Here is a 144179-nt window from a genome sequence, read left to right on the forward strand (position 1 = left end):
CCGGGACCCCGGCGCGCTGCGCGGCGGGAGGACGGGCCCCTGGTGGCTTTCCGTGGCACACGGTTCGGGGCCACCTGCTGCGCACCCGATCCTGCACCTTCATGAAATCGCACCCTAAACCTCACAACCACCTTGGGAGACGTTATCGCCCGCGTCTTATGGAGGAGGAAAGTGAGCGTTACTAAGTCTAAGGATTTACCCCATCCGTGGGTGTAATCAAGCAAATCACAAGTGAGTTGTAAGTATTTTTAAATGCATGCATGAACGCAAAGAACTCGACGTCGCTACTCATCAGGGAAATACAAATGAAAGCCACAACGGGAATCTCGTTTTTCCTGCATTCGATGGCAAAAAGATTTACCTGGGATGCATTTCAATGAATTCTCTAGTCAGTATCTGTCTGTATTGGAAAGCTAATTCCTCTTCCCGCAGCAGGTCTATTTCTGGATCTGTTCTACAGAAATAATCACACAGGTATATTAACCTTAGTGGGAAAAGCAGGTAAAGAGATTATTTCTTTAAATGTGATTTACTCCCTGTTGCCCTACTGCTGTAGGAGCCTGGGGTTCAATGGGGCACTTGCCAATTCTGATAATGGGGCCCTCCAACCTTTTCTCTGTAATCACAGCCCTCAGACATCGGCATTGGGGGAAGCTTCCAAGTGTAAGTACCATTTACCTGCAGCAGAATCTCCAGGGGTGCTTACTAAAATACACTTTCTTTAGGGATGGTTGCCCTAGAACCTACATTTTTTCCCCCTACATTTATTTATTTTGAGAGAGAGAGAGAGAGAGCACGCGGGCCCTGACAGGCAGAGAGAAGGAGAGAATCCCAAGCGGACTGTGGGCTGTCAGCATAGATGTTCGGGCTTTATCCCACCAACTGTGAGATAATGACCAGAGCTGAAATCGAGAGTGGCTTAACTGACTGAGCCACCCAGGCATCCCAAACCTACATATTTAAAAGCTCCCCAGGTGATTCTAAAGCACCTCTTATCTATATTGAGAGCATTTTAAAATACTGGCACCTGGGTGGCTCAGTCAGCTAAGCATCCGACTTTGGCTCAGGTCATGATCTCACTGTTCATGAGTTTGAGCCCTGCATTGGGCTCTGGAGCCTGCTTGGCATTCTCTCTCTCCTCTCTCTCTGCCCCTCCCCTACTCATGCTTTTTCTCTCTCTCTGCTCCTAATAAATAAACTTAAAACATTTTTTTCTTTTAGGGGCACCTGGGTGGCTCAGTCGGTTAAACATCCGACTTCACTCAGGTCATGCTCTCACAGCTCGAGAGTTTGAGCTGCAGGTCGGGCTCTCGGGCTCTGTGCTGACAGCTCAGAGCCTGGAGCCTTTCTTTCTCTGCCCCTCCCCTGCTGTGCTCTGTCTCTCTCTGTCTCTCTGTCAACAATAAATAAACATAAAGCATAAATAATTTTTTTTTTTTTTTTTTTTTTTTTTTTAAATTCTGGGCCCTTTAGAAAATGCCAAAGGGTGCCGGGGTGGCTCAGTAGGTTAAGTTCTGACTCTTGATTTCCGCTCAGGTATGACCTCACATACCTCTCACAGTTTGTGGGTTTGAGCCCGGAGTTGGGCTCTGTGCTGGCAGTGTGGAGCCTGCTTGGGATTCTCTCTCTCTCCTCTCTCTGCCTCTCCCCTGCCCATGCTTTCTCTTTTTCAAAATAAATAAATAAAGCTTAAAAATTTAAAAGGAAAGAAAGAAAGAAAATGCCAATAGCCAGGCTACATTCCAGCCCTATAACTCATAACCTCTGGGTGTGGGGCCCAGGTACTGGGAGTTTTTAAAGCTCCCGGATGTTGGGGCGCCTGGGTGGCGCAGTCGGTTAAGCGTCCGACTTCAGCCAGGTCACGATCTCGCGGTCCGTGAGTTCGAGCCCCGCGTCGGGCTCTGGGCTGATGGCTCGGAGCCTGGAGCCTGTTTCCGATTCTGTGTCTCCTTCTCTCTCTGCCCCTCCCCTGTTCATGCTCTGTCTCTCTCTGTCCCAAAAATAAAAAAAAATAAAAAATAAAGCTCCCGGATGTTTTCCAGGGGCAGTCAAGGCAGAGAAGCACAGGCCTTGCCACTCATAGTGTGGCTGCTGGACTGGGAACATGGGCAGACATGCAGAGTGTCAGGTTCTCCCCCAGACCTGCCGGGTCAGAATCCACATCTCAACAGGAGCCCCAAGTGATCCACACGCACATTAATATTTGCAATAGAGCATGTGTGAGGTTTCAGATATATTTCAACCTTCCTCCTGTAGCCTAGCCAAGCCGGACTGCGGAGAGAGCAGGCTGGAGCTCCAGGCTGCACCAACGAGATAAAAAAGCAGTCGGGCCAGGGCCCCCCGGGTGGCTCCGTTGGTTGGGCAACCGACTTCAGCTCAGGTCATGATCTCACAGTTCTCGAGTTCTAGCCCCACATCGGGCTCTTTGCTGTCAGCACAGAGCCCGCTTCTGATACTCTGTCCCTTCTCTCTCTCTGCCTCTCCCCCACTTGCGCATACTCTCTCTCTCAAAAATAAACAAACACTAAAAAAAAAAAAAAAAAAAAAAAAAAATGTCATCACACCAGGAAAGAAGTACGGCTTTAAGGTGGTCAGATATTCAGTCGGTCTGTCCTTCTCAATCGGCACAGCCAGTCTCATCGACCTTCTTCCTGTCCCATGAGTGCCCCCAGCTGTCTTCTCCATCAAATGGCCTTGCAGTTGCCTCGAGTCTCTCACTCCCAGGGTTTCTCCAGACTTTCAGGTTGCAGGGAGTGCTGCTCTGACCCGACCAGAGGTGCGCTTCTGCACTGTCGGTCCGAATCCTTGTGTTTTTTCTTTTTCTCCTGTTTCTAATCTTAAGAGCTAGACTGTCGGGGTTCACATCATAGCTCAACCACTCACTCTCGCTTGTGACTTTACTGTGCCTCTGTTTCCTCATCTATAAAATGGGGATAGTAATAGGGCCTGTCCTCATAGGGCTATTAAGGGCATTAGTTAGTGCAAGTTATTATATTGCTTTATCACCGGTCTCTTCTTACTGACAGGGAAGCTCGCTGGGATCTTCTTGCCTGACTCTTCACTGTGGGGAAAACAGCCGCCAGAATGATGTTTGACGCTTGTAAGGCCATCAGTTTTTCCAGAGAATTGTACACTGCGGTGAGCACGGTGCCCACTGCATTCTTCTGCCCGTGTTTCGGAATGGCCTGAGGAGCTGTTATCCCCACATATCCCCACGAGATGTGATCTGCCCATCAGCTCTGTGTCGTTGCAGCCCCCACGTGATTCTGATGCAGCCCGACCATGGGCGGGGTGTGAGAACCTCTGGGTTAGATCACCTGAAATTCCCCCCAACTCCGCATGATATGACTCCACGGCAGAAATTTTATTTAAAAAGGTTTTTTTTTTATTTAAAAAAAAACTTCTTTTAACATTTATTTATTTTTTGAGAGACAGAGAGACAGAGCACGAGTGGGGGAGGAGAGAGAGGGAGACACAGAATCCGAAGCAGGCTCCAGGCTGTGAGCTGTCAGTACAAAGCCTGACCCGGGGCTTGAACCCACGAACTGTGAGATCATGACCTGAGCCCAAGTTGAATGCTTAACCGACTGAGCCACCCAGGCACCCCTAAAAAAAATTTTTTTAATGTTGATTTATGTAAGAGAGAGAGAGGGGGAGACACAGAATCCAAAGCAGGCTCTGCACTGTCAGTGCAAAGCCCGATGTGGGACTCACATCCACAAACTGCTAGATCACCAGTTGCTCAAGTCTGATGTTCAACTGACTAGGCCCCCAGGCACCCCAGAAGTTTTATTTTAAAGTGAATTATTGGGGTGCCTGAGTGGCTTAGTCGGTTGAGTGTCCGACTCTTGATTTCAGCTCAGGTCATGATCCCAGGGTCGTGGGATCGAGCCCCACATGGGCCTCTGCAACTGAGTATGAAGGCTGCTTAAGATTCTTTTCTCTCTCTCTCTTCTGTCTGCGCCTCTCCCCTGCTCTCTCTCTCTCTCTCTCTCAAATATAATAATAATAATAATAAAGTGAATTCTTAACACAGTACGTGTTCATGGGTAAAACTTCAAACAATGCAAAAGGATGTGGAGTAAAATATGTCTCTACCTTGAACCCTAGACCACCCTTCCAGGGTCACCCTTGATTTCAGTGTCTTGTGTGTGCTCCCGGAAATCTCTGAGACCTGCACAGGCATGAATGTAGGTATCCTCTTTTCATCACAAATGAGAGACAATATACATTTGCTTTCCTTGTTTCCTAGTCCAGAATGATCATCCAGAATGTTTCCTAGTCCATCTGCTACACACAGCTGCTTGTGTTCCCTTTATGGCTATACCATGAGGCCAGTTCAGAGACATCTAGATTTCTTCCAGGGTTTTATTATAAATATCATACATAATAATGCTGTGTGTATACCTGTACATTGTCATTGAATATCTGTGTGACTTTATGCATTGGGACATTCCTACGAGTAGAATTACTGAGCTGAAGTGTAAGTACTTTTTTTTTTTTTTTTTTTTTTTTTTTTTTGAGAGAGAGAGAGAAATAAAGAGTTCGTGCTCACGAGCTGGGGAGGGGAGAGAGAGAATCTTAAGCAGGCTCCATGCCTGGCTCGCGGCCCAATGCAGGGCTCCCTCTCACAACTACGAGATCATGACCGGAGCCGAAATCCACCCAGGCGCCCCTGTAAGTGCATTTTTACCAACCAGAAAGGCTGTACTAATTTAAAGTCCTAAAACAAGGGATGACAGTTGGCTTCTCTGCTCTTCCAATAACACAGTATTGACTTGTTAATTTCTCCTAGTCTAAGAGGTATAAAATGACATCTCTGGCGTTTATTTGATTATGAAGTTCCGCGTCTCTCCATATGTTTAAAAGCCACACGTATTTCTGTTTCTGTGAACTTTCCGCATCCTTGCCCATTGTTCGGCTCCCCTCCCCCCACCGCCTTTTACTGCGAAGCTTCTCAACAGTTCTCTATACTCAGTGCTTCCCTTTCTTCTGTCTCATTCTCTCTTGCCTACCCTCTTCCTCCACCCTCACCCTAACCCGGGCTCCTTGCCAGGTCATCAACAGCCTTGCTGCATCCAGCGGTAATTCTCAGAGCTCTTGCTTCCTGGCCCAGAAGCAGCCTCTGACCCCGCTGATCCCATGAGGGCTCCCTCCTCCCTGACACCTCTCTTCTCCTGGTTTCCAGAACACCACACGCCCCTGGTTTTTCTCCCACCTCACGGCTCCGCCTCATCTCCCTGACTTCTCAACCCTGACCTGCCCCAGACCTCAGTCCTTGGACCACTTCCACACTGTGCCAATGGCATCGGGTGTCCCGGTTTTCAGTACCCTCCACAGGCTGTTAACTGCCAAGTTTCTATCCCCAGCTGGCCCTGACCTCTCCCCTGTGTGGCCAACCGAAATCTGCACTTGGATGTCCTAGAGGCATTTCTAATTTAATGTCGCCAGTTCCAAACCGATCTTCCCCCCCAAACCCACTTCAGATGTCATCCTCTCCCAGTTCAAAAAAAAAGCAGCTCACCTTTCCAGTTTGCACAAGCCCAAAACATGGCGTCATCTTGACACGTCTCTTTCTCTCACGTGCCTCCCCAGCCGATCTGTTAAGAAATTCCATTGGCTGCCGCTTCAAATACATCCCGAAGCCGACCAGTTACCATCTCCACAGCTGAAGCTCTGGCCCCATTGGCCAGCGCCGCCTGCCTGGATTATCCTAATCCACTTCTCTGCCTCTGCTTTTGTCCCTCTCAGTCTTTTGGTAACCCAGTGGCCAAAGTCTCTCTTTAAAGCTAGAAATCGGCTTATGTCATCTCTTTGCTCATTACTTGCCAGGGGGCTCCCATGTTGTGTGAAAGAAGACCAGGAATCTTTGCAACCACTCACCCATGTGTAGACAATAATGTGGGACCCTGTGACTTCCCTGACCTCATTCTGCTGCCCTCTGGCCTCCCAGGCCTGACCCTTCAGGGTCTTTCCTGGTCACTTGGCCCCACTCGTCACCGTGAGAAGATCTCTCTTCCCTTCGGGGCTTTGCTCAAATATCACCTTCACAGCGAGACCTGCTCTGATGAATCACTTAACCTACGCCCCTCGGCACAACTGTCTCCTCCTTCACACCTGCTGCACTCTTCTCCATATCACTCATTGCTTTCCAACGTATTATATACTTTCCCCATTTACTTTGTCATTTTCCCCAACGGGTATTGAATCTCCTTGTCTTACTATTGTTTTTATATATTTATTTGTTTGTTTGTTTTTGTGTGTGTGTGATATTCCCAGCACTTAGAATTGTGTCAGGTGCTTATGTGTTAAACAGATATTTGCTAACAGAGCAAATGATGGAATTAAAAAGTAGTTTTTCTCCTGCATTGTTGGTCTTTTTCTTCTTGGCGTATAAGGGACTCAGATGCTTTCATCCTTTGTATTGTCCATGTTGTCCCAGTTTGTTCTTTGCCTTTTGATTTTGTTTATGGTAATTTTTCCACACAGAAATTTTGATTATCGTGTAGGCAATGTGTTGATTTTTTAATTTTTATTATTTAAAAACAATTTTTTTAATGTTTACTATTTCTGAGAGAGAGAGAGTGCAAGCAGGGGAGGGGCAGAGAGAGAGGGAGACACAGAATCCGGAACAGGCTCCAGGCTCCGTGCTGTCAGCACAGAGCCCGATGCGGGGCTTGAACCCAGGAACTGTGAGATCATGACCTGAGCCGAAGTCAGTTGCTTAACCGACGGAGCCACCCAGGCGCCCCAGATTTTTTTAATTTATGGTTTCCAGGCTTTATGTCATACTCAGAGAAGCTCCCTTTCATATGTGTGTGTATACATCTATTGTGATAAAATATACACATAACATAAAATTGACTTGCCCATTTTGAAGTGTGCAGTTCACTAGCGTGAAGTACATTCACATTGCTGTGGCTCCCCATCCCCTCTTCTCCCCGCCGTGGGCAACCACCACTCTACTCTCCATTTCTATAGGTTTGACTACTTTAGGCACTTCACGTAAGTGGAGGACATACCTATATGTATTTTAATGTTTGGAAATTAATGAACACATTCTGGCATAGTGCTTGGCCCAAACACTCTTGTTTTTGTTTTTTAAGTTGATTTGGTTATTTAGAGAGAGTGAGTGTGTGAGCTAGTGGGGGAGGGGCAGAGAGAGAGAGATGGGAGAGAGAGAATCCCAAGCAGGCTCCGCACTGTCATCACAGATCCCGATGCGGGGCTTAAACTCACGAAGCATGAGATCATGACCCGAGCCGAAGTCGGGTGCTTAACCGGCCGAGCGGCCCAGGCACCCATGGCCCAAACATTCTTGAGATGTTTCAGTACGTGCCTCCTCTGATCTACCTCCTGCTCCCCCAACCCCTCCCACACCCACTCCCAGTGGTGTTTATCTCCAGCAGGGATTTACTGGCGTCTGCCCCGAGATTTCCAGAACTCTGCATCCTTTGCTACAGCTCAAACTGTGTTCCACGGAGTACCAGCGACCCAGCTTCCAGGCAAACTGGATACAAATACTGATTTCTGGAGTTTGCTCCAGACCTACTGACCATCCAGACCCGGTGAGCTGAGGAATCAGCATTTCACCAAGGTGCTCCGATGCGAGGCACTCTTTCAGAGCTACTGCTCCACAGTGAACGGCTGCTTGATCCAGAAAAGGCACACTGCCGTACAAGCCCGGGGTGTGCATCCCCACTCAGCCTTCGCTACTTGTCCCCTCTGTGAAATGGGAGCAAGAGCTCCTGTGTCACAGAGATGAAATGAGATTGAAGGGAGATACCACCTGCGGCTGTGTTTTGTAAACTCTGAAGAATATACACATGTAAGGGCCCTTCGCATTATCTTGGAGCCTCCCAATCCTGTTTCTGCAGCGTCATAATCAGGGCCCCTCCCCAGGCCCAGGAATGACAAAAACATCCCTTCAAGTTGACTTCCAGCTGGGGGGTGGGGCGCAGCGCAGGGCAGGGGCGAATCTACAAGCCAGTGCAGCAAAACAGGTGTCAGCTTGTCGTCTTTTAGGTCAATAATTGGAAAGGAGCCCTTTGTTGAATTTAAAAAACTTTTTAAGGCCCTCTCCTGCACATTCTTATCTGCATCTTGCGGAACGAACATAATTACCCTCTTTTTACAGATGCTAAAACTGAAGGTTTTCATGGAAGTCAGATTTCATGGAAGGAAGATATTCCTATCCTGTGACATTTGGCCAGATCACCTGAGCCCCCCGGTTTCCTCCGCTGTAAAATGCGGTTGACGGCTGTTGGTGGGATTTTAGAGAAGGTCTGCGCTGTGCCTGACATGGGCTGGCCCACCCGGTGGCACTATGGGTCCACCCACAGCACCTGCTCCAGATTCCCTGCTTTCTCCCTTATGTTCAGGTACTCTGGGGGGCTCTAAAAATGCAAAACGGATGAAGACATTTGGGGTGGCTGCTGGCAGGGAGCCATGTTCTGCCCCATAATAAACTGGACGAGGAGCTAAGAGTCTTCTTCTGAGAATATTAAAATGTCTATTGACCAAAGCAGGCTTCTCCTGAATCTGTTGATTAAACACAGTTATTGCACTAGGCCAGAATTGGGACTAGGAACGTGCAAGGGGGTGGCCCAAACCCAGTTTGGAGTTCCCACCGTCCTGCTGTCTCCCCAAAGAAGACTCCACTTGGTAAAGAGTAGAGTTCACTGGGCAAAGCCGTGGGCCGTCCTCAGGAATGTCACTCAGGTAACTTCACCTGACATGACCAGGTACCGAGAGCTTCCCTGGTTGAAGGTGGACACACAGCCCCGCCTGGAGCCTGAAACTGCCAGAGGCCAGAGCCAAGAGAGCTGCTACAGAAAATGCCTGGAGGTCAGGCCCGGGGCCACCTCGTTGCTGTGCTTCCCCTCAGAAAGCTCTTCCTCCCTCTCGCCCCCTTCGTTCCTTCACTATTTACTGAGCACTTGCTATAGGCCGGCTTCGGGGAGCAACAAAGATAAATAAAACCATCCTAATTCTAAAGACAATAAAAACGAAAATTAAAAAGATCTAACAGTTACTGAGCGGTCTCGGCCAGGCCCTAGGGGTTCAGTCAGGTAATCCGCACAGCACCCCTCGGAGAGATGCAGGGATGGCAGGCCTTGGGAACACTCAGGAATTGCAGTGTTATGGGTGGGGGATTGGCCAGACAGGCTTTTCAGAGGAGGCAATAATTCGGGGGGGGGGGGGGGGAGGGGAAGACAGAAAGAAACAGCAAGTGCGCAGGCACCGACGTCGGCCTGTTGCCTGTGAACTTGGGGAAGGCAGGGAGCCTGGTAGGAAGGGTGGCGCAGGTGAGGGGCCCTAGAGGCCAGGTCCTGCCCATGAGAAAGAATGGGGGAGCATGATATGGGGAGGGCCTGCAGGGGGCGCTCCGGCTGCGGTCTGAGGCAAGACCAAGTCAGAGAGATTTCCAGGGTGGGGCTGTCGTGCCTGCAGTGGCTCTTGCCCAGACACAGCTCAAGGTCACCTTGGGGCCTGCGTGTGGGACTGTGTGGCCAGTGCCTCAGGCGCCGTGTGTTGGGGTCTCTATTCATCATCGTCGCTGGAGCCAGCGACTCCCTGTGCTGTCCTGCTCTGGGGGGCCCAGGTCCCAGCCAGCCTTCCTGCTCTGGCTCCCGTGGACCTGTCCGGGCATGACTCTGTGATCCATTTCAGATCTTCAGTGTGGCCAGTCCCAGCCCTTGGAAGTCCATGACGAGGGCTGTGACCTCTTGAACACCTCGGATTCAGAATCCAGAGGGAGCCCTGCATCTGCCCATCTTCTTGGTGGGGCAATTGTTCACACCAAATGGCAGGTTTGGAAACTTGGACATTAGGGAGCAAGACAGCTATCATATTAAAGGGCTTTTTATCATTTATTTAGAACAAAATGGCATGCAACATTCTAAAACTGACTGAACCACTGGGGTTAGAATCAGATGCTTCTGGGATTCAGATTCTAGCTTTGCCATGAGTGGCTTTGGGCTGATACTTAACTTCCCTGAACCTCTGTTTCTTCATCGGTATGTGAGGACAGAAGAACGTTTGTGATGTATGCACAGAGCCTGGCTTACAACAGGTGATGGGTAAAGGGTGGCTATTGTTACATTTTTACAACCAAATCACTTTGTGGAAGTAACTATGTGTTAAAACTGTCAGCGGATCCCTATGGCCCAACACTGGAAAAAACGTTCACAAGCATTGAAAAGTGGTGAGATTGCACTCATAAACCTTCTTTTACAGACATCCTAGAAGCCATTTTGGATAAAACAGATTCACCAAAGAGTGTAATAGGTCAAGGAGAAGGGACACGCTAGTAAGAAAGCATTTTGCAACCCATGAAGAGATAAGGGTCATTTGTGAAATTATTCAACCTCACCGGGGATCAGATTATACTATCCAACTAACACTTTCTCTTTCACGCTCTCCTCCTTCCCTCCCTTCCTTTCTTCCTTCCTCCCTCCCCCTCCTTTCCCTCCCTCCCTTCCCCCTTCCACCCCCCTTTCCTTCCAGCCTTCCTTCCTCTCTTTTTTTTTTTTACTCAGAATAGCGAGGATGACAAGGATATTATGAACGAATACACTTAAAGATGGCTAGCCATAGCCTAAAGGTACGTCTGTCTTCCTTTTTTCCTCCTTTCCTTTCTTCCTTTTCCTCCCTCCCTTCCTCCTTTCCTTCCTGTTTAATTTTGTTATTTATTTTTGAGAGAGAGAAAGGGAGAGAGTGTGGGGAGGGACAGAAGGAGACAGAGAATCTGAAGCAGGCTCCATGCTGTCAACGCAAAACCTGACATGGGGCTAAAACCCACAACGTGAGCTCATGACCTGAGCTGAAGCGGGGTGCTCAACCAACTGAGCCATCCAGGTGCCTCATCCTGTTTTACTGTTTATGACGGAAAATTTAAACATGCACTAAAGTGGAAAAGAAGGCAGGATGATGGACTTCCATGCCCCCATCTCCAGCTACAGTTATTTTGTCACTGATCTTGTTTTATTTATTCCCTTGTTCCAGTAACACTGCTTTGCTACAGCATTTTAAAGTAAATTTCAGAGGCACCTGGGTGGCTCAGTCAGTTAAATATCTGACTTCAGCTCAGGTCATGATCCCCTGGTTCATGAATTTGAGCCCCACATCTGTGAGTTCGAGCCCCACATCAGGCTCTGTGCTGACAGCTTAGAGCCTAGAGCCTGATTTGCATTCTGTGACTTCCTCTCTTTCTGCCCCTTCCCCACTCAAGCTCTGTGTCTCTGCTTCTGTCTCTCTGTCTCTCTAAATAAGCATCAAAAAAAAAAAAAAAATCAATAAAGTAAATTTCAGACATCATCTCTCCTGTATTTTAAAATTAAATCTCACTGGGGCACCTGGGTGGCTCAGTCGGTTAAGTGACCGACTTCGGCTCAGGTCATGATCTCACGGTTCGTGGGTTCGTGCCCCACGTCAGGCTCTGTGATGACAGCTCGGAGCCTGGAGCCTGCTTCGGATTCTGTGTCTCCCTCTCTCTCTGCCCCTCCCCTGCTTGCGCTCTGTTCTCACTCTGTCTCTCAAAAATAAATAAATGTAAAAAAAAAAAAAAAAAAAAAGAAGTCTAACATAACCAAAAGGCAATCATCACACCTAAAAAAAGATTCCTTGATATTAAAGATATGCCTGTTTAGAACGTGGTTTGTAATACTCATTGAGAATATATACATACACTTTGACACAGTAACTTTGCTTCTTTATCTAATTACGGAAAAAAGTTTATTCTGTAGCCTAATTTGCAAGAGAAAAAGACATAATTGGAAACAACTTGAACCTCTAACTGGTAATTACGGTATGAACATGCAAGCGTATTTGTAAATACGCTTTTTTTTTTAAGATTGTATTTTTAAGTAATCTCTACATCCAACATGGGGCTTGAACTCATGAAGGATATTTATAAAGTTTTAAGGCTGAATGGCGATGCTTATTGCTAATGCAACGAAGACCAAGCAGCGTTTAAAATTACATATTCAGGGGCACCCGGATGGCTCCGTTGGTTAAGCATCCGACTCTTGATCTGGACTCAGGTCATGATCTCATAGTCATGAAATTGAGCCCCGAGTTAGGGCTCCCCGCTGACAGCACAGAGCCTGCTTGGGATTCTCTCTCTCTCCCTCTCTCTCTGCCTGCCTCCCTCCACCTGTTGCATAGTCTCTCCCTCTCTCTTCTCTCTCTCAACAATAAACTTAAAAAAATAAAATAAATAAATAAATAAATAAATAAAATAAAATAAAACATATATCCAGTATGAGATTTGTAAAAATACCTATAAAAGGTCTCCCCAGGCACTGACTATATCTCAGATGCTGTGCAAACAGTGTTTCCTCAAAAGGTGGGAGCATTATTAATGCCTCTTACAGATGAGGAAACTGCTGTTCAGAGACATGAAATAACTTTCTAGAATACCCCTCAGGTGCTAGGTAGTAAACTCAGGCATGGGTGGAGCCCTAGATTTGTCTGGCTCTACAGCCCAAGGATCTGACCGAGCATCTGCTACGCTGGGAATCAAAATGTTACCAGTTGTTACTGGCTGAGCAGTGGGATTAGAGGTGATTTCTTTTTCTTCTTCATGCTTTTCTTCACTTTGTAGCATTCTCCACTGAAGGTATTAATTTTATGTTAGAAAAAAATATGTTCCGATTACATATTTTAAATTGTGTATTTAAAAGTTCAGGGAGAACATATTAGGAACATGTGCTATACAAAGAACTAACATGGCCAATGTGCAAAAAAAAAAAAAAATCCTATAAACTGATAAGAAAAAACATAATTCGGGGCGCCTGGGTGGCTGTCGGTTGAGTGGCTGACTTCGGCTCAGGTCATGATCTCGTGGTCCGTGAGTTCGAGCCCCGCTTCAGGCTCTGTGCTGAGCCTGGAGCCTGTTTCAGATTCTGTGTCTCCCTCTCTCTGACCCTCCCCCGTTCATGCTCTGTCTCTCTCTGTCTCAAAAATAAATGAACATTAAAAAAAAAAAAAAGATAATTCAGGGTAAAAGATGTGACTCAGAAACCCAATGGCAAATGATATAATAAAGACCATGGGAGTACCTGGGAGGCTCAGCTGGCAGTGTAACCAATTTGTTTCCAGCTTAGGTCATCATCTCATGGTTCTGGGGATCAAGCCCCAAGTCAGGCTCCTTGCTGACACAGTGCAGCCTGCTTGGGATTCTCTCTCTCTCACACTCTCTCTGCCCCTCCCCCACTTGTGTTCTGTCTCCTTCTCTCTCTCTTTCTTCCTCTCTGTCTCTCTCAAAATAAATAAGCTTAAAAAAAGAAGAGATCCTGTATCTCACCAGTACCCAAGTAATGACAAATTAAAACCACAATGAAATACCATTTTCTATTTATCAAATTAGCAAAAATCAGAAGGATTGATAATGTCCATCATAAGGAGATGGGGATAAGAGGCACTAGTAGCCACTGCTGGGAGGATGGGGGCACTTCTAATGGTATCTATTAACAGCAAACACCCGCCCCATCAGACCCAGAACAAACCCAGCCCTTGTAAGACTCTTACAGAAATAAAAGCAGCAAGGGTATATGTTCACGAATTGTTACTGCTGTATTATTTGTAGGAAAGAAAATGGAAAAGCCTCACTGCCCACAAATAAGAGAATCCTTCAATACGTCACAATCCATCAATTCAATGGAATATCAGGCAGCTGTTAAAAAAATATATAATTAGGGGCGCCTGGGTGGCGCAGTCAGTTAAGCGTCCGACTTCAGCCAGGTCACGATCTCACGGTCCGTGAGTTCGAGCCCCGCGTCAGGCTCTGGGCTGATGGCTCGGAGCCTGGAGCCTGTTTCCGATTCTGTGTCTCCCTCTCTCTCTGCCCCTCCCCCGTTCATGCTCTGTCTCTCTCTGCCCCAAAAATAAATAAAAAACGTTGAAAAAAAATTAATATATATATATATATATATATATATATATATATATATAATTAGATCTGTCATGGTTTGTGAGATCGAGCCCCACATCAGGCTCTGTGCTGACAGCTTGGCTCCTACTTGGGATTCTCTCTCTCTTCCTCTCTCTGTCCTTCCCTCATTCCTACTCCCTCTCTCTCTCAAAATAAATAAATAAACTTTAAAATAATAACAATAATTGCATCTGGGGTGGCTGACGGGCTCACTAGGTAGAGCATGCAACTCTTGGTCTCAGGGTCGTGAGTTCAAGCCCTACACTGGGCATGGAGGCTATTAAAATCAAACAAACAAAAACAAAGAAAGAAAAAATAGATCTGTAAGTGATGGCTTGTGAAGAGAAACGGAAGGTGCAGAGTATTGTGTATGAACTCATTACTCAAGCATGGTCCCCTGTCCAGAAGTGCTGGCCTCACCTGGGAGCTTGCTGGAAATGCAGAATCTTGCCCCTGTCCTAGACTGGCTCAGAATCTGCATTTTAACGAGATTCCCTGGGGAAGCACTAGGTGTCTGGTGTGATTCCAATGGGAAAGCCTCCTCAGGTTTTGTGGCAAAAATGGACAGTCGTCCACCCCAATACACCCTCTCCTTCTATTCTGCTGGCTTCCTGTTTTTCACCGGCACACGGCCACCCAGGATGAAGGTATATTTCCCAGCCTTCCTTGCAGTTTGGTGGGACCATGTGGCTAGGCTGTGGCCAAGAGGACAGAACTGGAAGGGAAGAATGTCATTTCTGCATTGTGCCCCTAAGAGGGCATATGTATGTTTACAAAAGCACCGCTGAGCAAGAAGGAACGTGTAAAATGACGCCCTTGAAGTGGTCACTGTGGGTGGCTCCAGCGTGGGACCAGTTTGCAATCGCACTCAACATCCAGAGAACTCTGGGGAACGTGATTTTTCCCATTTCGTAAGTAAATGCCTGCAGCAGCAAGAATCTTTACAGCAGGACGCTCAACTGACACGGATTCCAGCCTCCAAAGACGCCAGTTTTCCTTCTCTCCCTCCGTCCTGCCCTCCTTCCCTCATCCCCTCCTCCTCCTACAGGTGGGCAGAGATGTGGTGCCAGGGCAGGCAGGGCGCAAAGCAGAACAGGCGGGGCTCCTGGATCATCTTCCACGGCTTTATTTTCACTTCTCCTGTCCATTCTCCAAGGGCAGTGGGGGATTGCCTGGTGAGAGGGAGGGTTTCCACAGTGCCCCTGGGGGTGCCCCACACTTCCTACTGGTAAAATGACATCAAGGGCCCCCATCGGTTCAAGACGGGGTACTTGACTTTGTGGTGATGAGGACAGAGGCAGCCAGGCAGTAGGAAGTAGCCTTTGCCCTCCTTGGCAGCAGGCTGGCGCTCGGGCTCCAGGAGGCACGGAAAGTGGGCGCTCTGGTGGACGCGGTTGGGATCACCCTGGGCCAGGTACAGAGCGTGGGAAACTGGGTACACGGAATGGCAGAGACCGGTGAACCTGCCTTCGCCCTCTGCCGTGGTCGCCCGGTCTTGGTCTTGTGGTGGGAAGAAGCCTGGGAGCCCCAGGTCTCTGGCAGTCATGGGAGGAGTTTTGAAGGCGGGGTACCCATCCTCTAGCTTGGGCCTGGAGCTGGGGATCGGCCTGTACAACTCTTTGTCCCGGAGCTGGGCATCCAGCTTCACTTGCTGTGGAAATAAATCACACATGAACCGAGAGCTGAGCTCGGTGAGAGGCGAAGCTTCCTTGGCCTCATCCTCCAGACAGCACACTTCTCTTTATTTAAAAAACATTGGGGGCGCCTGGGCGGTTCAGTCCTTTGAGTGTCCTACTCTTGATTTGAGCTTGGGTTGTGATCCCAGGGTGGTGGGATCCAGCCCCATGCTCAGTGTGATGCCCGCTTAGGATTCTCTCTCCCTCTGCCCCTCTCCCCGACTCATGCTCTCTCTCTCTTAAAAAAAAATTAAATTAGTTTTTGAGTGGTAATGTATATGACTGAGGGCAATACTGAAATAATACAAAGGATTTTTTAAAATTTTTTATTAAAAATTTTTTTGTAATGTTTTATTTATTTTTGAGAGAGAGTGCAAGCAGGGGAGGGGCAGAGGGAGAGAGAAGGGGACAGAGGATCCAAAGCAGGCTCTGTGCTGACAACGACAAGCCCGATGTGGGGCTTGAACTCATGAACCTCCAGATCAGAACCCAAGCAGAAGTCAGATGCTCAACCGACTGAGTCACTCAGGTGCCCTTCTTCTTCTTCTTCTTCTTCTTCTTCTTTTTAATGTTTATTTTATTTATTTTTGAGAGAGAGAGAGTGAACAGGGGAGGAGCAGAGAGAGAGGGAGACAGAATCCCAGGCAGGCTCCCCTCTGTCAGCACAGAGACTAACTCAGGGCTTGAACTCACAAACTGAGAGATCATGACTTGAGCCGAAATCAAGAGTCAGACACCTAACCGACTGAGCCACTCAGGTGCCCCATGTATCTTTTTAGATATAGTTTATGTACATATAAACATATAATGAAGTTCCACACACCCTTGGTTTGTACACAAATGCACATTATAATCCCACTCTGCACTTTGCTTCCACCAAATACTATATCCCAGAAATTGTCCCATTTTGTTTGTCTAGATCTTCTTATTTTTAGGGGCGAAACCTCTAAATAGGAAAGGATTTCTTAAGACTTCAAAAGAGCAGATGATACAGGGAAAGATGCCTACATCTGGCTATATTTTGCCAGTAAGAATTGGGTACGAATTGCGATTCACTGAGAGGAAGTGAAAAGATGAACCACAGCCTGTGAACTTTTGCTATTTTATATAACTAACAAATGAAACATGTCTACAGTATGTAAAGAACTCCTACAAATTAATAAGAAAAAGACAAACAGGGGCGCCTGGGTGGCGCAGTCGGTTAAGCATCCGACTTCAGCCAGGTCACGATCTCGCGGTCCGTGAGTTCGAGCCCCGCGTCGGGCTCTGGGCTGATGGCTCGGAGCCTGGAGCCTGCTTCCGATTCTGTGTCTCCCTCTCTCTCTGCCCCTCCCCTGTTCATGCTCTGTCTCTCTCTGTCCCAAAAATAAATAAAAAACGTTGAAAAAAAAAATTTAAAAAAAAAAAAAAAAAAAAAAAAAAAAAAAAAAAAAAAGAAAAAGACAAACATCCCACTCAAAAAAACAAAATGGGCAAAAGGCAGGACAGACATCTCACAGAATAATAAATATCCGGAAACATGGGATCACAAGAAAATATTATTTCAAACCAAACAAATCAGCAAAAATCTGAAAGTCTATCAATACCAAGTTTATGGCAAGGTTGGAGAGTTACAGAACTGACTGTCTCTGCTGCATCGATGTAACAACTTTGGCAAATAGCGATGTTACCTGTGACCAGCAATTCCACTCCCGGGGCGGTGGATACATTAGGCTGTGCAATCTGCATTGCAGCACTGGGCAGTGGGGAAGGGTAACAAAAAAGTAAAAACCCAGATGGCCAACGGGACAGGCATGGTGGCACATTCAAGCAGTGTAGTACCACACAGCAGAAATGAATAATATATTATATAAAATACAATGTTCAGCAAAAAATAAAAGTCACAGAAGAGGATGAATAGTATGATCCAATATATAATAAAGCTCAAAAGGCAAACCTAAACAATTTGTTTGAAGGGACACATACATATAGAGTAAAGCTATTTTTTAAAGAAAGACACAAGGGAGGGGAGCCTGGGTGGCTCAGTTGGTGGAGCATCCGACTCTTGATTTGGCTCAGGTCATGATCTCACGGCTCGTGAGTTCGAGCCCCACGTCAGGTTCTGCACTGACAGTGAGGAGCCTGCTTGGGATTCCCTTTCTGCCTCTGCCTCTCTTTCAGAAATAAATAAACTTAAAATAAACACACACACACACACACACACACACACACACACGGGAATGATTAGCCCAAAATTCAGAATAGTGGCTACCTCTGGAGGTGGGAGGAGGTGGGAGCAGGGAGGGGCCCACCAGGGCTCTCTGGTACTTCTAACGTGCTATGTTTTAAGCTGGCTGATAATGGGTACATTGGTGTTTGTTTTGTCAATGTTATTTAAACTGTAAATGTATATTATTTACACTCTTCTGTATGCATGACTTAGAGTTGATGTACATTTTATTTTTTTTAATTTTTTTTTAACGTTTATTTATTTTTGAGACAGAGAGAGACAGAGCATGAACGGGGGAGGGTCAGAGAGAGGGAAGCACAGAATCTGAAACAGGCTCCAGGCTCTGAGCTGTCAGCACAGAGCCCGACGCGGGGCTCGAACTCACGGACCGTGAGATCACGACCTAAGCTGAAGTCGGCCGCTTAACCGACTGAGCCACCCAGGCGCCCCTAGAGTTGATGTACATTTTAAAGCATACATACTCACAAAACATACACATAAAAGACTTCTTTAGATCTCCTGGCATCAGCTATTGTTCGAAGTAAGTGCCCCCAATATCCACGCTCATAATACAAATGCAGGAAAGATGATTTCAGTCGGCCGTTGAAGAAAAGACAAGACCGAGCGACTTCTTACCTCTTGTAGTGTGACCCTGGAGTATTTGTGCTTCCCGTAGGGTTGATAGTCAATCATGTAAGAGCTCTGGTATATATCTAAGTCCACAGGGGCCTACAGGGCAAGGGAGATTACAAAACAAGAGATCCCGTCTTGCCATTCTTCCACCTAAAGGCAGTTGTGGCTTCTCATGGTCTACAGGACCAAGACCAACTTTTGGGCTTGGCATTCAGAGCCCTTCACGATCTGGCTTCCACTGACCTCTACCACCTCATCCCACTTGGCTCCCCCCCCCCCCCCCGCCCTCTGCACACCAGCCTCGCTACAGTCTACTCCTCACGGGTGCACATGCTCTTATCTCCCGCCGGAAACACCAGTGGTACTCCTCATGGACTGGCAAACTCCTACACATTCTCCAAAACCCAGATTAAATTTCGCCCCAAAACATCTATCCCACCCCTTCATTCCTCACCTCCCCCAAATTAAACTTTTTCTCCTCCGCTTTCATACAACATTTTACGTCCCTCATTGCAGCACTTATCGTGGCGAATTGTAATGGATTTAATGAAGCACCCAAGGTTAGGACCTAATCTTGGACATCTCTGCAGCCTCAAAACCCAGCACAGGGACCGACACACCCACGATACCAAATACATGCATGCTGAATACGTAAATGAACCTTCAGAACACTGCAAATCCTTAGCTTTCCCCTACTGGTTAAAAAACAAGAAAAAAACCCCTATCATTTCAGAATGATCATCATAGGGATCCCCAAAGCGCCTGGGCCTGTTTGTTAAAGCTGCCCAACCTTGAAGTGGCCACGAGGGACAGACAGAAAGCCACAACACTCACCTGTCTGGAGTACACCACACCTGCCATGGCAGATGACCTAGACACAGACAAGTTGGTTAGCCCTGCTTCTGTCACATGCCGGGGAAACAGCCATTTTCCCCAAAGCTGTGCCAACCGAGCACAACTGCCCCAATCCTCTCAGCCCCACCCTGCACATGACTCAGTCACCCAGGGGTTGATGGCAGCAGGGATCAATGGGCAAGTGGACAGGGGTCCTGGGACAAAGGGGCATGAGCAGGCCCCAGACCGAACCTGAGCCGATGAGAACATCGGATTCACCTGTCAAGCAGGGCAAGTCGTGTGCTGGTAAATATTTAACAACCACCTTTGGAGGCAAATAAATAAGCGTTTACCGGGGGCGCCTGGGTGGCTCAGTCGGTTAAGCGTCCGACTTCGGCTCACGTCATGATCTCGCGGTCCATGAGTTCGAGCCCCGCGTCGGGCTCTGGGCTGACAGCTCAGAGCCTGTAACCTGTTTCAGATTCTGTGTCTCCCTGTCTCTCTGACCCTCCCCCGTTCATGCTTTGTCTCTCCCTGTCTCAAAAATAAATAAACATTAAAAAATTAAAAAAAAAAAAATAAGCGTTTCCCGATTTCTGCATTTCTGTCGTGCAAATGCTCCCACCATGGCCCATTTCAAGTTACCCACATAACGCTGCACTGAGGAAGCAAGCCACGGGCCTAGGACTTACAGGTGCCCTGATTCAGAAGCACAAATCATGTTTTCCAGCAGGGATCAGGAGCATCCAGGGTGAAGAAGCAAGGTTCTGCATTCCCAGTTGAATGATAGCCGCAGGAAGGTCCAATCCTGCCCCTCGCCCCCCCAGCCCTGAAGTTTTAGCAGGGAGCCTCACAGCTGGGCACTGGGGAGCAATCTGAGCTCACCCTGTCTTGTGTGCATGGACCCCTAGGCTCTTGACTGGTACTCCATTTCATTCCCATGGAACACTGCCCCGAGCCTATTCCATTCAGGGGGCTGTGGCCCAGTGGGGTGGTTGCCAGACCTCAAAAAGTCCCTACGCCCCCTCCTTTTTGTGCATAAAGAGCTCCCCTCCTGGGGCTGGGGGCCAGCGTCAGTGCAAACAGCACCTACCCCTCCTTCTACCAAGCAGATGACGATGTTCCTGCCCTTCCAACTCCAGGTGCCCCTGCCTCGTGAAGAGTCCTGTCTCTGTGCCCCACCACCACACCTGTCTTTGAGATGAACCCTGACCTGTGTGATGCAGGCTGCTTTGATCACAGCCCCTGGTCATTGTGATGGGTGACCAGCTAACCTCCCGGGTGTCTGCCCCTGACTCAGCCTCTCAGAGCAAGTCACTGATGTTCCAGCACACCTGAGCCAGCATGAGCTCTAGCAGCAGCATTGGAAGGTACATGGGAGGCAGGGCCTTTACGGTACTCTACAGTCGGTCGTTTCCAGGAAAGGAAGGTAAACAGAACCCCACATGGATTTTGACATCAGACATTGCGTGACTCAATCCACTGCATACCATAGCCCCTCCAGGCAGGCCTCTGTTGGCTGAAAGTCTGGCTTGTCCACCCTCTGTCAAAATTTCACCCTCTTTCACGCCCTTTAGGATGGCTATAATCCAAAAACGAAACGTAATAAATGTCGACAAAGGTACGGAGAAACTGGAGCCCTTGTGTGCCCCTGGTGGGAATCGGAAGGTGGCACAGCCACTGTGGAAGACAAGATGGCGGTTCCTCCAAAAATCACACCTAAACAGAATTACCATATGATCCTGCAATTCTTCCTTTGAGTGTGTGCCCCAAAGAATTGAAAGCAGGAGCTGGAACACATACTTGCCCGACCATGTTCATGGCAGCAGTATTCACAATAGCCAAAAGATGCAAACAACCCCAATATCCATCAACAGGTGAATAAATAAACGAAACGTGATACATACACATAATGGAATACTATTCTGTTTTGTAAAAAGTTAAAAATTGCTGGGGCGCCTGGGTGGCGCAGTCGGTTAAGCGTCCGACTTCAGCCAGGTCACGATCTCGCGGTCCGTGAGTTCGAGCCCCGCGTCGGGCTCTGGGCCGATGGCTCGGAGCCTGGAGCCTGTTTCCGATTCTGTGTCTCCCTCTCTCTCTGCCCCTCCCCCGTTCATGCTCTGTCTCTCTCTGTCCCAAAAATAAATAAAAAACGTTGAAAAAAAAAAATTAAAAAAAAAAAAAAAAGTTAAAAATTGCTAATTCCAGTGTAGTTAACATGCAGTGTTATACTTGTTGCAGATGTACAACACAGTGAGTCAACAGTTGTATACATCACTCGGTGCTCCTCACAAGTGCCCTCCTTAAACCCCATCAGCTGTTTCACACATCTCCCGTCCACCTCCCCTCTGGTAACCATCAGTTTGTTCTCTATAGTTAGGAGTCTGGTTTTTTTGGTTTGTCTCTTTTTCCCTTTGTTCAAATATTATTCAGGGTTTTTTGTTTGTTTGTTTGTTTTTTAACGTTTATTTATTTTTGAGACAGAGAGAGACAGAGCATGAATGGGGGAGGGTCGGAGAGAGAGGGAGACACAGAATCGGAAGCAGGCTCCAGGCTCCGAGCTGTCAGCACAGAACCCGACACGGGGCTCGAACTCGTGAACCATGAGATCATGACCTGAGCCCAAGTCAGACACTTAACCGACTGAGCCACCCAGGTGCCCCTATTATTCAGTTTTAAAAAGAAGATCGGGGCACGTGCTGCAACATGGATGAACCTTGAGAACATTACGCTAAGTGAAATAAGCGAGACCACAAAGGACAAATGTCGTAGGATTCCACTTACAAGAGGTGCCTAGAGATGTCAAAATCAGACAGAGGGGCACCTGGGTGGCTCAGTCAGTTGAGCGTCCGACTTCAGCTCAGGTCATTATCTCGCAGTCTATGAATTTGAGCCCCAAGTCAGGCTCTGTGCGGATGGCTCAGAGCCTGGAGCCTGCTTCCGATTCTGTGTCTCCCTCTCTCTCTGTTCCTCCCCCACTCGTGCTCTGTCTCTCTCTGTCTCGAAAATAAGTGAACGTTAAAAAAAGATTTTTAAAAATCAGAGAGACAGGCAGTAGAGTGGTGGTTGTCAGGGGTTGGGAGGAACGAGTACAGAGTTTTAAGAAGATAAAAACTGGAAATGGCTAGTGGCAATGATGGCATAGTATTGCAAACATACTTAAACCACCAAATTGTACATTTAAAATGGTAAATTTTAGGTTATACATATTTACCACAATAAAAATTAGTCACTCTTTTTAAGGGCCACCTCTCCCATGAAGCTCTCCTTGTTCTCTTTACTAGACGCTTTTCATTTATCCAACCAATATGTATTGAGCACTATTTTGTGTTGGGCACTGTTCTGAACTGTGCAGATTCAACAGTAAGCAATATTCCGTCCCTTAGGCCACCATGATTGATTCAAGGAGAGGCTCGTGACCCAAGGTGGGCTGATGAGCATCATGCCAGCTCCTGGCAAAGCATCTCTCTCTTTCCGGGATAGCAGGCACTAAGAACTGTTGGAGCCTGGAGCTGTCCGAGGGCATCTTTGCCACCAGTCGAAGGGAGCCTGGCCAAAGAATAAAATGAGCAGGGAAAAGAAGACCCAAGAGATGGAGACAGAAAGTGACTGTATCATGAGGACACCAAGCCCCTGGATACAACCATGCCTGAAGCTTAAACTACATTCAGACTTTGCGGTTTGTATGAGCCGATATATTCCTTTTCCTGCTGAAGCCACTTCTGGTGGAGTTTGCACAACTTACAGCTAAAACAGTTCCAACAAATCCAAGGTTGGAGAGAGAAAGTAGTTATTTCTCCTAGCAAACTGTGGTGTCCTTCAGGTAAAGAACTTGGTGTTAGTCACCTTCCCATCCCTCAGTGCACTGTCACTTAGATGTAAGAATTTAAGAAGTGCTTGTGAATGTAAGGACACTGAAGGAAATGGTAAAGAACTCGGTAAAGAATGCAATCGCGGCAGAGATACACGCGGAAGGGACAGCCGGGCCACCACAAGAGGCTTTTGTGCCGCCAAGGATATATTTCCAGGAAAATAAAACCAAGTGGAGTCCTGACTTCAAATCCTGATACTTGGTTATCTTCACGTCTTTGGGTAAACCAGGTAAGTTCAGCAGAAACCAGTTTGATCATCTGTAAAACAGGTATGTGATTTCTACCTGAAATGAATGTAGAAAGCCAAATGGATAATAAGTCTGTGACGGTACTTGGTGGCTCTTCATGCCAGTGTTTACCCATGTTTTCTGAGTCTCTGCTCTGTACCCGACGTTGTACAGGGCCTGTGATCAGAGTGGTGACGTAAAACAGAAGTGGTCTCTGCCCTCGTGAAGTTACAGCTTAGCGATAGAGAAATATATTACATAAGTGAGTCTTTAAATACAACGGTGACGGGGGCGCCTGGATGGCGCAGTCGGTTAAGCGTCCGACTTCAGCCAGGTCACGATCTCACGGTCCGTGAGTTCGAGCCCCGCGTCAGGCTCTGGGGCTCTGATGGCTCGGAGCCTGGAGCCTGTTTCCGATTCTGTGTCTCCCTCTCTCTCTGCCCCTCCCCCGTTCATGCTCTGTCTCTCTCTGTCCCAAAAAAATAAATAAAAAACGTTGAAAAAAAAAAAAAATACAACGGTGACAATGCCATCGAAGAGAAATTGGGTGCGGGGACCTGATCCAGTCTTAGAGGGGAGACCTGTGCCAAGTAGTGACATTATAACTCAGTCCTAGGGAGGAAGGCGAATGCTCTGGCCTGTGTGACTGCTGTAGGACTCGAGGGAGCCCTGTCTTGTGTGGAAGACAGAGGCTGCTCTACTAGGGCAGAGTGAGGAGAGACAGGTGTGACTGACTCCAGATGAGGGTGGGGTGGGGGTAGTTTGTCCAGTGGGGTACACGGGGATTGGTGGGTTTTATCCTGAAAATAATGGGAAGTACTGGGGAATTAAAGCAGAAGGATGAAACAACATATCAAAAAGATCACTGATGGACAATGGCCTGGGGTGGGGTGGGGGTGGGGGGTGAGGGTGAGATAGGATCCAGGCAAGGAGTTTGCAGGCCACTAGCTGATGGTGGCGGCTGGGACAGGTCAGAGGAGATGACAGTGATAGGGAGAAGAATGGGCAGATTCAAGAGGCATTTTGGAAGTAAACTCTATAGAATTTTTTCAATGTTTATTTATTTACTTTGAGAGAGAGAACGCAAGCGGGGAAGGGGCAGGGAGAGAGGGAGAGGGAGAATCCCAAGCAGGCTTCAAACTCAGTGCAGAGCCCAGTGTGGGGCTCGATCTCATTAACCTTGAGATCACGATCTGATTTTAAGAGTTGGACACGTAACCAACTGAATCGCCCAGTCACCCCACACTCTATAGAATTCATTATCCGGAATCAGCAGGAGCAAGACAGAAGTATCAAAGATGGTTCCCAGAGTTTGGGGATGAGCCGCTGGGGGTTGGTCCCCCTTTGGTAAGGTAGGAAATTCCAGCAGAGGAGCCAGCTTGGGGAGTAAGACAAATACTGCATTGGCGCGGCCTGTGTGGCTTCCAAGTGGGTAAGAGAATCTATAGCCCCCAGAAGAAAGCTCTGGACCTGTGATACACACTCTGGAACTGCTGGTGACACAGGCGGTATTTGAAGCTAACAGAGAGGATTTGCCACGTTTGGGGAGCAGAGCTCCCTCCCACACAGCCCTGCGGTGCGAGCCTGCCCTAAATTCTTCTGCCTCCCTAAAAGGGCAGCAGGAAGGGAAATAAGGCCACGGGAGTGAAAAGGTGAAGGGGTCCATGTACTCAGTCTTTTTTTTTTTTTTTTTTTTTTTTTTAGTTTCTGGCATTTGCCACTTCCACTGCGGTCAGGTTTCTGCAGAATCTCTGGGCTTCAGAGTTCATGCAGCAACGTCAATGCATTAACCTACAGGAGCAGGGCCGAGGCCTCAGATGGGCCACCCCATGGCTAGCCACCGTGGGCAGGTTCACGCCGAGAGCCTCAGTGCCCCCATTTCTTCCTCCATCTAGGCTACAACATAGCTACGACGTGTCGTAAGCTCACAAGGAGGCACTGCTGGATCGCCATGTACCGATGTTCAAGTTACCACGGTGCAATCCCTGTTGTTTTTCTGAAGCAGCACAGGTAAGTTTCTCATGGTTCTTGCTGTCTCCTCCAGCAGCATGAAGGGGGATCTTTTCAACATTGGTAAGGGATGAAAAATAAACCAGAAAACAAATCCTGTTTGTTTTTTTAAAGCCTACATACGGGCGTTGGGTTCAAATTGTATAGAGTAAGACAAACTACGCGGCACGCTAGAAACCAACATGAGTGTGTTTCCAAAAACGTGGTTAGGGTGAAGTAAACGTTTAAAAGCACACACAAATATATTGTGTGGACAGCAATCAATAAGCAGAATCCACAAAGCACAGGGCACACGGACAGCTCTCAACGAGATCCTCCCCTCCTTCCTTCGGTGAGAACATTCACCTCTCTATCTTCATTTCCTTTTTGAGAAAATATATATGGACACGGTTGGACGACAAAACTAAAGGAGAAAAATCGGTACAATGCCTTGGCATCTGAGCTGGTATGCTGTAGGAGCCTAATTATCGTAGCAGTCATTCATTTGAGAGAGAATCAGTTTGGCTCCTTCTGGAGGGAAAGCTGGGCCCCAAGTTTCTGTCTATGCAAATTCAGCATGTTAATATTGTTAAATCACAGGAGGAAATTCTTTTCCCAAACCAGAAGCCTTCGAGTTCCTCCAGGCTTATATTAAAGGGATTACAATCCATTTCCTTCCTAATACGGCTAATGCGCTATGGGAAGCCCTCAGGCCAGGGATTAAAGCATTTATGCCTTTAATTAGGAGCAAACCTTCCCTTAGAGCCTGAAACACAAACAGCAAGTCGACACTACAAAGGCCTCCTCCCAGAGCAATGGGGATACCGATCCCTCTCCAGGAGCCAGGAGCCTCCAAAGGGCTTAGCAAACTCCCGCCTTTCCCAAACAGGGTGCCTCAGCTGGGAGGGCCCTCAGCAGAAACGGACACCCCTTCAGGTGAAGAACAAACAAACAAACAAAAACAGATCCTGTGGAGTTAATCAGAATCAGCCCCTGCCGCACAGCTCACGGGGCAAGAGGCCCCACATCTTCGGGAGGGGGCCGGAGGGGGCCGGACACTAGAGCGCGTCAGTTTCCCTCCTCTAGCTTTCCCCTGGGGACGCACACAACTGGGTGGTCATTAGCTTTCAAGTGGACAACTCTGAAAATTAAGACGGGTTAGTGCTTCAGAGAGGTCTGTCCCCGCACAGATGCCTTCACCGGCCCCCAACACAGGGTTTGTCAACCTTTTCCATTCTAGATTCATAGAAACTAGCCGGGTCACCTAGAGCAGGCTTTTTCCAAGGGCAGCCCAGTGACCGGCTGCTTCAGAGTCCTGGATATATGTTAACACCTAGATTTTTGCTGCCACCTTCCGTGTCGGAATCTTTGGGAGTAGGAGCCAAGCCCAGAATCTACCTTTTCACAAGCCTCACGAGAGTCTTATGATTCTTTTTAATATTTTCTAAGTTTATTTATTCATTTTGAGAGAGAGATAGCATGCATGGGAAGGACAGAGAGACAGAGAGAGGAAGAGAGAGAGAATCCCGGGCAGTTTCCACACTGCACGATGCGGGGTCTGAGCTCACAAAACGTGAGATCATGACCTGAGCCAAAACCAAGAGTAGGACGCCCAGCTGACTGAGCCACCCAGGCGCCCCAGAGATTCTTATGGTTCTTATACTCAACTACAAGGAGACTATGGCCAGGCCACTCCTAGCTTTATGCCTTTATTTATTTATTTTTTTTTTTTGAGGTTTTATTTATTTTTGAGAGAGAGAGAGAGAGAGAGAGAACAAGTCAGGGAGGGGGAGAGAGAGAGGGAGACACAGAATCTGAAGCAGGCTCCAGGCTCTGGGCTATCAGCACAGAGCCCGAGGCGGGGCTCGAACCCACGAACTGTGAGATTAACTGATTGAGTCAGCCAGGCGCCCCACCCTTAGCTTTTTCTAGAGGCGGGAGGCCAGGACCAGGGTCTTTCAGAGACTTGTGCAAGTGCAGAGAGCCAATCAGGGCCCAGCCTGGGGTGCATGCAGGATGGTAGATGTGAGTCACAGTTCACGTGAATCGATACCAAAAATGCCGGTGAAATTGTTAAACTGGTATAAGAACTTGGAGTCTCCTGCTTCATTTGTTCAACAGCAACTGCCGGCTGCCTTGGGTGAGCAAGACACCGGGTCAGATGCTGTGCGTGTCCAGTCCCCGGGGCCGGGGGGGGGGGGGGGGGGGGCGGGGGGGGGCGGGGGGAGAAGGAGGAAGGGGCATTGTCATGGTGATAATAGGAGATAGAAAGCACAAGGTTTCTGCCATCTGAATTTTACAAACTGGTGAGAGGGAGGAGGGGGAAGGGCCCAAAGGGAGGGTGAGCAAGCACAGGTAAGGGGTGCAGAAGGGAGGGCCATCTGGTATTGACAGGGGACTACACAAATGGCAGAAGAGATGTGGTGAAATCAAGTCTTAAATGAAGAGCCTCGTTTTGTCCAAATCTGGCCCATCTCTGAAGGTTCAGGTAACCTTTGACCTCTGGTGGCAACCACTTCCTGCCCGCTCACGCTCACCCACACCCCTCTCTCTGAGCATTTATAACACTCCAGCAGGTATTTGTCACATAACTGATGCTATTTCCATGTCTTTATTTAGGTGCGCCCTTCTTTTTGCTTCCCCAAAAGACTGGAACTGCCCTTTGCCTCTCCCGAGCCTGCCGGACTAGACTTCCAAGTGCTAGACCCTGCAATAGTGTTCTTTTTGAGAGTCACAAGATTTTGCATTTGAACCCAGCTCTGCCACTGAAAAACCACGTGCCCTCGGAGAAGTTCCTTATACTATCTTCTCGGTATCCTTCTCAAGTGGTAAAATGGGGATTCAAAATACCTACCCTGCAGGACAATGGACTAAAATGCTGTAAATTCCCAGCTCAGCCCAATGCCTGGCCCGTCGCATGTGCTCACTAAACAAGAATGAGTGCGGAGCATGTCCCTCAACAGAACATGATGAAAGGGACTTCTTAAAGACCATCGTGTGGGGCGTCTGGGTGGCTCCGTCAGTTAAGTGTCCAGCTTTGGCTCAGGTCACGATCTCACAGTTAGTGAGTTCAAGCCCCACGCTGGGCTCTGTGCTGACAGCTCAGAGCCTGGAGCCTGCTTCCGATTCTGTGTCTCCCTCTCCCTCTGCCCCTCCCCCACACGTTCTCTCTCTCTCTCTCTCTCTCTCTCTCTCTCTCTCTCTCTCTGTCAAAAATAAACATTAAAATTTTTTTTTTTTTTTTTTTTTTTTTTTAAAGAAGACCAGTGTGGGAGAAGTGTGCAGCACAGACAGGGAAGAGGAGGGCACAAGAGAAATGACAGCAGCTGGAGGCACCTACAAGCAGCCAGGCACTTGAGAATTGACTGGACATTTGGTGACAATGGTAACAACAGAGCACAACTGCTGGGTTATGTCCCGACTGCTTCACCCCAATCCTTCAGTACAAACCCTTACTCTCCCCATTTTGTAAATGAGGAAAATGAGGCACAGAAGGGATAAGTGACTTGCTTAGGGTCTCACACAGCTATTAAGTGACAGAGACAGGATTGCGGCCCCAGCTTCCTGTGGCCAGAGTTCATGTTTTCAATCCCTGAGCCCTATGGCCTCTGCACACCTGGAGAGAAATGGGATGGGGCTCTAAAGAGGCAAGTTATATACCGGAATTTGGGGGGTAGTCTCTATTTCAAACAATGTCTTGAATTCCTTGAAGAACGTGAAACGGGGCCCCTGATCTGGAGGCTGGTACCCGCCCTGAGGACGTGGCGTTCTCCAGTCGAACATCAACGATTTCAGAGAATACTCACGTCGGACAAGACTGCTGTGATCACGATGGATCGCAACAAAAGTAAGGCAAGCAGCTATTTATGTTTGAAGACACACAAACCACAAACATCGTCCAAAACACAGGAATGACCAAACACGGCCCTAAACGTATTATTCCTCCTGCCTGATTGACAAGAATTCTCGAGCCCCTTTATCGAGTCCTCTGTTTCCTGAAAGTGTCCAATCCAGAGCAAAGCCTCGCTTCCTTGAACCCACCCTCAAATCACCTAATACAAACCCAAAACCTATAATAAATAATTTTTGAAAGCATATGGGAAAGATGGCACTATAGGAGGAGGACCCTAGGCTCGTCCCATCCCTCAGACACAACTATATAACGATCAAATCATTCTAAATACTTCAGAAATAAATACTTTTTGATTCCCCATTCTTCTAAACGCTTCTCATCACATGTCTTCTCCCTCTTCCAACCGGACATAAACCCAACTTGTTCAAGTCCGGGCAGATTCCTGATGGTCTTTGGATGGAAGTCATTGACATCTCTCTAGAAATCCCAACGTTTCGGCATCAAAGCTGTTTCCCAGACTGCCTCTTCCAATCAGAAGCCGAATCTTTGTCAGGCCACGCCATGGCTGGGGCCTTGGAAAGGGCCACTGCCCTTATCTTTGGCTGCTTTTGTGTTATTTTGTGTTATGCTTTGGCTATTTTTGTGTTTCTCTCATCTCTCCCATAGAAAGGGGAAGAGTTCTCTATTGAAGTGAGGAGGAGGATCTTATCGATGCCAAAGAACTGCTAAGAAGATTGAACATGAGGCCACTTCTAGTATGGTGACTGGCAGAGAGATCTCAAACTACAATTCTTAATTTGTTTTATTTTATTGTTATTTTAGTAATGCTTAAAAACATTTTTAAGAAATTCATATTATTAGCTTCTCTCTCTATTCTATTACAATAAATCTCAAAATATGTGATATAGGTGAGGAATGAGATGCTCAGTGAGTGTCCTCATAGCATAAATTTTCTCAATAAATGAAGCTTACTATTTTTAAAGTGACATATCAAAAAAGTAACCTGTTTAATAATTTTTAAAATTTTCACATGTTTAGTAAAAGATTAGGCATGTCTCAGAATTAAAATACACAAATGACTGGGGCATCTGGGTGTTCAGTCGGTTGAGCATTTGACTCTTGATTTTGACTCAGGTCACGATCTCACGGTTTATGGGATCGAACCCCATGTCGGGCCCTGAGCCTACTTGGAATTTTCTCTCTCCCTCTCTCTCTGCCTCTCCTCTGCTTGCTCTCTCTCTCTCTCTCTCTCTCTCTCAAAATAGACATTTTAAAAACCCACAAATGACCAATAAACACATCATTACAAATTAAAAGGAATGCAAACAAACATATGCCATTTTCCATTTATCAGAACATCAAAAAAAGTCTTAAATATAATTCCCAGTCCTGGTGTGAGGAAAACAGGTACTTCCTCCTACACTATTGTTAGGAGTATAAAGCTGCCATAATTTTTTTGAAGGCAATCGGAGGTGCCTACCAAAAATGTAAATGGCTGTACCTTCTGACCTTTTTGGCAGATCAGTGGCAGATCAGCGATCACTCACGTGTGCAGAGATAGGCAGGACACATTCATTATGGCATTGCCTGAAATAACAAATACCTGCAACAAGCTAAATCTGTATCAGCAGGAGGTGATTCAAGAAACGTGGGTCCATCCTCACTATGAGATGCTAGTATGCCTTTAAAGAAAATAAGATAGATCTTCAGATGAACTGATATGGAAGGATGTCCATGTTCATGAGAAGGAGAAACCATTTCCGTGAAGAATGATTTGCGACCCTCAGAGATGGCTGACTAAAATTCTTTTGCCCAGGGGCCTGGGAATGGAATGGACATTTATAACCTCCAGGGTCTCTGGCCCATAATAAATCTAAGACGCGTTCTAGGGGGGCTCAGTAACTATTGACTATTGTGATTGTCGATGACGATGATCATGAAAATGAAGATGGTAATGGTGAAGATTCTACACCCAAAAGAGTTAGAAGAAGAATACTGTCCCTTATAGATCTTGCTCTGCCTAGAAGTTGACAGCAACATATTAGAAGTGCTTATTTTTTCTCCGTGGACCTTTGTCAACTTTGCTAAGTTCTTTCACGTGCCTTTTGGGCCTCGAGTCTGGGGTCAGTGGTGGGTCGGGCCATTTAGATGTTGAAAGGGCAAGGTGACCAGTAAGTCACACCCCTGTCCCTCCCGGCCTGACCTGGCACTGGCAGCGTAATCTGTGAGGGGATCTCCCTTCATGCCATCACATTGGAATGAAGTGCGGAGAGGAGCATCTCTCCTAGGAGTCGCGCTGACAGATTGGTCAGTCAGTTTGAGGTCAGCCCCTTCACACCTCATACAACGCAATCTGGCAGTGGGAGGTTGGGAAAGACTTTTTTGGTCACAGACACTTCCTAGATAAGTTGGTGGATCTTAAAGTGTGGTCCTTGGACCTCCCGAAGTGATTGCTGAGAACACGGTCTTAAGACCTCACTACATCCCTCCCAGATCAGCATTTGATGGGGGCCTGGGGTCAGGCCGGGGGATCAGCCTGGTAAACTTGTTGTCAGGGAATTCTTTTGTGCCCTGAAGTTTAGGGACCGTGACAATATTTTGCCCATAAGCAAGTATTTTGGGAATCCCATTATGACTGATTATATCTTTACGTGAAGAATTTTTGCAAGCAATCAAGCGACCACGACCCCATTACCTGGTGTAGCAAATAATGACAAATAAATGAAACCTGATTTAAGTGGCTCCTCTGTTATATTCCAGCAATCCCGGACATAACACCAAGAATAACAACATTAGGACATGAAATAAGACTTCAAGGAAGATCGTGTAGACACATGCCATTTACTGATTCACTTAATCAGCAAACATTAAACAGCTCACAGCCATATACGAGAATTTGTCAAAAAAAAAAAAAGTGTTAAAATTTGGTGAAAAAAAAGAACCTGTCTTCAATTCTCAGAGATGTTCTATTCGTATTCATTTGTAACATGTGGTATACACAGAATTTTGTTTTTCCCCCCGCTCTTTCTACCAAAACCTTGAACGTAACTGTTTCATTGGTCAAAACCAATTAACCACCTAAGTGTAACAATGCCTGGAGCCTCCCCCATGGCCTCCCTTCCTCTCTCCCTCCCTGCCTTCATTCTTTCCTTTCTACAAATATTTGTTGGGCACCTGATATATGCCTGGCATTTGGGAATGGGTTAGTGAACGAAGGGCACGCCCTACCTTTTCCACTTGCTGGGATGGGTTTTGTAGTCATAACTAATCACAGGAGCATAACCATAGAGATGATTAGAAGTAATTCACGGACACACTCGATCCATAGCAGGCCCTCATGATGGTTGCGGTTGGGGAAGCAGCAGGACTCCCTACAGGGAACACAGATTTAGGTTCAACCCAGCTGCCCTACTATTTGTGAGTGTGATTCCTGGGGAAGGCTATTTAGTTCTGCATCCTCTTACAGAAAATGCAGAGAAGAATGCCTGTCTAGTGGATTAGTTGACTGGGTTAGAAATAATAAGTATATAAAGTACCTGGCGCCCAGTAAAAGCTCAACAAACGATAGCCACCCTCCCCGACCCCAAAACTCCCAGCTCTACATTTTTTAAAGAACTATATATTTTGCTCTCATTTCCCTTACCAGAGGAGACATATCTAGAAAAATGTTTCTATGGCCGGTGTCAAAGAAATTCCTGCCTGTTTTCTTCTAGGAATTTTATACTTTCATGCCTCACATCTAGGTCTTTAATCCATTTTGAGTTTATTTTCATGTGTGGTGTAAGAAAGTGGCCCGTTTTCATTCTTTTGCATGTAGCTGCCCACTTTTCCCAACATCATTTGTTGAAGAGGCTTTTTCCCCACTGTATATTCTTGCCTCCTTTGTCATGGATTAATGGACCATAGGAGCTGTGTTTATTTCTGGGTTATTCATTCTATTCCATCGATCTATGTGTTTATTTTTGTGCCTGTACCATTCCATTTTGATCCCTACAGCTTTGCAGTTTATCTTGAAATCTGGGATTGTGATACTTCCAGCTTTGTTCTTTTTCCAGATTGCTTTGGCTATTCAGGGCCTTCCATGGTTCCATACAAATGTTAAGATTATTTCCTCTAGTTCTGTGAAAAATGCCCTGGATATTTTGGTAGAGATTTCAGTAAACCTGTAGCTTACTTTGTTACATTTTAACAATATTGGTTTTTCCACTCCATAGCATAGAACGTCTTTCCATTTGGGTCATTTCCAATTTCTTTCAAGGATGATATGATATATACGATAAAGGATGAATATCCAAATGTATAAAGATACATAATCTGATTAAAAATGGGCAAGGACCTGAAGAGACATTTTTCCAAAGGAGATGTGCAGATGGCCAACAGACACATGAAAAAAGGCTCCCCATCACTAACCATCAGGGGACTGCAGATTAAAACCACAATGAGCTACTACTTTGCACCTGTCAGAATGGCTAAAATCAAAAACACAGTGAAAAACAAATGCTGGCGAGGATGTGGAGAAAAAGGAACCCTCGTGCTCTGCTGGTGGAAATGCAAACTGGTGCAGCCAGTGTGGAAAAGAGTGTGGAGTTCCCTCCAAAAATCAAAAAGAGAACTGCCATGTAATTCCACTACCGGGTATTAACCCAAAGGAAATGAAAACACTAATTCTAAAAGCTATACGCACCCCTATGTTTACTGCAGCATGATGTACGATAGCAGGGACAGCCAGGGTAAGACCAAGTGTCCTTCCGTAGATGAATGGAATATGTACATTCATTGTACGTATGTACAATGGAATAGTATGCAGTCATAAAAAGAAGGAAATCTTGCCATCATGGATGCATCTAGAGGGTATAACGTGAAGGGAAGTAAGTCAGTCAGAGAAAGACAAATACCACATGATTTCACTCATATGTGGAATTTAAGAAACAAAACAGATGAAGAAAGGAAAAAGACACACAAAAAATCAGACTCTTAAATACAGAGAACAGAGGGGAGGTGGGTGGGGAGATGGGTGAAATAGATAAAGGGGATGAAGTGTATACCTACTTTGATGAGCACTGAGAAATGTATAAAATTGTTGAATTATTGTTATTGTGCACCTGAAACTAATATAACAAAGCATGTTAATTATACTGAATAGTAATAATAATAATAATAATAATAGTAAAACTACATATACAATTCATTGCAATTCTTGTTAAATCTATCAGATCAAAAACTGAGCTTCACTCCCCCAAAACTTTCTCTCTCATCTTTGTGAAGAAGGACACACATCAGCCCAAGCCAGAAAATCAACAGCCACAAGTCCTCAAACGCATCTGTTTTTTCTCCGTACCCTTCTTCCAGCCACCATCATTTTTATTGAGATGGACCCCTGCCTGCAACGGGTTTCTAATGAGCTTTTCTGCCTTCACTCAATTCTCTACCCTGCAAACAGGAGCATCTTTATAAAGGCCAAGTCTGAAGCGTTCATCCCCTAGGGTTAGAACTCCCTGTGTTCCGGACTGCCTGTAGGATAAGGCCGAACCTCTTCAACTTGGTCCACAAGGCCCTCCTGGGTATAGCCTCTTCCCTACTTTCTGTCACCCCTCCCTGCCTCCTACCTCCAACATCATACTGTGAAGCCAGTCCCTCAGGCAGGACAAGCCGTCTCTGGGTTCCAGGCTTCGCACACTTCCTCCTCCTCTTTACCCAGCTAGCAAACTCCTCCCTAGCTTATCACTTCCTTCAGGAAGCCCTCCATGATTCCCACTAGAGCACGTTAGGTGCCTCCACAGTGCTCCTAACACACCTGAACTTCCTCTGTCATGATGTTTATCACACATCGTGGCAGCTGGCTATTTATTAGCATAGAGCTTCAAACTCCAGCCTGATACTTAGCTATGAAGCCCTAAATAACTTTAGTCAACTACACTGGGTCTCAGTTTCCTCAACTGTCACGGGTAATAACTGTACCTACCTCACAGGGTGTGGTGAAGGTTCGATGAGATTGTGCACACGTGTTCAGCACAGTGGCCTGGTGTATAATAAAAATTCAGTAAAAGCTGGCTACCATGACAGTCGTCATAACCACTAAAGGTAGTGGCCACGATGGTTGCCTCCCCAGTACCCATCCCATCCTTCTGGCATTGCATAACAGTTATGCAGTTTGGGTAGAATAACCCCCCCACCCCGCACCAGCTCCACAGGTTGGATCTGATACTCCCAAGCATAGTTCTTGAACTTCAGCACGCATCAGGAAAACTTAGAGGGCTTGTTGAGTGCACACTGCCGGACCACACCCCCACCATTCTTAATTCAGGTTCTGATCCCAAGAATTTGCATTTTTGGCAGATTCTCATGCTGTTGGCCCACAGACCACACTTTGAGAAGCACTGGTCTAAGCCAATTAGGGTATCTTATTTCCTTTGCCTTACAACTGAGTCAGGGATGGGCACTCGGGTTTAAGATGGTCCAGTGTCCACAGGACAGCCGCACTCTCCCTCCCTGAATGTAAAGCAGGTGGCTGCAGAATAGTGCTGGTAGCCATCTTGCAATCGTGCAAGACTGCGCTCTTCTGAACGAAAGAGAAATCAACCTGAGGCTGGAAGTGATACACAGAAGAGAGAAGACCCAGGAGAATCATGGAGAAATAGAGTCCTGGCTGAGGGGTGGCTGGACGCCTCAGATCCCTGGACTTTTTAGTTCCTGGAATGAGTAAGTTTCTTTCGTTGCTCAAGTCAACGTATGTTGAGTTTTCTGTTATTTGCAGCTGAAACCTTCAGCCCTGTGCTGGTGAGAACTGCATTGGTCTCCCCAGTATTCCATGCTGGGCCTGAGCCTGGCACTAAGTAGGTGCTCAGTAAATAATGTGTCAATCCAGGCAAAGACATCCATTCTCTTCTCACAGCAGACCCGGCGATAACCTTAACCAGGTGGCCAGGGAGCAGTCCGGGAGCTGGTCTGGGTCCGCCTCTGCCTGGTCTCTGTCCTGCTATCCCTCTTCTGAGTGTCCCATTCCACCTCCCTTGGGCTGAACCGTGCCTGGCTTCTTTCAAGCCCTGATCACCACCACCTTAGGCTACTGCCTTGCAAACACAGAGTCCATTATCAGTAATGAGTCACCTGATTTCCATAGCAAATTTTACTTTCCTCCAATGAGCTTTGTAGAATGAGGCTGCCTGCTTCGCTGGTTAACGGGGTGAATGCATGACGTGTACTGTCACACTCTGTCCCTCCCCTAAGCTGGGCACTCACTCTCTCAGAGCTCTCTGTCAAATGTATATTTCTTCAGCCATAACTGGCTTTCTGTGTATAGTGGTGGTTGCCTGAGCGGTTAAAACTCCCTTCAGTGGGTCCCTTGTATTAGTTTCCTAAGGCCGTCAGAACAAATGCCATGAACTTGTTGGCTTAAAATGACCGACATGTCCACTCACAGTTTTAGAGGCCAGAAGTCCAAAGGGAGTGTGGTCTGGAGGGTGCTGGGGGAGAATCCTTCCTTTCCTCTCCACCTTCTCGTGTTCCCTGGTGTTCCTTGTCCGGTGGGAGCATAACTGTCATCTCTGCCTGCCTAGTGTCCACGTGGCCGTCTTCTCTGCGTGCCTTGTTGTATCTTCTGTGAGGACTCTCATTGGATTCAGGCCAAGTGTATTACTAATCATCAGCGTTCTTTTTTCAGAGACCAATTACCTCCTTTATTCAATCCATTCCCTGGTATTTATTACACGCTGGCCATTCTGGTAGGGGGAGGGTGACAAATATTAAACAAGTAAACAAACAAACAAAATGTCGCCAGCTGTAATTAGTGCCGAGGAAGAGAAATAAGCAAGAAAATGGGTGGGTGGCAGCATTTACATAGGATAAGTGCCAGGATGGCCTCTGTGAGAAGATGACACTTAGCAGGGACCAGGAGGACAAGGGAGGTTGGGGAGGTCACCCCGGGGAAAGAGCACAAAGAAACAGGCTGGATGGGTTTTAGGAGGGACAGAAGGCCAGCGTGTGTGAGGGGGAGGGGCAGGGTAGCAAGAGACAAGGCAGCAGGCAGGCCAGGCAGGGAGCATAGTTGGGCCTCAGTACAATGGGAAAGCCCCATATGAACAAGGAAGTGAAGGCTTTGTTTTTGAAAATTACTCTACCTTAGGGGCTCCTGGGTGGCTCAGTCAGTTGAGCCTCTGACTCCAGATTTTGGCTCAGGTCGTGCTCCCAGGGTAGTGGCGTCAAGGCCCGTGTTGGGCTCTGCCCTGAGCATGAAGCCCGCTTGGGATTCTCTCTCTCGCTCTCACTCTCTCAAAACAAAAACACTCTACACCTGTGCCATAGAATACTACTCAGCAGTGAAAAGGAACAAACTACTGATACACAGAGCAACATGAATGCATCTTAAGGGCATTATGCCGAGTGACAAAAGCCAATCTCAAAGGTGACATACCGCATGGTTCTATTTATATGACATTCTCAAAATGACAAAATTCTAGAGATGAAGAAGAGATTAGTGGTTGCCATGGCTTAGGGACAAGGTGAAGGGGAGAAGCCTGGGCAGGACTGAAGGGGGTATCATGGGGAAGATGTCCTTGGTGATGGGTCGGTTCTGTATCTTGATTGTGGTGTGGTTACATGAGTCTAAACTCGTGAGAAAGTTACATAGACTGACACCCACCCACCCACATGTGCATACTCCACACACAGATAAGTGCAAATAAAACCAGTGAAATCCAAATAAGCTCTGTGGATTATATCCATATCAACTTCCTGGTACTGATTATACAATGGAGTCACAGAAGATGTTAACACTGGGGACAAACAGAGGCACATGAGACCTCTCTCTACTATTTTTACAACTTTCTATGAATCTATAATCACTTCAAATGGAAGGTTCTTTTATAGGTTCACTGTCTTTGTATGGGGAGGACGTGTGGACAAGAAGATCCCAGCTATGCATGGTGGAGACATCCGCCACCCATATGGCGGAGGTTGGACAGTGTGGGAGCAGTGGAGATGCTGAGGCCTGGAGCGAGGAGAGAACTTTCTGGGCTGCTAATGGGATGGACGGAGGCAAAAGCAAGCAAAGAGAGTCAAGAATGATGCTCAGGTCTTGGAACCTCAATGGTGGTGCGACCAATTACTAAAATGGTAGAGAATGGAGGAGGCCAAGGTTTGTGTGGGTGAAATCTTTCTTTTTTGGCCATTATAAAAAGGTCATTTAAAGAAAAATGCTTAAGATATACACACACAGTTTAATGAATTATTCCAACATATTGGATGCATGTGAACATCTACTCAGATCAAGAAATAGAACCAGGTGAATCAGCCAGTCCTCCAAGGCTCTTCCTGATCACAAATATCCCTCCCCACAGAGGTAACTGATAACCTGATTTAGCATACTGCCTCCCTGACTTTCTTTCTAGTTTATCCCCCAAGTACGCATCGGCCATGGTCAGTTTGACATGGCGTGAGACATCCAAGTGAACGTCCGAATTCAGACTTCTTAAGTTCCCTCTGACACCTTCCGCAGCTTTTGAATATAGTCAGTTCTTCACATTCTTTAAAGCCAATCCCTCCTTGAGGCCGGAAGGAGAGACAGCTGTAACACCATTATGTACGCTTACGTGCAAATATTATAAATATTTGAAAAATATTTTAGCCGTCTTCTTGTTGCAAAGATGTCCTTGGCTTCATCTGACCACTTGTGAAGTCTGGAATATCAAGTTTATTTCCCTACCTATTTCTGGAAAAGTAACTTGAACATAAGTCAATCCATCAGCGGGTGCCCAGAACATCTATTTCTGCAGAAGTGTATGTCCTTCTAGTTCTTAGGACCAGGAGATGTGAACAGCTAAAATGGAATGCTGTTTCTACGCTGACTGCCCTGGGACAGCCACCTCCAGTTCGGAGGGCCATGATCTTATTAAAATGACAAGGCCCACCCCTGTGGCCAAATGAAGGGCTCCATCTAGGGAGGGCATTTACACAGATACTGCCACTAACAGCCTTAGAGATACGATTGTTGGGCTGGGAAGAGTCACAAAGGCCAGGCCCCCTACTGTTAACTCAGAGGACACTGATTGGCCAAAAAGGCAGAGCAGAGCCTGTCTGGCTGCAGAACAGGGTGGGGAGTCATCTTGCAATTAGGAGGCAACTCCTTTAAAACTTCCTTCAAACCCTGCCTTAGGCAAACCCGACCTCGAAGTGAGGCCCTCCCCTAAATGCTGCTGGTGATCCTTTTTCTCACAGTGCTCTGACCCACTCACCACCACTGCTGTTTACTTTCCTGCAGGTTCCTCTAACACACAAAGACCTCATGCACAGATTTCTACGTGCCCGCGTATCGAAGATGCCAGGCGGACCTAAGACATCACTGTTTGATGTCCGTTTGGTACATTTTGTGGGATCTGAGCGATTTAGGGACAGTTTTCTGGACCAAGGGATTTGCTCCTCATCCTCCTTTCCTGTCACCTTGAGTGTGCAGGAACTTGGAGGCTCATGGCCAGTGGCAGGCACATAGGCCTCTTGATCTAACAAAGACGTGGATAAGGCGCGCCTGGGTGGCTCCGTTAGTTTAGCCTCTGACTTCGGCTCAGGGTTGATCTCAGGGCTCATGATCTCCGGTTCATGAGTTCGAGCCCCACATTGGGCTCTGGGCTTCAGATCCTCTGTCTCCCTGTCTCTCTGCCCTTCCTCCGCTTGTGCTCGATCTCTCTCTCAAAAATAAATAAACATTTTTAAAACGATGTTCAAAGAACTGGCTGAGAGTGCAGTGGGTACTGATGACAGTACTAAAGGGGGAGCTCCCGTTAGCAAGCCCATCCTACAGATGAAGACACTGAGGCTCAGAGAGTTAAGGAACTTGCCCTAAATCACAAAGGTAATGAAGTGCCACACTCAGTGTCAAACGCAGTTGATCTCACTCCGTTTTGCGTCCTCCAACACCACTATTGAATTGAATGCAGTTACGGGGTTCTGCTAGCCCGTGTCAATGACCAGCTCTGTGCTGGTTCAGGGCAACGCTCCCCGCTGGTTGGTCAGAAGCCAGCGTAGCCCAGCGGTGAGGCACATCAGCAACACCGCCGATGGTGGTACCCATTCCAGTAGGGACATACTTAGTGAATTTTATGTGTCCAGTCGAAAACAATGGGTAATGCCCAGTGGACGCTGATCCTCACAGGAGATATCAATAGGAAAATGCCCTGTTGCTTCTCTGGGAAATAGCCTGCGCGACATTTTTCCTGTCTGATGCTTTACAGGATCACAGCAGACACCTGTGAGCATTTATTCCGAGCCAGAAACTGTTCTAAGAATCCGCCTGCTTGTCCATTTAATCCTCACGGTACTCTCACAGGACAACCAGCAACCATTATCCTCGCAAGGTCAAGTCACTGTCCAAGATCACACAACGGTAACAGAGGCAGGATGTAACCTCAGCCGGTTAGGTCTCGACCACTGTGCTGTACTACTTACTGCCTGAGAAAAGTGTCCTTTTATTTTTTTACATTTATTCATTTTCGAGAGACGGAGAGGGACAGAGCACACGCGGGGAAGGGGTAGAGAGAGAGGGAGACACAGAATCCGAAGCAGGCTCCACGTTCTGAGTTGTCTGCACGGGGCCCTGATGCGGGGCTCGAACTCACAAACCGCGAGATCATGACCTGAGCCGAAGTTGGACGCCCAACTGACTGAGCCACCCAGGCGCCCCACAAGAAAAGTGTCTTTGTTCTACATGTGCCATCTTACAGATCATCAGCTGCAATAGAAACCATTATTACCTTATTTTTCTTATTTTTCTCATTTTTACTGACAGCATTATGTCCAGTGGGTGAGTCAGAGTTGATATGAAATCACAACTCTTATGGTCCCCAAATTCCCTGGACTTGCATTTAAAATTAAGGTATTCATTGATGAACCACAATACAAGGGCTGTTTATAGTCAGTTTTAACACTTCCCATAAATAGGTAACAAAACTCACTTGAAATGTTTTTAAAATTTTAATATTTAGAGGCACCTGACTGTTTCAGTTGGTGGAGCGTGTGACCCTTGACCTCGGGGTTGTGAGTTTGGAAGGCAGCTATGCTCACGGCTATGCCACCAAAGCCAGCTCGGGGTTGTGAGTTTGAGCCCCGTGTTGGGTATAGAGATTACTTAAAAAATTTTTAAAATAAATACAATTTTCAATATTTAAAGCAACTGTTACTGCCTACCCTCCACATTTCATTATTATTATTATTATTATTATTATTATTATTTTAAATCAGATGAAAGCTGTGGACACTTTCTCCAGAAACATGGATATTTACATGTAAAAAAATCATACATTCACCTGTAAGGAATTCCCAGAGCCCAGAGGCCCATCCATTGGCTCTAGTGAGAAGTTGTTGTTTTTTGAATTTACAAATGGAGAATCCTTTGTGAAGCAAATGTTTTTCCTCCGATTTGCATTTTATAACTCTCTCCGTTCCCCCCTCTATACACACACATAACGTAATATATTATTTCATGAACTGGCACCATTGCCATTTTTTTTTTTTTTACCATCACCATTTTTTACCATCAGAGTAGTTTTCCCTTTCTAATATTCTACATTTCAAACAAAAGTTACTGTAACAAACCCTTCAATCTCACAAAACATAAACTAAACTAAGTTTTAGCTATCTCATTTGGCTAAAATGATGCTGCGGCTAGTGTGTGGGCCTTTAATTTTCAATCTGGACTTGCCTTTGAACTGATTTGTAGATTTCCTGAAGTATATGTTCAATATTGCTATGGTTTCCCCGTAAAAACCAGATCCATTGGAGGGGGCTGTTGGGATAGGTTACACCCTTGCTACAAAAGTAGTTCACTTGTTCTTCTAAGAGAAATACAAATAGTTGACAACACAGTCATTTCTTCTGGTTACTATTTGCAGGGGACTCTGGATTTAAAAGTACTTCATGCATACTTCACTTCCAGCATAATATTTAATTGATGGGTCAACATTGGATGTGAAAGCACAACTCTAGCCGTGATCGTGTAGTGATTAGTACTCTGCGTTGTGAAAGCACAACTCTTATGATCCACAAATTTACCGGACTGCATTTTAAAATTAGGGTACTAACTGGGGAGCCATAGAGGCACCTGAGTGGCTCAGTAGATTAAGGGTCCAACTTCAGCTCAGGCCATGATCTCATGGCTCGTGAGTTTGAGCCCCACTTTGGATCCCCTGCCCTTCCCTCCCTCTCTCTCTCTCAAAAATATAAACACATTAAAAAAAAAAAAAAAGTAATGGGGCACCTGGGTGGCTCAGTCTATTAAGTCTCCAACTTCAGCTCAGGTCATGATCTCACGGTTCATGAGTTCAAGCCCCACATCAGGCTCTGTGCTGATAGCGCAGAGCCTGCTTAGGATTCTCTCTCTCCCTCTCTCTGCCTCTCCCCTGCTCACTCTTTCAAAATAAATAAATAAACTTAAAAAAAATTTTTGAAAAAGTACAATGAGCTACTTGGTGAGCCATAATACGGTATGATATGATATAGCTCTGAGAATAGGATGTTATTATAATCTTTACCCAGGATCACTTAGAGAGTGACCGTGTGCTTCCTCCTCCATGTACATCATCACTAATCCTCACAACGATCCCGTAATATATCAGAACGTCAATTTTACAGAGGAGGACACCGAAGCCCAACATCACAGAGCCAGAAAGTAGTCCATGATGGTTTGGCTTAAAAGTCTGCTCTTTCTTTGCCTCTCTGGCTATGGCCTCCATTTGGACTTGGACTCATGCTTATAAAGTATCCCCCTCTCTTGCAATAAGAAATGTTCACTGTATCCTTGAGCAGAAATGCCTTCACTGAAACTCTTCATGCTCCTAAAACTTGAAGCTGACAAAGGGAAGGGGATACTCAAGCAGAACTTAGCAGAGAATATTTTAGTTTGATGTTAGAGTAAGTAAGGAATTTGACTATTTATTTAAAGAAAAAATTTTAAGTTTATTTATTTATTTAGAGAGAGAGAGAAAGAAAGAGAGCGAGTAGGGGAGAGGCAGCAAGAGAGGGAGGGAGAATCCCAGGGAGGCTTTGCACCCAACTCGAGGCTCAAACTCATGAAACAGCAAGACCATGACCTGAGCTGAAACCAAGTGTTAGATGCTTAGCCAACTGAGCCACTCAGGTGCCCCAGGAATTTGACAATTTAATTGTAGGCCTTTTTTTTTTTTTTAAGCCTAAACATGCAGTTAGCATCAGATTCTTTTTTTTTTTTGCCTCAGTAAATATTTTTTATTCCAGTATCATTAACGTACAGTATTATGTTAGTTTCAGATGTACAATACGATTCAACAATTCTATGCATTTCTCAGTGCTCATCAAGGTAAGTGTATTCTCCAACCACTTTATTTCACCCATTCCCCACCCACCTCCCCTCTGGAAACCCTTAGTTTGTTCTCTGTATTTAAGAGTCGGGTTTTTTGCTTCTCTTTTTTCTTTGCTTGTTCATTTGTTTTGTTTCTTAAAATCGACATACGAGTGAAATCATGGTACTTGTCTTTCTCTGCCCGATGTATTTCACTTAGCATTATACCCTTTAGATTCATCCATTTTGTTGCAAATGGCAACAGGTCATTCTTTTTATGACCGCATACTATTCCATCGTACATATGTACCACGTCTTTTTTATCCATTCACCTGTGGATGGACACTTGGTCTTACTTGGCTATCTAAATAATGCTCCAATAAACATAGGGGTGCGTACAGCTTTCAGAAGTAGTGTTCTCATTTTCTTTGGGTAAATACTCAGTAGTGGAATGACTGGGTCACATGGCAGTTCTCTTTTTAATTTTTGGAGGGACCTCCATACCGTTTTCCACACTGGCTGCACCCGTTCGCATTTCCACCAACAGTGCACAAGGGTTCCTTCTTCTCCACATCCTCGCCAACACTTGTTACTTATCTTATCGTGTTTTTGATTTTAGCCACTTTCACAGGTGTGAGGTGGTATCTCAGTGTGCTTTTAATCTGCGTTTCCCTGACGATGAGTGGCGTTGAGCATTTTTTTCATGTGTCTGTTGGCCATCTACATGTCTTCTTTGGAAAAATGTCTACCACGTCCTCCAGCATCAGATTCTAAATTGAAAATGTAATGCCTACATTTCATATGCTTAAGAAGTATTTTGTGGGCTCCAAAATGAGTCATGAATTCAATCATTCCAAAACGTATAACTGAGTCCAAGATTTTCTATTATCGGCCCACTCTTGCTCTGTTAGGTAATATAAACCTCTCCCGGAAAAGAAATGCTGCGGTACTAAACCACCTGCCTCCACTGATGGAGAAGCAAAGCAAGGCCTGGCGTTTTGCATCAAGAGATAATTAAACAACTGGGTGGTTTCAGTTTGTGTCAAGAGTCACCCCTCTCCCTTTGATCTGTACTTCAGCTAAGGTGCATCAAGGATCTTAAGGGTCATGGGAGAAGAGGGGCAGGGCAAGGGAGAAATTTCAGTCCACCTTGAAGTGTGAAGTGTTTGCTTTTCCCCAGACATCCCGTCTCACTTCCTCTCTCCTGAAAATCTACCCTCTGTGTTCCTGAATGAACCTGCCCCGGAATTGTCAGCTGCTCTTCCCCAAAAACTTTTAGAAGCTCAAAATGAAGTCCATGCTTTCTGAAATGTGAAATCTGTGTGCTCTGGGGCATGCTCTGGGTTTTTTTGGGAGGCTTCTCTGATTTTTTTGAAATGTGAGTTTCAGTTTCGTCACCAGAAACTAAATGCTAGGTCTCTGTACTATTGAAAAGAATCATCATAATAATTTTAATTGAAAGTCATGGCATCTTAACCCTTCAATTACAGCCCACTCCTTTGTCCCTTACTCCTTGAATATTATCACAAATTGAAGATCCTACAGATAAGAACAGTTATGCAAAAGAGGGCTTTTATCTGATTTGGGAGGCTGAGTGGAAAGGGTAATGATGAAGATCTCCAGTGATTTTTCTCCTCTTAAATCTCTCTTCTTATCTTTTCTTTTGTTTCCTTCTTATGGCTTCATACCATTCATTAGCAATGCAGTAAAATTTGGAATTCTCTTCGTGCATCTTTGTGCTAGCCCCTAAATGCAAGGCCCTGAGGCCCGTTAATTTCAAAGTGATTAGCCAGAGCAGAGATAAGCCACTGTGAAACCAGAGCCACTATTCCAGGAATCTTTTCCCTACCTTTCTTAATTTGGCTAAACCCAAGGTTTTTATAAATCAGACATCCTGGAAATGAGCAGAGGTATCGCCAGTATCCTTCAGAGTCACGGGCTTTCTAGAACTCGAATATTTGCCATTGTGATTTGAAGGTGACACTGATTAACTACTCACTGTAGATGAAGCTAAGACATGGAGATATTGCTCTTTGATTTGTAGATGTGAGTTTTTTGGGAACCTGATAGTGTGATTGACACGTTCTCCTGCCCTGCCAACAGTGCAAGTCCGCTGCTCAAAGAGGGGAGGCATTTCTTTCTTCTTCTTTTTTTTTTCTCCAAGAATAGAAAGGACTGCTTGAATCCTGGTTTCAACCTTTTCTGGGCTGTGGGCTCGCAAGGGTTCCCAGACTTCTCTGGAAATTCAGCGGCTATTACTAGATGCCAGAGGTACTACTCGTGTCCAGGTTGGCTGTAGGGAGAAGTACAGTTGATGACTTATCATAGGGCTGTCTCCACACTGTTCCCTCTTCAGGAGAACAGCAGGGTTCCTCTCTGAAGGCAATTTGCTCTCCCAAGGCATCCTTCTGCCACTTACTTTATCCAGAAGCTAAAGGAAGTTTACCTGAAGGGGCAATTTGATCATGTCCTTACAGCATGTAATCCTGTTACGTCTTTGCACATTAACCACATACTGGTTTTTTGTTTTTTTGTTTTTTACTTAGAAAGAAATTCGGGGCACCTGGGTGGCTCAGTCAGTCGAGCATCTGACTTCGGCTCAGATTGTGATCTTGCAGTTTGTGAGTTCCAGCCCCACATCAGGCTCTGTGGTGTCAGTACAGAGCCCACTTTGGCTCTTGTGTCTCCCTCTCTCTGCCCCTCCCTCGCTCATGCTCTCTCAAAAATAAATAAACATTGGGGCGCCTGGGTGGCTCAGTCGGTTAAGCGGCCGACTTCGGCTCGGGTCATGATCTCACGGTCCGTGAGTTCAAGCCCCGCGTCGGGCTCTGTGCTGACAGCTCGGAGCCTGTTTCATTTTTATTATTATTATTATTATTATTATTATTATTATTATTATTTTTAACGTTTATTTATTTTTGAGACATAGAGAGACAGAGCATGAACGGGGGAGGGTCAGAGAGAGAGGGAGACACAGAATCTGAAACAGGCTCCAGGCTCTGAGCTGTCAGCACAGAGCCCGACGCGGGGCTCGAACTCACGGACTGCGAGATCGTGACCTGAGCCGAAGTCGGCCGCTTAACCGACTGAGCCACCCAGGCGCCCCTGGAGCCTGTTTCAGATTCTGTGTCTCCCTTTCTCTGACCCTCCCCCGTTCATGCTCTGTCTCTCTCTGTCTCAAAAATAAATAAACGTTAAAAAAAAAATTTTTTTTTTAAATAAATAAACATTAAAAAAAAAGTCATTTTCTCCCATGGCTTCCATTTATCTTCCAGACTTGGTCACTGTCCTTGTCCTCACGCAAATCCTCTGTCAGCTAGCGTCTGTCACTAATGGACACTTCGGAATTTCAGGGCTTTTACAAGTTCTGACTCAGCGCATCGTCCTGTTTTGCTCACCCAGCCACCTGGAGGACTCGGTGGTTTTTAAGTGACCTTGTGCCTAGCACCGTGCAGACCACAGAAGAGGGGCTCAATGCTGGCTAAGGAAATACAGGACCAAATTCATTTTCACCTTAAAGCTTCCGGATAGCAAAGGGTTTCTATTGACAGATCCAGAAGTTGGGTGACATCAGGCTTAAGAATGTTTCAAACTTTCTCCCACTTAAAAAGTAATTCTCAGAGATTCCATGTGCTCCCCTGACACTTTGACAGAAGCTTATTTTCTTATTTAAGAAATATATCAGAACTGTGTGTAAAGAAAAAGCCCGAAAGGAAATCAGCAAAATGTGAACGACAGATGTATTAGATTGGTGGAACTATGTATTATTTCTTTTCTTTCAACATTTGAGTATTTCCTAAGTTTTCTATACTGTGTATGTGTTAGTTTATAACATTTCATTTAAAATTTTCTTTTTTTAATGTTTATTTATTTTTGAGAGAAAGAGACAGAGCAAGATCGGGGGAGGGACAGAGAGGGAGGGAGACATAGAATCCGAAGCAGGCTCCAGGCTCCGAGCTGTCAGCACAGAACCTGACAAAGGGCTGGAAGTCACGAACTGCAAGATCATGACCTGAGCTGAAGTTGGACACTTAACCAACTGAACCACCCAGGTGCCCCTGTAATATTTCATTTTATAAACTTTATTTATTTATTTATTTATTTATCTATCTATTTATTTATTTATTTATATTTTAGAGTGCGCGAGAGAGCACAAGAGGGGGAGAGGGGGAGAGGGGGAGAGAGAATCTCAAGCAGGCTCCACACTCAGCATGGAGTCCAACGCAGGGCTTGCTCCCACAACACCATGATCATGACCTGAGCTGAAATCAAGAGTTGGACGCTCAACCGACTGAGTCACCCAGGCACCCCTATAAACTTTATCTTAAACAGTTCAGGGGCACCCGGCTGACTGAGTTAGTAGAATGCATGACTCTTGATCTTGGGGTCGTGAATTCAAACCTCACATTGGGTGTAGAGCTTACTTAAGAAAAAAGAAAACAATAATAATGGAAGAAACAATTCACTGATCATCTGAACCAATATTTAAAACAGGCAAGCCTCCATTCTGCCTATATTCTCTTCCATAGTCTTTGTTATTTTATATTTTTATGAGAAGTATCCTAATATCAGGTATACATCCAAACCACCACAAGAAGTCCTTTACTATTGATTATTGAGCAGCTATATTATTTGTGAGACATAAGAAGTATAGGAGGATGAAAAAGGGGCCGGGCATGGTTTTAGATGGCAGCTGGGGAGATGCCACAGAGAGGCACATATTTTAGGGATCCAGTTTGGAAATTCCAATATCCCTACTTCTCTCCCTGTGTTCGTTCCTGCATAGAGTTGAAACTGCCTAGATTATATTTGATGGCACATAAACACGTGCTGAAAGTAATACTTTGAGAAGATCTCTGCATTGGTGTCATTCGCATGAAATACGAGCGATCCCAGGCTGCAGAAATAACGCCAGGGAAAGAACAAAGTTGAGACAGGTAAGGGAAGCATTGCCAATCTGACTGTTGCCCTATTCCACATGACATTTTGTCTGTGTCTCCTTTTCCATCACTGCAAGTTGTCAAGGTATTTGTGGATAAACAGAGCCCCTCTCTCAGTGATCTGTCTTCTTGCACCACTCAGTTTGTGCACGGATCACTGCCCATCGTTGGTCAAACGGTCTAGAAACCTCAACACGTATTAAAACAATGACAACAAAAATCAAATGCAAATCTAATTGCTACACGATGCAAGATATTGTGTCTGTGTCTCTGCATGGTTCCCTGTGGGCCCTGGATGAGCTGAGGTCAACCTGAAAGATCCTGGCTTCTTATGAATTTTAAACTTCTGACATCTAAGGCCCTTCTTGGTTGAGCCCCAATCCAACCTTTGCAACCTCATCTGCCACTTCCATCCGCCCCCACAAAAATCCCCGTCAGAAATGCCCATTCTTCCTTTGGTGGCCGCCCAGCTCCTATGCCACCTTCCTCAGAAGCGTCTTCTGGTTTCCCCAGATTTTTGCTGCATGGTCTGCTCATGTGCCTGACTCCTGTGCTGAAGAGTCTGAGACTATAGTAGAGATTTCCTGGTATGGGAGATGCCAAATGATTTTTTTTTTTTCTGCTAGAATATTAAATAAACACTTACTGAATTTATTTACATACATGTGTACTAGCACAAGGAAAAACATTTCTTTTAATCTTTAGTGCTCTGCATTCGGTGGTACTCTCTCCTCATATCTGTTACTCCTTCTCAGCACCTGATCTGGCAGGTGGGATTTCCCACCCATCCCAGCACCCAGGGAACCAATACTTTTTTTTTCCTTTATGGGCCCAGGTTATAATTTCTTCTCCTCATTTGACATCTGGCTTCCAAAGTTGGTTTGTTGTGATGTCATGGGCCCAGAAGGCGGCTGAAAATCAATTGACCAAGTGACAAATCTGCATAATCAACTCTAGCTTTATAGTGAGTCTGAGAGGCAGAATTGTAGAAAAGGACTTGCTTGGGCTGGTCCCGAAAAATGGGCAAGAGCCATGATAGGGGAGAGGTGAGAAGGAACACTCCAGAGTGTGGTTTTTCTCTAACACCACCACCACCACCACCAACAACAACAATCACGACGACGACAACAACAACAGAAAGTTTCAAAATAGATGACTGGCAAATGCAGGACACTTTTCCACGATATATATGCTCTTATTGTTGCAATTAAATAAATCACCAAAACCTTTCGTCTTCATTAAACCCAGATTTCATTTGAGTAGCTGCTTTCTTCTCTTTCATTTCTTGGTAACACAGGTTCTACTAAAGGATGGAGAGCTAGCCCTGAAGAAGAAACTTGCCTCCCTAAAGGACTCAACTTATGTCACTGGAAATTGGCTTGACTTAAATGGTAATCGGCTCATGCTGTCTCACAGCTGGGAATGGGAAGGCAAACCCCAAAATATTTGTTTACTACTTTTGATAACCTAAAAAAAAAAAAAAAAAAAAAAAAGAAAAGAAAAGAAAAGAAAAGAAAAAGAAAAACAGATGATGGTACATCCAGTGGACCTGGCTGCTTTTGTACACAGTGTTCCTCCAGCTGTGATCTGAGAACTTCCTGCGCTGGCGGTGTTACCATGGTGATGGCAGAGCGGCGCGGTTTGTGTCCTATGGTACAAGCTCCAGGACCAGACCCAGACCCAGATCATACTCTTTGGGAGTGGGACCCAGGAACCTAAATTTAAAAACCTGATGATTTTTGTATTGGTTTACATTTAAACACAAATGCAAGTGAATAAATCCATCAAGAATGAAATGTAGCTCTTGAAAACATTTTATTTTTTTATAGCACATAAGGTCAGTGCTTCTGCTCAATCTGTGTATACTGGTATTCCTTCTTTCAAGCAAAAGAGCTACTTTATTTATGTATTTATTAATGTTTATTTATTTTTGAGAGAGACAGAGACAGACAGAGTGCAAGTGGGGGAGGAGCAGAGTGAGAGGGAGACACAGAATCGTAAGCAGGCTCCAGGCTCAAAGCTGTCAGCACAGAGCCCGATGCGAGGCTCGGACTCAAGAACCATGAGATCATGACCTGAGCTGAAGTCCGATGCTTAGGTGACTGAGCCACCCAGGCGCCCTGCAAAAGAGCTACTTTAAATGTCTGACATGTAAATACAAGAAAACCCCCTAAACATCACAATTAAAAGCCAGAAACTATCAGATTGAATAAAAAGCAACTAGATGTTGCCTATAAGAAACGCATTTTAAATATAAATATACAATAAAATAAAAGTATGGAAAAACATATACCATGCTAACACTAAAAAAGAAAAAGTTGGTATGGTTGTATTAACATCAGACAATGAAGATTTCAGAATCCAGGGAAGAGACTCATTTTATAATGATGAAATGGTCAATTCATCAAGAAGGCAGGACAATCCTAAATGTTTACGCATCGAATATCAGAGCTTCAAAACAAAAACCAAAACCAAGAGAACTATAAGGAGAAATAGATGAATCTACAGCTGAAGTTGGAGATTTCAATGTGCCTCTATCAATATTTTAGAACAAGTAGAGTGAAAAATCAGTAAGAAGACCTGGTCAATGATCCATCGCTTGACTGAATTGGCATTTTAGAACTCTCTATCCATCAATGGCAAAATATACATTCTTTTCAAATTCAAGTGTTCGTGGAACATTTACCATGGTGGACTACGTTCTGGGCCATAAACAAGTTTCAATAAATTTAAAAGGATTAAAATCATAAAAAGCATGTTCTCTGACCACAATAGAATTAAATTAGAAATAAAATCAAGTATCTCTGGAAAGTCTCCAAGTATTTGAAAACTAAGTAACATACTTTTAAATAACCCAAAAAGAAATAAAAAGGGAAATTAAAAAGGATCTTATAACTGAATGAAAATGGAAAGGTAACATCAAAATTTGTGTAATGCAGATAAAGTTTAGAGAGAAATTTATAACATTAAATAATTCTAGTAGAGGGGCGCATGGGTGGCTCAGTTGGTTAAGCATCTGACTTCAGCTCAGGCTATAATATCATGGTTTGTGGGTTCGAGTGCTGCATCAGGCTCTGTACCCTAAGCTCAGAGCTTGGAGATTCTGTGTCTTCAGATTCCGTGTCTCCCTCCCTCTCTGCCCCTCCCCTGCTCAAGCTCTGTCTCTCTCTCAAAAATAAACATTTAAAAATTTTTAAAAAATAATTCTATTAGAAATGGAGACAGGTCTCAAAAAAAAATAACAGAATAAAGACTATACTTTCAGGGATCATGTCTATAGTTTGTTACTAAAAAAGAGGATACCCAGCTGAATTTGAATTTCAGATAAAGAATGAAATGTTATTTACTATAGACATGGCCCACGAAATATTTGAGATATGCTTACACTAAAAATTTATTTGACATTAAAATTTAATTGAGCATCCCGTATTCCATCAAATAACCTGTCTGAGTCAATTATCTCAGCTTATATTGAAGAAACTGGAAGATGGTGAAAAACAAGAAATCAGTAAGTGTTTAAAACAGTAAAGGGCTGGGGCGCCTGGGTGGCTCAGTCGGTTGAGCGGCCGACTTCGGCTCAGGTCATGATCTCACGGTCCATGAGTTCAAGCCCCGAGTCGGGCTCTGTGCTGACAGCTCGGAGCCTGGAGCCTGTTTCAGATTCTGTGTCTCCCTCTCTCTGACCCTCGCCCATTCATGCTCTGTCTCTCTCTGTCTCAAAAATAAATAAACGTTAAAAAAAAAAAAAAAACAGTAAAGGGCACCTGGGTGGCTCAGTCAGTTGAGGATTTGACTCTTGATTTCTGTTCAGGTCATGATCCCATGGTTCATGGGACGGAGCCCCACATTGGGCTCTGTGTTGAGTACAGAGCCTGTTTGGGACTCTCTCTCTTTCTGTCTCCCTCCCTCCCTCCCCTGCTCCTGGTCTCTCTGCCTCTTTCAAATGTAAGTAAATAAACAAACAAACAAACAAACAAAAACAGCAACAGTCGAAGTAGATGCTGGAAAAGAGAGGACTGAACAAACATCAGGTGTGAGACATAGAGAAGAGAGGTATAGACTCGAGAATTTGTGGTGACAGTGGATGGGAGTCTCTGGACAAACCTGAGTAGAAAAGCCCAGTGAATGGCCCACCGTGTACTGAGTGGAACACGTTGCCGTTCCATTGGGCTGACAATGGAAAGAACATGGAACCAATCGTGGCCTACCCAGTAACGAGCTTCGTGACAGGCATGTGAAGCCATACGAGCCCCAGATGTCACATCTGTCACAAGGGTTTGGGACACTGGATCTCAAGTCTCTTCTTCCTCTAACGATCTCTTGGCTACATAATTTATACCTTAAAATGAGTCCTGCTGGAGGATATGCCTACAAAGTCTTTACAGTTTATGAAGTGCTTCCAGCACTGACCTCACTCACCCCTCGAGGGCCATGAGAAGTGTGTGTTATTTCCCTTTTCCCTTTTACACCCAATGAAACTGCCCTCAGAGATGTTAAGCAGTCTTGTTCTTGTTTAAAGTCTCACCAAGTTCAATGCCATTTCAGCCACCTCGCAGCAAGAGGCAGAGAAGCCATGACCCCTTGCGGAGAAGGCTTTGGGCCCAGGGATAGACACAAAAGCTCTCTCGAGGAGTGAGCTGCGGTGAGGGGCACACTCTGGGTGTGCGAATGGCTCTTCATCTGCATCTCAGCAAGGACTTCCAGCTCCCACGTTTGGAAACACTTGTGAAAGTGGGTATGGTAGGCTGGAGAATGCCTTTTCAAGATGCCTGGTGTTCTAATCCCTGGAATTTGGGACTATGCTACTTTATATGGCAAAAGGGGCTTTGCGAGTGTGATTAAATTAAGGATCTCGTGATGGGAGATTATCCTGGATTATCGGGGCGGGTGCAATGGAATCACAAAGGTGCTTTTAAGAGGGAGGCTGGAGGGTCAGAGTCAGAAAAAGCAGCGAGGACAGAAGCAGAGGTTGGAGTGACGTGGTTTGAACACAGAGGGAAGGGACTACAAGCCTAGGAAAGCAGGTGACCGCTAGAAGCTGGGGAAGGCAAGGAAACAGATCCTCCTCTGAAAACTTCAGATTTCTGATCCCTGCCACTATACGTTTATATTACTTTAAGTCACTAGGTTTGTAGTAACTTACTACAGCAGCAATAGGAAAATCATACAGTAGGGAAAGAGAACATTGATATATTCACAACATTTAAGGTTTTTAACTTTTATTTGTTTTAGAGAGAGAGCATGCAAGCACGGGAGAGGGGCAGAAGGGGAGGGAGAGAGAGAATCTCCAGCAGTCTCCAAACTCGGTGTGGAACCCAATGCAGGGCTTGATCCTACATCCCTGGGATCATGACCTGAGCCAAAATTGAGTGAGACCCTGAACCAGTGAGCCACCCAGGCATCCGACGTATTCATAAAATTTACTTTTTTTTTTTTTAAGTTTATTTATTTGAGGCAGAACAAGCAGAGAAGGGGCAGAGAGGGAGGAAGAGAGAGAGAGGATCCCAAGCAGACTCTGCACTGTCTGCACAGAGCCCGATGTGGTGTTCGAACTCACAAACCATGAGATCATGACCTGAGCCAAAATCGAGTCAGATGCTTAGCTGATTGAGCCACCCGAGCACCCCTGGGAACTGGGATTTTAGAAGAATGGTTCTGAGTTCAATTGGAGGTTGGTAAGAAGAGGTACAGTAAGTTAGTAAAATATATCTGATGCTTATACAAAAATTTTGTGTAAAATGGAGTCTAGTAAACTGTCACGTGGAGCCCAACTCAGGGCCTGAACTCACAAACTAGGAGATCATCGCCTGAGCCAAGGGAGTTGGATACTTAACCAACTGAGTCACCCAGACACCCCTATTCATAAAATTTAAAGCCAAAGACGCTTTATTTTAATCATTTCCATACATTTAAAACAAAGCGAAATGTGAACACACACAAACACAGCTCTCTGTCCACCGCTTAATCCACGTAGTCCATCTGTCCCGTAACAAAACGGTCCTAATTTTGCTGTGGTTAGCAGATGCTGTTTAACGCAAAGACACTGTTACCTTGTTCACTCCATGACCCCAAAGGAGTCGGGAACAAAGAAACTTAAGACCCCTTTGTACCCAGAACTGTGCTCAAGCAAACAAATGCTGGGGCTAACTTTTATTGATGCAAACTCATTTCAGGGTTCAAACGGAGCAAAATATATGGTTTAGAATTCATCTGGAGGTTCTGATCCTTACGTCTATGCTCTTCTGCTCCAGTCTCAGATTTGCCACCTTTTTCCCCGTAAACACACGTCAACTTCTCAGGTGCAGATTTTTGATTCAGAAAAACCATTCTTGGCTCTCTGAAAATAAGGACTGTGATATCAGAGGAGTTTACAAAAAGGCATATGGGAATAAAGCTTCTTTTTCTATTTTGAAAACCTGTTGAACATTTGTTTTAGCCCAGCTCTGGCTTCGAGAGTAATCTGTCCCATTGCCCTGAGCATGAGTATGGTGATCATTCCAGTAGGTGTTAACAGACAGTGACATCATCTGGAAGCAAGAAATGGCTCTCAGGTTACCATATAAATTGACTTAAGCTTTGGGAAGGATTACAGGGCAGACCTCAGCTAAGTGTGGAGATGCCATTACGGCTAAATCAAAGGTAACTGTGAGGTCTGGCAGGCACCTGTCAACAGGTAAGGGAAGGAGGAGCCCACGAAGGAGACTTGAGTCAGGATTACCTTCTCCAAGCTTTATTTTTATTTCAGGTTAAAGGGTCAGACAGAAAAGCCATTCGCAGTGATCTTTATTTATGGTTCTCAGAGGCCTGGTTGGTGAAGTGTCCTGAAGAAGAAGGATGGCTCAGGTGGGACCCCAGTTTCCCAGCCTGGCTGATGACAGACTGAGGGCCTCATGCTTTGTGAAAGCCCAGTTTTTTATGAATGTGCGTTAATGTTTGCAGGCACAACATGGGAACCCATCCTATCTGTTACCTCCTGTGCAGAGAGAGGTGGGTGTCCCCCCGCCCCCCTGCCCTCTCCTCGGCCACCTGAACAGACCAGTTTCCACCACCTGTCGTTGGCCTTTGAAGGACGGGTAAGGAGATACAAGCATTCTTGGCCGGCAAGCTTGGGCAGGGGAGATTCCCACACACTTCTCTGATGTTCAAGACTCAGTCCAGTGTTTTGCTCAAGCTTTCTCTTGGGGCAAGAATAAGACTCCATTCTTTGGAGACGTGCAGTGTTTAAGGAAAATGACCAGAGAACAGCAGAGAAGCAAGAGGAACCCTGCTTATGACCCCATCCTGTTCCACTGGGCCACGCCTACTTCCCTCTTGTTCTTTAACATTCAACTTGGCTCTCTCTCCCTCCCCAATCTGACTTCATGGTCCTCTGCTGTTTCACTTCCAGCTGACACGGGGGTGGTGGAGAGAGAATGGCTAGCGTGGAGGGGGAGAAAGAGAAGGTGAATGTCTGTTTTGCCAGCTGAAGGCTGCAGGACCCGAGATGAGCTCCTCATCTCCTGGGGGCGGGACTCCTCCCTTGTGAGGCTGGACTGATAATGCCTGCCTCCAGTGCGGTGTGGTGGAAAATACTTGTTCTCCAGCTCATAGCCTGGCTGGCTCATGCTCATCCTTGAGAGAGGTCTGCCCTTGCTCGTTCTATCCAAAGTAGCCCTCACTTCACCTCCCTCCTCCCCCAGCCGGAGTGAAGGGACCTTGTCAGTCTTATTCCATAGCAGCAGCTTGATGGATATTTTTTGACTGATGCAGACTTAGCCAGCCTACAGGGATGGGTCACCCCAGACAGTCGGAGGGGCACAGCGTCACAGCCAGGTAATCCTTCCATGCCACATATTTTACTATGAAACAAGAAGCTGACTTAATTTTCAAATAATGACACCAAAGGGGTAGAGGTGAGGAAGGGCGATCTATTCTTACAGGAATAGGCCCAGTTTGGCAAAAATATGAGGAACAAAAATACCAGGAACTATGTCTCAAGCATCCCCATGCTTTGCTCAAGAGATCAAGAGCTCCCGGGAGCAGGCGATAGCTTATTCTAGTCTCTCTATTCCTGCATCTGGCACAGTACCTGCATCCAGGAGGTGGCAAGCAGAATGATGGGTAGATATATGAATCAAATGATTCTTTAAATGTCTTTGCAGGTGCAGATAAATAAAAGAAATATTCTCCTCTTTGTTGTCTCCACTGCAGGGAGAGCTGAGTGCTTTCCCCATCACCTCATGTCTCAGCCACCTGAGAAGACTCGTTCCCACCACTCATCATTGGTCTTTGAAGGACAGGTGGGTAGGTACAAGCATCCCTGACTGGCAAGCTTGGGTCTGAGAGATTCTCACATGCCCCCAGGCAGCTAAACTCTAGTAAAGGATTAACTAACCGATGTGTTAGTTAATAATAAAGCATACCCATTCCAAAGGACATTTCCTTTTAGTCTGATGGTTCTTGAAGAGACGTTAGCATGCAAAGCCACCAAGTTATAATGGTCAAATGAGTATATCAAATGAGTATGATGATAAAACCATCAAATTGGAACAGTGATTAGCCCTGAGAATCCAGTGGAAAGCATTTTCGTTGCCCCCAAAGAAACTCTATATCCATTAGCAGTCACTCCCCAGTCCCCCCATATAAATGGAGTTCTACAACATGTAGTCTCTGAGCATCATGCCTGCAACGTCATCCATGTTGTAGCAAGTAACAGTATTTCATTCCTTTTTACTGGCAGACAAGGTCCCTTGCATTGCTATACCACTTCTATTTATCCATTCATCAGCTAATGGGTTCTTGTGTTGTTTCTCCTTTTTTTGCTATCCCTTTGAATTTTTTTTTTTTCAAAAACATGGCTCTTTTATGTGTTTACTTACTCATTTATTTTTGCTTCTGCTAAATTATTCTCTAGGAACATAAGTGGGATTCCAGGACGGGAGCTATGAAGATATTGCTAGGTATAGTCATAACATTTTCCAGTAGAAATGTACCAATTTATTTTTTTTCCTTTTTTAGTTTAAATTTTGGTTCACACACAGTGCAATATTGGTTTCAGGAGCAGGATTCAGTGATTCATCACTTACATACAACCCCCAGTGCTCATCACAAGTGCCCTCCTCAGTATCCATCACCCATCTAGCCCATCTCCCACCCACCTCCCTCCATCAACCCTCAGTTTGTTCTCTATGGTTAAGAGTCTCTTGTGGCTTGCTTCCCTCTCTTCTCTCCCCCATCCCCCCAACTGCCCATATGTTCATCTGTTTTGTTTCTTCAATTCTGCATATGAGTGAAATCATATGGTATTTGTCTCTCTCTAATTGACTTATTTCTCTCAGCATAATACATTCTCGCTCCATCCACATCATATCCCTCTGAATTTTGAAGACATTTCCATGTATCTTCCCCTATTGACCAGTTATTACTGCAGTCTTATGGAATCCTGTGTGTGTGACTTCTAACTTTTACTCTATCATCTTTCAGAATATTCTCTCCATTCCTAACGCTAAAATTCTGTGATAGTGTGCCCTGGCGGGTCATTTATTGTTATATATATATATTTTATTATTTTATATATATATAATAACATATATTATTATATGTTATATATATATATATATATATATATATATATGGCACATCTTCTTTAGTCATTCATCTGTTGATGGACATTTGGGCTCTTTCCATACTTCAGCTATTGTCGATAGTGCTGCTATGAACATCAGGGTGCATGTGCCCCTTCGAATCAGCACTCCTATATCCCTTGGATAAATACCTAGTAGTGCAATTGCTGGGTCATAGGGTAGTTCTATTTTTAACTTTTTGAGGAACCTCCATACTGTCCTCCAGAGTGGCTGCACCAGTTTGCATTCCCATCCATGAGTAACTTTGGACTCCCCCAAAGCTTAATAACTAATAGCCTATTGTGAAGTCCTAATAGCCTACTGTTAACCATTAACAATAACACGAACAGTCAATTAACACATATTTTGTATGCTATCTGTATTACATGCTCTATTCTTATAATAAAGTAAGCTACAGAGAAGAAAATGTTATTAAGGAAATCATAAGAAAGAGAAAATACATTTTACAGCACTGTACTGTATTTACTGGGAAAAATCCGCATGTAAGTGGATGTGTGTAGTTCAAACCCATGTGGTTCAAGGGGCAGCTGTACTCTTAATATATCTGCTTGGTAAGAGAGAACGGCTGGATAGAATGTTATTTTTTTTTCCAGCAATGACATTTTCTCTTTCCAAGTAGTTATTTTTCCAACTCAATTAATAATCAGTAACCCTACTGCAACCCGTTGCTAGAATCTCGGGGCTCGAAACACAAACCGTGGCAAAGTCCTGCATTATTAACACTTCAGTTGTTTCTTCCTAAGCATTTTAAGACTTACTGTCTAGGATTAATCTTATTTATGCACTGGAATATAATACAAAGTAGTGACTTAACTGAGTAGAGCTTTTATATTTATTGAAAGTATGTATTTAGAAATCTGTTTTAAAATGCCAACCGAGAGGGGCGTCTGGCTGGCTCAGTCAGAAGAGCATGTGACTCTTGATTTTGGTGTCGTAAGTTCAAGCCCCACGTTGGGTGTAAAGATTACTAAAAGATAATAATAAAAAAAAAATAGATAAATAAAATGCAAACCTGGACTGATATGAACAGAAAAATGGTTTCGATACTCCCCATTTTATATAAAATCTTTATGGCAAAGAGACGCTGGATTTATAGATGCAAGAGTGTAGGAATGGTCGAGAATATGCAATTTTTCCGCACCATCTGAACACGCCCATTTCCTACAGAAAGCCCACAACCCGCCACAGAAGAGGCCATCATCAGATCAGCCATCCTGCCTATTTCGTAGGTGGAAACAGCAGAACAAAAGCAAGTTACAGCCTTCAGTGCCATCATCAGTTACAGACTCCTTCAGGGGTAAGCTTGAGATTCGAAATAAACACAGCTTACCTTTCACAGCAGCAGATTTTTAAGAAGCTAAATGAACACACTTGCGGAGGTACGGCGTCGTCAGACCCTCTCACCGATTAATAACAAGACGCACCAGCAAGCATTTAGTCAGCAAGCGGTCAGTGTGTTAGACTCCACGTTGGAGCAGGGGACACAGCAGCCACAGCCCTTGCCCTCCGTGAACATGCTGATCATGGAGAGAAGGAGTCCCCGCAGGTGATCACCGGTGCCACACGGGCTGGGACTCCAGAGCTGGACGAGGAGCATTAAACAATTTTTAATTGTTTTTTTGCACACTGTGGACAGAGTGCAGCTGACCAGTCTGGTGTCCTGCTTGATTTACTTCTCTCGGAAGCGGGACTGATTCTAATCCTTTACATGCTACTCACAGAACCAGTTTTGTTTCTGAGAAGTTTAAAAAAACCTTTTCGGGCAGCTTTAAATCTCTGAGCAGCGATGTTGGCAGCTATTATTTCTTAGGGCTTACAGACAAGTCAGCTGTACAGGAGATTTATTTGAGTACCTAGCCCACCAAACCCAAATTGAGAGGGGAAAATTCCCTAAATTTAAAAATTTAGGGGCGCCTGGGTGGCTCAGTCGGTTAAGCATCCGACTTCGGCTCAGGTCACGATCTCATGCATGGTTCGTGAGTTCAAGCCCTGCATCAGGCTGTCTGCTGTCAGCACAGAGCCCACTTTGGATCCTCTGTCCCCCACTCTCTGCCCCTCCCCCACTTGTTCTCCCTCTCCCTCTCTCTCTCAGGATAAACATATAAACTTTAAAAGTATATATTAAAAATAAAAGAAAATAATACATTTAAAATGATGCTTGTGTAGGAGCACCCAGCTGGCTCAGTCAGTGGGACATGCAACTCTTGGTCTGGGGGTCATGGGTTCGAGCCCCACAGTGGGTGTAGAGATTACTTAAAATTAAAATCTTAAAAAAAAAAAAAGAATCTTGTGCAATATGGTAATTTCTATTCTGCCTCTCAGGACTTCTGAGGGAGTAAGTTGACCAATAAAGTGGGGCCAGGTGCAGTTAGAGGAGCCACCTTCTTTTCCCTGTATTTCTATCGGGCCTTTCTCTGAGGGCTCAAAGGTGCTGATGAATAATCAACCATACCAACACCAGAGGTGTCCTAACCTCCCAAAAGCCTGCGGCGCACATTTGCATGAGAGGGCTAAGAGCCAGGCACAGATCATTTTGAAAATCCAACTCTCTCCCTTACTTGCAACCTCAGTGGTTGGGATGGAGGGCGGCAAAGCTAGCCGGTTCGCCTAAATAAAGGAGGTCGCACCCCACTTGAAGCTGTGAGCGGTGGGGCTCCTTCTAGTCCTAAGATTCAAAGAGCGGGGCTTTGGAGGCTGGAGGAAGAGCAGTGGTGAAGGGAAGGGAGGGGCGGGAGGTGGCTTGGAGGAAGCAGAAGTCAGCTGTTTTCAAGTGCGGATTACACACACACCCCAGGTGTTTGGAAACAAGCTCCCCAAAGCACTCAGCAGTCTGCATTCCTTCCCACAGCTCTCTAAGAAAAGTGTCTCTTCTGGCTTAGGAAGAGTCAGAAAAAAATTGCCACTCCAACCCCCTCATCTTAATCCCTCGCCATTTGAGGAACAATAGAGAAAGCGCACCTGACAAAGGCCTTGGGCTCAGGCCAGGTTCCTCTGCGCAGTGTGAAGAGCATAGCGTCAGCTCCTGTTCCTTCAAGTCTGGAGGCGCGATCCAGCCAAGCCTCTGATCTGAGTTTCTTCTGGAAATGCGGAACGCTGCCACTGGAAAGACAGCTTTGGTGTGTAAATAAACCATCTGAGGCCGGTGCTTCTAGCCGTCGTCCTTCTGCTTTGCCCCACCACTTTCTCTAAACTTGGAATTACTTCTCTTTTTCAGATCTACCTCTCTTGCCACACAAGACTAGAAAACACAGTGACACCGAGACGCGTTTTCACAGGCTCGGAAGCGGGCACACTGCCTATTTTCAAGCAGCTGCAATTCGAATGCTCTGTCAGACGCGACTCAACGGAGAGAACAAAAGCGTCATCAGATGCATCAGGCTGAGGTTACCAGCCTTATTTTCAAATGGTGTTCCTCCAAGGACTCTCCGGAAATAATGTCAACAGTAAAAATGGACTGATTATCCAGGCAGTAAAATCTAGCACAGGTGTTCATGAGGGAAAGTTAGAATCACATTTTACTCTTGTAATAATTTTTGCAAGAGCCAACGGTGCCTGGATTACGCGATGGAACGGACTGAGGGTTGGAGGAGCTCCTGACCCACCTGCTCTGGCTCTTCTGTTCTTTCACCTCCCTGAAGCTGAAATCATCGGACGGGAGAAAACCTAAGCAGCAAGAAGGAAGATGGTCTATTGTGGAGTGCTTTCCTATTCCAAATGGAACAAATGCAAAGATTCTTCACTGGTCAAGAATGGGTAGATACAGGGGAGCCTGGGTGGCTCAGTCGGTTGAGCGACCGACTTCGGCTCAGGTCATGATCTCACAGCTCGTGAGTTCGAGCCCCGCGTGGGGCTCTGTGCTGACAGCTCGGAGCCTGGAGCCTGCTTCAGATTCTGTGTCTCCCTCTCTCTCCGCACCTAACCCACTCGCATTCTGTCTCTGTCTCTCTCAAAAATAAATAAACATTAAAATAAAATTAAAAAAAAAATAGAATAGGTACATACAGTCCCAGAGGTGAAGATGCTAGGTGGCATTTTCACCAGCGGTTACTATGGCTACTCACCCTCCTGGGTGATAATGACAGATGACAGCAAGACCACGAAAGAGAAGCCCAAGAGACTCCCAGAGTACAACCCCAGGCCCTTTGATTCTCCCCGAATCTTTTCCAACATTGTATCTCTCTTGGCAGCTGTCATTTCCATGTGCACTGGGACATGAAATCAAACGAGGAATTTAAAAAAGAAAAGTTGATGGGGCAGCTGGGTGGCTCACAGCTCAGGTCATGATCTCACAGTTCATGAGTTCAAGCCCCGCATCAGGCTCTGGGCTGACAACTCAGAGCCTGGAGCCTGCTTTGGATTCTGTGTCTCCCCCTCTCTCCTCCCTTCCTCTACTCGCATGCTCTCTCTCTCTCAAAAATAAACATTAAAAATTTAAAGAAAAGAAAGAAAAGTTGACCCAAGGTGCATTTCTGCAACCGCCCTGAGGTTCCATCCTATAAGTGACTTCATGTCAACTGCCTTTTCTGTATGCTTTCCAAAGTGTTTTGTTTCTCTTATCTTTGCTTCTAGTGGACTTACCATTCCCACAAAAGAGGCAGAAACTTTGAGGAACCGAGGTTACAAAAAAAGAGAGATAGGTAGATGAATGCAATATAGATGATGTAGCCCACGCCTGCCCAAAATGAAACAGTATCTCTGCGGTTTAATTTGATGGTCAATACGCTATCTACCTTATTGATTAGGACACGGTCAAACGTCAATAGTAAGGTCCAAAAGTGCACCAACGATAGGAGAGGATGAAATCCTAACTACTTTGGTTTCACCACCACTCCTGACACAGATTTGCCTTAAATGTCAATGTCACTTGTAGACTGAAACGCAAGTTGTCCAAATAAGTGTCTGGCAGAGGATTTAGCTTCGTTCCAGAAAAATGAATGAAGTTCTGGAGCAAGTAATTTTATTTCTCAGAAGAGGCAGGAAAATCCCAACACATAACATTTCATCAATTCACCAGTTAGTAGGTGTGGGTGCCTCTTCCAAAGGATCAGAGGCCTCAATGGTGGCACCAGAGTTGAGCAGGCATTTCCCACCCGTACCCCTCTGCCCTGCAAGGGCTTTCCCCTTGTCAGCCCTGCCGATAGACAGCTTCTGGACCTGGGTCCATCAGGCCTGTCAGGTGCTGCCCGCCCCTTCCCCGGGTTCAGCCCCTCCCCTCTGACCGGCCACCCAGGAGGTGCTAAGGTATCAGCTGCTATTGTCTCAGCCTCCTTCCTTTCTTTCAGAGCTCAGCTGCCTGACTCTCAACACCCATTCATTCGTCCGGCAAACATTTACTGAACACCTACTCTGTGCCCAGTGCTAGGCTCTGTCCCTGGAGGTGAGCCCCCGCCCCCTGGAAATCCACAGTCCAGTGCCACCAGCATGATGTCAGGCAAACAGTCACGCTAACACACCCCAGTTACCAGCTGCAAAAGCGCTGTGAACGAAAAATACTAGGAGATGATTATGAAGAAGCCCTTGTCTGTTTGGTGAGGGAAGGAGCTAGGGCCCTTTCTCTGAGGATGAAGCTGGCATCTGAAGAACAGGTAGCAATTAACTGGCTGAAAGACTGGAAAGTGGTCCAGACCCAGGAAGGAGAATCTGCCAAGACCCTCAGGAGGCAAGGAGTATTATTTCTTCTCTTAACTCTGAGTTACTTCTTGTAATTATCCCCAACAAAAAGAGCTTGGAGGTGGGGGGGGGGGGGGGGGGGGGAGGGGAGAAAAGAAAAGAACTGCATCTACAAGACCTGAAGTTCTTTGCTGAGCAAAAGTTACACAGAAGTCAGTTCAGGAAGGGAGGACTTTCACATATGAGGCCGCAGGGTTTGGGGAGGGGTGCTCCTCATACCCTGGTACGCTCTCCTCTCTTTTAGTACACAAGCTCTGCCCCTGCCCACCATACCCCTTGTTTCCGCAGGGCACAGCCCCCCCAGCTCGAGACTACATTTTCCAGCTTTTTTCGAAGTCAAGTGCGTCCACCTGATTAAGTTCCAATGGGATTCACATGGAAATGAATGTCCCTTCCTTTATGGGAAATTGCTTGTTTTCCAGTTCCTCTCCCGTTCTCTTCCCATGTTCTGTTCCAACAGAGAAAAAGCAGCCGGGTCCCCGGGAGGCCTGTGCTACGAAGGGCACATCCCACATCAAGGCTGTTCCGTGGCCGAGCAGGCAAATGTGGTCTTCAATTTAGGGCTCTCTTGAAGTTAGCCTGTTCCCTCATGAACACGGGAGTGGTTATCTTATGCAATTATTTTGTCTTTATAATGCCAACCAAAACAGAAGTCATGACCACAGTCACAATCGAAAAGATAAATCTGATTATAGAAAAATTTTGTTGGGTAGCAAACACAAGCCAAACTAAACGCCAAATGACAAAATTGGAAAGCAATATTTGCAACACATGACAGACCACAGGCTAATACTACATATATTTTAGTAACTATTTACCACTTGTGTTGAGTACTTTATGAGACTGTCTTGAGTAATACTGACTGTAACCATGTGAAGCAGGCACTATACAGCACAATGACCAATCATGCGCTCCAAATTCACCGCTGATTTGCCGAGCGGTTTGGGGGAAATGACCTAAAATAAGGATAATAATACCTTCTTCATAGGATTATTTATGAAAATTAGATGAGACAGCATTGCTCTGAACAGTCGGGCAGGCTATGCCCGCACAAAGGTAGGGATGCCTTTGTCTAATTGGTGCAAAGGTGATTTATGGACGAGGGGCTCTCAAATGAGTTAATGCTGAGTGAAGTACCCGAAGCAGGTCCTCAGTAGAAGTTGACAGTTATCCTTTTTTAAAAATTTTTTTATTATTTTTTTTAATGTTTATTTATTTTTGACAGAGAGAGACAGAGCACGAACGGGGTAGGGGCAGAGAGAGAGGGAGACACAGAATCCAAAGCAGGCTCCATGCTCTGAGCTGTCAGCACAGAGCCCGACGCGGGGCTCGAACTCACGGACCGCGATATCATGACCTGAGCCAAAGTTGGACGCTCAACCGACTGGGCCACTCAGGCGTCCCGACGGTTATCCCTAACATTAACATTACTGCTTTCAATCTCCTGGCCAGAAAACAGGCTTGGAGAGGCTGTGATTTCTCCCTGACAGGGTTAATGCAAAGATTCTATTAGATGGATAAGAAAAAGTCAAACAATCCAACAAAATTTGCCAAGAACATTGTTCACAGAAGAAGAACGCACATACGAAAAGATGGCCAAAATCACTCATAATTAAAGAAGTGAATGTGGAAACGAGAAAGGAGATATTTTTTGTCTATGAGATTAGTAAACTTTGGTTATATTGAATCTTGAATAAGGATGTGAGGAAACAGTCTCTCATGCTGCTGATGGGCTTGTTAATTAGCATGAGGCTTCTTCTGACCCAGAGTTTCAGAACTAATCATTGAATTCCAAATAAAACAATGCTTTACATTCTCAGGGTTTCTGATCTAGGATAAATGCAGGGGTGTGAATAACTAGCCAGCTGATCCTGGACGTGCTCAACATTTGACCAGCCACTGACCTGTCACTACAAACAGGCTTTCTCTGACATTTTCATATTTATTTTAGTTTTAGTTACCAAGAAATTTATCTTGGTTAGGGGGAGATAAGATGCTAACTTTTGAAATTATGGCCTCTAAGCAACAAAACAAAAAGTGTTAACACGAGTGCTTAAAATTATTCCATATGAATCATTCACTCCCCTTTGCCTCTTAGAGACTATACAACATGATTTAATCTTTTGTTGATGACTCAGGGTCAATATTAATGAATACCAAGGACCCTTTCATCTCAGAACTCAACATCAAATTGGTTTATATTATCTACAAAACCAATACATTAGGGGGACTATTCAATAAATGATGTTGGGACCCCAGGTGGCCTTCTAGAAAAAAGAAAGTTGAATCCTCATCTCTCATCCAAATAAATTACAGCGTATTTTTGAATATAAAAAGCTTTGAGTGGGGTGCCTGGGTGGCTCAGTCGGTTGAGAGCCTGACTTTGGCTCAGGTCATGATCTAACCGTTCATGAGTTCAAGACCCGCATTGGGCTCTGCGCTGGCAGCCTGCTTCAGATCCTCTGCCTCCCTTTCTCTGCCTCTCCCACTCTCTCTCTTTCCCTCAAAAATAAATAACATTTTTTAAAAAGTTAAAAGAAGTTTTGAATATAAAAAAACAGAATTGTAAATGAAGAAAACATGCGAGAATTATTTTATAACCTCAGAATGAGGAAGGCCTGGCAGCTTTGACACAAAAATCTAGAAGCTCTTAAGGAAGATACTAATATTTGATGATATAAAAATGATACCCATGAGATAAAAAACAAAACACTGATACAAAGACAAAAGGGAATATCGGGATAAAATACAGTAACTCCTATTAGAGACAAAGGGCTCAATCTCCCCAAAATAGATGCAACTCTTAGCAATGGATAAGAAAATTACTAATATCTTAAAGGACACTATTATCACAAATCCCACAGAAGCTACTTGCAGCCTAGTTACTTCCCTTTTTGGTTTTTCCTTAGCTGGGGTATCTTGAGGGCAGAAACTCTCTCTTTTTTCCTTTTCTCTTGTGCCTGGTCCAGCGCCTGGCATGTCATTGGCATTTCATGAATTTTTCACCAAATTAAGAAGCTTCATATGTTATATATTGAAATGTCTAGTGTTTCATTTGCCAAATGCTTTCTCACCTAAGAAGATCGGTCCAAACAATGCTCTCAGGCAAATCATGTATTTTATTTTGTTTTTTCTAAGCAGGAAAGTGTCCATTAATGTTTACCTTGTGTTCTCATCTTGACACTTGACTCATCCATGATCAAAGGCAGTCTACTCCATTCCCAGGTTTATCTGTTCAGAAAATAAAAAACAGGCATTCAGAAAATAAACACTATTATTTACTGAATGCTTAGTGCTTTACACACGTTATCACATGTAACCCTTCGAACAATTTAGGTTATAGCCATCTAGGCCTCACACATGAGAAAATCAAGTAGATTCAAGTGGCTTTTAGCTGGTGGTACTATTCCGTGAGTTAAATATGCACCAAAGCTGAGTCCGGAGCCCAGGTCTCTCTGTCTTCAGAAACCAGAGAACTGGAACATTCTGCTTGATTGCCAGAAATACTTCTGAGACCTTCCATCACAGGTTCCTAGGAGGCTCTGCTTTAGAAGGACCAATCTAACGAGTGTCCCACAATGACATGAGCTCCCTCAATTCAAGTTCACTCCGTTTTCACCTCCCAAATCTCCATCTAAGATTTCCTTTCCCCCCAAACCATCTTTCCCCCCCCAAATACATATTAATACATTCATATGAAGTGCTCCTTGACTTTCCCACCACTTGTATACTCTTTGCTCCTTAGCATGGCTCTCAACTGTCTCCCACTGCCTCTCTGCTTCTGACGGACGCTACAGGCACATCCATGGTAGCCATGGCTTCTCCATGTCACCTCCAAATGAGACAAGAGCAGGAGTCCTACTATTTGAGGAAGACTTTGATTGATTCGGATACCGCTCACTGATCTCTCCAACTTGGGAATCACTTCTTTATCACTTATGTGTATCTACAAAGCAGCACTTTTCCTCATTTTTAAAGTTTTGAATAGGTAATTATGCTCCCAAACTCAAATGTCAGGATCATTGTGGGGGTGAGGGGGAGATTAAAAAGTATACAGCCTGCAGGCATCCCACTCTAAGGGTTCAGACTCCATGTGGGCAGAGTCAAGGCATGTGCATTTTAACAAGCTCTCTGGGTGACTCTGACACAGGACTCAGAAGCACTGGTTGGAAAACTAGGTCAGTCCATCTTCTCCAATCTCAGCCTTGACTGGGTGGGGTCAACTCAAGAAGATCTAGACTAAGGGAGCAGCCACAGGTTCAAGGTTCAAGCCATAGGTGGTTCTTCTCCTTCTCCTTCTTCATCATCATCACCATCAAAAAACCATCTATAGAGTGCCTATTATTTGAAAGTAACTGCTATTCTCAAAAGGTAGAGACAAAGCAAAGGTCCTAGGATAGAAAATCTGGGAACTGTTTATTTGTTTTTGAGAGAGAGAGCACAAGCGGGGCAGGGGCAGAGAGGGAGGGAGATGCAGAATCCCAAGCAGATTCTGCACTGTAAGCACAGAGCCCGATGTGGGGCTTGAACTCACAAACCATGAGGTCATGACCTGAGCCAAAATCAAAATTCGGATTCTTAACTGACTGAGTCACCCAGGTGCCCCTGGGAACTGGGATTTTAGAGGAATGAATCTTAGTTCAATTGGAGGTTGGTAAGAAGAGGTACAGTGAGGTAGTAAAATATATGATGCTTATACAAAAATTTTATGTAAAATGGAGTCTAGCAAAATGATAAAGCCACTGATACTATAAAATCCACTAATCTTTCTCTGTTTACCAGACACAGGTTGACTTAAGATCCTGGTTACATCTTGACCTGTCAATTCATACAACTAAAGAAGAGAACTGGTTTTTAAACTTCTTGATTCATTCATGGCAAACCATGACAGGTTTAGGACCAATGCATTGGGCAAACCATGGAGGGTGCTAGGGCCATGCTGTTTCAGTAGGAGAATGGACTCCTTTCATTCAGGCTGGATGGCCAAGACTATCCATTGTTCTGTCAGTGGAGAAGTCTAGGTCACAGAAGATAGACAGGAAGACAGGAAGATAGACAGAAGATAAGAAGATAGCAGTTAAATTTATTAATTACATTAAACATAGGTCACAGAATTCTTAACCATTTCAACTTTGGAAAGTGTTGGGTAATGACCACTGCTTCATACTGAAGCTCCACACCTGTCTTTTCAAGATAGCAGAAGAATTGAGTTCTCCTAGGAGGAAACTTCTATCTTCATAGACATCATATGCATGGTTGGGTGAGGGTTTATAAATTAGCATATCTTATAGATAAGTTTTGCTCATCTGAAAGCCTAATTTATCCTTAAAAGACAAGCTTATTTCAGTATTCCCAGGCAAGATAAAGTGACCTTGGGGATTGTAAACCTGTAGCCTGAGTCTCCTGGGTCCCTTGGTCCTCTGGGTCATAGAGAGTCAGAACTTTCTCCTGTCTGAAAGCTATGTGAGTGCAGAGATTCATGGCTTATCATGTCTGCCTGGAGCCAGGGCCAGGATCTGTCATGCTCAATATATATTTCTGGAGTTCATAAATGGTCCTTCTTGAATTTATAAATGAACCTAATTTTAAACTCAACCTGAAATACTTGCTGAAAATGTTCTGCAGGGGATGGAAAACACTTGGACAAGGTTGATAAAAATATTTCATAAACATTGTCCAGTGGTAGCTGTCAGGGCACAAGAAATCCTCTCTCTGTTCCTTTTTGGATATCATCATGGATTATGTCTTCACAAATTTACAATAGATCCCAAGGAGTACCTCAGATGGTTTCCTGAATCAAACATTTAAAAAAAAAATTTTTTTTAACGTTTATTTATTTTTGAGACAGAGAGAGACAGAGCATGAACAGGGGAGGGGCAGAGACAGAGGGAGAAACAGAATCTGAAACAGGTTCCAGGCTCTGAGCTGTCAGCACAGAGCCTGATGCGGGGCTCAGACTCACGGACCGTGAGATCATGACCCGAGCCGAAGTCGGACGCTTAACTGACCAAGCCACCCGGGCACCCTATGAATCCAACATTTTAAAATAAAAGTTAGCCAAACCTATCAAATGGGGCAAATTAATATCCTTTTCCATTCCCATGTAAACACAGGTAAGCGGCAATGCTTTAATTTTTTTTTTAATTTTTAAAAAATGTTTATTTATTTTTGAAAGAGAGAGACAGAGTGCAAGCAGGGGAGGGGCAGAGAGAAGGAGACACAGAATCCAAAGCAGGCTCCAGGCTCCAAGCTGTCAGTATGGAGCCCGATGTGGGGCTCGAATCACGAACCACGAGATCATGACCTGAGCTGAAGTTGGACACTTAACCGACTGAGCCACCCAGGTGCCCCTGTAAACTGCAAGTCTTTATGTTGGTTAAAAAAGGTTCAAAAAACAAAAAAAATTTTTTACTACTAATGTGGAAGTTTGTCTTAACCTTAATTTTAAAATAAGTACCATTGGGGCACCTGGCAGCTTAATTGGTTAAGATTCTGACTTTAGCTCAGGTCATGATCTCACGGATCGTTGGTCTGAGCCCCACATCATGTTCTGCACTGACAACTCAGAGGCTGGAGCCTGCTTGGGATTCTCTGCCTCCCTCTCTCTCTCTGCCCCTCACCCACTTACATGTTCTCTCTCTCTAAATTAAATAAACATTTAAAAATAAAATAAGCATTATTAAACTGAACATCCCTTTGTTACTAAACATTATAAGCAGTGTTGTTCTTATTGAGGAATTTATTTTCAGATTTGGGTCTTTGTTAATAATTAAGTTTACCCTTACTTGTATTACATTATATATATATATATATATAATTATATATATATATATATATTTTTTTTTTTAATTTGCTTTTTAGTAATCTTTACACCAAACATGAGGCTCAAACTCACAACCTCAAGATCGAGTTGCATATTCTTCCTACTGAGGCAGCCAGGTGCCCCTACATTATTTACGTTTTTATTTTAAAACTTTCTTGAAATTTATCAACATTTTTTAAGGAACCAGTTTTATCAGCAATATCAATGATCCATTTAAACCATTTACCTTCTACATATGGCAGAGATTCTATCCGTGTGTGTGTATAATATTAAATTTACAGTATAATATTTACAGTAGTGCCATATGTTTGCCTTTCCAAATAACGGAATTTAATTTAATTACTTTATTTATTTACTTATTTATTTTTATTTTAACTCCAGCACAGTTAACGTCCAGTGTTGTTAGTTTCAGGTGGGCAATATAGTGATTCCACACTTCCATACATGACCCAGTGCTCTTCACGACAAGTGCGCTCCTTAGTCCCCATTGCCTATTTTACCCATCTCCCCACCGACCTCCCCTAATGGAATTTAATTTTAAAAACTGCATCAATTTAAGAGAAAAATGTTAAGGAAGAAAGCATATATGATACAGAGAATCACGAAGAGGATACCAGAATGACTGGATTTGGGGAAACACTGAGCTTTAGAAGAGAATCAGAGCGAGCATGGAGGGGAGACAAGGGAGACAGACTGGCTAACGACATGAGCTCCTTCTCCTGGGATCACGTATGCCACGCTATGCAGTTTGGACTTTATCCTAAGAGCAGCAGGAGCCACTAAAGACTTGAGAGCAGGGGAGTGTTGTGATCGGATTTGCCATTTAAAAAACATCATTAAGAAGGTGGTGTGGAGGGAGGATTGGGAGGTGACAAGAGGGGCCGATGGCAATAATCCAGGGGAGGGGGTAATGGTGGTTTAATGCTCGGTGTTGCCAGTAGGACAGAGAGAGTGAAGAGTGACCATGGCATGACTTGGTCAACGAAATAGAAGAGCTTCTGGTTTCTGGCTTAGATAACTGGCTCAGTTGGGGAGAGGGTTTCACAGGGGTGTGAAATACAGAAGGAGATGTAGGTTTTACGAGGATCAAGATTACTTGCTTAGACTCGCTGGATTTGAGGCAACTTACAAAACAATGAAGAGGAAGGTCCAGTAGGAGTTGATCAGTGGGCCAGGAGCTCGCGTGAGAAATTAGGACTGGAAGTCACCAGCACTTTTCTTCCTTTCTTTCCTTCTCTCCTTCGCTCGCCCTTCCTTCCTTCCTTCCTTCCTTCCTTCCTTCCTTCCTTCCTTCCTTCCTTCCTTCCTTTTTCTTTCTTTCTTTCTTTCTTTCTTTCTTTCTTTCTTTCTTTCTTTCTTTCTTTCTTTCTTTCTTTCTTTCTTTCTTGTTTACTTATTTTGAGAGAGAGAGAGAGCACATGTGGGAGGGGCAGAGAGAGAGGGAGAGAGAGAATCCCAAGCAGGTTCTGCACTGCCAGTGTGGAGCCCGATGCGGGGCTCGAACTCACGAACTGTGAGCTCATGACCTGAGCTGAAATCAAGAGTCAGATGCTTGACCGACTGAACGACCCAGGCGCCCCAGCACTTACATTTCAAAGGGATAAACACTCACCTGTATTATCTTGCTAGGGCCGCCAAAACAAAGTATTACAGACTGAGCGGCTTAAATTCCAGAAACTTATTTCCTCATAGTTCTGGAGGTTAGAAGTCTAAAATGAAGGTATTGGCAGGGTTGGTTTCCTCTGAGGGCCCCTCCTCATGGCTTGCAGATGGCCGTTTTCTTCTGGTGTCTTCACATGGTCTTCCCTCTATGTGTACATGTCTGTGCCCTAAATTCCCCTCTTCTATACAGACACCAATCATATCAAATTAAGACCTGCCTTAATTACCTATTTTTACCTTAATTACCTCTTTAAAGACCCTGTCTCCAAACAGTCACATTCTGGGGCACCTGGGTAACTTAGTCGGTTAAATGTCCAACTCTTGATTTCAGTTCAGGTCATGGTCTCACACGGTTCATGAGTTTCAGCCCCATGTCAGACTCCACGCTGACAGTGCTGAGTCTCCTTGGGATTCTCTGTCTCCCTCTCTCTCAAAAATAAGTAAATATGGGGTGCCTGGGTGACTCAGGCAATTAAGCATCCGACTCTTGATTTCAGCCCAAGTCACCATCTCACAGTTTGTGAGTTCAAGCCCCATGTCAGGCTCCACACTGACAATGCAGAGCCTGCTTGGGATTCTCTCTCTTTCTCTCTGTCTCTGCTTCTCCTCCCCACCCCTCTCCCTCAAAATAAATAAATAAACTTAACAAATAAATCAACATTAAAAAATAGTCACATTTTGAGGTACCAGGGGTTAGAACATTGACATGTTAATGTTGGGGGAACACAATTCAGCCTATAACAGCATCCTAACTTATTGAATCAAAAAGGAAATTTGTTGGCTAATGAAACCAAGGGGACGAAGAAGGATGTTGGATCAAGGGATTCAAATCTTGCATCCGGAATGTGTCTTCATTTCTGTCACTCAGTTTTACTTGGTGTCACCTGCATTCTCAGGCAGGCTCTCTCCCTTATGGTACCAAAGATGGCCATTTTAGCATTACAACCTCTGTACAGGAACCAATCCGTGTGAAGAAAGGAACTTCTTCCTGACAATCCCAGCAGAAGTCCTGAGAAAGATCTTTTTTTTTTTTTTTTAACGTTTATTTATTTTTGAGACAGAGAGAGACAGAGCATGAACGGGGGAGGGTCAGAGAGAGAGGGAGACACAGAATCTGAAACAGGCTCCAGGCTCTGAGTTGTCAGCACAGAGCCCGATGCGGGGCTCGAACTCAGACCGCGAGATCATGACCCGAGCTGAAGTCGGATGCCTAACTGACTGAGCCACCCAGGAGCCCCAGTCCTGAGAAAGATCTTAAATGACCTACCTCAAATCACTCACTCACTCACCTGAAACAAATCACTTGTGTAGGGACAAGTAACATGGGCAAGGACCAAGTTTGAGTCCCCAGCCCATCCCATGCAAACCTCAAAAACTGGGAGTAATGAGAGAGTGTTTCTTTATAGCGTTGCTAAACAGCCAATAATAACTACAACAAACCAGGCCCACTCCAATGATTAAAGCCACGGGAGTAGATGTGGCAACCCATGAAGAATATGTAGAGGAAAAGAAGAAGACCAAGGTTAGGAACCTGAGGGAACAAGAAACAATATGCAAAGAATGAAAGATGAGAAACAGACATCCTTTCGGTAGATGCAGGAGAGAAAGAAAGAAAACCAGGACAGTGTGTTATCACAGATTCCAAGAAAAGAGACAGTTTTAACAGAGAAACCAAGATTTGCAACACCCAGGAGTAAAAAAGTTAATGTTTTTTAATTGCAAGAAGCTCAGACACACCTTTTGTTGTTGTTGTTGTTGTTGTTGTTGTTGTTAGAGACACACAAATAGAAACATGGGCAAAAAATCAGAACAGGCAGTTCATAAAAAAAGAAATTAAAATGACCTATGACCAGGTAAATTCATTCATAAGGAAAAACAGACCAAAACATTTTCAAGATATGCCTCTCTGTGCTTTTAAGATCGGCAAAAATAAAAAGACCTGAACGAATCCAGGGTCAGTAAAGGTGAGAGGAAATAGGCATCCATGGGGAACCTGCCGGTGGTATGAACTGCAGGACCTTCTGGCAGAGCAATCTGTTGGAATCAAACATTTAAAGGTACGTGTTCTAAAAAAAAAATTAAAAAATTAAAAATTATAAAGGTACAGGTTCTTTGACCCACCGAATCCCAGCTAGGAATTTACTATCACAAATAAATTCAGCCATATTTTTTTTTTTTTTCAACGTTTTTAATTTATTTTTGGGACAGAGAGAGACAGAGCATGAACGGGGAAGGGGCAGAGAGAGAGGGAGACACACAGAATTGGAAACAGGCTCCAGGCTCCGAGCCATCAGCCCAGAGCCTGACGCGGGGCTCGAACTCACAGACCGCGAGATCGTGACCTGGCTGAAGTCGGACGCTTAACCGACTGCGCCACCCAGGCGCCCCTAGCCATATTTTTTTTAAAAAAGGGAATAATCCTGGGGCGCCCGGGTGGCTCAGTCATTAAGTGTCTGACTCTTAATCTTGGCTCAGGTCATGATTTCAAAGTTCACAGGATCAAGCCCCGAGTTGGGCTCCACGCTGGGCATGGAACCTGCTTGGGATTCTTTCTCTTTCCCTCTCTCTGCCCCTCCCCCACTCATGCTTTTTCTCTCTCTCAAGACAAATAAACATTTAAAAAAAAGTAAAAATAAATAAAAAGGAAATAATTCTGGGATGCCTGGCTGGCTCAGTCAGTACAGCATATAACTCTTGCTCTCGGGGTTGAGTTCAAGCCCCACATTGGTGTAGAGCTTCCTTAAAAAAAATAAAATGAAAATCGTAAAAAAAAAAAAAAAAAAAAAAATTAAAAAGGAAATAATCCAGAGATTCATCAAAAAAAAAAAAAAAAAGTTAAACTCAAAATATTGCCCACCAGGTATGGAGGGGCACCAACGAATCAGAACAGACACTGGCTAGAAACCACCCATACAGCCATACTGGAGTGGTCCCCACTGAATATCCTATGAAAAAGGGAACACCAGGTGAACAAAATGAGGTAGATTTTTGGACATACGGGCTGTTTTCGAAAGTTCTCCAGAACGTGTTAATGCAAGTATAAGGTGCAGAGCCATGTGAACAACACGGATTCCATTTTTGTACATACTTAAATACATATAGAGCTGTGCTGGTGAGTATTTCAAAACATTTTCTGGAGGAGAGCATAAGAAACTGAGGGCAAGTGGTTGCCTTTGGTGAGAGAGACTACGTAAAGAGAGGGAAAGAGGTCGCACCGTTTAATGGCATAGAGGCTATACCATTTAATGCTTCTTAACTTTTTTTTTAAGTTTATTTATTTACTTTGAGAGAGAGAGAGAGAGCCCCCAGGGAAGGGGTGGAGAGAGAGGATCCCAAGCAGGCTCAGCGTTGTCGGCACAAAGCCCGACTCAGGGCCCCATCTGAAGAACTGTGAGATCATGACCTGAGCCGAAATCAAGAGCCGGATGCTTAACTGGCTGAGCCACCGGGGCTCCCCTCTTTTTAACTTTTTAATTTATTCAAGCGACAAACAATAATTGAGCACCTACTAATGTCAGGCACTGGCCTAGGCGCTAAGGAAATAATGCAGGAGGCAGTTAAAGCTGAGTGCTATTAGCACGGGCTCCTCAGCCGCACTGTTTGAATCCTGGCTCCCCGCTTAGAAGTTGGGACACCACAGTTAAATCACTTAACCTTTCTCTCCGTTGCTTCATTCGTGAAGTATGGACTAACAGTTCTTATCTCACAGGACTACTGGAAGAATTAAATGCGTTAGGTATTTGACACACATTCCTTAATTGTTAGTGCTAAAAAAAAAAAGGGAGCGAGAAGAGACCCAGTCCCCATCCTCCATCCAGAACATCCAGTATAGTGGGTGACTGAAATGGAGAGGAGGAGTTGGTTACTGGGAATGAGGGGCCAGGGGGCTGGATGAGCCACCCAGGCAGATGCTGGCACCACCCAGTGGGAGGGCAGGGCTTGAGGGTCTTCTTGCCCCGAGGACGAGGACGGAAGAGTGGAGGGAAGTGCAGCCTTCAGCTGAGATGGCCTCAGGACACTTTGGGAGGATCCTGGGAGATGCATTCAGTGCAGGCAGGCTCTGCCAGGCAAGCTGTCCTAGGACCGCTGGAGGCACCCTGGGCGCCTGGTCTGGAGCAGAAGCAGGAGTCTGAGAAGTGAGCGGAGGAAGCCCAAGAATGGGGCTAATCAGGGAGAGCCAGAGGCCAGGAAGCATTCCAGAGAACTGCGGAGGGGAGAGTGAGGCGGTGGGGAAGAGGTGTAGGGCTCAAGCAGAGGATTATGAACAACTTTGTTCAAAGGAATTGTGGGAGCACCACTGTTTCGGCCCGTAGTCTTTCTCTTCTTTTTCTTCATTAAGTACACGGAACTTCTGTGGTATCTTCAGATGTTTCAGGTTTCTAGAGTCCTTAGGAGTCATCCTTTTTGTTACACTCGTCATGCCTAATGTTTGAGGAAGAGGGGCTCGAACTTTGGGGGTCAGCCGGCAGGTGGCTGGGTGGTCCCTGGGTCACGCCCTTGCTTCTGAACCTCCCCGGGTTGGATTTTTGCCCCACTCCATATTTGCAGTTCACTCCAGTCTTCCGTGACTCCCAGGTGGCTGAGTGGGGTGACTGGCAGGGGCAATCTGGCCAAGGTCAACTTAAAGGGCTTATAAGAGAAAAATATTCTTGGAACAGAAGACATACCTCAAGTTGGTGGAAGGCTTGTCCTCCTGGAGGGGAAAGAGCTGCCTCAGTTTTCCACTAATGCTTACAGTCAGTAAGTAGAGCCCTAAATATTCGCTAAAGGAGCAAATGCGTGGTCCCTCTGAGTTCTGTTTCCATCTGTAGGTCCCAGCCTTTGAGGTATGGACTGGAGAGGACAGGACAGGCTCCTTGGTGTGCCCCCCAACTAACGATACTACCAGCTCTAAAACTGGAACCGATTAAGGGGTCGAAGTTGGAAAAACATGACAGTAAATAAAAAATGAGGCGGCGGGTCCAGGTCTAGTTGGTGCAACATCTTAATCTATCCTCTCCTCATGGAAACAACAAATGCACTAATTAGCCTTCTATATTTTGGTGGTTATCTTCCGTCCATGATTCCCCAAACTGTACTCTCCAATTACAATCTAAGTTTTCTGGAGTTCTTTTCTCACCTCCTCTGGTTCATTTTTCATCTCCACTGGCACCAGAGTTTATTTACTTTTTATCGTATTTTCCCCAAATGTTTTATTTTCCAGTGATGAAAACATGTAACAGCCTCACCGTTTTACATTGGCATGGAAGCATTAATCAATTGCCTTGATGACATCTTTTTTGTGAAAAAGCGATCTGACAAAATGTTATTATTGGGTGCTTGCATTTTAAGTACATTTTTTATCCTGTTTTTGAGTGCACCCACATGCTTTTACATTTTAATTTTTAAAAATAGGAATTAAAAATTATTTTAACTTTGACATTAAAAAACCCCAGGCCATGACCAATAATAGTTTTAACCTTATCTAACTAAGATGTGATTGAAAACGGATAGAAAAGTAAAACTTCCAAATCCCTAGAGGGGGTATACATCCCTGCCTAGATGTATGCTGTAACACAGGCAAAGAACCACTAGGTGGCTCTGTCATTTTTAGGTAAAACTAAAGTCCGCAAAAGATAATGCATAATTAAGGAACAAAATCTCTGGTAGGCAGAACCTTTCATCAAAGCAAGAGATGATAATTTGCAATCATGGCCTCTTACTCAGAAATAATTTGGAGCTATTGGGTTAAGAATTAGACTAAAACAACAAGAACAACAACAACAACAGCTCTGCAAAACTGCAAAGTCTGTACACATAAGCAATTTGTTAAAAAATAAGGGAGGGTATGATAGCCTTAAGGACATCAATTACTAAAGGGGAGATGGTTACAAATGTTTTCTAATTTACTGTCATCTCAGTTTCTAGATTTTCTTTTGGACTTCCTGTCTCTCTCTCTCTCTCTCTCTCTCTCTCCCTTTTTTTAGATCTTTAAACTTAAGAACAAATATTAAATGGGGGCATTATAACTTATTAAAAATTGCCTTAAAATTTCCTGGGTTATAGTTGTCATCTTTATTAACATCCCAAAAGAAATAAAACAACTTTGTTTTGTACTATTGGGAAAGGAGAAAACACACACACACACGTTGTTCTTCTCTAAGAAAAATTTAGATCAAATTTAGATCCTTAAATCAAAATACAATTAAACAAACACTATTCCATTCTATAGCATTTGCCAAGAGAGTAAAAGAAACAGTGTGCTGAATTTAGAGGTCAGAATAATTCTTTTCTGAGTCCAGAAAAGATGAATAAAATAGTTACTTGGAACTGTGTTTTGCATTTTAGGTATTAAATTTACTAGTTAAGTATCTCTGGATATCAGTTTTTAAGAAATGAGATAACAGATGATGATAACGTTCTGTAAAGTACATAACTAACTTTATATCATGAAAATAAGAGTGGAGTAGAGGGGGGTGGATTTCCAAACTATTAAATATTCTGAACTGTCAGTCTGCAATTGGCAAACAAAAAACTTCCCCCCACCCCTCTCCCTTAAATGCGAATCTCAGACTTGTCACTGCCTACCTAGTAAGAACATATTTAGGAATGATTTTAATTGTAAAAAAAACAGTTTTCTTATTGTTGTTCGGAGCCAATAACTAATGATTGTGTGACATGTGGGGTTGCCACAGTATCTTACTTGTTTTGCTTGTTTGTTTGTTTTTTGTTTTTGTTTTTTTACCCGGGCAGGAACCACATTTCAAAACTTACAGAAGTAGAAAGCAAGTCCTATACCATAATTCGTTAAGACCGTTTTTGTAAATGAGCGCTTCTTGCACAGTTTAAATTACAGTTGGCTTTAAAATGCTAATTCCGAACCCACTTATTTAAATGTCTCTGAAAACATACACCCTTCTGTTTTTGAAGAAAACAAATCGCACCAAAGGACTGCACAAACCGGACTTAAAATGAACAAATACTTCCCGAATGTGAACGACATATAGTTATGTGTTTAGAGACATGGTTAGAAGAATTAAAAACCAATTTCAGTCCCTCCCATCACAGAATCCCCTAGGAGATGGGGACACTCCAAGGATGCCCGTTACTAAAATCTACCGTAAGCCCCCAAAGAGTTGTAAATCGCGTCTATTCTTTTCGACTGGAAGCCGATCGGTTGAGACCGGCCGTGAATCCTGTAACTCAATCACAAAGGGTGCAGAAGCTCGAGGTAGAAAACCAAAGGGGGCTAAGCAGGTGGTCTGAGTGGCCACCCAAACTCATCTTGGGCACTTTTTAGAAAACTGCTGTACTGTTTGGGTTACCTTCTCCTGGTTTCCACATTCGTCCTTTTATTCCACCCCTGTGCTAAGAACACGTCGGCTGGCAGTGGGGCGCTTTTCGCCCTCAACCTGGAGGCGCGGGCCTGCGCCAGCCTCCCCCGGGCTCCCGGGCTCCCGGGCCCGCCGAGGAGGGGCTCCAGGGGCGGGGTGGGCGGGGCGCGCGGCGCGAGGGCTCGGGCGCGCTCCGCCGGGATGCGCGGGCAGGTGGGGCGTGGCGGGGGCGTGGAGAGTCCGGGCCCGCGGGCCGCCGCCCAGCCCCGGGCCGGCCCGGGAGGAGCCGCGCCGCAGACGGTTATAAGAAGCCGGCTCGCGGGCGCTCCGCGCGCCTCCGCCGACCCCCGCCCCGGCACCAGTCGCCCAGCGAGGGCCGAGGCGGGGCCGCAGGGAGGTTCCCGCAAAGGGATGCTCTCGCCCGAGCGGCGACACCAGCCCCGCTCGCCCCTCGCCGCCGCCGCCGCGCCGCACCCGCCGACGGCCGCCGACATGGCCCTCTACTGCGGCGACAACTTCGGCGTGTACTCGCAGCCCGGCCTGCCCCCGCCCGCCGCCGCCGCCGCCGCCCCGGGCGCCCCGCCGGCCTCCAGGGCGCCCTACGGGCTGGCCGACTACGCCGCGCCGCCCGCCGCCGCCGCCAACCCCTACCTGTGGCTCAACGGGCCGGGCGTGGGCGGCCCGCCCGCAGCCGCCGCCGCCGCCGCCGCCGCGTACCTGGGCGCCCCGCCGCCGCCGCCGCCGCCGCCGCCCCCCGGGGGCGCGGCCGGGCCCTTCCTGCAGCCGCCCCCCGCCGCCGGCACCTTCGGCTGCGCGCAGCGGGCCTTCGCGCAGCCCGCGCCCGCCGCGCCCGCCTCGCCCGCGGGGCCCGCCGCGCCCGGCGAGCTGGGCTGGCTGTCCATGGCCAGCCGCGAGGACCTGATGAAGATGGTGCGGCCGCCCTACTCGTACTCGGCGCTCATCGCCATGGCCATCCAGAGCGCGCCCGAGCGCAAGCTCACGCTCAGCCACATCTACCAGTTCGTGGCCGACAGCTTCCCCTTCTACCAGCGCAGCAAGGCCGGCTGGCAGAACTCCATCCGCCACAACCTGTCGCTCAACGACTGCTTCAAGAAGGTGCCCCGCGACGAGGACGACCCAGGTGAGGGCGCCGGACAGGTGCTTCCCCGGCCGGGAGGGCGGGGAGGCGGCGAGGCGGCGCCCGGGCAGGGGCCGACTTGGATGGAGCTCCATGCGGAGTCTTCTCTTCCTAACTGGGACTGGGAGCCAGAGCGGACGGAACAACCGCCCGAACCCCGAACCTCGTCTGGCTGGGGTGGGGGTAAACCGGAGGACAAAGAGAACTATCAGAGGACCCACGAGCGCGGGGGCCCGGTGGTGGGGGGCTCGCCCCTTGCACCCACTCACACCCACCACACACACGCGCAGAGGCTGGCGGGTTAGAGAAAAACGAAAAAAGCCAGTATCCTCAAACGGGAAGCCACCCCTGGGTGCCAGTGGAAGGGAGGGACCAAGGTACAGGTAGATTAGGAATAGGAACACGCGTGGGCTCTCGGATAAGGGACGACTATAAAGGGATTCAGGAGAGCTGAGAGCCCCGGCACATTTCACGGAATAGGTAGTGAGAGACCGAGCAACAGCCGGCCGTCCCAGCTGCCCCTGGAGACACGTCCTTCTGCACCAGGGTCCTCTCTGTGTCCTTCGTGAAGTAGGCGCCCGCCTTGAGAGAGACGACTGAAGTCGTGGCACAGGCATCAGGGGACAGGGAATAGAGGAATCCGAGAACTAAAGCTGGGTCCTACAGAGTGTGGTTTGGTGCCTTCACTATTTAGAAATGTAAAAATGAAAACCCCAAGTGTGCTGCATTCCTGATCCGAGCCCCCCGCCCCCCGGGTGAGGAGGGCTGGGTTACAGTGGAGCGCTGTGAGTGGTTTTCCTCTACCGGAGCAGTGGAGGCCGAAGAAAAGCTCAAAAAAAAAACCGAGAAAACAGGATTCTACTTGAGGTTTTCAGAAGGAGCTGGGGACAGAGGAGGTGGGGACAGAGGCGTGATAGGAAAAAGAGATGCAGGATTTTGTGTAAATGCTCTGGAGCGTTCGCACCTTGAAAGCACTCGAGAGCGGTGCTTTCCAAGAGAAATACGGTACAAACCATGTGTGAATGCAAATTTTCTAGCAGCCACGTTAAAAAGGTAAAAAGAAGCCGGTGGAATTATTTTTAAGTAACCCAAAATATTGTTTCAACAGCGAATATAAAAGCTATTAGTGAGATACTTTATGCTTTTTGTTTGATATTACGTCTTCAGAATCCTGTGTGTGCTTGATTCTGCAGGGCACTCTGGCCTAGCCAGCCACTTTTCAGGTGCCCGACAGCCATGTGTGGCAAGTGGTTACTGTATTGGACAGGGCATACAGTTCTAGAAGGTATCTTCTAGATACCTTCCCTATTTGGCCCCTAAGGCACCTGAGATTATCATGTTAATGGTCATGTATATTCTTCTGGACTGTCTAAAAAGTTAGCGTCTTTAGCTAGTATCTTGTCAAAGCACTTGGTACTAAGGGACACGATATAAATATCCTGATAGGTACAGGTGCTGGTATTCAGATGGCAGTTGTATGAATAAAGAAAAATTTTTTTGCAACTATTTGCAAAAAATGTGTTACTGAAGATCCTGGGTTTGGAGGAATAAGTGCTAGTTCACGCAGGCAACCTAACACAGTGTTTAGGTAAGAATGTGGAGTCTAGAAGCAGCCTGCTTAAAGCCCAGCTCTACCATTGCTAACTGGGAACACAGCAGGTTACTAACCAACATGGCCTGTTTCCACAGAGCTGAGAGGAGCAACTGAAGTTGCCCGTGTAAAGCACTCTACAAGACAAGTGCTTACCAGTACTTTTCAAATGCCAAAGATTCTGTTTACCAGAAGTGATAAAAGCTGTTGAGAGAGAAAATCCTCCAAGAGGGTGGATCTTTTTTCCCTCGATTATGCTAGATAGTGAGGGGGATTTTCTAAGCAGAAGGCTAGCACCACATGCACTAAATGGGGCTCTGGTCTGAGATTTGCCGGTGGAGGAAAAGCTGGGAAGAGACCTGGGGCACCTCCTGTTGAAGGGGAGGGAGGGAGGGATGTAGATTCCAGGAGCTCCCTTGTCCCCTGAACACAAGTTGTCCAAGGTGGTGTGAAAACAACTGACTACCCAGTAAATAACTTTTGTGATTTTTGTTTGGCAAGACAAATGACTGTGGTATTTGAGGTTGCCTTTTTCCGGTGGAGTGATTTTGTTTTAAGGGACAAATATTGTACCCTTTGAGCAAATAATAATAACAGGTACCAGAACCCTCACGGCCAATCTGTAAAATGGGTATTAATCTCATGCCTGCTTTTATAAATCTAGAAATGTAGGCTCACGTTTAAGTAGCACCAGGATTTTGCAAGGGCGCACGCCATGAGTCTGGAGGGGGAGGTGTTGGGGCATTAAAAATGTCTTGGTCTTGAATTAGGTCTCGCGATTTTAAGTAGCAGGTACTGCCAGGAGAGAGTGGAAGTGGCCAGAACATCTGGGTTCAAGATTTCTCCTTGGAGGTGAAGAATAAAACCTCCCCCGGAAGGATAAATGTAACCAGTAGAGGGGACTGAGCATGTTTGTCAGGGTTTCATGAGAGCCCGTCCTCCCTCCGGGACTGAGGCTGAATAATTCGAGGGCACGGACTGGGTCCTTCTCTGACCTGGGTTTCTTTCTCCACCCCGTAGGGAAGGGGAATTACTGGACCCTCGATCCAAACTGTGAGAAAATGTTTGACAACGGGAACTTCCGTCGGAAGCGGAAGCGCCGCGCCGAAGCCAGCAGCTCCTCCGCGGCGGCCCCAGGGACCACAAAGTCGGAAGACGGGCTCTCCTCAGGATTGGGGTCGGGAGTGGCCGCGAAGCCGGAAGGAGACAGCCCGACGGCTTTGCTAAGGCCGTCCCAGTCCCCAGAGCCTCCCGAGGGCACCAAGAGTACCGCCTCGTCCCCGGGAGGCTCCCTGCTCACCTCCACCCCCTGCCTCAACACCTTCTTCAGCAGCCTCAGCACCTTGAGTGTCAGCGGCAGTGGGGGCACCCAGCGGGCGCTCCCTGGCGGCCGCCACCTGGGGATCCAGGGGGCCCAGCTGCCCTCCAGCAGCGCCTTCCCCCCCAGCTCGGTCTCGGAAGCCGCGCCGGACACCTTGCCGCTGAGCTCCGGCGCCAGCAGCGGCAGCCAGAGGCCTTCCTACTGCAGCCCTTTCCCTGCCGGCTCCAGCGGGGGGCAAAGCAGCCCCTTCAGCAGCCCTTTCTACAACTTCAGCATGGTCAACAGCCTCATCTACCCCCGCGAGGGCTCCGAGGTATAGGACTCGCCAGCCTCAGCTTCTCAGACTTGAATATGCGCACCTGAGATCTTGTGAAATGCAGATTTCCCAGGCAATAGGTCTTGGGGCAGGAAGGGAGGCTCTGCATCTCCCTGGAGCCCCGGGTGATCCCGTGGGCCCACTGGCCACATCTGGAGGCGCACGGGAGTCGTAGATGACTCTTTCTACAGCCCAGCAAGCTTTCACAGGTTTCTTCTGGAGAAGGGCCTCCCTGGAGAGAAAGCCACCTCTGTTCTGGGCCAGTACCTGCGAGCCCTGCGAGGGCCTGGACCGCGTCTGTTTTGCTCATCGCTGTATATCAGGGTTACAAGCTCAGATGTGCCCACGGGGCAGCTAAGAAACAAAAGAATGAAGTGTCTTGTGTAGGAAAAAAGGTCGGGGTTGGTAACTGCAGCAGTGGGGAGCGGTCGCGACTGACCAGCTGAAGGCCGCTGTGGGCAGCTAGTTCTTTCCTGTCTGGCAGCATCTTGATTTTTCTGGAAAAGTCAGGTGTCTGGATTTTTTTTTTTTTTTTTTTTTTTTAGAAAACCTCCATTTGCCTTCTTTGCCACCAGTTAAAGTTCTTAAAATACTGTACCAGGAAACACCACAAATCCTCCGAGCTACATCCAGCTCACAAATCACCTCTGCTGAGGCTCCGCTTCTGGGACCCGGTGGATACTAACAGCAGTAGAACTGCCCAGGCAAGCTCTGTGCGGAGTGCCGTTTCAGACACACTCGACGTGTGATCCCACAGCAGCCTTGGGAGATCAGTATTATTACTGTCCCTGTGCTCTCTATATGAGGCCGGTGCATCTCCCAAGAGGTCACACAGAAGCCGAGGAGCCAGGATCAGGTCTGGGCAGTCTGGCTCCAGAGCTGGTGCTGGTAGATTTGTTCTGGTCCTGAGAAACAAAAGGTGCCGTTATCCGTAGGCAGACACAGTGTGCAGGGGGTGGGAATGAGCCACATCTCATTTGACCAAAGATTGAAATAAGTGACCATTTCAGATGTTCTCCTGAGCAACAAGGACAGACACCTCCCTCTGCCTTCTGCTGCCATATGCCCAGGGTGACCATTGTCCTAGTTAACTTGGTGTCCTGTCCCTTTTAGCGTGTGTCCTAGATCTTTCATTTTTTTAAGACAATATTAGAATGTTATTAAAAAATAGTTTTGAAATGGAATTTTTTTATAGTTTCTTAATAAACCGTCTGTTAAAATTTTTTAATATAATTTATTTTTTAGCACTCCCTTTTACTTCTCAAGAGGTACCTGTATTTGAATAGTTTTTATGGTCACCCTCCCAGTGCCCAGCTGAGTGTCTGGTCCTTGGCAGATCCTTAGCCACCTTTTGAACTCACCCAAAAAGTGCTAATTAAAATGTAGATAATTGTTGATTTCATTGGAACAGCTGATAATGTCCTGAGTTGCCTTTGTTCCCTGTTGTTGGATCTTTGATAGGAGAGTTGCTGGTTTGGGGATTTACTTTTTTTTAGAAAACGGAACGCAAGTAAGTACATTGTAAAAAATTTTTAACTTTTCCCTGTGTATTCTTTTTTAAGACTCACAGCGTTACTTTTAAATTTTTATTTTGAAATACACAATACAGAAAACTATTTTTTAAAGTTTTATCGAGGTATAAATAACATCACCGTTACTTTTTAAATATTATGGACAAAGACAACCAAAGAGACTACCTACCCCCCAGATTGTGTGTACAAAAAAACCGTTTCTGTGGATATTTTTCTATGTGAAAAATCATAGGGACTTTTATAAATATTATTTCTAACACAGTTCTATATTTGTAAATTAATTTATAATGTGAACTGGGACAAAAAAAAATTTTTTTTTCCCAAGAAAGTACACTGCATGCTGAGAATCACATGAAATAAACTCTTAAGTGGGATGATTTCTGGCCACCTTTACGCATTCCTGTTTTTCTGTCTTCAGCGTCTTTGTCCTAAAGGAATAGAGATGTAAGGGGCATGACACTGAAGCCACTACAGGGACTTTGTTGAGAGCAAAAGCAAATGATGTTCCCGTTGGATTGGTCCCACCTGCCCATGTCTGAAAGGCTGGAAGAAAACAGTTACTCTTGGGGATGGTCTATAGGCATGTGAGCATTTTATTGATTTTAACAGAGTAACAGTTCTGTCTTAGATCAACCAACCTAAGTGTACCAGACACCTTCTGTTCCAGAATGAAATGGTGCTGTGAGGTCTCACCAGCTGGCAGTAGTCCTCAGGTGGCCTCCGCACACCTGGGTGTGGTGGCCCTCAATGGGGCCACAGGCAGCCCATCACTGCACACTGCCAAGGAAATAGGAAACTATTGAGACTGGGCCCCCATCTAGAAGAAACCAGGAAAACGAGGTTTCTAGACTAGGGTTTCTCGGCCTCAGCACTACCGCTATTTAAGGTTGGGTAATTCATTGTAGAGGTTGCCTTGTGCATCACAGGGTATTTAGCAGCCTCCCTGGTCTCTACCCGTTAGACTCTAGAAGTGCCTCCTTTCCACCTGGCCCTGGCCACATGGTGACGACCTGTCTCCAGACATTGCCAAATGTTCCTGGCCAGTTGGGGGGAGACAAAATTAACCCTGCTTGAGAACCACTGATCTAGACTAACACCCAGAATTGGAAAATTGTGGGCTAGTTGTTGAGCCCTGGATGAAGGAGGCCTCTGGGTTTTTGGTGTAGGACGGTTTCTGTCCTGTGAGATGCCTTTTCTTCTAAAGAAAATCAGCTGCTCTCACAACTGAGATCCACTGGTTTGCCCTGTCACATTGAAGGTAGATTCCTTCAATATTTTAGTTGCTGACTATAGATTGTTTATGGCAGCTTCCTTCTTGACATCTAATTATTTCTATTAATAGAGACCTAGGCCGGAATAATTTCGACCAACAATAAGCTACCCGAGTTTTGGGTTTTGGTTTTTGTTTTTGTTTGTTTTTTTGGCATGGTCGGAGGTTGGGGGGGGTGTGGTAATGGAGACAGACATAAGGATTTCTTGGAAAGAAAGGCATGCAAAAAGCACATGAGTAACCCGTATTTGGAAGTATCTAGATCTGAGTGGTTGGCATGAAATGCCAGGATGATGGCATTTATGAGGACAAAGGCGAAGAGCAGAATCCGCGTCATTCTCCTGATGAACAGCCGCGGAGGGTGGCAGGGCCGCTCAGTCTCCACTCCCGGGACTGAAGAAGCTGTAAGGTGGGCAAGTCTCTATCAGGGAACTGCCTCCTGCTGGGCATGGGACCCAAGGCTACCTGACGAAGCTGCCCGTGCCTGTGAGATTTCCAGGTCAAAGTCTGTACCAGCCCTACAGCTGGCACCAGTTTCCTGCATCTGTGACGTTGTCTGCCTGAGAACCAGGTCAGACATTCTGGATCTGAGCTAGATTTCACGTTCTGTTGTTTGGGACAGTGCAGAGGGAAAGATGTGCTCCCTTGGCCTATAGATGAGTGACCTTCGTTCTCTGGGGGTGGCCAGGGACCAGGGGACTGACGTCGAGTTGCAGCCCAGGTTGAGGCCATTTGGGCACATGTGTAAGTAAGTGAAGGCAGCCGCCTTCCAGCCTTTTGGGATGTAGTGTACCTTCCAGAATAAGACAGGGCCAAAGGAGAATTTTAAAAACTACTAAACCGGATTCACATTTCCTTCTGGACAGTTTGAGAACCTTAATCTTGTTCTTAAACTTATTAGGAAAGGGGGGCCAAGAGGCTTCAGAAACTGCACCCCAACTTCTCCAGCTCCCCAGGGCCCTGACAAGTCCCTCCCAGAGCAAAGTGAGCCAAGCTCTGGCCATGAGGAACATCACTAAAGCTGTTCTCTTCCTCCCTGCGACTGCCCAGAATTTGGAAAGAGGCTAAGTCCACAGGGTCTAACTGGTTTTCTTTAGCTGCTCTAGTAGCTAAAAACCTAGAGGATTTTAAAGAAGAAACTCCCAGTGGTTTACCTGAAGCAGGGATTTGCGGGTTCTGGGGTCGAGAACCGGCTGCCCACGTGACCTGGCCTTTTGTCATGGAAAGTGGTCAGCTGGGGTGCGTGGCTGGGTGGCGGGCAGGGCTGGAGAAGGAAGGAATTTCCTGTCAGATTTGAAAACAAAAAAAAGGTCAAAAAGACCAGCTACCTACTGAATTCCTCTCTGCTTTTTTATTCATGATGTCTGGGGATCCTCACCAAAAACCCAGGAGGCCTGGAGAGCAGTCCTTTATTATTTTAAAAAAGGCAAAAATTACAATAATAATAACTCACTTACTAGGTGCTGGGCATTGTCCTAAAATATAGAAAGATAAATATATATAATGTAATCAACAGCTATCTTAAACTCGCAACAACTCTATCAAGTAGACATAGGGTTTTGTTTTATTTTTAAATAAACTCTACCCCCAACACGGAGCTTGAATTCACAACCCTGAGATCAAAAGTCGCATGCTCTACCGACTGAGCCAGCCAGGCACCCCGAGGAAACACTGTTAATATTCATTTGACCAATGAGAATGCTGAGGACCACAGAGTTTGTTTAATAACAGGGCCATGGTCAAAACTCTTTAAGTAGCTGCTGCAGGTAAGTGGTGAAGCCAGAGATTCAAAGTCAGGTTATGTGATGTCAGGACTTACCTGCCCTTAAACTATTCTGTCTCTCTCTTTTTATTTTTATTTTTTAACGTTTATTTATTTTTGAGACAGAGAGAGACAGAGCATGAACGGGGGAGGGTCAGAGAGAGGGAGACACAGAATCCGAAACAGGCTCCAGGCTCTGAGCTGTCAGTACAGAGCCCGACGCGGGGCTCAAACTCACAGAGCGCGAGATCCTGACCTGAGCCGAAGTCGGATGCTTAACCGACTGAACCACCCAGGTGCCCCTGTCTCTCCCTTTTGAAGACGAGAAAGGAGAGGCACAGGGAGGTTAAATGACTTGCCCAAGGCCACACAGCTTATTGGTTGCAGGTTTGGGGGCTCAGAACCCAGGCTCCTGCCCTGCCACCCACCCCCACCCACTCAGTGACATTCCCTGCAGGCATTTCCTTGAGGTTGGTTTTTGTATCTGGGGCTCCCTTTTCGTGGCTACAGGAAGGTAAGCAGTGGGAAGGGAAGTTGTTTTTCCTTGACATGTCCTCCCTTGCAGGATCAGCCAGCAGCTAAGTCAATGGCCCACATCTTGGGCTCTGAAGTTGCCAAGGGAAGCCAGACATTGGAGACGCTGGTTTGGAACCTTGGACTCAGGAAATGTACGCACTGACTCAGCAAATCCCTTTGGGCAAGAGTCCCGGTGCTGGGCATTGGGGACAGTAAGATGACTGAGACCCACCTGGACACTCAGCGAGCACGTCTGAGGGCCAGAGCAGATGTGTGCAGGGTACAGAGGATCCACAGGGTCGGCCTGTGCTCTCCCAACTGGCTGCCAGCGTCCAGTGAGGGAGATGAGCGGTTTCACCTTCTGGAAGAGCGGCAGGAGGTTCCCCAGAGTCCTGCCTACACTCCTTCCCCGACCTGCAGCCTGTGCCGGGAGACCAGGACCAGGGGTTACCCAAAGCAGGGATGCTTCTGGGCTGACAGAAGCGACAGAAGCAACCGTAGTCAGGTGGACTGTCTTCAAGGCCCTGGGGCCTGGCCTGTGTGAGCTCCGTCCTGGTGTCTGTGCATCAGCTCTCCTGGTCGCCAGCTTTCAGCCCCAACCTGAGGTGGGAGCGGAGCCTGGCTTCTTTGCTCCGCACTTCACAGAAGGTTACCTGCCGTGTTGGGGTTTTCTCCTTCCCAGTTTACCTTCCTGATGTGCATTAAGCAAAGCACAGCCCCAGGATCTTCCTGCTCCTCGCTGGGATCTGGGATCGGAACGGGGTGGGGGTTGGGGCATTCACAAGCAAGAGGATCTCTTTCCCTCCTCTTCTCCAAGGACGATGCCAACTGACCCTGTTCCTTAGCTGCCCACTTCCAACTCCATGTCTGGGCCGGCCCACAGGCACCGCGACTGAGGCCAGACATGCAAACTCTCAGGGCCTCAGTCTTCCCCTCAGCAAAATGGACAAAAGCAATCAATCTCCGCCTCACAGCGCTGTCGAGAGGGTTAACATATCTATTTTGTATTGAATCTGTGTGCTTGCCCCACAGTACCCTTGAGAAGGGCCTTAGCATCCACTCCCAGAGTTTCCTCCTGTCTCTCCTCAGAAAGGAGGAGCCTTTGCCCGGCAGCCTTGAAGGGTGAGTATTATTAGCCTCATATTACAGAAAGGCAAAAACAGACTAAGGTTGGCAAACAGCCGGCCGCCGGAAGCTGAGGAAATCTCACAGGAAAGGGACAGTCACATATTCGTGGACTCCAGCTCACTCACCGGTCTGTCCCTAAGTGTACCGAACACTGACCAGCTCTTATGTTGCTTCCTCTGTTTGCCTCGAAGCCCACATCCAAGCCCGGGAAAAGAACTGTTGGCTCTCATGTTCAAAATTGGTCTCCAGCCCATGACTTCAGCCCTGTTCACCTGTGTCCCCAGGTCTGTGCCCAGAGGTCGCAGCAGCCTCCTACCTGGCTCCCGGCCTCAACCCCTAGTTCCCTGCTATTCACGTTGCCCTCACCCCTGCTGTTCTGAGCTCATCCTTTACTCAGAAGCCAGAGTAATCTTTCAAACAACAGATAACGATTATATTGCTTTCCCGCCTAGAACCTTTCTGTAACCTCTATCACTAGCAAACTCCAAAGCTCGTCTGTGGCCCTGCATGAACTAGGTCCTGCCCCTCTCCCACATCCCCCTTGTACTGGGCTCCAGCCATTCACTGCTTGGAGCCCCTCAAACATTCCAGACTCTTCTGTTTTAGGGTCTTCGCAGTTATGCCTTCTGCTGCACAAGCTTAATGCCCCGGATCTTGTCAAGCTTCTGCTCAAAGGCGGGCCTTTGGAGGAGCAGTTGTCCCTGAGCTTCTAACCCTCCCCTCTTCCACCAAGTCCCTTCAAGCTGCCTTTTGTACCGTTTTCTTCCCACTGTAACTAAATCTGTGCCTTAAAAATAAAACAAAAGCATTATTTCGATGAGATCATTTCTGGGGGGTGAGAGGTGAGCAGAGGAACAGGAGCCAGCATGGGCACCCTCACGTCTGTCTCCTCCATATTTAAAAAGAAAGCCTAAGGGCACCTGGGTGGCTCAGTCGATCGAGTGTCCAGCTGTTGATTTCGGCCCAGGTCACGATCTCATGGTTGGTGAGTTTGAGCCCCGCATCAGGCTCTGCGCTGACAGTGCAGAAACTGCTTGGGATTCTCTCTCTCTCTCTCTCTCTCTCTCTGCACTGCCCCCCTCAAAATAAATAAAAAACATTTTTAAAAATCTTTAAAAATAAATAAATTTTAATTTTTTTTAATGTTTTTTTTTTTTTTTTTTTGAGAGAGAGAGAGACAGAGTGCCAGCAGGTGAGGGGCAGTGAGAGGGAGACAGAATCTGAAGCAGGCTCCAGGCTCCGAACCGTCCGCACGGAGCCCAACACGGGGCTCGAGTTTGTGAACCAGAAGATCATGGCCTGAACCAAAGTCAGCTCCTTAACCGACCGAGCCACCCAGCCACCCCTAAAAATAAATAAATACAAAGAAAGCCTATGTCCAAGAGAAATGATTGTCTAATTGATCTTATAAAAAAAGCACATTGTTCCTCCTTCCTGTTTGGGGAAACCAAGGCATGAGGCATCCATTTTCCCAAGACTCGTTTATGATGTACCTCACTTGCTGACTGTGGCATCCCTCAGTACATAAAATGGAAAAAGTTGTCTTTGTCCTTTGGTTTTAGATGGGCAAAACCCCAAGAATTTTTGCTATGTTCAGCCTGGATTTAGAGCCCAACCGTCCCCCCACACATCACTTCCCCCCTTTCCGCGTTCCTACCTCCCCTGCATTCTCCTGGCAACGAGTCTCAGCCAAACACCTGCAGTCTTTGATCAGTAGGCAACAGCTGCCCCCTGCTCTCATTTCATCCAGAAGACTTTCAAGTTCTCCCCTTCAGCAGGTTCGGGGAAGGGAAAAACACCCATAGCCGCTGTTACCCTGCACACCTCCTTGCCTACTGGTGGTAAAAGCCAAAGAATTACTACTTCAGCAAAGGCTTTAGAAAACCTTCCTTCCCTGGGATTAACAACAATGACTGCCACTTACAAAAGCAATGTCGGCCACGGAACCCTAGCAACGTCCACCGCCTGCTCGGGATGTGTTCTGACGTCCTGTTACATCTACGTTTCCTAGCTCAGGAACTACTGAGAACATACACGTCCTACCTTTACAGGATTATTAGCATTGATGAAGTCATAGCGCTGCTGACACTCGTGTGGTAAATAATCCTCCTTTCCAGCATCTTATGTGCTCAGTTCCTCGAAAGGGCAGCATCACGGCTCATTCTGATGCTTCCAAATTTAGCGTCCCTTCCTCCGTTCAGCGATTTTTACTGACCACTTCCTATACCTCCTAGGAGGCACGGCTAAAATCAAGGTCCCTGTAAGCATGGCGCTTACATTCTAGCGGAGGAGAAGCAAAGAGGGGAGAACAGCAGGGCGGCGAGTGCCTTGATCAGAGAAGTGTGGGGTGCCATGGGAATCTCATGGGAGACGTCAAAACCCTGACCGGAGTAGGAGTTGCTGAGGTGAACAGGGAAGAGAGGGAGGCAGCAGGTGTTGGGTGGGGGCGGAAGCAGAGTCGGGGGCTGGAAATGAGAGGCCACGGTTCCCATGGGGAAATGAGAGAAGCTGTATTTGGAGGCAGGTGGCACTCTGCAGTTTCAGGTGAGGAAGGGCAGTGGGGGACACGCGAGGTGAATCTGTTAGTCTAATAAGCCGTCCAGAGAATAGAACTGAGCAGAACAGAACAGATAGGCATGGATCAAATTTCACTTTAAGTACGAAATTTGGGGGCATCTGGGTGGCTCAGTCAGTCAGGCATCCAACTCTTGGTTTCAGCTCAGGTGGTGATCTCACCGTTCGTGAGTTCGAGGCCCAAGTCGGGCTCTGCGCTGACAGTGTGGAGCCTGCTTGAGATTCTTTCTCTCCCTCTCTCTCTGGCCCTCCCCTGCTTGTGCTCTCTCTCTCTCTCTCAAAAATATATAAACTTAAAAAAAAATGAAATTTGTACTTCAAATAGAGTTCTTTGTGGAGAATCCTCTGGAAGGGCAAGATCTCCTAAGACAGACCCCTCTGGATGCTACTGTAGAAAAACAAGCAAGAGGTGATGGGAGTGTGCAGTAAGGCAGGGACTACAGGGAAGGAAACAGTGGGAGGTCTCAGACACATTTAGAAAGTAGGAAGGGGAGGCTTTGTGATTTCCTGAGAGTGGTGGTTGAGGGAGAAGGAAGACTCCAAGATGACTGTTGGGGTTCTGCCTGAAGCAATAGGGTGAGGTGTTTACCAGATCAGGACATTTCAGAAGCGACTGTCTGTGGGTCACCCGGGAGGACCTTTCCAGCAGGAGCTGAAGCCCTTAGGCTGAGATCAGGAGGTGGGGCCAGGCTGGCCACATAAATCTGGGAGGTGTCAGAATGTGGGTGAAAGATTTAATTTAGCCACTTAGTAAATATTTCTTAGCAGCTACTTTTTGTTAGGCCCTGTGCCCTGGGCTGGACACACAATGGCGAGAATAGTCTCCTATCTGAGAGTGGAAATGTTAATGGATGTGATTGGAGATGCTGTCCCTGGAACCACGGTGGTCTATAAAATCTGGTACAGGCACCCTGTTCCTTTCCAAAATTTGAAAAATTCAGTATTACGAAACACAATTGGCCTCCAAAATTTTGAGAAGGGTTGCAGATCTGTGGGTAAGTGTGCCCTGTAGGTATAGAGAATGGTAGGTACCATGGATAGGTCTCCATAGGGCACAGCCTAGAGCCCTGTAGTTGTGCTCCGGGAGGAGCAGTGGTTGGTTTCTGTGCGAATAGGGGCCCTGGACGTGTCTGCACTCTTGGTGCCGGCTGTGCAGACAAGAAAAGCCGAAGAAGGGGCTAGTGCATGAGGAGAAATTTCCACTTCGTATAGGATGGTCAGGGAAGGCCTCCCTGGGAAGATGATTTAAACAGAGATCCTCCCCAGGCCAAATGATATGGAATAACATCCTTAAAGAGTTGAGAGACACAAATGTCAACCTCGATATCTGTGTCCTGAAAACATACTATCTTTCAAGTACAAGGGCAAAATGAAGCATTTCTGTATAAATAAAGACTGAGGAAGCGTATGACCAGAACTTCACTGAGAGAACATCCCTATGATTTACTTCAGCAAAAAAGAAAACACCTGGGACACCTGGGTGGCATCCAATTCTTGATTTCAGCTCAGGTCATGATCTCACGGTTCATGACGTCTGGCCCCGAGTGGGGCTTTCTGCTGATAGCCTAGAGCCTGCTCGGGATTCTCTCCCTCCCTCTCTGTGTGCCCCTTCCCCGCTTGTGTGCACGTGTGCTCGCTCTCTTTCTCTCTCTCTCTCAAAATAAATAAATAAACATTAAAAAAAAATAAAAGAAAACATCTGTGAAGAAATGTAAGAAAAGATGGTGAGCAAAGAAAGTGATGAACATTTGGGTAAAATCTAAACAAATGTGGTCCTTATAAAATAATAAAAGTGCTATTTAAGGACAAGGATTCAGGGCACCTGGGTGACTCAGTGGGTTAAGGGTCAGACTCAGTTTCGGCTCAGGTCATGATCTCATAGCTTTGTGAGTTCAAGCCCCACTTTGGGCTCTGCGCTGGTGGCACAGAGCTTGCCTGGAATTTTCTGTCTCCCTCTCTCTCTCTGCCGCTCCTCTACTCACACTGCCTCTGTCTCTCTCATAATAAATCAAGAAACTTTAAACAATTTTTAATAGCTTCAATCATCCTCCAGTAACAACTTGCCATAGGCTTCATTCTCCGTTCCAATCTGCGTTGGACACATCAAGCAACATGTATATATCGAGACAGGGAAGGAGCTACTCCACTTGGGAGGGAACTAGAGAGCTTTCTCTTTCTCTGGGCTTCACTCAAAGATGTCAGATTGTAGGTTCACCCTCGGAGCAGGTATGTTGAGCCATCAAGTAAGGGCTTCTTTTTTTTTTTTTATTATAGAGGGTACAGATTGCTCAAATTTGTTTTTCACTTTGGGTGGATATTTGTCATGCTGCAGATTATGTCCTACAGAAACTTCATTAGTCGTGGCCCTATATGTTTTTAAAGATTTTTGTTTGTTTGTTTCCTCCCAAATATGTATCTTGTAAAAACAGGTATGATTAGTCACTTCTTGCTTTTCATTATTGTTATGTCACTTATGGGGAGTACTAGCACGATGTCCTGGGAGACGATAAAATGGTAAATTACCAGCCCATAAAACCTGTCGTGTGCGCTTAGAGAATTAGCATATACCCTAGGCAGAATTGTTGAGGTCTGGAGTTACTCCTGCCAGCTAAAAGTAAACCACCTGTCATTTTCTGTTTATTGAATGAAGAAAAATAAAGTATTGTCCACTAAAGACTTCCATATCAGATAACGAAGCTATATTGATTTTCTCTAGTAGAGAGATATCTTGAATGGTAACTGTTATTAGAGTTATTATCACATTAAGTGCATAATAATATATTGCTATAAGCTAAGCCCTTTACTTTTTATACTTGCCTAACTGGAAAACTAAATGTGAGTTTGAAAAGTATAATCAATCTTGCATCTTTCTTGTGCCAAAGTTTTCTGATATTTCAATATTATTTAGTGTGGGGTAGAATTGATCCAGGTTTATGTGAGTGTATCAAGTAAACTATTATAGCCTCCATCAGCTACCCAAGCTAACACGCTGAATGAAAATTCTCTGATAACTATATCCCTATCAGTAAATTAAGCCAGATTTAAAGTTGTGTTCTGCCCAGAAAATAAAGTTCTACAATGTTCTCCATTAAAAAAATAACATAAAAAAGTAAGTTCCTGCATATAGAATGCTGTATTAGAGTGAATACTTAAATCTAGATGAAATGCGAAAATTTCTAGGAATAGATCAATTAATAAAATTGACACAAAAGGGGTAGAAGCCCTGAATAGATCAATAACCAGATCTAGAGAAATGTGAATAGTAGTCAAAAATCTGCACCTATAAAAGGCACTAGGCCAAGACAGATTTATGAGTAAGCTCTACCAATGTTTCAAAGACCGTATTATCCCCATGTCACTTTTAAACATGTACAAATGCAAAAACTTATTCATTTGTTCTAGGAAGCCAGCAAAATCCTGATACCTACTAAACTGGATAGCTCCAAAAGAAAACTGTGCCCAATTTCACTTCCAAATCTATGCCAATACAAAAGCCTGCTGAGAGACAGACTCTGTGGGGCTGTTGTGTTTCTACATGGCTTGCAAACAGAGGTACTCACTACGCTTTGTTCCAAACTATATTTTCAAAGATGTTTGTATGGTGAACAGCTTTGGAAGATAGTGATAGAACCTCCATCTGGAAGAGAAAGCAGTATTGCTTACTGGTAAGTATGATGAAAACAATGTCGCCCTCCAGTTACTTTGCTTACTTCCCTTTATAAAAGATTCCAGTTCCTAAAGCCCAGAGTTTCTTGACTGTGAAGCAGGCTGGCTGTGTGTATGGCATCAGTCTGTGTCCCGGAGTCTCGAGTATTCTGTCAACTTGTATGATGCTATGGCAAGCTATCTTGTTAGCTTGCAAGCAAGGAAAAAAATCTCAGACCTTTTACAATTCTCAATAAGGTCTTAAGTAAGTTATCAGCAGGCTGAATTCAGCAATGTGTTAAAAGATCAAGTATCGTGGCACAATAGGATTTATTCTAGTTAATCAAGCTAATCATCGCCGAAATATCTATTAACATAGGTGACTATTAAAAGAACAACAGGGGCACCTAGGTGGCTCAGCCAGTTAAGCATCCAACATCGGCCCAGGTCATGATCTCGTAGTTCACGAGTTCGAGCCCTGTGTCCAGCTCTGTGCTAACAACTCAGAGCCTGGAGCCTGCTTCAGATTCTGTGTCTCGCTCTTTCTCTGCCCCTCCCCCACTTGCACTCTGTCTCTCTCTTTCAAAAATGAACATTAAAAAATATCTTTAAAAAAGAGCAATAAAATAAAGCATGTGCTAAAAAATCATGGGTTAACGTTTATCACTTATCTCTTATTAAAGCTAAATAAAACAGTGAACATCAACAAAAGTATTTTTAAAATTTTTAGTTTTGAGAGAGAAAGAGACAGCGTGAGTGCGGGAGGGTCAGAGAGAGAGAGAGAGAGAGAGAGAGAGAGAGAGAGAGGATGTGAAGCAGGCTGTGTTGTTAGCAAAGAGCCTGATGTGGGGCTTGAACTCACGAATTGTGAGATCACGACCTGAGCCAAAGTTGGATGCTTAACCAACTGAGCCACCCAGGTGCCCCAATAAACTATTTCTTACTGAGCTAAGAATAAAAGAAACATTCCTTAGTTTAAGAAAATGTTTTTACCAGGAACTAACAACAGTACTGTTAAGCATTCCTGTTAAAGACAGGAACACGGAAAATTTTTACACTGTTACCTATACTATTCAACATTGAACTGGAGTTAACTAGCCAATAAGAATAATAAACAAGAGGAATAAATGTTGAAAAAGGAGAAAAAGATTTGCCATTTTACTAGTGGGCGGGCAACACTACTCTGTAAACAATTCAAGAGAGTCACCTAAAAAACTATTAAAACTAATGGGATAGTTAAGTAATATGATCATGATCAGATACAAAGTTTATATATGACAAAGTCATGGCTTTTAAATAGAGTCAATAATCAATTAGAAAATGGATATGAAGAGTCCCATTCTCAATACCAATAAAATCTATAAAATTCCTGGGAATAATCTGACAAGGAAAAGGCAGGCTCCACAGTATACGTAAATAGTTTTAGTAAAATCCACAAAATATTACTGAATGCCATTTAAAAAAATGCCACATTCCTGAATAGGAAAACTCACTATGTAAAGATGTCACTGTCCCCCCCACCCCAAACAATTAGTAGATTTAATCTAATGGCAATGGAAGTACCAAAAGAATTTTTTAATGGAAGCAATGAATTCCAATGCTTATCTGGACTAGGAAATATGTGAGACAATTTTGGAAAAAGAAGATACATGTATTTTCCTCGACCCCTCACCAGCTATTAAGACATAACACTTACAAACTCCAAAATAGCATGTATGGGTGTAGGAAAATAAAAATGGATCAAGGAAACAGTTTGGAGATTCCACAAAGGGACACATCTACACATTGGAATTTAAAATATTATCAGAGGGCCATTTCAAACCAGTGAGAAAAGGAAAAACACTCAGAGTTAGAGCAATTGGATTCCATAAAGAAAACATAAATTTGTACCACACACAAAAATAACATCCAGATGAATTAAAGAGAAATATCATAAAAACAAATAGAAAAGTATAAAATTATCACAAGAAGATATAAGGGGATATTTTTATAATCTTGGAAATATCTGCATATGAAAGGGAAATACTTTCCATATATTTCAGCAACAGACCTGTAAACAACAAATATAGAGCAGGCAATTCACAGAAGAAATACAAGATGCCACTATATACATAAAGATACTCAGACTCATTAGCAGTCAGGGACATGCAAATGAAAACAAATAACGGTGGGTTTTTTTACTCATCTGAACCAATCGAAAAAGATGGATAATTTTCAACATGGGTGATGTGTATTCTCCTATCTTATTGGTGCCAACATAAATTGGTCCTACTGCTTAGCAATTCCGAGGGCAGTATCCATATCAAAATTTAAAGCACACTTATTTGGGGTGCCTGGGTGGCTCAGTCAGTTAAGCACCTGACTTCGGCTCAGGTCATGATCTCGCAGCTTGTGAGTTTGAGCCTCGCGTCGGGCTCGGTGCTGACAGCTCAGAGCCTGGACCCTGCTTCAGATTGTGTCTCCCTCTCTCTCTGCCCCTGCCCTACTCTGTCTCTCAGAAATAAATAAAAAAAAAAAAAAAAAAAAGATACGCACAAATATCATCTGTTATCCATGTATAACCTTGCTCTTGTCTCAGCATTTCTTGGCGTCAGTTCACCTGCCTTCCATAGTACAACCTTTGGACATCCGTTTTTATTGAAGTGATGATTCTTTCACACAGCATATTGTGGAATTTTGTATCCGGGGCCTTCTGAAAACCTTGCTCTCTCATGGGTGAGCTTTTCACACCCACATTTGTTTTCACAAGGGTTCGATCTAACTTCTGTCATCTTATCTAATTATTTTTCTGCTCTGCTGTTTTGTTCTGTCTCATTTTTACATCGTACCGCAAGGACCGTGATGTCTTCTTTTCTTTCTCTTCCTCTGTTTATTGATCCGACGTCAAGCCTGCTGCTTCAATTCGGGGTCCCCCGGTTCATCTTCCACAGAACAAAAATCATAATATTTACTTACTGTCTCCCGGGGCCTCATCTTTGCTGACAATTCTTTAGAAACCCTTACTGGGCTACAATCTTCCTCGAATTCAGTTTCTGAGTTCAATTTCTTCAGTCTTCAAGGGACAGGGGACCCTTTTCCCTCTGGGCTTCTGTCTGCCCTCTGCTAACCGTTGGTAATTGGTTCCTGTCAGAACAATGAACTCCTACTGCTGATTGCATGCCAGAGCTTTGCATGGAAAGAGGGCTGTGCAGTTTGGCTTGCTTTTGAGGCTTTAAATGTTTTCTACTAAGTGGGAAAACTAGACAGCGCCCAGTCAACCAACTAAACAAAATCCTCTAACTTCTGGCAAAATCCTACAGAGAAAGGCTCAGGGCTGATCAGGCCAATACCAGAGCCTGGATAGAACTGCTTTGTTGGAAGTCTCCTCTACTCCCGCACCCTCCCCCCCGCCAACCCCTATCTTCTGTTCACCCTACTTTGACCTTCCTTTTTCCCTGCTCCACCCTCTTTCTGTCTAGACCAGAGGCACAAGTGTCCTAGCCAGCAGATGGAGAGGGAATGTGGCCCTGAGCTCCACCCTAACACACAGGAATTTGGACTTGTTACTCTGGAAGCAACTCCTGGTACATTTGTGGCTTCACTGGTCACAGGAGGCCCTATCATCAGTGCTTTCTGGGTCCTGCCTTTGTTATTTGCCCTTCTCTGGACTGGCAGTCTCTTGGAAGTTTTTTATTGTTTTTCATTTGGCTCCTTATCCAGGGTCTCCCTCTCAATGGTGGTCCCATTCCCAGACAAGGCAAAACTCTCTCTTCCTTTCCTAGGTTTGAACTTGGGGGTACAGGGAAGGCTGCTGCTAGCCCAGACTCCCCAAGTTTGGGACTATTTCTGGTCTAAGGCACAGGGCTGAACCTCCAGGGCTTGGTTGGAATTTTGAAAGACTTGCAAAACTCTCCCTGCAGGAAACTCCATTCTCTGACATTCAAGGTATGTTTTCTGGCTTCTCATTTGGGAACTGACTCAAGCAGATAAAAATCTAATTCCCAAAGTACCCTAAGGCAGTCTTTCATCCCACCCAACAGAAATCCTTGATAAAAGGGCAGGGGGCTTTCTGTCCTCAGTTCTCTTGGTCAGAGAAAGCACCTCTCTCAGCCTGACCTAGCCTCTCTGAGCCTGCTTTCTGGACAAACATCCTCACCCTGTGTGAAACGCCGTTGGACGTGCCCAGTGTGGAGTGACTATAACTTCTTGAGAGACTCCAGAATGTTGGGAAGACATTTCAATATCCAGAGGTTAAAGCTGCTTTCTAAGATACCCATCAATGTGTGATGGTTATGTTTTACCCATGCTTGGGAACAGTAATCATTGAGTGGAAGGGGAATCCTATCAAGAGAGGTCAAGTCTGATAGGCGTCACAGGAGGTCAGAATATATGGAAGAAATGATTTGGACCCCAGCAAACTGGGAAACAGACCCATACACAGGCCTGAGTCGCCTCTATCTACCTCAACCCCACATGGATCGCTTCATTAGAGATTTAAGAGGTGGATCAGGTCAGACAAAGTGTTAGCAAACGATGGCCCTTCGACCAAATTCCCCATGAGGCCTGTTTTTGTACAGCCTGAGAACTAAGAACGGGTTTACACTTTTAAATGTGGGGAAAAATCAGAATACGCTTTCGTGACACATGAAAATTACATGAAATCTAAATGTCAGCATAAGTAAAGTTTTATTGGAATGCTGCTTCTCCCATGCATTCACATATTATCCCAAACCCCTGAGGGGCTCCCGCTGCAAGGCTGAGCAGTGGACACAGACCATGTGGCCCATGTGATCCTTCAAACTTGAAATATTTACTCTCTGGCACTTTACAGGAAAAGTGTGCTGACTATTGGTTGAGATCATAGATAAAATAGAGCCCTTGATTCGGCATTGTTGAAGCAAAATAGCTTTCACACGTAAGTAGACCTTCGTTTAATTCCTGGTCAATTAAAATTATGTGTTGTTATTATTATTATTTTATTTTGGTGAATATGCCAATAAGGTGGCCAGAGGAGTTATATCCAGGGTAGTCCTTGCTTTTGAACATTTTTCTTTCCTCTTAGCTGTTTTTTAATTCTGTGGGACTACTCTTAGTTCTTTTTTTTTTTTTTAATTTTTTAACATTTATTTATTTTTGAGAAAGAGAGAGAGAGAGAGTGCGGAGGAGGGGCAGAGAGAGAGGGAAGACACAGAGCAGGCTCCGGGCTCCGAACTGTCAGTGCAGAGCCTTGACACAGGGCTCAAACCCACGAACTGCGAGATCACGACCTGAGCTGAAACCGGGCGCTCAGACGACTGAGCCACTCAGGCGCCCCTCCTCTTAGTTATTTCTACAAGGAAAATGTGAAACTTGTAAAACAGAGACACAAGGCAGCGTTCAGGGACTCCCTCAGGTCCCCTCGTAGGCACCAGTGCCACCTAATTGCTTGCCCCACACAAAAGGTGGATCAGAGAAAAATCGCTTCTTTATTCTTCCCCTTTACATCATCTTCCCCGCACCTGGGGAGTCTGGATGCACGGAGACCGAGTACAACATGCATCTGATGATGGGTTACACCAGGGCACACCCAGACCTAAATCCTTCCCAGATTTATGGAGATTTTCCATAGCTTAACTCGATTTCTAATTGTCCTGCCACCTGTACTGAAATGTACAGTATGTGTTAATCTCGAATTCTTTTCTGTTTCCATAATCTTGGTAAAGTTTCCTGCACTCAAAGAGTAAATCCAATTTGGTCCACGGGTTTTTAAGAGGGAGCCAAATTCACTTTTATGCTTTCCAGCATAAAGGCTTCTTCGGAGGTGTTTTGGGCAGCTAAAAGGCTGGCGTGATTTCTCTTTCCTGTGGTCCCTGTGCTGTGCCTTCCAGGCTGAAAGCATGAGCTCACGTGTCTGTGTCTCATTACAAGTGTGCTTGCCATCATTTGAGAGGAGTTTAGGAGGAAATGGGGAAGGGTCTCCACTTACTCAGCACACTGATGCTTCTGCTCTTCTCACAAGCATTTATAGACGACAAGAATGAAACCACAGACCCAGTACCTGTTTAGGTAACTATTTTTCTGCACGTTTTTTAAGGCAACTGCTCGAACTCACGAACCTCGAGATCGTGATCTGAGCTGAAGTCGGATGCTCAACTGACTGAGCCACCCAGGTGCCCCCGGGACAAACTGCTTAAACATCACTTTCCTCATATGTGAAGTTAGAATAGTACATTATCTGCCCTGCCACCTCATAGGGCTGTTTTCAGGAATTAAATGAGATAAAATATGTGGCCATGTCCAAAAAGGTGAAAGCTTTTGTCAGTGAGAGTGCTCAGGCCTCTTCCAAAGGAGAATTCCCTATTTTCTGATCATCTCTGTTCTCTGTTGCCTACTCCCCTCACGCCCACCCCCAAATTAAGGGCAGTATTTTTCTTTAGTTGGAGACCTTGAATTTGTCTGGTCTTAGGCAAGTTGCTTCACCTCACTTCAGTTTCTTCATCTGGAAACTTTCATCTTAAAAAAAAAAAATTGTATGTGGGCCCCTGGGTGGCTTAGTTGATTAAGCGTCTGACGTCTGATTTCTGCTCAGGTCATGATCTCTGCTGACAGTGCAGAGCCTGCTTGGGATGCTCTCCCTCCCTCTCTCTCTCTCTCTCTCTCTCTCTCTCTCTGCCCCTCCCCCATTCACCCATACACTCTCTCTCTCTCTGTCTCTTAAAATAAATATAAATAGACATTTTAAAAAATTTATGTCTGTATATATAAGATGTTACTGGGGGAAGCTGCAGAGAGCATACGCAGCCAGTCTGTACTATTTTTGCAACTTTTTGTGAATCTAAATTACTTCAAAATAAAAAAATTTAAATTATGTGTAAAGCACTTGACACAATGCCAGACATACTTTAGAAGTTTATATGTGGGAGGTTAAAAAAAAAATGAAGAGGTGAAAGTTCTTTTGTGCTATGAGCATTATATGAACCTGAGCTTTAGTAGTATTATTTTTTACCATTTGATATTATTATCTAACACCGTAGTAACAAACAATATTTGTTGAATACTTACTACGTACTGAACACTATTTTAAGTATCCTGTTATTTCATTCTGACATCTTTAGGTGCTGGTTCTGAATATTACCGCCATTTTATAGATGAGAAAGCTGGGGCACAGAGATGTCAGGTAACCCATCCAAGGTCACAAAGTTTAGAAGTTGAGGAGCCAGGATGTAAACTCCAGGAGCATGACCCTACAATTCTTAGTCAAAAAAAAGATCATTATTTGGTCATCTGTGGGACGTTAGCCAAGATCAAGCTTCAGGGTAGGGAACCTGCACCTTTGCTCTCGTTTCCCCCTCCCCCACCTTTACTTCCAGAGTGTTCCCTGGAGGATTGTATCTGGTGGGGTTTTCGAGCTCCTTAAGCACCCTTCTCCCCACCAGTGATTTACTTCATCCGGCTCTCAGGCTGTAAAAATCCCTCTGATCATGACGATCGTTCACAAATGGGGATGCCCCATTAAAAATGCAGCTTCCCTGGCCTCTGTGCTAAAGATTCAAATTTAGTGGTCTGGGCTAGATTTCAGATGCCATATTTTTAGTAGGGTCTACAGATAAATTCTTATCATTAGCTGAATTTGGGAAACAACGACTTAAGATTGTATTTTCCTTAAAACGACATTAGGTAAAAACTAAAACAAAAATCTGAATGAAGTAGGGACTTTAGTGAACAAAACAAAACAGAAAAGATTGCATTTCCTAGAGATACCTAATATAAAGCATATGGCGGTGGTGGTGATGGGGGGAATTTGCAGCAAGAGATAAGCATCTTACCAGGGACACTCAGACTAGGGAGAAGGCAGTCCTTGATTTTAACTGTCTCTTTTTGGCTTTTGAATGTTGTGGGCTCTCAGTTTCACTTTTCGCATCTTTAAAATGGAGACAGTTTGGGGGCGCCTGGGTAGTTCAGTCGGTTAAGCGGCTGACTCTTGATTTCAGCCCAGGTCTGGATCTCATGGTTTGTGAGTTCAAGCCCGGAATCGGGCTCTGTGCTGACAGTGTGGAGCCTACTTGAGATTCTCTCTCTCTTTCTCTCTCTTGCCCCTCCCCCTCTCAAAAAAATAAACATAAAAATATAAAAATAAAATGAGGGGCGCCTGGGTGGCGCAGTCGGTTAAGCGTCCGACTTCAGCCAGGTCACGATCTCGCGGTCCCTGAGTTCGAGCCCCTCGTCGGGCTCTGGGCTGATGGCTCGGAGCCTGGAGCCTGTTTCCGATTCTGTGTCTCCCTCTCTCTCTGCCCCTCCCCTGTTCATGCTCTGTCTCTCTCTGTCCCAAAAATAAATAAAAAACGTTGAAAAAAAATTTAAAAAAATAAAAAAATTAAAAAAAAATTAAAAAAAAAATAAAAAATAAAATGAAACTGAGACGATTCAACCCATGTCATGGGGGTGCCGTGAGGATTAGTGCTAACGTCATAGGAAGCATTGTGCTTTGTACATTATTATTGTTGCTATTGATTTATCACCTACAACCACATACATGGGGTTGAATTATCAGCCAAGCAGCCAGTCACCTTGGATGGTGAAGTCAGGCCCCAGGGAATTTCAATCCTATGGGTGCTTTATCATAAGCAAGATAAAAGAATACCTTTACTAGTGTATACTGTTTTCTTCTCTTCTCTTCTCTTCTCTTCTCTTCTCTTCTCTTCTCTTTTTTTATTTTCTATTTTACTCATTGAAGCAATATACATGAGGACTGACTTGGGGAGATTTTGAGTTCCAAAAATTTGGAGCATTGTACATCTTCTCATGTTATGGAGCTATGCTCTAGGGGGCACCACTCATTTGGAATATCAAATGAACAATTATATTGGGCAGCCAGGGAACAAAGCGGCCAGGCATGAATGTTCCCCAAGTACCCACCTCCCAGTACAATGGTCTTGGCTACAGTTGTATGTTAGAATCATCTTGAAAACTAAATATGAGCTGTCCTGACCGCACCTGGAAAGTTCTGAGCAGGAAGCCTAGCAGAGGCTTCTAGACTCAACATTTAAAAAAAAATTTTTTTTAAGTTTATTTATTTTGAGAGAAAGAGAGAAAGAGCACAAGCAAGGGAGGGGCAGAGAGAGAGAGAGAGAGAGAGAGAGAGGGAGAGAGAGAGAGAGAGAATCCCAAGCAGGGTCTGCATATCAGCACAGAGCCTGATGCAGGGCTTGAACTCACGAACTGTGAGATCATACATGACCTGAGCCAAAACCGAGTCGGATGCTTAACCAACTGAGCCACCCAGGTGCCCCTAGACCCAACATTTTTTTTTTTTTTCAACGTTTTTTATTTATTTTTGGGACAGAGAGAGACAAAGCATGAACGGGGGAGGGGCAGAGAGAGAGGGAGACACAGAATCCGAAACAGGCTCCAGGCTCCGAGCTGTCAGCACAGAGCCCGACGCGGGGCTCGAACTCACGGACCGCGAGATCGTGACCTGGCTGAAGTCGGCCGCTTAACCGACTGCGCCACCCAGGCGCCCCTAGACCCAACATTTTTAAAAACCTTCCCCCAGTGATTCAGATGCACACCAGAATTTGAGAACCACCATCCTAGTGGATTTTATTGTTTTGTTTGTGCAGACAAACTTGGCGACATGGGAGCCAGCAGCTAGTTCAGCTTTTCTTAGTCCTTTGCCAGTTTATCCACCGCTCATTCCATATTCCTTCTGCCCTCGAAGAACATCTTGGCCTGTCCATGGCTGGCCCAGCTTCCTTGCCTGGCTGGGTGACCCAATCCTTTCTTCCTGAAGGGTCTGGGCCAATAGCAGTCCTGTCTGAATCGGGCTGCTGAAGTTTTCCATTGAATTGAATCACAGCCCCAAGGAAGCCCCCGCATTCCAGACATATTCCTCCTGACCTCCATTGTGTCGAAGCAGCCCGATTTTCTCTTGAGAGTCAGGATCAATCACCCCAAACAGTACAGCGACCCCTTTGCTTGTTGATCGCTGGAGTAGGGAGCCATCATGGCCAGATGGCAGTCCCAATTTCCACTTTTGTGGACCCCCTCCTGTGTCCCCTGTGGAACTCCTGTTTGGGAACTAAGCGCTCTCCACCAGCAGGGCCCAGAGTCGTGAAAGTGGGAAGCAGCACGCTGTCTGTGGGTCACGAGGGATGACAGTGAGAGGAGCCACTGCCATTTCCACTCCTTGATCCCGGGGCTTGTGGATCCTGACCGTGGGAGCAACAACAGCACAGGGGTCACCGACTTGGAGCACACATTGCCCTCACTCCGCCAGGAATGTCACCCAGTCGATGACACAACTGAGTCTTCAAAGGCCATCAATTGTTCTGTGAAGCCTCTGCTTTTGAATGACAGGGAGCATGATAAGGCAAGTGAATTCTGTGTTCACAAGCCCATCGCTATCCTCATTTGCTAGAAGACGAAGAATCCCTCGGTCAGAAGCAGTGCTGTGTGAATACAGGTGAACCAAGCACTCTGTAACTCCACGGGCAATGGTTTTCTTTTGTTCTTTTTAATTTTTTTTTTTTAATGTTTATCTTTGAGAGAGAAAGAGAGACAGAGACAGACAGCACAAATGGGGGAGGGGCAGATAGAGGGAGACGCAGAATCCGAAGCAGGCTCCAGGCTCCGAGCTGTCAGCACAGAGGCTGATGCAGGGCTCGAACCCACAGACTGCAAGATCATGACCTGAGCCACCCAGGCGCCCCAACAGGCGAGGGTGTTAGCAGAAGCACGTGGACAGGACGGCACATCCATGTGAAGAATAAGGGTCTATTCCAGAAAAAAACATGACGGCAGTGGTGCCGTGAAACCTAATTCTCTTGGGAAAAAACATTGTAGGGGCGCCTGGGTGCTTAAGCATCCAACTCTTGATTTCAGCTCAGGTCACGATCTCACGGCTCAAGGGTTCAAGCCCCAAACTGGGCTCTGTGCTGACAGTGCAGAGCCTGCTTGGGATTTTCTGCCTCTCTCTCTGTTCCTCCCCCACTTATGCTCTCTCTCTCTCTCTCAAAGTAAATAAATTAAAAAATATTTTTTAAAAAATTATAAACACAAAATATAGAGAATAAAAGGGGGAAAAATCTCAATTTACTCTCCTTCCTTATTTTTCCCTTACCCTGTTTATGCACCACTCCGTTTCTGTCACCAGAGTCTTTGACTGTTAGTCTTTGGATCTATATTCTCTGCTTTTTCCTGCGCATTTAAACACGTATATGTGAATATAGAAACAGAGGTTTTTCTTCTTTAAATCTGAATGAAAAGTTTATTACATAAACTTTTAGAACTCTCTATTTACATTCTTTTTCTTCATTAACTCTTAGAATATCGTCTTGATGGGCAGGGAAGTTTAGGTATGAGATCTCTGTCTCTCCCTATTTCCACATCTCCATCTATATCTCTATCAACATCTGTACCCACCTCTATATCTATAGAAAGCATTGCAAGACAACGAATTGCCACAAATACACCAGTGAACCCAGAACCACAGCATAACTAGTAACTTGCATCGATTTTTTTTAAGGTTTATTTATTTATTTTGAGAGAGAGAGAGAGTGCATATGAGAGGGAGAGAGAATCCCAAGCAGGTTCCACACTGTCGACACAGGGCTGGGCATGGGGCTCTATCCCACAGAACCGTGAGGTCATGACCTGAGCTGAAATCAAGAGCCGGTTGCCTAACTGACTGAACCATCCAGGCACCCACCCCCACCACCCCCCTGCCACCCATCTAATTTTAGATTTTTATTTATTCTCTCCTCTTGCATCTCTCCTTGGGTAACCACTTTCTGAAGTTTTGCAATGATCATTCCATTGTTTTTCTTTTTTTTTTTTTTATGTTTATTTCTGAGAGAGAGAGACAGAGTGCGAGTAAGAAAGGGGCAGAGAGAAAGGGAGACACAGAATCCGAAGCAGGTCCCAGGCTCTGAGCTGTCAGCACAGAGTCTGACGTGGGGCTTGAACCCACGAACCGTGAGATCATGACCTGAGCTGAAGTCAGACACTTAACCGGCTGAGCCGCTCAGGCGCCTCTCCATTGTTTTTCTTTTAATAACATTATATTAAATTTTAAAATAGCTTCAGCCTCTGAAGAAGGGGTGAAAAAAATAGAGAGAGCCCCAGTGTACTATTTACTGGGCTTCCCCCAATGATAATATTTTACATAAGCAGTATACATCATCAAAGCCAGAGAGTCAAGGTTAGTGTAATCAAATAAACTCAGGTACAGACCTTTTTTGGACCTCACCAGTTTTACATGCACTCTTCTGTATGTGTGTAAACAGTTATATGAAATTCTATTCTGTGTAGATTACAGTAACCATCAACACAGCCAGGATATTACTACAACTCTTGATCTGATTTCCTTCACTGCCGTTCTGTCACTTGAAGAATATCATGTATTGTCATGTCTAAAAACTCTTCCCCTGACCCCAGGGAAGGAAGATGTTCTCCTGTTTCCTTCTAAAAGTTGTCAAGTTTTAAGTTTGGCATTTAGATCTATGATCTATTTGGAACTAATTTTTGTAGAAGTTATGAGATTCAGGCCAAGGTTCTACGAATTTCCAATATTTTCAACACCATTTGTTGTAAAGATTATATTTGCTTCATTGAATTGCTTTTGCACCTTGGTCAAAAATCAGCTGGCAAAACTTTGTGCGTATCTATTTCTGGACTTCCTTCTGTTCTATGACCTGAGTGTCTATTCCTCTGTTAACACTGCACTGTCTTAATCATCCTAGCTGTAGAAAGAAGTCTCAAAAAGCAGGTAGTGTGATTCACCTACTTTATTCTTTTTCTTTTTTTTTAATTAATTAATTAATTAATTATTTTAAATTTATTTTTTTAACGTTTATTTTATTTTTGAGACAGAGAGAGAGCATGAATGGGGGAGGGTCAGAGAGAGGGAGACACAGAATCTGAAACAGGCTCCGGGCTCTGAGCTGTCAGCACAGGGGCCCGATGCGGGGCTCGAACCCACGGACCACGATATCGTGACCTGAGCCGAAGTCGGCGCTCAACCGACTAAGCCACCCAGGCGCCCCTACTTTATTCTTTTTCAAAATTGTTTTGGCTATTCTAGTTTCTTTGTCTTTCCATACAAATTTCAGGATCGGTTTGTCTATATCTACAAAGACTCCTGCTGGGATTTTGATAGATTAATTTAGGGATAACTGCCATTTTTACTATGTTGGGTCTTTCAACTAGTGAACGTAGTATGTCTCTCCATTTATTCAAGGGGTTTTTTTTGTTTGTTTGTTTGTTTGTTTTGAGGGGGTGTTTTTTTTTTTTCAGTTTTTCCATCAGCATTTTGTAGTTTTTAGTATATAGATCAGGTATATTATTGTGCTTTAATTTCTGTTTCCGACTGCTCATTGATAGCATTCATTGTTAGTATGATTGCTTTTGTGTGTTGACTTTGAATCCTGAAAATCTGCTAAGCTTGCTAGTTCCTTTTTTTTTTTTTTTTAAGTTTTTATTTATTTATTTTGAGAGAGTGAGAGTGAGCACGAGCAGGGGTGGGGCAGAGAGAGCATCCCAAGCTGGTTCCACACTGTCAGTGCAGAGCCTTATATGGGGCTCGAACTCATGAACCTTGGTATCGTGACATGAGTCGAAATCAAGAGTTGGATACTAACCAACTAAGTCACCCAGGCGCCCCTAAACTCACTAGTTCTAGGCAATTTTGGTGGTGGTGTTTTGTTTTGTTTTATTTTGTTTTTTGGTAGAGTCCTTGGAGTTTTCTAGACAATCATGTTCTCTGCAAATAGGAACAGTTTATTTCTTCCTTTCCAATCAGTATGTCTTTACTTTCACTAGACTATACTCCAACTTATTTATTCTCTTGTTGATAGGAAAGCAATTCTTACTTTCTCCCAAGGACCTCTCCTGATACAGGGACAAATTCACACTCTTTATCCAGATCCCTGGGGCCAGTCCTGTTTTCGAACTCTGAATTGTTTGGATTTTAAAAAGGTAGTTCATTGTACTTACTGAATATTTCATAACATTGCTAGCAGGATGTGGTGCAGTACCCTGAAATCGGATACAACAATTTTTCTTGCAAAGAAATAAATGAATATTCACATGAAGTGAGATAGATAAAGTCTAGAAATAGCTTCATATCATTTCTAGTCAGGTTTTGCTGCAAATGAGTTTGTGCCAAACTTATGAAGAAAAAAAAACCACTTTGTTTTGAGAGATTTTGGATTTAGGAATTGCAGAAATGGGATTATGAATCTTCATTATCTGACTTGGAGCTTGGTGTGTCTGTGAATTTGTTTTTCCTCACTTGCAGCTTTGTTTGAGTGTGTTTGGAATTTCTCCTGTCGTTTATTTGTTCTTATTCATCTGTTCCCTTTCTTCATTCCGTCTTCTGGGAATTCTTCAGGATTTCTGGTCTGCTCATGACATCCGTTCTCATTTGCTACAATAAGCTTATTCTCTAAGTCACTTTTCTGTCATTTTAAGGGATTTGGGGTTGGAGAGTTTAAGATGTGTGTTCTGTTTTCTGCTTTATATATTCACGATACACAGATATGTGCACATGCGCACAATATTTTTTTACAATAACCACCTGCTACTTAAAAAAATTTTTTTTGATGTTTATTTTATTGTTGAGAGTGTGAGAGAGAGAGAAATAGAGTGTAAGCGGGGGAGGGGCAGAGACAGAGGGAGACACAGAGTCCCAAGCAGGCTCCAGGTTCTGAGCTGTCAGCACAGACCCCAATGTGGGGCTCCAACTCACGGATTGCAAGATCATGACCTGAGCTGAAGTCAGATGCTCAACTGACTGAGCCACCCAGGCGCCCCACGACCTGTTACTTTTGTAATCAGGAAGTAAACATGGCCTTGAGGTAGTATAATCAGGATTTCCTCTACCCCCAACCAACCCTCAGCAAGGAGGTTATTAGATACTTCACTTTGAGGAGAACCAAGAACAAACAGAGGGAAGGGGCTTGCTCAACAGAGGGAGTCTCTTTCCAGAGCTTCACTACTGTACGAGACTCAGAACTCAAGGAGTCAGAAAAAAAGACCAAATGGAAATGTGTCAAAATGCTGGCAGTGGTCATCTGCGGTTGGTCAGATCACGAAAGATACTTACTGTCTTCTACTTTTCTTTTCCAGATTTTCCCAGATTTTCCACAGTGACTGTGTAGAGGTTTTTCTTTCTTCCCACATATTTGAAAGTCTTTTGTATGGTTTGATCAAAAAAAGCTACATTCTCACATCTGTCTCTGCATTCAATTTGTTGCACTATATATATTGTGTTGCTGAATATATAAAGAAATATCCACCCTGGGCATTTTCCTGGAGGAAATGTTCATTGCTGGCAGGGAGGATCTTTAGAGAATAACACTATATGATATACCTCAAATAGCCTTTGACTCTGTCCTAGGAGAATATGATTCAAGTTCTTTAATAAAAGGAGTAAGAATATGACTGAAAAAGATGGAAGGAAAAAAAAAGAACAGTGAATAACTTCAATGTCAATAGAAAAAGAAACTATGTTCATAAAAGTGGGAGAAACTATATGGTATTTATATGCAAGATCCATCCAAAAAACCTCTTTCACAAACTGGCCATTTGAATATGAGAGAAAATAAGACTGTCTGAAAAATTATTGTTGGTTGGGGCACCTGGGTGGCTCAGTCAGTTAAGTGTCAGAGTTCGCCTCAGGTCATGATCTTGTGGTTCATGAGTTCGAGCCCCACATTAGGCTCTGTGCTGACAGCTCAGAGCCTGGAGCCTGCTTGGGATTCTGTGTCTCCCTTGCTCTCTGCCCCTCCCCTGCTCACTCTCTGTCTCTCTGTCTCTCTCTCCCTCTCAAAAACAAATAAACATTAAAATTAAAAAAAAAATTATTATTGGTTGTTTTAGGACTTGATGACTGTTTAACATTGCCAGGAAGAAAATCTGTGTACAACAGCTGAGAAGGGGTCTAAAAGCAAACAACATTCTGTAAACACTCAGCTTACTTAAGATGTTAAAATGTAATGTTTGCGAATAATGGCCACAAATATTTCTTTTGGCTCATATGCTTTTTTGTTTGTTTATAATTTACACATAACTGAAGATTGCTACACTTCATTGATGTCTAATGTGCAATTGTGCATTACTATTTATACGACATTTCCTTATGTTATTAAAATTATACAAGCCAGGGGTTCCTGGGTGGCTCAGTCAGTTGAGTGCCAACCCCCATCCTTCTTTTAAGTTTATTTATTTATTTTGAGAGAGACAGAGTGAGTGCAAGCAGGGGAGGGGCAGAGAGAGAGAGAGAGGGAGAGAGCGAGCGAGCCTATCCCAGGCAGGCTCTGCAGGGTCAGCACAGAGTCCAACGTGGGGCTTGAACTCACCCACCTGTGAGATCATGACCTGAGCAGAAATCAAGAGTTGGCCACTTAACTGACTGAGCCACCCAGATACACTGAATGTCCAACTCTTGATTTCAGCTCAGGTCATGATCCCAGGGTTGTGGGATCAAGCCCCACATTGGGCCCTGTGCCTGTTTGGGATTCTCTCTCTCCCTCTGTCTCTGCCCCTCCCCTGCTGGCACATACTTTCTCTTGCTCTCTCAGAATAAATAAATAAACTTTAAAAAACTGTGCAAGACACAGAGGAGGAAGAGGAGGAGGAGGAGGAGGAGGAGGAGGAAAGAAAAATCCAGCCTCATGTGGGTATATAGTTAGAAAGGTAAGGATTCACAGACATCCCCAAAAGATCTTGAGAATCAGCAGGTTCCTCGGCTCACAATTTGACAATCATTCTTCTGGAGTAAAATTAGCAAATTCCACACTTTTTAAAAAAGTGTACGATTCAGTGATTTTTAGTATATTTATGAGTTGTGCAACTGACGTCACAACCCATTTTAGGATGTATTTTCGTCACCTCAGAAAGAAACTCAGCACCCCTTAGCTATCTAACTCCCCAGTCCCCCATTCTCCCCTGCCCTAACCAGTCACTAACTTACTTTCTCTCTCTCTCTGTTTGCCCATTCTGGACATTTCACATAAATGGAGTCATGGAATAAGTGGTGTTTGTGCGTGACTGATTTCTTAGCATAATGTTTTCAAGGTCTGTTCATATTATATCATATATTTCATTTCTTTTTATTACCAAATAATATTCTATTGTGTGGATATACCACCTTTGTCAGTTGGGAGACATTTGGGTTGTTTCCACTTTGGGGCTACTAAGAATCATTGTCGCTTTGGAAGTTCATGTTCAAGAATTTGGGCGGACATGTTTTCAATTCTCTTGGAAGAATTCTAGCAGTGGAATTGCTGAGTCAAAAGGTAACCTTGTGTTCAACCTTAGAGGACCTGCCGGATTATTTACCAAAGTGGCTGCACCATTTTGCTATTTGAAGGACCGACACCATTCACAACTGTGTAATTGACCATGTAGATTTCTATAATAAAATAAGTTTGTATTTTCTTTTCCAAAAGAAAGGAAAGGAAACATATTGAAATATCATTGCGGGTTCTAATTGGGTACCTTCTGCAAAAAAGCAAGTCACTTCCTCTTTATCAATAAAATGGGAACAACCCACTGTACCATCTGGAATTCTCTGGCAGGCACAACAGGTCTGTGCTTGCTAAATACCATGAACAGAATTCTTTCACAGAAACTCTTTGAACCTGAAACTGAGTAGTACTCAGTGACCATGGATCCTCGCCTTCTTTTTGAATCAGAGCCAGGGTCATTGTTGGGCTGAGGTAACATTAATTATTTTTCCGCTTGTCGGATTCCATGAAAAAGATGTGAAAATGGCCTGTTTGTGAAAGAGTGCAGGCAGAGGCTGTGAGCTGATTATGTCAAACCTAGTCAAAGCTTCCTTGGTGTGGGAGACTGTAATCAACAAAGCATGGCAGCATCTGCGCCCATTACAGGAGGAGCCCCATCCCGCTTGGCTCCCCAGCAGAGACCAGAAGCCAGCTTTAACCCCTGCTGGGTTGAACTGCGTTGACTGTGGAGCAAAGACATTTTACTCTCATCAACCCTCTAGTACACGTTTAGGGGATGGAGCTGCGGAGCAGGTGACTGTCCTTGTTCTGCAGAAGAGAAGGCATTGAATTGCTCTGTGGATACAGTAGCACGGGTTCTTTCTGTGACTTGGGCAGCCGTTCAGATGTGAAGTTAGAGTTGCAAAATTTGAAAGATACAAGAATAAGTTGTTTGTTTTTTTTTAAGTGTGAAAAAGACCGTAGACATCATTAGCAAGTGCTCCAGGCTTTCTACAGAAAGTGGGACTTATGTTCTGGTTGAAAGGGGTGTCCCAAAGTGGCAACTGGCCATCACCCACTTTATGCAAGATTGAGAAATCTTCTATTGTCTTCTCAGACGACTGAGGGAGGCAGCTGATGAAGCCCATCCCCGAACGCTGCCCTTGGCAATCATTTGACCCACCGATCATCAGATATGTTGGACCCACTTTTCTTTTTTTAAGAACCAATATTTGTTATGTCCCCTTTCCTTTCCCGAAATAAAATACATTGATAATAAGGTTCATTTATATATATGGCTATAAAAACATCCGTGTGCCACAAACATGAAATAAACTGTTACTGACCTTCCATGACATAAAGAGCTTATACCAGAAATGAAAATTAACTGCATGACTAAGCACACTATTTAGTTTGACTTTTTTTTTTTTTCATAGCAAGACTTTCTTGATGAAGGAAGCGAGATATTGATGTACATTCTGGTGCAAGTTCCTTATCAAGTAGTGTACTGGCATGTCAAGGAGCACTGCTCTAGATGACATAGAGAACTCATCAGATGCTTGCACCATAGAATCAACACGAACGTGAGAGCTGCAAGGCACGTAACATTAGCAATTTAATTAAAACCTGTGATTTTACCATCGGTACTGTGATGGTCCAAAATTGTGGTAAAGTTCTGACTGTATAAAGTGCAATCTTCTCTTCATTCACATTGTCGTTGCATTTCTGGAAATTTCAGTGCATGTTAAACCATTTATGTGCACTTCTGGGCTCAGATAACTGCTAGTAGGTTTTTCATCTCTTACGTGACTATCTAGAGGAACATCAGAAAATCATGCAGCAGGCAAGGTAATGCAAAGTGAGGAAATATCCCGCACCACACAGACCTCTGGCACTCATAGCCCCTGTGTAGGGGTCAGTGGTGAGCCCCAGGCAGTGACAAAAATACTGTCGTCAAACATTTCCACAATGCCCTATGGGGCAGTCTACCCAGTGTAATCTCAAACCCGGAACTTTACAGATGGTTGTTGGAGGAAGTGACTTTCCCCCAGATCACACTGAGTCAACTCAAAGGGACACCAGGATCAGAACTTAGGTGTTTGACTCCTAGTTCTGTCCTATTGTTCCCAGCCCAGAGTTTCCCAGGGACACTGCCCACATTCAATCCTGCTCATTTCCGTTACTGGTTATCAGTCCTGCCAGTCGTGAACTCACTATTGCCTATAAAGCAGTAATGATCTTAAAATGTTAACTTACACCCTTGAAAGCCTCTCCGCAGGATTTTGATAATGCACCCTCAGGTGATTCCCATGTAGAATGTCTATGGCTTGTTCACACTCCGAGAACTATTCCCTAAGTTTAGAGTTAGAAAATCGATGAAAAAAAAAAATAGTTCTAGGGTCAGATAAGTTTTGGAAATCCCGGATTAGCCAAAGGTGAAAAGTTCTTTTACAGATTCTTTAATTAGTGAACATGAAGGTAAATCTCTAAGATAGAGTATGACTTGATTCGTTTTCCAAGTTTATTGGATCATGAACTCCCCCATCCTCTGCTTTGTTGTTTTTTGGTTAAATGGCTTGTTGCTGATGAAATAGAGATTATTCACATCTCTACCTTCATCTTGCAGATAAAGAAAGAAGAGTGAATAGGTACTGATCGAAGCGAGAAGTCTAAAAAGGCTATGGGAAGTTTGTGTATTATTTCAAACAGAAAATAAAGGAGAGAGATATTTGATCTCTTTTCAGTTTAATTTTCTAAGTCCCATGAGGATAAGTTCATGTCTTACTTTCTCATTGTCATCAGTTTGATTCTTTCCATTGCTTGGGCACAGAGCCTGGCCCATAGTTGTTACTCAGATAATGCTTATTAAATAAATTATTTAATAAATTAAATCATCAAGAGCAATCTAATTAAAAGGTGGTGGGATAGCTTCAGGTAATCCTGAGAGGTGAGATGTTTCCTTGTATCTCTTAGGAGCAGATGGATCAGAGAAGTCAATCAGACTCTCCAGCAAAAGCATCTTAGAGCCAGAGAACTTTTTAACCTCCACATTTAATACTCACCATAATCAGGATGGGCAGGAACAGTTGTATAGGTTACGGACTGCACAAACTATTGGGCTCCATATACTCTTTCCAAGAAACGTGTGTACGATTGGGTTGGGCTGACAAGACATATTCATAGAAACAATGAAAGAACAACGAGAGAGAGTTTGTAGCTGTTTTACGTGCCAGGGGGTGCTATGGTTCAAGCTTTGGTGTATTTATTTACATTATTTTTTATCCTTGGATGGCTTTATGGGGTACAAGTAGTCGTGGACTACAGGGAGAGATTGTGGGTGTGCAGCAAGTTTTTCTGCGACAAAACCTTGTTGTTCCCAACCTGCTCAGTTTCTGCCTGTTACCACTTCCCAAACGCTAGATTCCCATGCCTTTGCCCAGGCTCCTCCCTCTCCTTAAATCACCCTTTCCTCTGGTCTTTCTGACACATTGCAGCTTTTCCTTCCGGACCCACTTCAAATGTCACCTCTTCTCTGCGGTTTCCCCGAGACCCCTCTTTGGCATTCTCCTGCCGGTGACAGAATTCACTGTCGCCTCACACCTGTACCATCGGCACCTGTTATAGAGACCTGCTACCACATTTATGAAAAACAGGAGAGGGAAATGGTTAACCACTACCTCACACCTTAAGAAATTCAATCCACAAGCGAAGCCCATGCCCAGTTTGTATAAATAACAGTGACGGTTAGCTTCTGGATGTTTCGGTAATAGCTGTGTTTCTGCAAATTCTTCCGCACACCTCTGTGTTCATGGGCTGCTTTTCCCCACACATATTCTGCTTCTGTCCCCTCATCGACACGATGAAAATGCTGTCACCACGTTACATCCTTTTCATCCAGCAAACCCGATTCTAATTTCCCCTTTAAAATAGTGGTCTGTGAAAGCCTAAGAGCCTCTTGAAAACCGAGAACAAACCGAGGGTTGATGGGGGGTGGGAGGGCGGGGAGGGTGGGTGAGGGGCATTGAGGAGGGCACCTGTTGGGATGAGCACTGGGTGTTGTATGGAAACCAATTTGACAATAAATTTCATATTTAAAAAAATAAAATAAAATAAAATAAAATAGTGGTCTGTGCCATATATGAACTTCAAAGCAAAGCCCTTGGAGCCTCTGCATACTCTCTCCTGACCTTTGTCAATGATCACACTTACTTTTTTATTCATATGAAATCAGTGTGTACTTATTCTCGGTTTCATTTTGTTTTAGCCGCTTACCCTTCTCTCTCCCAGGCTCATTATATATTGCCCATAATCTACATAACCGTCATTTGAAGAATTTATAGTTTGCCACCTTGTTAATAAACCAGAGTCTTCTCAGTTTATTATTTGTTTTTGTCATGGGGTTTGCTCACCTTTTCCTCTGTCTTATAAATGGCACCTAGTGGGACTATCTTTGTGCCTTTCATTTTTGGTTATTTCCTTGGGAGATTATTTTCCAAGTGGAATGATCTGACCGCAGCTCTTGTAACATTTGAAAGTTACTTTTCCAACCAATTCGCGGCTACTGAAAAATTCCTAAGTGTATCTGTCTCCCCGTAATCACAGAATGTTACCTTTAAAATTTTTTGTAATCAACTTAATAGAGCTATAAGAATGTCTTAAACCTATTTTGGGTTGCATTTCTTCCTCTGCCGGAAAGGCTGTGAATTTTTCAAAGTAATCTTGTACTTCCTGCATTTCCTTGAGTATCAACTATATTTGGTCGCAGCATGAGTTACCTGCTTCTATTGAACATTTAATAACAATCAGGCATCGTCGCAGATGGCGATGGTGTTAATGACGATGTGGACATCACACAGAATAAATCATTTGATAAAAAATTTAGGAAAGATAAAGAGCTGTTTTCAACTCCCCAACTAGGAAGGCGCTCACAAAAGCCACTAAATGGAAAGTGTGACTATCTTTCCCAACAGGAAGGCTCGATGGACAGACAGGATTTCAAGACTCTTGAAGATCAGTGATGCCAGTCTACCTGCCAGCATAAATACTGAGTAAAACCACCATCCCTCCTGTCTTAGATTTTAAAATTCAGATACTTAGAGGGACAAAGTAAGGAACATAAACCCTTACTGGGCCAGATAATAATAACAACGTGGTGGGAGGTGAGGACTGGGGAGAATTGGCAGGTGATTCCCAACTATGACGTTGAACTCTTTTTTATTTTTTTATTTATTTTTGGGACAGAGAGAGACAGAGCATGAATGGGGGAGGGTCAGAGAGAGGGAGACACAGAATCGGAAACAGGCTCCAGGCTCCGAGCCATCAGCCCAGAGCCTGACGCGGGGCTCGAACTCACGGACCGCGAGATCGTGACCTGGCTGAAGTCGGACGCTCAACCGACTGCGCCACCCAGGCGCCCCGACGTTGAACTCTTATTGGGGAACATTCTTCGGGCCAAACGAAAACACATTTGTGGGCCAAGTCTGGCCATTGGCCACCAGGCTGTGCCCTTTGCTTAAGGCTTCTTTTAGACACAGTAAAACGCCAGCAGGGGCCTTGTACAGATGAGGAAGACGAGGCAGACTTCAGTTGCCTTTTTTCCTAACTTTTTTTTAAGTTTATTTATTTTGAGAGAGAGCAGGATTCGGGCAGAATGAGAAGGAGAGAGAGAGAATCCCAAGCAGGCTCTGCACAGTCAGTGCAGAGTCCCATGACGGGTTCGAACTCGTGAACCGTGAGATCATGACCCGAGCCAAGATCAAGAGTCAGACGCTCACCTGACTGTGCCATCCAGGCGCCCCTCTCCTAGTGTAGTTTTAGAGATTTGTACACAAGCTTTCCTCTTACCTTAGACACTGAGCTCCCTGGGGAAACTCCTTGAAGGAACTCACAGTCTCTCCCCGAGGCCCAGGAGATAATAATACCTAATAAGGTTTTGAGGAATGAATGAACAAATAAAAACATGAGAGCCTTTTCTGCTACACTTGAGTCGGAATCACTTCCAACACTGTCAAATGAAGATGTCTTCAGGTCCACTGATACGACTAGTATTTTCCTTGTGGGTTAGGAAAACGTTTATTGTAAAATGTGCCATTCTTTCTAATTAAGACTTGAAAAACTGATGCAATGTATTTGTAGACTGACCTATATTTTTAATTTTTAGGTCACGAGTTGATTAATGCACCAAGAACAATGTGATTTGCGACCACCCCAGAAAATAAAAGAATAAGGTATTGATAATTAGGTAGTGTTGAACAGGAATATTTGAGCACTGGAGATTGTCAGCTGTCTGCGACTGAGGACTAGGCCTTAGACTTAAAATGAGTGATAGAGAAAATTGATACATAATTCACAGATGATAAAATTTAAGGTGTGCAACTCAGTGCCTTTTAGTATATTCGCAAAGTTGTGCAACTATCACCACTCTCTGGTTCCAGAACATCTTCAGCACCCCAGAAAGAAGGCTTTGCCCATCGTTAGTCACTCGCCATTGTCCGCTCATTCCAGTCCCAGAGCCCACAGACCTACTTTCTGCTTGTATGGATTTGCCTTTTCTGGGCACTTCATGTAAATGGCATCGTACGATATGTGGTCTTTTGTGTCCGGCTTCTTTCACTTACCATGTTTTTAAAGTCCATCCATGCTGTAGCATGTATCAGCACCAAGTTCCTTTTGATGGCCGCATACTATTCCACTGTCTGGCTATGACTTATCTATCCATTCATTGGTTAACAGACATCTGGGTTGGTTCTGCTTTTTGGTGATTATCAGTAATGCGGCTGTGGATATTCATGCCCAGGTGTGTGTGCACATGCATTTTCAATTCTCTCCCATATGTATCAAGGAGTTCAAGTCTTGAGTTACATAGTAATTCTATGTTTAACTCTTTGAGACACTGCCAGGCAGTTTCAAAATGACTGCACTATTTTACGTTGCCGGCAGCAATGTATGAGGGTTCCAGGTTTTCCACATCCTGTCCATACTTGTTAATTTTGTCCATCTGTTTGATTACAGACGTTCTGGTAGATGTGCAGTGGTATCTCATCGTGGCTTTTCCATTTGCGTTTCTCTAATGACCAATAGTACTGAGCACCCTATCACCTGCTTATGGGCCATTTGTAGATTTCCTTTGGAGAAATGTTTCTTCAAACTTTTAAAAATCAGATTATTTGTCTTTTTATTGTTGAGCTATAATTGCTCTTTACATATTCTGGATACTAGACTATTAGCAAGTATATAATGTGTGAATATTTTCTCCTGTTCTGTGAGTTGTCTTAACGGTGTCCTTTGAAGAACAAACATTTTTAATTTGATAAAGTCCAACTTATCTCTTCTTTTCTTTTGTGGCTTGTGCTTTTGGTGTCATATGGAAGAAATCCTTGCCTAATTCCAGGTCGGGAACATTTATGGGTGTGCTTTCTCCTAAGAGTTTTATGATATTAACTCTTCAATTTCAGTCTTTGATCTATTTCGAGTAAATTTTTGTATGTGGTGTGGACAGAGGTCCAAATTCATTTATTTCCATGGGGATAACCAGTTTTTCCAGCATCATTAATCGAAAAAACTATTCTTTTCCCATCAAATGTCTTGGCACAATGCCTTAGACTTTAAAATTTTTATTCCTTATAGTACCTAGCATTGTTTCTCCTTTTACCTGGTAAGCAGGCAAAATGTTTGTTGAATTATAAAAGTGGGATTCAGAGTAATTGAAGCTCTTTTTTTTTTTTCTTTTTTACCTAAGAGGTAAAGCTTTTACAGATGACTTGCCCAAAGAGGTAAAACTTTTTTCAGAAGCTTGAGTATATGGCTGTGCAATAGAGTTCTCCATTTACTCCCGGAGGGGACTAAATTAATGCAGAAATACCAGAAAACAGCTTAACCAGTGAGCGTTTACAGTTTGTTGTTTTGGTCTCCGCTTTCTGGTGTGCAGAATTGGGCTAACAAGGTGATTCTTTTCCAAGCAGACTTTGGGCAAGTGTTGTATACTTTCTAACGCAGGTGATCTGACCAGCATGACACTGGGTCTGGGCCCTTTACCTGCCACCCTGGCACCCCAGCAGAGCTCGCTGCTTCGACCGGGCCCTCTTTCCTGCCAAGCCCGCAGAGGACCTCACAATCGTCCCCAACGCTGGTCTCCAGGCCCACCAGGCACTCAGTCTGGATGGGAACAAAACCGAAACTTGTTTGCCCAACCCCGTGGAGGCCAAGTGAATCCCACAGGTAGTAAGGCGAGTTAAATGACTATGTAACTCTCTGAGAGAGCCCAGCAAGAGAACAAAGTCTTTTTTTTTTTTTTAAATCTTAAGCTTTTTATTTTAATGGGGTTAAATTGTGAATCACAGTACTTGATTTTCCAAATTCACACTGGTTTACGTTGGGCAAATTTGTTCCTGATATAATGTGCTTATGATATAATACCTGGTTTGGATTATAATATTTGGGGTGGGATTTTTGCGTATGTGCTAAAGTGTTTCTTCTCCTTTTGAGAGAAGGGCATCCGTTTCTCCTCCCACCCAGCAAGAAGTCCAGATGCAGGAGGGCTTGGGGTTCCCTGCCTCTGAGGTCCTCTGAGCTCTTCCGCTCCCTGAGAATGCAGACTTACTTTTCCGGCGGGGTCGTCGTCCAAGAGAACGGCCCACCCTACTCGTCTGGCCTCTCCACGAAACGCCTGGACGCTTAGCATGGCCAGTGCTGCTGGCGCAGCTGTCTCCCGGCCCTGCAAATCAGGCGACACCCCCGGGAGAGAGTCCGTGAAGGTGGTACGTCCATCACCTTGGCCGAGGTCACCGTGGGCAGCGCCCGGCCTCCGCAAAGGGGGTGCCCGGCTCGCACGCCGCCCCTCTGCAGGCTGCCCCGAGTTTGCCCGGGGTGGCAGCGTTGGGAAGTGCCAGCCAGCACAGAATGACGGGGAGCCCAGGTAGCAATTAAGTGGGGATAAATAGCCATTACCCAGGAGGCCTGACAACTGCAGGAGACCGCAGTCTCTGCACGAGCAACCGCTTATTTTCGCATTGATCCTTGGCGTGATCGGGCCTTGCCTTCTGCAGTGCCCCAAATAACAGGCTCACAAAGCCCGGTGCTAAGAGGTGGCATCTGGGAAGAATCCGTTCAGGTCTTCCTGTCTGTTTCATCTTAAGGCCTGGCAGGAGAAGAGATAATTACGGGTCTGAGATTTTGCTCCATCACAGACAATGGAGGGATCAGCAGATGCCTCTCTGAAATCAGATAAAAAAATTTTTAAAAGGTTTCGGCTCAGGAGGATACCAGCCTTTCCCACAGGTTTCAATTGGACAAGAACGGAAAAAGAGATCGAGGAGGAAGAAAGGATGGGAGGGAGGGAGGAGAGGAAAGGAACGTTCTTAAAAATGGAAATAATCCCCCTGGGGGGGTGCCACCCAGATTTCGCTTTCCCCGTTGCCTCTCGGGGAGATAGCTTGCCTGTCACTCGGCCTGAAGGCTTCTGTTCAGGACTCTTTCCATTTGGAGTCGGGAATCCCCTGTGGAAGCCCAAGCCCCTTTTCAGTCACTGCCCACCCCAGCTACCCACAATCCAATTCCTGTCACCGACTATCCGCTTGGCCTACTTGAGAACTTGGTACAAAAGGAATACGTAGTATGTTCGTTCTCTTGTCTGGCTTCTTTCACCCCGTGGACTGGTGAGGCTCATCCATGTGACTGTATCCGCGGTTCATTGTTTTCTGTTGTGCAGCAGTGTCTCCTCGTGTAGGTACACCTCAATGTGTTCATCTATCTGTTCGCCCAGTGATGGACGTCTGATCGCTTCCAGTTCGGCCCTAATATGAATAAAGCTACAATGGGCATTTATACGAAAGTCATTTTGTGGACATGTTTCTTTTACGTAGAAATAGAATTGGCTGACCTAGGAGAGATGCGATTATAAATTTTATAGGAAAGTCACAATCTGGTTTTCAAAGGGGGTTATTCCATTTTATTCTCCTGTCATCTTTGAATGACCCTTTGTTTGTTTCACATCCTTGCCAACTGTTGTAATTATCAGCCTTTTAAAATTTCACTATGAGGGGCACCTGGGTGTCTCAGTCGGTGAAGCATCTGACTCTTGATCTCAGCTCAGGTCTTGATCTCAGGGTTGTGAGTTCAAGCCCTGTGTTGGGCTCCCCACCGGGCAGGGAGCCTACTTAAAAATAAAGAAAGAAATAAAATAAAATTTCGCTATGATTGCATTTTTTCATATGCATTTTTCATATCATTTTCATTGATAACTTACTATGTTGGGTATAATTTCAGATGCATGTTAGCCATTTGTGTATTTTCTTTGATGAAATTTCTGGTCAAGAGTTTGACCATTCTATTTTATTATTTTTTTCAATGTTTATTTATTATTTATTTTGAGAGAGTGAGAGACAGCATGTGAGTGCAAGAGGGGGAGGGGCAGACAGGGAGAGAGAGAGAGAGAGGGAGAGAGAGAGAGAGAGAGAATCTCAAGCAGGCTTTGCCCTGTCAGCACAGAACCTGACGTGGGATTCCATCTCAGGAACCATGAGATCAAGACCTGAGCCGAAATCAAGAGTCGGATGCTTATCCGACTGGGCCATCCAGGTGCCCCAAGAGTTGGACCATTTAAAACAATTGGGTTGTTTTTCTTACTGCTGAGTCATATGGATTCTTTTCAACAGGGATTGAAGACCTTTGTCACATATATGCATTGGAATATTTTCTCCCAGTCTGTGGCTTGCCTTTTTGTGGTCTTTGAATAACAGAAGCATTGATGAAGTCAATTGACTTCTCTCTTCTTTCATGGTTAATATTTTCTGTGTCCTGCCTAAGAAATCTTTGCTCACCCCAAGACTGCTTTTTTTTTTCTTTTTCCCCTGGAAGCCTTACAGTTTTGGCTTTTATGTTGCTCTCTGATCTATTTCAAGTAATTTTATGTATGGAGTAAGATTGGGGTTGGGGTTCATATATTCCCCCTAAACTACATAGTTGTGTGAGCCTTAAAAAGACTTTGCTTTCTCCATTGAATTGACAACATTTTGGTTGAAAATGTATTGATCACATATAGGCAGGTTCATCTCTGGACTCTGTTCAGTTCTTCTGGGAGAATGGAAATATTAACAACATTAGAGGCTTCTAATCTATGAACGTAGCATACGTCTCTGTTTTGTAGGTCTTTAATTTGAGCAGTGTTTTGTTGTTTTGGGGGCAGAAGTCTTACACATTTTTGGCTAAATTTCATCCTAGATAGTTGATGTTTTTTGATGTTATTGTAAATGGTGCATTGAAAAAAATTTTTTTAATGTTTTATTATTTATTTTTGGGAGAGAGAGAGAATGCGAGCACGCGGGGGAGGGACAGACAGAATGAGACACAAAATCTGAAGCAGGCTTCAGGCTCTGAGCTGTCAGCACAGAAACCAACTGGGGGCTCGGACTCACAAGCTGTGAGATCATGACCTGAGCTGAAGTCGGAGCTGAAGTCGGATGCTCAACCGACTGAGCCACCCAGGCGCCCCGTAAGTGGTGCACTGAAAAGTTTTAGTTTTTTCTTGTTTGTTGCTAATATCTAGAAACACAATTTTTGCAGGTGGACTTTGTATTTTGCAATCTCATTAAATTCTCTTTCAAGAGCCAGTAGTTGTTCTTCAGGTTCCCATGTTTTCCACATACACAGTCAAGTTTGTACTGACTGCCTCAGTTTTTTCTTTCCAGCCCCTCTGCTTTTTATTTCTTTTTGGGGGGGGGCCTCAATTTTGAATAAAACCGGTAAAAGCAGACATATTTGCTTTGTTCTCAAACTTAGTGAGAAATGGATTAATGTGTCTCTACGAACTAAGATACTAGCTGTAAGTATTGTCACTCTTTATTTTTATTTATTTATTTGTTTGTTTATTTTTAGAGAGAGAGAGAGAGCACGCGTGCAAGGGAGGGGCAGAGAGAGAGAGAGAGAGAGAGAGACAATCGTAAGCAGGCTCCACCCTCAGCACGGAGCCCCACGCAGAGCTCAAATCCATGACTGTGAGATCATGATCTGAGCCGAAATCAAGAGTCGGATGCTTAACCCATTGAGCCACCCAGGCGCCCCATTGTTCGTTTAATCAAGTTGAGGAAGCCCCCTTCTGTTAGGTGGCTGAGGGCTTTGACTGTGAGAGAATTTTGACAAATTCTTTTTTTGAACCTACTGAGGTTTTAGTATCAGGCTTACACTGGTCTCATAAAACAAGTTGAGAAGTGTTTCTTCCTTCTTTATTTTTCAGAAAGAGTTTGTGTACAATGGTATTATTTCTCTCTTTAATGTTTGATGGAATTCATCAGTGAAATCATCTGGGCCTGGAGATTTCTCTGTGGGTTTTAATTATAAGTTCAGCTTATTTAATAGATATGGAGCTTTTTTTTTTTTTTTTTCTCTTTTGTCTGTTTTGGTAAGTTATGTTTTTGAAAGAGTTTATCCATTTTATCTGGATTTTTATTACATTGTATGAAGTTATTCATAAGAAAGAGCCCTCCTGCCCTACATGGGAGTTGGCAGAAAATCTCTAAGATAATCTTTCTAGTGGGAAATTCCAGGGTTAACAAACTGTCATGGGAAGAGAGATAGCCTGAGTCTTCTCTGTGGTCCTCTGCTTCTAGATTCTTTTTTTTTTTTTTATGTTTATTTATTTATTCTTGGGGGGAGGGGCAGAGAGAGAGAGAGAGAGGATCCGCTTTTTCTTTAAAAAATTTTTTTAAGTTTTATTTATTTATTTATTTATTTATTGTTTGTTTTTTTTAAATTTTTTTTTTTTAATGTTTTTTATTTATTTTTGGGACAGAGAGAGACAGAGCATGAACGGGCGGGAGAGGGGCAGAGAGAGAGGGAGACACAGAATCGGAAACAGGCTCCAGGCTCCGAGCCATCAGCCCAGAGCCTGACGCGGGGCTCGAACTCACGGATCGCGAGATCGTGACCTGGCTGAAGTCGGACGCTTAACCGACTGCGCCACCCAGGCGCCCCAAGTTTTATTTATTTTTGAGACAGGGAGAGACAGAGCATGAACAGGGGAGGGTCAGAGAGAGGGAGACACAGAATCTGAAGCAGGCTCCAGGCTCTGAGCTGTCAGCACAGAGCCCGACGCGGGGCTCGAACTCACGGACCGTGAGATCATGATCTGAGGTCAGCCACTTAAACCACTGAGCCACCCAGGCACCCGAGAGAGAGAGGATCTGAAGCGGGCTGTGTGCTGACAACACAGCTGAACTCATGAACTGAACCCTGAGATCGTGACCTGAGCCAAAGTCAGACGCTTGACCGACTGGGCCACTCAGGAGCCCCCTCTGCTTCTAGATTCTTAGTTCTTCAGCCTCTGATCAGAAACAGAAATACTTTTCTCATTCCTCTTTACTTTATTTCCTTTCCCGCTCTCCTTTGTAGAGGACTTGTTCCAATCTTTTGCTCTATGGCAAGTGAACCCAAAATGGCAGTTTGAATTTGCAATGGTAATTTGCACATAGTTATTTCCTTAGCAATGAAAATTTATTTGTGATTCAGACTCTTAAAGGTCTCAGAGGTCTAATGAGTACTTTTCACTGAGCAAGCCATTTATAACCAACATTTTGAAAACTTAAGATAAGCTTTAATAGTTGAGTTAAGGATATTTTAGCACAGCAAGTACATGACACAGGTTTCCCTGGCCCTCTCTCCGTGAACTTCCTGGAACTCAAACTTGCAAAACTGCATAAGGAAGCAAGGCTGAGGCCGTGTGCATCCACTCCTCCAGCCCATCACGTCAAGTCAGGGGTGAAGTATTAACCTCAGAAAAGATGGCCATTCTTCCCGGTTCCCTAACTATTGTAACCCAAGAACAGGTATTAGAAAGATTTCATTCCTGGGTAGGACAGGAATGCAGGACCAACTCCTCTTCCCTAGCCACCCGTCTACACTCTATTGCCAACACTCACTCACACACTCGTGCACACGCACTCACACACACAGCAGTGTTCTGCACTGTTTCTTCTCCAAATTATCAAATTATCCCGTGGTCAAAAGGTATTCGGTCCCATCCAGTCCCTCTCAGTTTGTGGTAGGACTAATTTGTTAATGGGGCTCCAGAAGGAAAGTGCCTAATGTTCCTTCTAATTGGACATGACTGCTTCAGAATGACTGCGGCTGCCAGCCAGCTCTCACTGTCCCCGAGGCTGGATAATAAGCTTCTGCCACCAGCCCCTGGGTCCTGACCAAGACCATTTGCGGTAATGAACTTGGAAGGTTCATTGTAGATTGCAAAAAAAAAAAAGAAAAGAGAGAGAAAAGCACAGTCCAGCTCTTGTCGGTGGGTTCATTTATGGCTTCTGTCAGCTTAACAAAAGAAATTCAGAAGAGCTAGACTAGAAAGGGGTGGGAGGGAGCAGGCAAAGACGGATGGGGGTGGGGAGAACCCATGATGGTAGAACCAGACTGAAGTTCCTCCAGGACCAAGGTTTCTAGAAGGAGAAGTTCAGAGGTCACCACAATAAGGGTTGAGTTCCCAGTGTCCAGATGGGAGACTCTGTAATGGTGGGTGCCATAGGTTAGGGTGCACTGTGTGCCACTGATCTGAAGGAACAAGTTCCCCCATACCTCTTGAGCTTACTGTAAATCCCCATCACCCACACTAATACAAGATCAGGGCCTATTGTGCATAATTAGACTAATTATTACTCTAATCATTGCTGATTATTTTCTGAGACCAGATCTTAGAGCATGAAACCCAGGATCTATCACTAAAACCATTCCAAAGACATTTTTAAAGCTTTTTTTCTTGTGAAATATGGCGAATATACAGAAAAGTGCATCAAACATAAATGTACAGCTGAAGGTATTATTAAAAAGAGAACACCTGTAGTCAGCACTCAGGTAAAGAAACAGAACTTTGCCAGAAGCCCCATTCTGCCCTGTCCTGATCACAACCTCTTCCTTCACCCCTAAAGGTTATCACAACCTGACTTTTATGCTAATAATTTCCTTGCTTTCTTTATAGTTTCACTACATAAGTAAGCATTACTTTATTATTATTATTATTATTAGACAGAGAGAGAGAGGGTACAAGTGAGTGAGGGGCAGAGAGAGACAGAGAGAGAGAGAGAGAGAGAGAGAGAGAGAGAGAGAGAGAGAGAGTTTACCTGAAGCAGGGCTCGAGCTCACCCAAAGCGGGGCTTGAGCTCACCTGATATGGGACTTGAACTCATGAACCATGAGATCATGACCTGAGCTGAAGTCAGATGCTTAATGACTGAGCCACCCAGGTGCCCCTAAATGGCATTCCTAAACACTGGTTTTCTTGTCCCTGTTTTTGAGCTGAATGTAAATGGGGATTCATATAGTATATATTAGCCTGGCTTCTTTTGCTCCACATTGTAAGATTCATCTACACTGTTTGCTTGTCCTAAGATTTTATTTATTTTATTTTATTAAAAAAAAATTTTTTTTTAACGTTTATTTATTTTTGAGACAGGGAGAGACAGAGCATGAATGGGGAAGGGTCAGAGAGAGAGGGATTATCTGAAACAGGCTCCAGGCTCTGAGCTGTCAGCACAGAGCCCGACGCAGGGCTCGAACTCACGGACTGCGAGATCATGACCTGAGCTGAAGTCGGATGCTTAACCGACTGAGCCACCCAGGGGCCCTAAGATTTTATTTTTTTAAGCAATCGCTACACCCAATGTAGGGCTCAAGCTCACAACGCTGAGATCAAGGATTGCATGCTTTACCGACTGAGCCAGCTGAGTGCCCGAAGATTCAGCTATGTTTTTGCGTGTGACTCCATTGTTGCTGTGGAGTATGCTGTCATATAAGTGTAGCACAATATGTGTAGTCAGTTGCTGAGTTGCACTTGGGCTATTGGTCAGTGTTTGGCTATTACAGTCTTTGTAAGGATAGTCTTGCTCATAAATATACAGATCTCCATATAATGTAGCTAGGAGAGAAACTGCTGGGTGATAAGCTTCCCAGAGAGATTTGACAAAACTAGTTGTTAAGTCACTATAGATGGCCAGAGAAGAGACTGCTTATCAGAAACCCATCTGTGTCCTTATGTGGTAACCAGCATCCAAGACGGCCCTGAGTGATCCCTATCTTCTGATATTCATGCTTTTCTGCAGTCCCCTCTCACATTGTTTCAGGGATGGTCTGTGTAGCCAGTAGAATATGGCAGAAGTGATGGTTAGTGATTTTCAAGGCTAGGTCATAAAAGATATTGTGATTTCTACCTGGCTTTCTTGGGTCACTCCTTCTTTTGGAAGCCAGCTGCCATGTTGTAAGGATACTCAAGCAGCCCTATGGGGAGACCAAGGTAGCAAGCAGCTGAGATCTCCAGTCAGTGTGAATGAGCCATCTTAGAAACAGATCTCCCAGCCCCAGTCCAGCCTTCGGATGAAGAAGCCCTGGCCGTCATCTTGACTGTAACCTCATGAAAGACTCTGAGCTGCAACCACCCATCTTTTTTTTTTTTTTTTTTTTAATTTTTTTTTCAATGTTTTTTATTTATTTTTGGGACAGAGAGAGACAGAGCATGAACAGGGGAGGGGCAGAGAGAGAGGGAGACACAGAATCGGAAACAGGCTCCAGGCTCCGAGCCATCAGCCCAGAGCCTGACGCGGGGCTCGAACTCACGGACCGCGAGATCGTGACCTGGCTGAAGTCGGACGCTTAACCGACTGCGCCACCCAGGCGCCCCTGCAACCACCCATCTTAACTGCCCCTGGATTCCTAACTCTCAGGAACTGTGTGAGATAACAAACGTTTGTTATTTGAAGCTACTAAGCTTTGGGGTGATTTGTTGGGCAGTAATAGATGTCTTGGTTTATCTAGACTGGCTGAGGTAGGAAAGCAAAGCATCCCCATTTGTCATCTGTTCAGAAATTACCTGTTGTGTGTACTTATCCTCCCCTCCTACATGGTGTAGAAATTAAAATAGCAGTCACCTTCAGACTGAGTTTTTATTCTTCCATCTTCCTTCCTTTTTCCTTCCTTCTTTCCTCCTTCCCTCTGTCACAAGTACTCCTGTTTCCAGAGATAAGAGGAGGTGCTGTGGCATCAGGCAACGTGGGTTTGAATTCCTGCTTCGGAACTTACAAGCCGAGTGACCCTGGGAAAGTGTCTTTAAATCTCTGTGCCTTGGGGAGGCGCCTGGATGGCTCAGTTGGTTAAGCATCTGACTCTTGATCTCAGCTCAGGTCGTGATCTCACAGTTCGTGAGTTCAAGCCCCTGTGTCAGGAGCCTGCTTGGGATTCTTCCTCCACTCACCCCCTGCTTGTGCTCCCTCTCTCAAAATAAATAAATAAACATTAAAGAAACTAAAATGTTTCCTTTACAAAAAAAAATATTAAAACTAAAACCTCTGTGCCTTGGGCCCCATTTTCCTCAGCAGTTAAACAGAGGGAGTAATACAATCATCCTCACGGGAGAGAGCAAAATAAAACCACGGGCAGCACTTAGAATGGCTGGCACATACTAAACATCCAGTAAGTGCTCACTCATTCTCTCCTCTCTTTCCCTCTGCTCTGCTCCCTCCACCTTTCCCCTCCTCTTCCCTTCCCTTTCCATCCCCCAAACTTCTTCTCCCATCTGCCTCCTCCACTCTCCCCTCTTCTCATTCATTTACTCTTCAATTTCGGTTTTCTCATCTCTCCTGCTTTCTCGCTCCTCACCTCTCCCTTTCCAGCCTTTCTGCCAAGGCTCTGGGAGAGCACACTTCCTCTAACCATAATGGCATCCGTGGACGTGGTGAACCAGCTGCACCATTAAACAGCTCCTTGTCAGAAGAGGAGACCTCAGCCTGGACAATAAGCATCTGACTGCCAGTTCCAGCACCAGGGCGGTAACTCTACTCTTCACTGCTCCTCTCAAAGAAGGTGCGGGAAGTTGCCTCAAATTTTTGGTATCTCCTTGAAAGACTGTTTCCCTCGTATGACACTGATTTGTAGATAGTTCCTCCTCAAATTTATTTCAACAAAATTTATTTCAATTTAAGAGATTCAAGAGACTGTTAAATTATTACATAGGCAGCAGTTGCTGTAAAATTTCCACACAAAATAAGAATGAGTAGTAGAAGAGATTAGTCTTCTCCTTCTGCTAACCTCCCAATCCTGGCTGGTGTGAGGCCTTCTTTTCTATGTTCACGTGGGTGTTGTGGCTTTGTTTTATTTACTTAAATGGGCCTCCGTGTTCCACAGTGTTGCTGTGACTTTCTTTTTTCACATACAACATACGATGGACCTCTGTCCACACCATGACCTACTTACATACCTCATTCTTTTCAACGGCGGCATATACACCACTATTTCTCCATTCTTCTCTCGAAGGACATTTAAATTCTCAACAAATTTTTACTCCTAACAGTGTTGCAATAAACACTCTTTTATATATGTTGTTGGATACTATAGGAATATTCCTTCAAAATGGATTTCTAGAATTACTTTTCATGGGTCTGTGAGCAGATCTCTTACATTTGAGATATTGTCAAATTGTAACAAATTTGAAAAGAAAGAGGCACCCACTCATTTGAAAGAGTACGGAGAGCAAACCTAAGAGACCTTGAAGGCAAAGGCCCTGGGGCAGAAGAGAGATAGACCTGTTCCAGGAACTGAAGGAGGATGGGGTGACTGGGTTTCATGAAGAAGAGAGTGGCCTCAGCTGAGGTTAGCAAGACAAACTTGATGGAGTTAAAAAGGGTCATTGGAGGATTACATTTATTGTAACTGCTATTTAGAGCCATTGAGGAGTATTAAACAAGAGAGGCTCTATTGATGGAGATTTCTGATTACATAGTGCCTTCAGGCACTCACCTTGAAGTCAAAGCCAATCTTCAGGTTTAGGTCATTCATTGATACACACACACACACACACACACACACACACACACTGAAAAGATACAAGGGACTACCCGGAGTGTTCTGGAGATAACCTGATTGATCCAGGGTCCCAATGCTTTTAAACTAAATGACTCAGATGATGACAGTAAAAGTTCTGTTCTGAGTTGAAAGAGTCACGGGGCCACTAATCCTTTGAGGTTTCATGCTCTAACCAGGCTGAGAGGGCCTTAGGCTTTCCGATGGTTTGAAGGGAGCCTGGGGAGAAAAAGTCCACCAAATCAAGAAAGGGAAGAGAAACTGAAGTCAATGGAGTAGATCTTGTGGTAAGAAATCCTGGCAAAAAGAACTTACAAAAAATAAGTAACTTTCAAAGGCATATGGCTTGAGAAGGGAGTTCCCAAGATTCTACGCTGTTCTGAAGCAGAGGATCTGGAGGGAGTGGCTTTCAAACGTTTTTGCTCATGTACCCTATAAAAGAATTCAAAAAAACTGTGTGCTCTTTAATATACTTTTTAAGTTGGCATTAAACATTTATTTGTTTAGCTGGATTTCTGGATGTATACACACACGTAATTTAAAAATATAATCATGTCGTCCATCTTTAAATCTATCAAATGTAATCTCAATGTTACAGTGCCTTTCATATTTATCAGCTGTTTAAAAAGATGCATAAACAACTTTTGCAGAGTTGGAAATTTTACATCCCACTTTTCTTCCTCCAACCTTATCGTCATGTAATTTTTGTTTGAAATTCTTCTGACTCTTCACTCTCACACACCTCTTCAATAAACATGTTTACAGGTTACTTTTTTTAATGTTCTATAACAATAAAGCTTTACCTTAAGATACGTGGTCATTTCCAATGATTAAAACCTAATTGATCAAAACATCATAAAATAGTCCAAAATTTGATCTTTATTAAATGTAACAAATAAACGTCTATCAAAAACAGTATTTTTTTCTCTGCCAATCAGTTCATCTTTCTATGAATGTGATGGCTAATTTTATGTGTCAACTTGGCTAGCCTGCGGTGCCCACTTGCTTGGTTAAACACCAGTCTGAAAGTTGCCATGAAGGTCTTTAGATGTGATTAGCATTTGAATGAGTAGACTTGGGGTAAAGCAGATTACCCTCCGCAAAGTGGTCAGGCTTCATCCAATCAATTGGCCTTAAGAGCAAAAAGAGTTTTCTCAGAGATGGAATTTTCCTTAAGATGGAAACATGGAAACCCTGCCTGAGCTTCCTCCCTGCTGCCTTGCAGAGTTTGACCTTGAGAGTCTCCAGCCTAGCAGCCTGTCCTACAGATTTGGGGTTTGTCAGTCACCCCAATTGTGTGAGTCTTTTGTTTAAAACTAAACTTCTGTTTCTGTCTACACATCCCTCTGTTATCTATGTATCCATCTATCTACCTATATCTCTGTATCTGTAACTCTTTTTTTTTTTTAATTTTTTTTCAACGTTTTTTATTTATTTTTGGGACAGAGAGACAGAGCATGAACAGGGGAGGGGCAGAGAGAGAGGGAGACACAGAATCGGAAACAGGCTCCAGTCTCCGAGCCATCAGCCCAGAGCCTGACGCGGGGCTCGAACTCACAGACCGCGAGATCGTGACCTGGCTGAAGTCGGACGCTTAACCGACTGCGCCACCCAGGCGCCCCTGTATCTGTAACTCTTGAAGGCAACTTGTTAACCAACCAGGTTAAAAATTATTCTGATAAATTGGTAATGGAGCATTTCATAATTTTTCCTGGTACGTGTGGAGAATGTTCCAAATATAGGTGCCAAAGTTTATTTTTAGAGACTAGTTTGGAATGTCTTACATGAGGGTGATAGAGAAATGGACACTTGAGAGCAATTATAGTTTAGTAATTCATTTCATGGTTGAATAGGATTGCATTTGATAACAAAATATTTGCCAACAAACTGATACAATGTCTGGGTTTTGCTTCAAAACAATGGGGATAAGGAAGTAGGTAAAGGTACAGAGAGAGACCGTCCAAGAGTTGGAATTTGTTGAAGCTGCATACATGGCATTTCACTATATGATTTTTTCTAATTCTAAGTATGTTTGCAATTTTCCCAAATAAAAGTTAGGAAGAAGAGAAACAAACTGGTTATGCTTCTAATTATGTTTATTACGTCTACTATCATTTTTGGTTTTTGGATCTATAGTTGATCTACCATTGACTGGGTGGATCAAGTGTCTTTAGGCAGATTTCCTAATTGTTTTCCAGTAGGAGGTCTGGTGTGCAATAACACAAGCTGCTATTGATAGAATTATCCACCTTTTTTTTTTTTTTTTGATGGCTTCTTAATCCTTTTTCATGTTTTCAATGATCTCTTTAATTTCTTTAAGCATCTTAAATATATTTATGTTGGCTCTGCAGCTTTTTCTGCTGACTCTTGGTCTTAAGACCTCGTTTTGTCATGTGTATTTCAATTGTCAACTCCTATTTGTTGGAAAACTACCAATGGGAACCTTCTGAGGTTTCTGAAGGAGGTACATGCTTTCGGAAAGAATTTGCATTATTTTCTGGAGACACCTTGAAACATTGCCAGGTTTGGTCCACTTTATTTTATTTTTTAACTCAAGATAGAAAATTTCAAACAGGCACAAAAGTAAAAAGAACACTAGAATACCTCATGTATCCATCCCCCAAGTTTGACATTTGTCAACTCACGGCCAATCTAAATTTCATTGAAAAACCTCCAACCACATCCCTCTCACATACCATTATGAGTAAATTCCAACATCATAGAATTGTATCCATAAACATTTTACTGCGCAGGAGCGCCTGGGTGGCTCAGTTGCTTAAGTGTCCGACTTCAACTCAGGTTATGATCTCATGGTTTGTGAGTTCCAGCTCCACGTCGGGCTCTGTGCTGACAGCTCGGAGCTTGGAGCCTGCTTCAAATTCTGTGTCCTCCTCTCTCCCTGCCCCTCCCCAACTCACATTCTGTCTCTCTCTCCCTCTCAAAAATAAATAAACATTAAAGAAAAAATTTTAAATATTTTACTACACATCTCTAATAGATAAGTACTTTAAAAGGCCAAAACCACAGTACATTATCACATGTACAAAAAAAACCCAACAATTTCTTAATATCATTCAATATTCACACAGTATTCAATTTCCAATTATATTATGAAAGTCATATTTTTGTCTGTATATTTAATTGAACCGTGATCCAAATAAGGTCTTGACGCTGCAAATAGTTGAGATGCATATTAACCATATTAACTTCCTTAACTTGTAAGGTTTCCCTCCAACTTTTTTTCCCCCCCCCGCTCTGGTAATTCATTCATTGAAAACACTGGACTATTTGTCCAGTAGAGTTTTCCACAGTCCTGCATTTGCTGAATGCAATCCTCTGGTGTATTTGACATGAGTTTTAGAAGCTGGAATAGATTCAGGTTCGATTCTTTTTATCTTTTTCCATCTCAGTTAATTTTAATTAATTCATTCATTTTTTGAGAGAGAGAGAGAGAGAGAGAGAGAGCAAGCAGGGCAGGGGGAGAAAGAATCCTAAGCAGGCTCTGTGCTCAGTGGGGAGCCAGACGTGGGACTCAATCTCACCACCCTGGGATCATGACCTTAGCTGAAACCAAAGAGTCAGTTGCCTAACTGACCGAGCCACCCTGGCGCCCTCTACTATCTCACTTTAAATTAAGATGCTTATCTTAAAAAAATTTTTTTTGACCTTGCAAATAATGTGAAGACAGGCCCATATCCATAGGCACTCAGGCTTTTGACTGAGTTTTCTGAGGAGACTCTCCTCGTCCTCACCAAGAGCTACGGCCAAGACAAACTCTTCCATGCTGCTTTCTCCTGGTGCCAGATTTTTTTTCCCCTCAAATTCTGCATTTGCCTAAGGTGTGGCCCTTTGCAGGGGTCCAGCTTTAAAGAGGGATCTCTGATCTTACTCCTTGCTGTGGAAAATCTTCCTCCAGGTCCCTGTGTGTGGTCTACAGGCTCCGTGCCTGGGGTGAGTCGATGCCTCGGGGCAGCTGATGGCTGACATTGGTGATTACCCTGCATTGCTTCTCCTAGGATTTCCCCATCAGTGTTTGTTTTTTCTTTTTAAAAAAAAAATTTTTTTTTTAACGTTTATTTATTTTTGAGACAGAGAGAGACAGAGCATGAACGGGGGAGGGTCAGAGAGAGAGGGAGACACAGAATCTGAAACAGGCTCCAGGCTCTGAATCATCAGCACAGAGCCCGATGCGGGGCTTGAACTCACGAACCGCGAGATCATGACCTGAGCCGAAGTCGGACACTTAACCGACTGAGCCACCCAGGCGCCCCTGTTTTTCCTTTATGCAAACTCACCCATGCACTTTGAATTGTGGAACTGTTGGGGCACCTGGATAGCTCAGTAGGTTGAGTGTTGAGCATCTGACTCTTGATCTCAGTCCGGTCATCTCATGGTTCATGAGTTCGAGCCCAAGGCCCACATTGAGATCTGTGCTGACAGTGTGGAGCCTGCTTGGGATTCTCTCTCTCTCCCTCTCTCTGCCCCTCCCCCACTCATTCTCTCTCTCTCAGAATAAATAAATAAACTTAAAAAAATAATAAAGGGTGAAGCTGTTTTGTATTGGAGGATTTCAGTATATTTACTTTACTTCTGGAAACCCTAAGCTCATGTGAAAACCAAATTTTATAACTACCTTTGAACTATCCCCCAGCTATCATTTTGAGCAGAAGGAATGGGCTTCATGGAGATTTGTTCCAGGAAATGATGTTAAACCTGAGACCTGACTTATGAGTAAGACGGGGAGTGGGGAGGAGGCAGTGGTTTGGAAAGGGGGAGGAGTATTCCAAACCGGAGGAAACACTGGCACGAAGTCTTTGCAGCAGAGAAGGACGGAATGAAAAACTGGAGTGATGGCAGAGGGCCCAGGATGAAGCAGAGGGAAAGATCTACTTCATCAGGCTTCATCGGAGAGTCTGGGCTGGAACAATGAGATTTCCGCTGCAACTGACATCTTCACTGTGATTTCACCACCTAGCTGGCCTCCCTTATCTTTACAAAGGTTACAGGATATAAGAAGGACTTTTCCCTCCTCCTCAACAGTAGATACTTATTATCACTGCACCAGTTGGGAAGTTGTGGCTGGAAAACCTAAACTGTCTACAAGCTTCTGGACAAGCTCAGATTCATGCTCCAAGAATGGGCTGTCCTGTAAATTTATGTTGAGCAAGTGGACTGGTCTGGGTGGTAAATACCACACCCGCGGATTTCTTGCTCAAATCTCCCACCTTCCTTTTCTTGTGTTGTTTGGGAGGCATTTTCCTTGGTAAATCCAGCCCCAAAGTAACTAAGGGAGCTTGGGTGGCTTCCCCTTGGGGGGGCAGCTGCCCGGGAAGCCAGCCAAGTTACCTTTTGGTCTTCTGAGGAGAAGCCAGGGTACAGGTTGGGGCGAGGGGCTGAGGGGAGGGAGGGCTCAGCCCTCTTCAGGTGCCTGCCAATAGCCTTGTATACCCCTGCCACCAGTCATCTCTTCAGAGTTAAAGACACAATTTGAAGGACTCCATTAAAAATGATAGACTTGTTGGTTAGCAAACTTTGAAAGAACTCATTCAGTGATGACTGAATGATAGCTCACTCTTGTTAGAGTTTGTTAGTTCTCTAGGGCTGCTGTAACAAAGTACCACAAACTGGGTGACTTAAAACAACAGAAATGTCTTCTCATACAGTTCTGGGGGTGAGAAGTCCCACATCAAGGATGGATGACAGGGTTGGTTCCTTCGAGGACTCTGAAGGAGAACCTGCCACATGACTTTCTCCTAGCTTCTGGTGTTGCTGGCCATCCTTGGCATCCCTTGGTTTATTAGATGTGTCACTCCAATCTCTGCCTCTGTCTTCACAAGGCATCTGTCTTCACATGGCCATCTTCCTATAAGGGCATTGGTCACACTGGATTAAGGGGCTACCCTAATCCAGTGTGACTTCATTTTAGCCTAGCTAATTACATCCACAGTTAGTTGAATTCCAAATAAAGTCAAATTCTGAAGTACTGGGGATTAGGACTTCAACATATCTTTTTAGGGGACACAATTCAACTCATGACAGGGTGAGAAAATGTAAGTCAAAGATCTAGAATCCCTGTTTCCTCTTCTGCAATCTGGCTAAATGTCACCTGCTGTTTTTCACTTCCGTAATATTCTAGGCCTCCACATCTGAAGATATAACAGTTCAACTCTTCAAAATGGCCAAAAATAAAAAATAAAAAAAAAGTCTCCCAAGTTGTCCTCACCGTTGGACTCATGCAGCGTCAGAGTCCATAGGGGTTGTGCCCTCGCTGAGGACGTCGCCTGAAGACAGTAGGACTGGGTTACTGACAACTGGCAAGAAGATAATGAAATTACAAGTTGGGAAGGAGAAAAATGGGAATCTTTTTGGAATTAATTTTGGAGTATGATGTGAGATAGGGATCTTCTCACATTGTTATTCCAATGAGTATCCATTTAGTCTCGTGTTCTTCGTTGAGAATACATATGTAGTATGCTGATTTGAAGTGCCTCCACTGGTCACACACTAAAGCTTTATGTATATTTGCGTCTTTCCACTCAGAATTATCATGCGTGTCCCCATTTCTTCAAGTGTCCTCCAGAAAGTGTTGAAGTTCTGTTCATCTACACCTCCCATGTTTACTATTTTATTCTTGTCCTTGTTATCACTCTTGTTACCAAAAGGAGACTTTCCCCCATTACATTTACTAATTGCTTATCTCTTTGTATAGTTTTTTGTTTTAAAAGAGAGAAAGAAGTCACGAGAGGGGAAGGGCAGAGAGAGAAGGAGAGAGAGAGAGAGAGAATTCTAAGCAGGTTCTGCACTGTCAGTCAGTGCAGAGCCCCACTCAAGGCTCGATCTCACGAATCGTAAGATCATGACCTGAGAAGAGATCAAGAGTCAGCCGCTCAACCGACTGAGCCACCCAGGCGCCCTAATTGCTTACTTTTAGAATTTAAAGGAAAAAAAAAAACCTATTGATTTTTTTTTTTCTTGTATATTCTGGTGAAGCCTAATAAGCCCTAATGATCTTTCAGATGATTCTTCTGTGCTTTCGGTGTAGACGCTCACATCGGTGTAGACGTAGGCATCATCTGAACATAGTGATTGATACTATTCTCTGAATGTGGTCTGTACTTTCCAGCCTCAAGTTCTTTGATTTTGCTCTGAATTGTCTGGATCTCCCATCATTCATATCTCCTGAAAGTCTCTTCTTCATCAAGACTTAATTTCTCTGTGAAACTTCTTTCAACTTCCCAGGAAAAGTTAAATTCCCTCTCCTGAACTTCCATAAAACTTTGCACATGCCTTTATTATTATAACCATAGCATACTGCATTATAATTATCTGCTTATAAAACTGCTTTCCCTCAGGACACTTGAAAAAGTGTACCTTTCTTCTCTACGCTGAGACAAGTTGGAAAAGTTCTGTTTGGAAGATACCGCAATGAAGCCCTTATTCACCTCTGTATTCCCTCTTCTGCCGTTTGGTACTTGATACAGAGAAGTGAGTGCCTGAGCCACTAAGACATGAATGAATAGACAAAGGAGCCCACTGGGAGAGAAAGAGCTGGAACCAGAACTCTGACCTAGGACTGTGGCTTTTCTTTCTTTCTTTCTTTCTTTCATAATTTATTTTTTATTTTTGAAAATTTGCATCCAAATTAGTTAGTATCTAGTGAGGCAATGATTTCAGGAGTAGATTCCTTAATGCCCCTTACCCATTTAGCCCATCCCCCCTCCCACTAGGACTGTGGCTTTTCTGCCCAGATGCTGAACTCCAGCAGGGACCTACTGTCTCCAAGGCTCTCTGTTGGCAGCTCATGTGGGGACTTGATCCACTTGGAAAGGAAGTGGGATGCTATTCTTTGTCCTGCACCCTTTTCAGACCCTAGGTACTATTCTGCAGCCCAGACCCAGCAAGGGTTCACTGACGGGTCCTTGAGAAGAATCCTGCCACCTAGAGGCCTCATGGCGGAACTCCTCTCCCTACAAAGCGGTCCAGGGCTCGAACGCCAATACCTTCAGCGGAGTTTGATACCCCACCCCACCCCCCCCCCCCCTCGCCGGAGGCCGTGCTAGTGTCCGAGGTGGAGTCTTCCGGTTAGAGGCTGCGTACCCTGAGAGCTATGGGGTCGCACTTGCTGAGGTAGGAGCCGGGTACGGGGCTCCCTTTTCTGCTTCCTACTGCTAATTCCCGACTCTGCCAGAACAGAATGGAAGAAAAGCTGTGCCTGCAGGGACTCCGCCAGCTCGCTGCTCTCTGATCCTCCCCCCCCCCCCCCCCCAAAGAAGGCCTTGGTGTAGCCGGGATTGCCGCCGGGCGGGGGAAACAAGGCAGCTTTATTTTGCATAATGCCTTCGGACAAACGGCCCCAGAACGGGGCGGAGGAGGTGGTTGTCAGGCCTGGAATGCACACACCTGTACCTGGGAAGGTTCCTTTGAATTCTTGCTGCTCGGCGACGGTGTCCTGGGGGCTTGGCCGCTGGCGGTGGGTGGGAGCCTGGCAGCCCGTGCCCTGGGGAGGAGCACTCCACCCAGACCTCCAAGTCTGGCGGCCACCAGGGGAGAGATGGCACACAACCTATTTCTAAAGTTCCCCCAAAGAGCCTTCCTCTCTCCCACCTGCAGCTCCCCCCCCGCCCCCCCCCCCCAATGGAAACAAAGCTTTCCAGAGAAAGAAACATTTGGGTGGACAGACTTCCTCAGGGGCTTTCAGACATAGAATGGGCCACAGAGAGCACAAAGTGAGGCCCTTTCATCCTGTCAGCCTGAGCTTTGCTCATAGTGTTTTTTGCTCCCAAGTTCTTCAACTGGCAGATGAGGACACCAAAACCCAGAGCAGTTAAACGCCCTTCCTTGCTAATTCTCCAGCTCATCGTTGGCAGAGCAGCACCGGTATTTTATTTGTTTCCTTTTTGTAACTTGTTCTGTCAGAATTATAACAGAGTCTGCTTGACCTTTTCAGATTAGTACTGCTGACTAGTCAATATTTTGGAAACTTCACACGAAACGTCCTCTAATGTGATCTGAGGGAAATAGATGATACTCTCTGACTGCTCCTGGCCTAATGCGCAAGAAGGCAAACCCAGCCCCAACAGGAAGGAGAGATTGCAGATTTTCCTTGCTTCATGCCTAGATCAGCTGCTGCTCCAGAGAGGGAGAGAGTGAGGGCTAGCCATGGGCTCCTCAACCCCAGGATAGGCCAGCCTTCAGCCAGGAGATAGCCAAAGTTGGAGTGAGATGTATACACAGGTGTACAGGCCGTGGTTCTACCTGTTGCTTTCCTTTAGATTGACACAGAAGACCCATCTCAAAAGTTTATCCTTATCTCTGTGAAGTGAGGGCAAAGGGAGTTTTCTGCTTTTTTCCCTCTTGGGTCAGGGCAAGAGAGCTGGCACTCAGGGACCAAGAGTTTGGGGCAGAGCCTGTCACAGTTCAAGAAAAACCCAAAAAGGGGGGAAACGAGGGAAGTCAGCAGGCCTCTTTGGCCCTGGGCCACCTGTCCAAGAAGCGGGAGGGTGTGTCTTACCTCTGTGGGGTCTTTCTGCAGCTAGAACAGAAGGAGCCATGGCTGTGTTCTTGAACAAGGACTGGTGCAGAAGGGAGAGAGTATATGAGAAGGGTCAGCAAAGAGAGACGGAAGGAGGGAAGGAGGAGACAGGGTAGCCATGGTCCCTTACCAGACCTCTTATTAGAGGAGCGTTTCTTTGAGCCAGAAAGCCCTGTGCAAGGTATGGTGAGCAGGCTGGTGACAATGGAGTTGATCATGAGCGGTGTAGGGAGAGCTCCCCTAGCTGCAATGGGGTGGGGGGAGCACAGGCCTCCCTCTGGGGTGTAGAGGGCCTAGGCTACAGTTTCAGTCCTCAGGCCAGCACAGCCAGATCTGTGTCTTCCATCTGGGATAGGATATGATGGATGAGAGATTTCAACGGGAAAATGATCTTAGACTTTTCTCATTGCTGAAAGGCTTCTGAACGAACAGCACTATGACAAACCACAAGAACTCCGAGGATGCAAAGAAGTCATCACTTTCGTTCCAGAACCAGAAACATTTCCCTGTGTCTTCTGGGTCCAGTTGAGTGGTTGGTCAGGGGACAGCCATTAGGCTGTACTACTCTCATGAGGAGAAGAGGCTCACAGAGGGCCAGGGTTTACAATCTGCAAATTGTGTCCAAAGCAAGTCATATATTTGAGTACAGTGGCAGGTTGCATTTTCTAAAAATGATGACAACAGTCTTTTCAGTCTCATATGCCTTCCAGCATCTTGTCTCTCACCATCAAGAGACGGGGACTATTTCTCCTCCCCTTGAATAAGGGCAGGACTTTGTGACTGCCCCACCTGATAGGCAGAAGTGACAATCCATGATTTCCAAGGCTTGGTTATTAAAGGTGATACAGTGTCGACTTGACTTTGTCTTTTGGGACGTGGGAGGACTGAGCTGATATTTAAGTTCAGTTACCCTGAAACTACCACCTGGAGAGACAATCTGTATCTATACCTGTATCATCTATACTTATATCGAGAGAGAGGCTCCTGGAGCCCCAGATGCTCTACTCCCCAGATGTTTGGATCTTCCCCATCCAGGTGCATGGGAGTGAGTGAACTTCGGATCATTCCAGCTACTACTCCTTGGCCACTCCAGCTGCTACTAAATGGAGCAGAGATGAGCTGTCCTTGCCAAGCCCTGCCCAGACTATAGACTCATGAGCATCAGTGTTATTTTAAGCCACCAAGTTTTGGAGTGGCTTGTTGTACAGTATCAGATAATTGAAACACACACTTGTTTCTTCACCTCATTTGGTGTTGCCAGTAACCGTAAGACGGTGTATCACCATCCCTAATTTATAGGCAAGAAAACCAAGGCTCAGACTAGATTCGTCACAAGATGTTATGGACTGAATTGTGTCCTCCCCAAATTCACATGTTGAAGCTCTAATCCCCAATGTGACAGTATGTGCAGTTGGGGCTTTAGGGAAATAATTAAGGTTAAATGAGGTCATAAGAGCAGAGCTGTAATCTGTCGAGACTAGTGTTCTTTCAAGAAGAGGAAGAGACACCCAGAGAACACTGGTCCCCCATCCCTGGGCCTACATCCAGAAGAGGCCATGTGAAGTCACAGCAAGGAGGTGGTCATCTAAAAGCCAAGAAAAGACGTTTCACCAGAAACTAATCTTGATGGGCACCTTGATCTTGGACTTCGGATCTCCCGAACTGTGAGAAAATAAGTTTCTGTTATTTCAGCCACTGAGTCTGTGGTATTTTTTTTTAATGTTTATTTATTTTTGAGAGGAAGAGACACACAGAGTGCGAGTGGGGGAGGGGCAGAGAGAGAGGGGGAGACACAGAATCTGAAGCAGGTTCCAGGCTCTGTCTGAGCTGTCAGCACGGAGCGCGAGGCGGGGCTCGAACTCACAAACTGTGAGATCATGACCTGAGCTGAAGTCGGACACTTAAACGACTGAGCCACCCAGGCGCCCCGGTCTGTAGTATTTTGTTATGGCAGCTGACGAAGACGCAAGAAAGAGGCATGGGCATGATTCATGTTGCAGTTCTCTGACTCCGAAACCTGTAGCACACTCATCATACTGCCTAAATGGCAAAACAAGACTCTGTTCGTGGTCTAGACTCGCAAGTCAGGGTCAGGTTCTAATAATGAGGCAGAACCAGAGCAAGGTAACTTTTAAATCGGGACTTGCCTGATCTGCTGTTAAGAGTTCAAATAATGATCCGGGCTGGGTCCAGGGCCAGAACCTCCAGCCAGGGAGGCACTCAATTCTGACCTAGGCTAGGACAGGCCTGGCGTAGACCCTAAATGACT

At 45.0% G+C, this 144179-nt stretch overlaps 2 protein-coding genes and 2 long non-coding RNA genes across 10 annotated transcripts; 3 read left to right on the forward strand and 1 right to left on the reverse strand.

Annotated features, from left to right (window-relative positions):
• Nucleotides 1–15046: 15046 nt before the first annotated feature.
• Nucleotides 15047–66995, reverse strand: SPMIP9 (sperm microtubule inner protein 9). 7 transcript variants are annotated; one of them, XM_058683378.1, is made up of 5 exons: nt 66928–66991; nt 61053–61193; nt 19289–19325; nt 18458–18550; nt 15047–15587 (listed from the first exon to the last, which is right to left on the reverse strand). In XM_058683378.1, the coding sequence occupies exons 2-5, from the start codon at nt 61103–61105 to the stop codon at nt 15159–15161; spliced, it is 612 nt and encodes a 203-aa protein (XP_058539361.1). In that variant the 5' UTR covers nt 61106–61193; nt 66928–66991; the 3' UTR covers nt 15047–15158. The 7 variants fall into 7 exon arrangements, with proteins under 7 accessions (XP_058539361.1, XP_058539364.1, XP_058539366.1 ...); XM_058683381.1 differs by lacking the exons at nt 61053–61193; nt 66928–66991 and adding exons at nt 19541–19613; nt 20382–20483; XM_058683383.1 differs by lacking the exon at nt 18458–18550 and having other exon boundaries at nt 66928–66995.
• On the forward strand, nt 20580–23342 carry LOC131484780 (uncharacterized). The gene is made up of 2 exons (XR_009248443.1): nt 20580–20717; nt 22573–23342. It is a non-coding gene; the product is annotated as an uncharacterized LOC131484780 (long non-coding RNA).
• On the forward strand, nt 27650–29471 carry LOC131484781 (uncharacterized). Its single transcript, XR_009248444.1, has 2 exons — nt 27650–28204; nt 28636–29471. It is a non-coding gene; the product is annotated as an uncharacterized LOC131484781 (long non-coding RNA).
• Nucleotides 66996–79854: 12859 nt separating the features above from the next.
• Nucleotides 79855–85847, forward strand: FOXI3 (forkhead box I3). The gene is made up of 2 exons (XM_058683377.1): nt 79855–80703; nt 83312–85847. Exons 1-2 carry the CDS (start codon nt 79974–79976, stop codon nt 83929–83931), a joined length of 1350 nt encoding a protein of 449 aa, XP_058539360.1. The 5' UTR covers nt 79855–79973; the 3' UTR covers nt 83932–85847.
• Nucleotides 85848–144179: the final 58332 nt, after the last annotated feature.

This window comes from Neofelis nebulosa, chromosome 9, assembly GCF_028018385.1.
Source record: "Neofelis nebulosa isolate mNeoNeb1 chromosome 9, mNeoNeb1.pri, whole genome shotgun sequence".
Classification (NCBI taxonomy): Eukaryota; Metazoa; Chordata; class Mammalia; order Carnivora; family Felidae; genus Neofelis; species Neofelis nebulosa.

Bases quoted from the DNA above. Each gene is read 5' to 3' on its own strand.
- SPMIP9 (XM_058683378.1), bottom strand. From the start codon at position 61,105: ATGCTCTTCACACTGCGCAGAGGAACCTGGCCTGAGCCCAAGGCCTTT. The intron at 19,326-61,052 runs GTGCGCTTTCTC...GTCTGTGTCTAG, and splicing joins GAGCCCAAGGCCTTTGTCAG to GTCATCTGCCATGGCAGGTG. The intron at 15,588-18,457 runs GTAAGAAGTCGC...TTATTTCCACAG, and splicing joins CCAGGGTCACACTACAAGAG to CAAGTGAAGCTGGATGCCCA.
- FOXI3 (XM_058683377.1), top strand. From the start codon at position 79,974: ATGCTCTCGCCCGAGCGGCGACACCAGCCCCGCTCGCCCCTCGCCGCC. The intron at 80,704-83,311 runs GTGAGGGCGCCG...TCCACCCCGTAG, and splicing joins CCGCGACGAGGACGACCCAG to GGAAGGGGAATTACTGGACC.